Here is a 119,480-nt window from a genome sequence, read left to right as displayed (position 1 = left end):
TGCTGTAAAATTAATTGATCATATTTTGTTTTGATATCCTTTGGGCATTATAGATGTCATATAATTGTATGACATTATTTATTATCATCAATTTTTATTATTTGCTAGAAAGCTGGGCTTGAGAGGATGGGACCTTACTAGTCTCGGTGTCCCCAGTAAGATAAGTCCAGACAGCTTCAAAATTAATATTCCCACCTTCTATTAACTCAGTACACTTGTCTTAAAAGGCTGAAGAAAGAAGGAAGAGATTGCTTAATTTTTGGAAATGACAGAGGGCTGGGTTCCTGAGTCAGTTGTTAAAACACCTGCTTGTCTGCTTCTGCCAGTGTAAAGACTGTACATCATCAGGAATCACTGCTGGCTGTGCAGGACTTAGTACTCAAGTGCCAGCTTTCATAGCTAACTTGTATGCAACAGGAGCTGTGATGGGATCCAATTCAAGTTCCAATCAGGTAAGGAGACCTCCCTTCCCCTCAAAGCTCAGCAAAATTATGTGAGGTTCCAAATCAGGTGTTTCATATGAGAAATAGCGAGAGTTCTGCTTGAGCTGTGGGGAGAATCTGGGAAGAATATGTCTGCTGTTCCTCAGGTATTCACAGTTGCAAAGATTCTTTCCATTGTTTGTGATTGTTGTATCTAAACTGTTGTGCCATAAGATAAATGAAACAAGTGTATATAGAATAACCTACTGATAAGAGCAGTGGGGAACGATCATGGTCTCTGAGAGAGCTTAATGGATAACTTTTAAAATTTGGTTTTAACGTGGGATTGTAAAGGTGAAATTATCATAAAAGCTAAAGTGGAAACTTTTTAAAAAATGTACGCATTTCTGCTCTTTTGACTTTTACAGGGCCAGATCTGCATCCCAGGACAAAACCCGAGACAGGTGGGTATTAACCAGCTGGAATATCAGTAAATGCTGTGCAGTACTGGTTTTAAGATTTTATATAGAACATTTTAAGAACAAAATCTAGTCTGGAGGTTTGGGGGGAGGGAGAGTATTTGGATCTCTTCAGTCTATCTATCAATGATATTTCTCGTGTGCCTCTCTCTGCTGTGCTGCATCTAGGCACTAATTCATTTACCCTGTGTTTGTTTTAAAATGGCTTACTTTCTTTGTGTTCAGTGCAGGAACATGCATTCTTTCTCTCTCTCCAACCCTTCAAAAAAAAAAAAAGATTTGTTTAAGTGAAAACTCTGTCATTTATTAGTTTAAATTGTTTTGATATACTTTTGGAGTTGCTGTGCTGTATCACAGCACTTGAAGTTCATTATGGAAACACAAAATGTAGAGCATACCCTACAGGGAACAAGTCAGTAAGCTGTAGACATTTGTTCCTTCCTTGGAGAATTTAGAGGCTAATGATAGGAGCAGGAACAGTACAGGAGAAGAAATGTTTCAAATGAAAGAAGGCTCGCAGAGGGATGGGGGTGTAGTGATTGTAGCTGGAATGCTTCTCTAAATAAGTGGGTTTTCCCTAACTTCTTAAGGGTCATATTGCGGACCCCTTACTCACACTGATAAGCACTTACTCATGCAAGTAATTCCTTTGAAACTAATGGGGCTATTTGTGTAAGTGCTCATCACCATGAATAAGGGCACTTCAGTCCAGTCCAAAAAGTGTGCTTCAGTTCAGAAAAGTGCCTGAGGGCTAGATTCTGGTGTTCTTAGTCATGCTGGAAGGCACCTTGCTCCGTGGATAGTTGCAATGACTTCATTGGGACAATTCAGGAAGTTAGGTATTAATCAGCAAAATCTTTCCCTCAATAAAAAACAACCACTTCCTGCTCCAACTGTATGTGGATTTCTTATGTAGGTTTGAGGATTTGGGGATTTTGTTTCTAGAGAAGGTTTCTTCAGGTATAAATAGTAAATTTTAAGGTGAGATAAATATTTGCAAATGTTTATCTCTGTCTTCAGAGGATTCCAGAGAGTTTGGACTGTGGAATAGTTTAAATGTAAAGCCTTCCGTAATGTCTAGAAATGCCTTTGAAAGTCATTGTCAAAGGTTGTGATTAAGAAGTGGTCTGTAGTCATTCAAATTTTCACTGAGCACACTGGAAAAATACTTAGTGTGAATCTGTATCCTAGGCTGTGTCCAGACTCCATGCCTCCGTCGACGGAGGCATGTAGATTAGCCAGATCGGAAGAGGGAAATGAAGCCGCGATTAAAATAATCGCGGCTTCATTTAAATTTAAATGGCTGCCCCGATCTGCCGATCAGCTGTTTGTCGGCAGATCGGGAGAGTCTGGACGCGATGCCCCGACAAAGAAGCCTTTCTTCATCGACACAGGTAAACCTGGTTTCACGAGGCTTACCTGTGTCGATGAAGAAAGGCTTCTTTGTCGGGGCATCGCGTCCAGACTCTCCCGATCTGCCGACAAACAGCTGATCGGCAGATCGGGGCAGCCATTTAAATTTAAATGAAGCCGCGATTATTTTAATCGCGGCTTCATTTCCCTCTTCCGATCTGGCTAATCTACATGCCTCCGTCGACGGAGGCATGGAGTCTGGACACAGCCCTACAGTGTGAAGTAAAGAAGGTTGGAAGAAAAGGATTTCCCCCAGGTTTATGGGAACATATCTGCTGCTAGAGAATAGGAATGGAAGCCAGTATGTAGCTTGCATATGGGCAGGTTCAGAGGTTTTTTTCATCTTCAGAGATTGGCCACAGGTGGAGATGGAACACCGTATGGGATGGCCTAATGCTCTGAGTTGGTACAGAGGATCTTCTTTCCAGATGCCTGATGGTGTGTCTTGCTCATATGTTCATGGTCACACCAGTCACCACATTTGGGCAGAGGTGCTGGAACAATTTTATAGTGGGGGGGGGGGGGAGCTATTGAAGCAAACTGTAAACTCGGAATATAATGGAAACCATTTCAAGCCAGTGGGTGCAGTAGCACCCCTCACACCTTTAGTTCCAGCACCAGTGCATTGGGAGTCTGAAAGGAAATTCTCCTCCAGGTCAGATTCAGGGACTTGGGAGGTTGTTTGCCTTCCCCTACAGTAGTGGTGGGCAACCTGTGGCCCATGGGCTGCATGTGCCCCATTGGGGTTCTGTGTACGGCCCATGAGACATTTTGTTTACTGTTACTGATGTACAGGGTTGCCAGATTCTTCTAGTTTCTGTCTGCATAGTTTTTTTTCCTACAAGTATTACTAAAGTGATACACAGATACAGTAAGAGCTCATGAAGTGAGGTGTGTGCTGATTGCACACAACATTCTGAGAGCCATGCTCTCCTTCTACGTCCAATCAAAGCACTGCCATGGTTCAATCAGCATACCTCACAAATTCTAAGTACATAAGTGAAGTTAGCAAAACAACCCTATCCTGGGAGACTGTCTCAATTACGACAATCTTAAGGTCCAGTGAGATGGAGGAGGGCCACTCATGCAGCCCTCTCACTAGCCTCGGTTGCAGGGGAGGCCTGGTTCTGCATCTCAGAAGGGGCAGTGTCTCGGGTGAAAGGAGTGGGTCTGGAGTTAGCCTCCTTCAGGTAGCCCTCAGTACTGTGCTGGGGCTAAGGCCACCACTGCTGCCACAGTAGCAGCAGTAGGAGCCAGGAGTGCCAGGCTCTGGGGCAATTTGCCTTCCCCCACATCAGTGGGCCTGTTCAGAACTGAAATGTTTTGGTCCAACTAACATCTTTGGGCAGCTAAATAAAATGTGATAGTCTATTGTAACCCAAACACCTACTGGGTGTGGTTTGCTGTGCAATGTAGTGGCCCTTAGACCACTCAGAGAGAGAAAGAATAATGAGTTTCTTTTCTGGCCTTTTAGCTCAAGCTGTAGAGGCTCATGCACTGAGCTCCAGAGGTCCTGGGTTTGGTTCTGTCTGTTGGCGTTACGCTATGATATATGTTCTGGAAGTCAGATGAGGTGATCTGATGGTCCCTCCTGACCTTGAACTCTGTGGCACTATCCTTGCTCTCATGCAGAACCTTTTTGATGTCTGCAGTGCTCCACATGGGTACCAGGGCTTGCCTCAAGGCTTAAAGCATTAGATACAAGATACTCAGTGCAGACTCAAGGCTTAAAGCATTAGATACAAGATACTTTAATTTGAAAAAGATGTTGCCATTGTTAATGCAAGTGTTTTCAGGAGGCAATTCCACATCAAAGTAGGGAACAGTGGGAAATTATCCAGCGACTAAAAAATAGCTAGAACATGAAGCAGCAGCATCTACTGAAAGTGTCATAAACCAGGGCAGAGGTTGCCCACCTATTGAGAAAAATGGTGACTATCCACCTCAAAACAGAGGTAATTCCAATTAATTTTTTTATTTAAAGTGCCATCTATGTAGTTGGTACTGTTTGCAACCAACAGAAAAGCCTGTGATAGGCACCAATGGAACTCTGTAAATTTTGCTTCTGGCTTTGTCAGAGAATTTGTAAGCTGCTGGGAAAGTGGAGATACTGCTTATTGAATCAGTAGGTTATTCTGACAGAGGAAGAAGAATATATGGCTGTGTCTAGACTGGCCAGTTTTTCCGGAAAATCAGCCGCTTTTCCAGAAGAACTTGCCAGCTGTCTACACTGGCCGCTTGAATTTCCGCAAAAGCACTGACTTCCTACTGTAAGAAATCAGTGCTTTTTGCAGAAATACTATGCTGCTCCCATTCGGGCAAAAGTCCCTTTTGCGCAAAACTTTTGCGCAAAATGGCCAGGGTAGACAGCTGAGATTTTTTTGCGCAAAAAAGCCCCAATCGCGAAAATGGCAATCGGGGCTTTTTTTGCGGAAAAGTGTGTCTAGATTGGCCACGTACGCTTTTCCGCAAAAAGTGCTTTTGCGGAAAAGCGTCCGTGCCAATCTAGACGCTCTTTTCCGAAAATGCTTTTAACGGAAAAGTTTTCCGTTAAAAGCATTTCCGGAAAATCATGCCAGTCTAGATGTAGGCCATATGTTTTCTGAGACAATTAATTTTACTACACATGACTGAGGTTAAAAATAAAGGCTTTTAAAAATATACATTTCCTTTCTATACTACAAATAGTACTCCAGCTTTTAAAAATTGAAATAATTTTGAAGTCAGATTTATTTTTTGTTGTTTGTTTTTGCCATCTCTACTTTTGATGTATTTCCTTCGTGAGTAACAAAAATAGATCACTTCGCTTCTAGTCAGTTTCCATCTGATGCATTTGCCAGCAACTGAGTTACATACTCTACAGAAAATATTTTTATTTAAAAAAAATTAAATTAAATTTCCATTGGTGATGTTTATAAAAATATCATAACATTTCTATTGGTTTAAGCTTTAGTAAAAAGTACTTTTCACCAGGTCTAAACTTAGAACTCAATTTTGACCTGACAGTATACTATAAATTGGGGGGGGGAGAGAGGCAAGTTGGGAACTGGTGTGTCTCACAAGTTTTTATGTCTGCACACCCATTCATTTGGACAAGAGAGAAAGGAGGACTTTTTTGGCCAATGGCATATATGTGGAAGAAATTTTTCACAAATTAATGTTTCACTGGTCATGGAAAAACAAGTAGTAGTCCTGTGGCACCTTATAGACTAACAGATTTATTGGAGCATAAGCTTTCGTGGGCAAAGACCCACTTCGTCAGTAGGTCTTTGCCCACAAAAGCTTATGCTCCAATAAATCTGTTAGTCTATAAGGTGCCACAGGACTTGTCATTGTTCTTGCAGATTCACACTAGCATGGCTACCCCTCTGATACTGGTCATGGAAAAAGGCTGGAGGACTGCAGTCAATGGTGTGTGGAAGATGGAGAAGTGAACATGAGGGGAGGATAAGCAGAGATGATGATAAAGGGCCAGACTCAGGCAGATGTGTGACCACTAGTGATGAGAAAGGGAGGAAGAGTGAGGAGGATTTGGGGAAGCTAGTAATTAGCAGGTGTGGCTGCAAGGTGGAAAAGAATGCAGTAGAGACTACAAATGGCAAGTAGGGTGAGATGGTGAAAACTGAATGGGAGAAGCAGAAGGCAAGGCAAGAGATCAGGAGCTAGGAGATGAGTCAGAGAAGCATGGTAGTGACATGAATTGAGGAGAATGGGATCAGAAAGAGGCTAGACAATTCCTGCAGATGGTAAATGATGCAAAAACTGGGTAGGTCATATATCAGTTAATAACGAGGAGACAATTACAGAGATAAACAAACAAAAAAGCTTCCAAGTAGTTTCAGTGAGAGGTTGGTGTCATGGAAACTATGCAGATGAGTAAAGTTGTGGAGCAAGTTACAGGACACTGAGGATATGACGGCAGTGATATTGGTGAGGGAATATGTGAGGGCATTCCTTCTGGAGGCACTGATGCTTGGCAGCTGCAATGTGGGAACCACATATTTTATGTCTTTAGAAGAGCTCTGCATGAAGGGCTCGCTCTGGTCATCCATGAAAACACTCAGCTTGGCCTTCTAGGGTCTGTTTCTGTGGGGTTGCAATATGAGAGTCCCATGGAGGCTATTTATAGCTCATCTCAGGAATTGGAGATTCTGTTCTTGCCTCATGGAGAAGTGACTTGTGTTGCTAGTGGCAATAGCTGTTGACTATAATTGTATCCTGGAATTACTTTGTGCTTTACTTTTGTGGTTTGAAATGGGTGTAAAGAGTGCAGTGGGGATTTAACTGCAGAGTTCTCTCAAAAGTTACTCTTTACACATGATACAGTGGAATTCCTTGTTTAGTCTCTCTCAAGTAGTCCCAATCAGGAGTGCTTGGAGTACAAGTGAAAAATGTATCGTAACTGCCATCAGGTCTAAATCCAGCCTGGGCTCTCAGTGTCTAATGCGGTTCCTCCTCCATGCACTCCATCATCTTGTTAATGGATGTGGAGTACAAATATTTGCTCTCATGACACCCCTATAATCCCATTGATTTTAAGTTATGCTGCCTGTCTTCAAGGGACTTGCAGAGTTGATCCAGCTCCTTTTCTCTGAGGTGTGTTATCTGTAGAGTGCTGATAGGAATAAAGAGCAGTTACAACCTTTTTTGGGTGTGTGTGTGGGGGGGGGAGGGGAATTACTGAAGCTGGCAGATAGGACTGTGGCCACACAGAGCAAATCTGTTACATAAGATGGTGCCATTTTAACAGAGGGAATTTTTCAGACAAGTGCCACACTTGAAAGCTGTGGTTTTGCTTTAGTAGTACAGATGTTACTTAAATGTGATTAGCTGGTGGCCAGAATAAAACACATTTATTTGGTGAAAAAATGTTGGTTGTGATCCAAAAGAACATGGCCATGCTGAAAGGCAAAATAATTATCCAACAACTTGAGACGCTGAAACCTCTCAAAAGAATGTGAAGCATGCAGATTAGCACTGTCCCGCCACAGTCATCTGGATTATGGCAATGTGTAGATCAGTTTCTCTTTGCATTTTTGAACCCATCAGAAAGGAAAACTCTATGCAGACCAGAGAGGTGAAGAAAAGTTTCACAAAAACTCTTGCAATCTGAAACCATTGTAGTTTGTATAGCTCTGCAAAAGACAGGTCCTGATTCATCACTGTGTTACTCCAGTCTCCTACTGGTGTAACTCCAATGAATTCTATTGAATGTAATAGCAAATCAAACCATGTTAAGGGACATGTCAAAGGGAGAGAAATAACTTAAATAAGTATGTTATAGCACCAAATACAAGGAGGAAGTGCTTCAATTGCAAGGTGCCTTACTTGAGTTAGGGAGCATATAAAGTAAGAGAACCTTGCTTCCAGAGCCAATGCACTCTAATGGTTATTAGCTGTTGCCTATCTGAGGAGTGAGCTTGTGGTCTGTACTTGAAGGGCTACAGATCTCACAGAATCAACATTTTATGTATGTTCTCAACACTTTAAATACATAGCACATATCCTAGCGTCCTCTCTTTCTTTCTTTTAAAGATCTGGAAATACAGAAAGAGGAAAAAGGAAAATCATTCTGTCATGTGTATTGTATTTGGCAGGATATTTTATTTCGATCTTTACCCTTTTCTCTTGATATAACAGAAATATTTCCTAAGTTTCATTTCATTTTTCACAGAAGACTGTCCATATGTTCATAAGTGGTAAATTGTTGGGATCTGAAATAGATTTCTCCTTTTTTTGTGCATCTTGTATCAATCCATTGTCTAAGGGTTCTTCGGCCACTCTTAAACTAAGTATATGAAACCTATTTGGCCTGTGTGTTCAGGCGTCCTGACAGTGTCGGGCAGTCACTCAGGGGACATTGAATGAATGTCATTAGGATAAGGACAATCATAGTCAGAGTTGTCAGTAGGATCCTGTCCCAGAATTTCCGTGTTCGAGGGATATTCCAAAATACATGGGCCTGAGCCTGGAGTCTTTAGTTGGCAAAACACTCCTGCGATCTAGTTGTGCAACTCTTACATAGTTGAATACTTGTGTAGGCGCATGATTCCATTGACTCCAGTGAGAATAAATGTATAAGGAAGCACTGCACAGTGAGGTTCTTAGAAGAGAATGGGACTTTTGCTTGAGGTATGATGGCATAAAATATGACTGTATGATCAGGCACAATCTTGTAACCTCCTTTTTTTTTAGCAACTTCAGCAGTAGTCATTAGTGACTATGCCATGCTTCCTGTTTGAGGTAATGAGCCAAGTCCAAAATAAATACAGAGACTGAAAGCTGAGGTATTTGTAACCAATGAACTCAATGGCCTTTGGCCTCAAAACTTACTAGCCTATGACAGTATTATAGTTGGGTTAAGAAGAAAGACAGAAAAGTTGTTGGTTATTGATAAAGAAAAGAATTATCCATAGTTATCCATTATCCATTAGTCTTGGACTTTGGAGACCAAAATTTAGTTCCCTGCTCTACCACAGACTTTTATGTTCATGGGCAAGTCTCTTAGCAACTCTGTGCATCAGTTCCCCATCTATAAAAGGTACTAGTCAGTAAATATTTTCTTAGTAACCAGTACTTTCTTACCTAAAACAACATAGTTGAAAAATGTGACCATATTATCAATGCTGTATATTTTTTGCCCAATATTATTTGACCAGCTAACCTTGACTTTCTTATCCATCAACCAATCATTGCCAATACTGAACAATGATGATGACAGAACACAGATTTGCAAGTTCCTGTGGTGACAGAAAACCATGTCATTTGTCTGCCATTTTCTTGAATGGAGCTTTCCTGTCTATCAACCGCCCTGCCTTCCCAGGGATGCTGATTCACCTCATCAGAGCCCACAAACTTTCTTGATGCTCTGAATCAAAGGCCTGATGGAAACCTAAAAAGTGCTGCATGGGGTTTATTAAACTCATCCCTCTTCTCAGAAGCTGTTTCAAGGTACACAGTTGGTTGACATTGGAACAACCTGGTATAAAGCTGCACTGAGTAGCCTGGCCTTTGTCACCAAGTGAAATATCGACATTGAATGGCTGGTGGATAAGCTTGAGGAAGGAGCTATCCATGGCCTCATGGGCTGAACATGGTTATGGTTTGAGCTCTCGCATATGCCAATGATGTTGTCTTGTTGCTTGAGTCTGGTGAATGCCTGCAGCTGGTGGCTGTACTATTTAGGAAAGGAGTAGCACACATTGGTATGGTTATTAAGCTGGGTAAAAAGAAGTCACTGGTCATTGCCATAAGCAGCCTACAGTTCCAGATTACAGCCAGTTCAGTATTAACTTTTCCAGGCATGATACTGAACAGGTGGCAAATATTTGAGCAATATCACAATCAGTGCCGGAAGAATGCTCGAAAGATGTGACCATTTGAATAGCAGCAGCAGCTGCCACATTTCAGCCCCTTTAGAGGTTTCAGTGGGGTTTCTGTGCCATGTCATTAAACTTCCCAGCAAGCTGTGGATTTATAGAATCACAATTATATCAACCACAGAGTATGGCAGAGAAACATGGGCTCTGAGGAAGACAGGAGAACAATGGATTAATGTTTTTTATTCTTGCTGTCTTCTTCAACTGCTGCATATTAAGTGGCAAGATATAACTGGAAATGGGGATATTTGAAACCTAACCCAGCAATTCCTCCAACAGCAGTTATTCAGTTTTGCTGGCTTTCTTGGTATAGCTATGTTATTTGGATGGAAGACCAACAAATACAGAAGCATACATACCAAAGAAAGTTGCTACAGGGCAAATGATCACATGGATATCAAAAACTTCAGTGGTACCACAAGACTGCCAGTGAAAAACCAACATGGAATAGACAGCCAGACACCTCTTTCAGCACTTTGCCACAGATGGATCTGGGAGGTGCTCAGTTTACACAGAGTCTAGACCCTTTGAGATTTGACCAGTTCTACTAGCAGAAAGTGAGCTTGCCTTACTCCTTTTCATTTGCAGCTGTGAAAAATATTGTGTTTTGTCGAACAAAGGTGCCTTTTTCCATTTTCTGGCTCCGGTTATCCCTATGAGTATTCTGTTTCACTTTGCTGTCTCACATATGGTTATGCTTATGTGAATATTTGCTTTGATGCATTTTTCAGAGTATTTTCTTCCATGATTCCCACATATGCATTAGAATAGAATTAATATCATGTAAATCATAACATGAGTTAATAAATAGTGTCCGGAATGTTTGGCATTAGTAATACGTTGTTCAGTGTTTTCCCTACAGCCTTCATGTTTGTTGATGTACTTGCAAATACTCTAACTTTTCACATGTGACAAGCTATTTGATGGACTTTTAATTTCAGCAGTTTCAAACCTGCATTGCATAGATTGCTATGGAAGACCTTGGCTAAAGAAAAACCGGTGAAGTTTTGTTGCACTGGGGTATGGATGGTAGATTTTCTGGAGCTCATGTAGGATGTCTGTTGCCATAAAATATTGTTTTCCAGGAATTCTCTATGGATGAGTGTGCACTAGAGTGGAGTTTGAGCAGGCTGAGGAAATGTAAAGCTAATTCACCTACTGGGGCAAATGGGCTGCTCAGAATTATGTAAGTTGCCTAGCAACTGCTGTGTGGACAGAGAATTGCTAGGTGCAGTGTGCTTCTTCAGCTCTGCTTCTTCATGATTTCTTCTGCATTCTGTGTGCAGGAGAAGGGTGGGTGCGCTTGGCTGTCTTTTCATACCTATGCTATGGGCACACCAAGCTGTGTTCATATAACTCTTCTTTTCTTTGCAACATCTGAGTGGCTCAACGAAGAGAAATGGGGGCTAGTGTCTGCCCCATTACTTACATTGTGTTAATATCCAATGCCATGAGGTTAGTATCCAATGCCATCTTTCAAGCATTCTCCCAGTACTGATTGTGACATTGCTCAAATATTTGACAGTTGCCACCTGCTCAGTGTCATGTCTGCCCCATTACTTATATTACATTAATATCCAATGCCAATGAGGTGGGGTCCTCATTGTGCTAGATCCTAGACAAAGAAGTAATATTAGTTTCATAGATGTTGAGAACTGAAAAAGTGTACAATTTAACATGTTTTTAAACTCGAGTAGGTTTCAAAAATAATTGCTGTAAAATATGTGGCACATACTGAGCAAGTGATGATAGAATACATAGGTTTTATTAGCACTTATTTCAGATCACTTCAGTATCGATAACTCAATTGTCGTTTTCCTCTCCTGAGTAATGTGGTTATTGCAAACTCAGGCCAATAAAGCCTTTGTACAATACTATAACATCATAGGTCTCATTTTCTTTATATTAGATGTATGTGATGAGTACACACCGTAATATGTATCTCTGTCTTAATCATTCCTGTGCAGAGAGAAGTAACTTCTGTCAACTTGCTTCATGTAAAAGTATTAAGAATGAGAAATGTCCGGAAGGCTGACCTGTGTGAGTATCTCTATTGTTCCAAGCTATTTCTTATAGCTTTGAAAAGCAACAAGAATACAAGTTGAACCTCTCTAGTCTGGCACCTTTAGGACCTGACCAGTGCTGAGCCAGACAATTTGCCAGATCATGGGACGTGTATATTGTCTAGAACAGTGGTCCCCAACCTTTTGGGGCTGCCGGGCGCCCGGGGCCCTCCATGCGCCGCGCGCCCGGGGCCGGGCCAGCCCGATCACTCGGTGGGCGCACATAAATGCCCTGGTGGGTGCCATGGTGCCCGCGGGCACCGTGTTGGGGTCCACTGGTCTAGAAGCATTACCAACACTTCTATTGCTTATTGGGCTCTTGAAAGACATCTAGGTGTAAATTAGAGCTAAATAACAGCATAGAATACTGAGAGCCAAGACTAGTGGCTGTAAACAAATTTTATGGGACTGCAGGAAACCTGGCCACACCCATCATAAATGGACATCTGGCTAACTAAGTTCATGCCGGACCATGGATCTTGATGGACCAGAAAGTGTCAGACTAGAGAAGTTCAACCTATATTAAATAAAAGTATTATTGTCATTGGGATGTATTCAAGTACCAAGAGAGCTCCCATACCACATTGTTTATTATCAGATTACAAGTACCCCTATGGGTTCTGAAGTGTAACTTGGATTTTAAAATCATAAGGTACCTGACACTTTAAAGTCTAAATATTGTATTTATTGACTCTAATCTCAGATTTCAATCCTAAAGCCAGTTACCAGAATCTGTATTTATGATAGTGCTAGAAAACAGTACCTTTGTTTCTGAATTTCTGAGTGGTGCATCAGGTTCTTCAGAACTACAGAAAGTGGAAAGATAAAGAAACCAAGAGGTAAAGTAAATAAAAGAAGAAAAAAGAAAAATGCCAGATCTAAGAACTCAGGGAAGAAAAAAAGAAAGCCCAAAATCAAAGAGAAGGGGGTGGGGAGGTAACACATTATGCTAGAGAGCCTGCCAAATGTGACTCAGAATAGTTTATGTGCATTAACATTTAAGACTGTAAACAAGTATAAATGATCATGGTATGGGAAGAATGTTTCTGGATTTGGCATGTGCTATTAAGCACTCAAGAGTTAATTTTGTGGTTTATACACGCAGAAGTAGGACTGATTAGCTGGATTATTTCCCAATTATTGCTAACTTTTGCTCCAGGCACATGTGACTGTACTTCCTGCTCCTCCCTGACCCAATATGACACTGGTAAAGCAGTATGCAGGGGTTTTTTAAACTGTGTTGGACCCAAGATGTTAGAGACAAGGTGGGTGAAGAATGTCTTTTATTGGACTAATTTCTGTTGGTAAGAGATACAAATTTTCCAAGTTCTACAGAGTTCCTTTTCAGGTCTGGAACTGTATTTACAGTTAAATACAAGCTGGGACAGATTCTTTAGCATAAATAGGTAGAAGAGACTACTAGACACTCAAAAGTTATGGACTTACTAAAGTCAATGCCTCTGTTGCAAGCTTCTATTACTCACTGTGATTGAAGAGATGTTAATTGGTCACTTCATCTTGAATGGTCCCTTGAAATACATGCTAACTTCTTATATTGAATAATCTATTCCATCTCGTATTTAGCGGTGTACATTTCCCAGATCTGGAGAAAAACCTCAGTGTAAATTTGAAAGCTAGTTTCTCTCACCAACAGACGATGATCTATTAAAAGATATTCCCTCACCCACCTTGCCTCATTGGTAATGCAATTCTTGTCACACACTCCTATCAGGCACTTCGTATTCTCAGGTTTTAAAGGCACATTGTATCTGGTGGGATAATCTAAAGTCTTAGCATCTTGTAAAGGACAAAGAAGGGAAATATCCTGAGCTTTGTCACAAAAAGAATGTGTAACATACACAACAGCATATTACAATATTAGAGCACAATGCAGGAGTTAATCCAGTGTTCACTAGTTTGGCCTCTTCTGACTTGTAATCTGTTGAGATCAATATGAATGATTATTAAGTGTTGGTAATGTGAGAGAGTGATAATTGTGGTGCAGTGTGATGGGGTGGACTAAGCCCCGATGCCCCCTACCGGAGGCCAGAGGCCTTGCCACACCCCATCCCAGTGAGTGGAGCAGAAAAGAGGTCCTCCAGGCAGGATAGAGTGGCTTCTACAGAGCCAGCCAATCAGGACCCAGCAGATAGGTATAAAAAAAGCTGCTTGGCTAGGGCCTGGCACTTTCTTCCTGGAGCTCAACCCAGGCAGACCTAAGGGCTGACTGGGAGAAAAGCAGCACTATAGACAGCTCCGGGTGGGAGCTGGGCTTCAGACCTGGTCAGAACCAGGTCCAACGGCTGAAGACCCAGGTCCCTTGCAAAACCCTGGACAGGGAGGACATGACCACAAGGCCCAAGAGAAAGGGCTGGACAGAGAAGTCTCCTGGGGAAGTGACCCAGGAAATGTGACCGCAACCAATCTCTTTGAGACTCAGCAGGTAACTGCTACTTATAGGGTCCCCAGGCCAGGACCCAGAGGAGTGGGCAGACCTGGGTGCCCCCCCCCCCCAACCTCCAGCAGCCACAACAGGGGGTAAGAAGAAGACTTGTCCCAGGCTACATACCGGACACTTCCTGTCCTGAAGACAATCAGGTAGAGAGACTATCAGTCTCCCCTCAGCCGCCGAGGGGTGCTCACAAGAAGGGTGGAGCCCTTTACATGCAGGAGCACTTTTAATAGCTCCCTTATCCCTGTCTACCTTTCACTTCCACCTCCCCTGAGCTAGAACCAGGAGCAGGGCATTTTTCTGGGAGGGGGAGCCCAGACCGAGATAAGAGGGCTAAGGATGATACCATAGCTGGGTATGGAGCCAGGAGTGGAGCGCCAGGTAAGGGGCTGGCAGCTGTGATCTTGTGTGAGACCTGGAAGTGCTTCTGTACCCTTATACCTCTAGTTTCCAAACCTATCAGTGATGATAATGTGTTATGTTACTCCAGAGAATTAATAGATTATAATTCCCTTCTGGATGGGTGCCTGTTCAGAAGGGTTAAATATTGATTTATAGTTCCTATTCTCTGAGGTTATCTTGCAGGATTCCCCTACACCTCCCTTAGTCAGTGTTTACAGGAGTTTCCATTTTAGGTGATGCTGAAATCCTGTTTTCCCATTCATGAGAGACAATGTGATTTTTTTCAGACCTGTACTGAAGGGATGGTAGGTGGGATGTTTGGTTTTCATATAGTGGCTCTGGTTGTGAATACAGCTGAGAGGAAATGCAATTTATTTCCCACAAAACATTTTGAAGAAAACAATAAAGTTCAATTTTTGTCAAAAATTCACACTGAATTTTGTTATTGCTGAAAATTGACTTTTTTATTTTAAATAAATGAAAACCAATTTTTTTTGGTGGTTGCTCCCATGGTGGAAGAGGTGTACAAGTAAGGTATGTACTGTTGGAGGCCTTCATTTTTCATTGTCTTGCTTTTGTGTTAGATATGTTATGTTATGTACAAAGCAACCTTAACTCACACAGAGTTTAATGGTTTTTTGTAAATACGAATGCATGTGTATGCAGAGATATGTATGCACATCATGATGTTTCTGATAAAAATGGTTTAAGAAGGAAAAGCTAGTTAGAAGCAGGAAAAGGTCTCAGAGGTGTGCCATGTGGATAGTAAAAGGGTTACAGGGCCTATTTTACAGTGCTTGCCTCCAACCAGACCAGGCTTTGCTCTTGTTGGGTCAGCTCACTCCCTGGGTTAATTCTGTCTGAGCTCTCTCAAGGAATCTAGGGAAGCTGTTCCAGTAGGGTTGTTTAGCCTCCTTAACAAACAAATCCAAACCCTGAAGACTCCTCCTTCACAAGTCTGTGCAGGTCAAGTAGCCCCTCTCCCAACTCTCCCTCCTGCCAGCAACTTCAGGAACTAATATTTCCTGGCCTTTACCTCAGAACCTCAGCAATGGAGGACTCTACGCACTTCCTTTTGTCTGTTTGATTTATGGTGCAATTCCTTTCTGCAATAGTTTGAGTAACAGTCCATTTGAAGACGGACTGGACCCCTCAGCTTTCTGGAGGGTATTTTAGTCCAATCTCTAGATTGTGCTGTTCTCTTTTCTAAAGGTCAGCTAATTAAGTTCCAGCTCTTTTTCAAGTGCAATGGATGGACCTAATCAGCCAGCCAGCCAGCTGCAAGCTGCCGCCCCCAGTGGAATGGTATCCCTTATACTGTCTGAAGGATGTCTCTCTGTTTTGGGGATACATTGCTTTTTTGTACTATCTGCTTCTCTTTCTGGGTTGTGAGTCTAGGAGGAAATCCATTCCTATTCTCCCTCTTTCCCTTCCTCCCTCCCTGTAAATTAAGTTTTAAATGAGTCTGATGAACTAATTCCTTCAGTGATTCTGCGCATGAGGTACAGTGTTTCTTATATTTTTTTATACAGTAACCCAGTCCGATTGCTACGTGAGCCTGTGGCTGCCAACTGCCTCAGCTCAAAGGTTCCGGACCAAAACTGTCAAAAACTGTAGCAATCCAGTGTGGAATGAAACCTTCTGCTATAGGATTGACAGTCGTGTTAAGGTATGATGCATGAGAGCTTTCCACTCCTGAAACTCTCCATAAAAGTCACTCCATATAGGTCTTGCAGATCTTTCTCTAGCTTACACCATGGAATTAATACCCATTCATTTATTGGAACTCCTTGAAGGACCTTAATGGGGTGTCCTGTCAGAAAATCACCCCTGTCTGAGGCCTAAGACAGGCAAAATTCAGTCCTGGGCTAGTGACTATTTTCTTAGCCATAACATTGACAGGAATATGTGAAGCCCCGTGTTTTGGAATTCTGCAGGAAAAATGTCTGTTTCCTCCTGGAATCAGACTCTATAGCTTTGTCTACACAGGCAAGTTACAGCGCAATAAATTAGCTCCCAGCACTGTAACTCCTAAGGTGTCCATGTTGGCAGGGCATATAGTTCTCATTAACTCTGCAGTTGCTGGGCTCCAGGAAAACCACCTTGATAAGAAGGGTAGAGCTTTTTGTGCAGTGGCTACTGCACTGCAATGCCAGTGTGGACACTTCCATTGTTTGCTGTGTTGTAGTTGGGCTCTGGGAATGTCCTATATCCCCTCCAGTGGGCCACTCTGCTCATTGTTTTGAAATTGGGTGGCTGCTCTGAAGGCTTGCACAAATCCCTTTTCAAAGTACCATTTCGGACAGTCTGTATGGTGTACTGGTCTGCTCTGGGCCACAGAACAAACCATTCAGGTGGAATGTTACTGCTGTTAAATACAGAGGCAGGGGTCTGTGTGAGTGAGAGAGATTACTATACAAAGAGCTAGGGAGAGAGGTAGGGAGGGGCTGAGATGTTGGGTTCCCTCTCCTCCTGCCTCAAGAATGGTTGTTTCCTGCCGCTGTCTGAACTTACAAGACAACATGCTGACATCCCCCAAAACACATTGTCTCTTCCCTTCATACACACACAGATAAGCACTCCCTGTCACACTTTTCCCTTCTCCTCCCACCTTTCAGTTGAAAAGCAGCTGGCAATGAAATAGGATAACCATGGAGCAATGGGATTAGGAAACCTGCATCATGTGACGCTGCCTGTCCATGTGACATTGCAACCCCTTCCCAAAGCACCCTGTGGCCAGTTGCACAGTGGGAGAGCTACCACAATGTACTGCTCTCTGTGACAGTGCAAGAGCTACTAATGTGGACATGCTCCACCATCACAAGGAGAACAGTATGGATACACAACAGCAGTTTCCCTGCAGCGGTCTGTCAGCAGCGTTGTAACTACCAGTACTTTACATCTGCCATTGTAAACATTCTCATACATATGCATATGGACTCTGGGGGAAACTGCTCCCCTCTTAATACTTAATTTATTTCTTTAAAGCAGATTAAATGTAACATGTCCTCACCCATTCTGTTTGTCTTATTCTCTCACTTTTCAATTCCTTCATCTATTTCTTGCCCTAAACATGCAAGAATTTCCTACCAACAGGGTTCTTTGAAATGATATAACTTATAAAATCCTTTACTTCTGTTCCCAGAACATACTGGAGCTGAAAGTCTGTGATGAAGATCGATTCAGCAAAGATGATGAACTCTGTGTAATTTTTTTTGATGTAGCTAAACTTCAAGCTGGGCAGAAAGTTTGTATGAAGTTCCTGTTGAATCCCCAGGTGAGCAATGAAATTGTAGTGAGAATTGAAGGAAGAGTCATGTGTGTAAGTTTTCCTTCTAAATATTTTCTTTGTACTATTTATAATTGTTCCTGCCTGTGCATTGGATTGCTCCCACCCACATGTCAGTCTTTCTCAGGTTGTTACAGGAAAAATCTTCTTGAAAATTTATTCTGCCATCATTAAAATCAAAAGTTTGCCCAAAATTTCAAAATGCTGGGCCTGTGGAAGATGATGGAGGTTTCATACTATTAGTCACATTTTTTTTTTCTGGGAACAAATCTCCCTGTTGACTTGCCAAGGTTGGACTTCCCAGAGATTATGAGCATGTGATAGCACTATTCAGCATTACTCTGACATGACTTGTTTGCCATGAGTTAGTGGCTCTGACTTCTAATCAGTTTGCATTGAACAGATATAAAAATGGCTGATCATTTTTATCCAGAGAGTTCAAACATGGACAGCGTAACAAGGGTCTCAAACTCCCGCTGCAAGGAGTGCAGGCGGCAGGTCTTGGCAACTGCCACTGTGCCACAGCAGAGATTCCTAAGCTGCATCCTCAGAGAACAAGTGCCAAGGGATTGAGATGGTAGTAGGGTGATAGTGGTAAGGAGCATGGCATGGGGGCCAATAATGGACAACTCCATCTGCTGGGAGTCCCAGGCCAGATTGTGCAACCACTCCAGCTGGGGATGGCCTGCAGGCCAGGAGTTGGAGACCTCTACAAGAATTCCATAGGAATCAGTTTAGTGAGTGTACTGAGAAAAAGGGTTCCCTAAGATATTGCAGAAGAAAATGTAAAGGTATATGGAATTGGTGTTTGCAGGTAAATAGACCAGATTTAAACTGGGACAAAGTACGATAAATCAGCTCTTTATAATAAGAAAGGTAATGAGAAAATGGATAAAACTTTCTCCCATTCAGCCAAGCCTGTTATAACAACTTTATAAAGTTCAAACTTGTATTGGTCAGAAAGTATTATGTAAGTCTTGGGAATGTATGGCTACTCCAAAAAGTTGCTCAAGCTGATAGAAAAAGGCCATAGCTCGGATAGTCCATTATTTTTGGCAAGGTCCAAATTTTGTGATTAAGCTATAATCGAGGTCCAGATGATAGAGAAAACAATAAAAGCCCCCCATGATAATAAGTAAATACAATGATTTGGGGGTCCGTTCAAATGTGTCCAACTATCTGGATTTGGCTCATAGTCCTTCTGTTGACTATACCTGATCTACAGTGTGTAGATGGATGCAGTGAGAGTAGATAAGATGCCGAGGAGATAATTCAGGATGGCCAAAAGAATGAGACAAAGTTTCATTCTATCACCAGATTTGTTCACCTTGATTCTGGAAACTGCAATGGCTGTAGCACCGAGAGATGAAATAGGAGGCATCGTGTTATACTGGAGAACAGTGAATAATTTCAGGTTCTCAGATGATACAGATAGCAACTAATAAGGAAGATCAGGAAAGCAGGAATTTTGGACTAAGGAGCAGCACAGAAAAGATAAATGTTATGGCAAGTGGAAGACAGGAGAAAAAGACTTAAGGCAGAGACAAAGCAGCAGAACCACTGGAGAAATGTGTGTATGCTGTAAGGCTAATATCTAGGAATGGGAATTGTGAAGATGGCATAAGACACAGAATCAGATTGACTGCTATTGCATTTGGAAAACTGTAAGAACTGGAAAGCTAAAATCATTTCCATAAAACAAAAATTGTGCCATTACTGCTGCATAGATCAGAATGCTGAAGTACTAGGAGAGTCAATGAAGGAAAGATACTGACTTGCAGATATGAACTGGCTGAAGAGGATGCTGAGAATTTCAGTAACACAGAAAATGAAAAAAATTGTAGTGATGAGAAAATGGCCAGGGCAAGAAAATAACACTATGAAAGAAAATTCAACAAAGATGACTGCTGTGGTTTGAACACATGTTAAGAGTAGACTTGGAAAGGAGACCATTCATGGTGATACATTGCAGAGTGTAAGGAACTAGAACTAGAGGAAGACCAGGGATGTTTTGGATAGATAGGGAACAAAAAGGTTTAAAGATGGCAAAAGCAAAGAAGCTGGTACAAGACAGAAAATCGTGGAAAGACTTCATCTAGCCCCATTACTGCTGTTTAGCTGAAATCATAGAAGAAGAATATAGCTGGGGTGTTGGACTGTTGGCAGGAAACAGATCTATCCAATGACTTAGCACAAATGCCATCATTGTTATTTGGTCATAAGTTAAACCATATTGGCTAGGAGAGTTTCAGATTGTTCCTTCTTCCATCAGTGATGTCCATTTCCACTGGTGTGTAAAGAGCTTCTTTAGAGTAACCTTTGCACACCTGTGGATCCAGGTTTATACAGTCAACCAAATTACCCTTACGAGGAAGGGTTATTGCATACTGACCTTATTAATTTCTTCTTGCTTTTCAGGAACAGGAGGAGCTGGAAGTGGAATTCACACTGCAGAATGTGTGAGTAAAACCTTAAATGTTATAGAGTCTGTAACCTGTGGGGGGGAAGGATAGTGTAACTGATAGTGTAACCTGTGGGGGGGAGGGACAGCTTAGTGGTTTGAGCCTGTTAAACCTAGGGTTGTGAGTTCAATCCTTGAGGGGGGCCATTTGGGGCATATCTGTCAGGGATTGTACTTGGTCCTGCCATGAGGCAGGGGACTGGACTGCATGACCTCTCGAGGTCCCTTCCAGTTCTAAGAGATAGTATACCTCCATATATTATATTAGTAGTAGAAAAGAACTATTTGGAAAGTAATATATGGGGAATGTGTTTCATGGGCCCGCTGACTTGTAAGGCAGTATCTACCCACCTAGAATTTTCCTAAATTCTAATGTATTCTTGCCTGGAACAATGTGCATAATTTATTTCCACAGCTGAGTATGATAGCTTGTCATGTAATGTAATCATTATTCATGTAAAGAAATTTTGTCTGACGTGGTTATTGCCTGTTGTCTCCCCACTTACATCAAGGTCTTGTTTATGGTGTTTAGAAAAGCTTATTTGTTCAGTTCTGTTACTTTCTTACCAAGATCCTGTAATAAAAAATTGATTTAGAAAGTGTAATCCCAGCCCCAGAAAAGATGGTTGCACCACATTACATTAATGCCTTCATATTTTCCTTTGTTGATTTCATGACTCTGGTTTGCAGCATGACATCAGTGGAAAAGTTACACCTTTGAACTTCTAAACATTTTTCAGTTGAATTTTTCCTACAATTTCATCACCAGATGGCCGCATGCAATTCAGTTTCTCCATTCATTGTAATTAACTTTGATTTAGGGGGAAGAAAATAGTTAGGTTGTTTGGTTTCTGTGACTGATGTAAACCTTTACCCTTCTGCTTCCACTCGTAACACCACTGCCTGCAATATGGCATGTGCACACTTGTCACTAGAGAGCCCCACTCTGGTGTCAATACCAATACCATGGTCCAAGAATCAAATGCTTTGGTTCTGACCACCCCAAATAGCTGCACATGCACCTCCCTGCAGACAGCCTTTGAACCAACAGCTGAGCCAAGAGATGGCAGACGTATTGCCCAACAGCCTGTGGGGGCATAGCTCAGGCCTCTGTGTGGGTGACAACTGCTTGCCCTTGGGTAGCAGTGATAAAGGAGGTAAGTCATTTTTACTTAGGTGGCTGTTTTGTGTGGTTTGTTGATTTTTGTTGTATGTTAAGCTTTTTGTTTAGTCAGTACTAACATTTCATTTCTCTTTCATGTTTCCACTGGTAGGATCCAGAGACCGGGCAACGCTAGGAGAGGTGCTGAAGGGATAGGATCCAGAGTGGCTGGGTGGCTTGGCCTGGCCAATATTCCTTTCCTCCGTGATTTAATATAGCCTAGGCCCTGAGACAGAGGGGGAGGCTGAAGTTGTGGCAGATCCTGGCAAATTGAAAGGTACTCTGTGTGTATAAACAGGTTGCAGAGGCCTAGGGGGCCCAGCAGGTTCTGGACTCTTGACATTCTTTCTTCCTTCTGTCTGTCTTTCAGATGTCCCAGCTAGAGATGGTGCTTCTGCAGCAGTTTCTAGAAGAATGAAGGCCTTCCAGTCCCTCTCAAAAGGCTTTCATGTCACCCCCTATTGTTTGGAAATGTGAAGGAACATATTTTTTAGAAACATGCAAAATAGAAGAAATAAATCATAGAATCATAGGACTGAAAGGGACCTCGAGAGGTCATCGAGTCCAGCCCCCCGCCCTCAAGGCAGGACCAAGCTCCGTCTACACCATCCCTGACAGATGTCTGTCTAACCTGTTCTTAAATATCTCCAGAGAGGGAGATTCCACCACCTTCCTTGGCAATTTATTCCAATATTTGACCACCCTGACAGTTAGGAATTTTTTCCTAATGTCCAATCTAAACCTCCCCTGCTGCACTTTAAGCCCATTACTCCTTGTCCTGTCCTCAGAAACCAAGAGGAACAAATTTTCTCCTTCCTTCTTGTGACACCCTTTTAGATATTTGAAAACCGCTATCATGTCCCCCCTTAATCTTCTTTTTTCCAAACTAAACAAGCCCAGTTCATGAAGCCTGGCTTCATAGGTCATGTTCTCTAAACCTTTAATCATTCTTGTCGCTCTTCTCTGTACCCTTTCCAATTTCTCCACATCTTTCTTGAAATGTGGCGCCCAGAACTGGACACAGTACTCCAGCTGAGGCCTAACTAGTGCAGAGTAGAGCGGCAGAATGACTTCACGAGTTTTGCTTACAACACACCGTTGACACATATTCAACTTGTGGTCCACTATGACCCCTAGATCCCTTTCCGCCATGCTCCTTCCTAGACAGTCGCTTCCCATCTTGTATGTATGGAACTGATTGTTCCTTCCTAAGTGGAGCACTTTGCATTTCTCTTTATTAAACCTCATCCTGTTTACCTCTGACCATTTCTCTAACTTGCTAAGGTCATTTTGAATTATGTCCCTATCCTCCAAAGAAGTCGCAACCCCACCCAGTTTGGTATCATCTGCAAACTTAATAAGCGTACTCTCTATCCCAATATCTACATCATTGATGAAGATATTGAACAGTACGGGTCCCAAAACAGACCCTTGCGGAACTCCACTTGTTATCCCTTTCCAGCAGGATTTAGAACCGTTAACAGCAACTCTCTGACTACGGTTATCCAGCCAATTATGCACCCACCTTATCGTGGCCCTATCTAAGTTATATTTGCCTAGTTTATCAATAAGAATATCATGCGAGACCGTATCAAATGCCTTACTAAAGTCTAGGTATATGACATCCACCGCTTCTCCCTTATCCACAAGGCTCGTTATCCTATCAAAGAAAGCTATCAGATTAGTTTGGCATGACTTGTTCTTCACAAACCCATGCTGGCTATTCCCTATCACTTTATTACCTTTCAAGTGTTTGCATATGATTTCCTTAATTACCTGCTCCATTATCTTCCCTGGGACAGACGTTAAACTGACCGGTCTGTAGTTTCCTGGGTTGTTCTTATTCCCCTTTTTATAGATGGGCAAAATATTTGCCCTTTTCCAGTCTTCTGGAATCTCCCCTGTCTGCCATGATTTTTCAAAAATCATAGCTAAAGGCTCAGATACCTCCTCTATCAGCTCCTTGAGTATCCTGGGATGCATTTCATCAGGACCTGGTGACTTGCTGACATCTAACTTTCCTAAGTGATTTTTAACTTGTTCTTTGTGTATCCTATCTTCTAAACTTACCCTCTCTCTGCTTGTATTCACTACGTTAGGCACACCTCCAGACTTCTCGGTGAAGACCGAAACAAAGAAGTCATTGAGCATCTCTGCCATTTCCAAGTTTCCTGTTACTGCTTCTCCCTCCTCACTAAGCAGTGGGCCTACCCTGTCCTTGGTCTTCCTCTTGCTTTTAATGTATTTATAAAAGGTCTTCTTGTTTCCCTTTATGCTTGTAGCTAGTTTGATCTCATTTTGTGCCTTTTCCTTTGTAATCTTGCCCCTGCATTCCCGTGTTGCTTGCCTATATTCATCCTTTGTTATTTGTCCTAGTTTCCATTTTTTATAGGACTCCTTTTTTATTTTGAGATCATGCAAGATCTCCTTGTTAAGCCAAGCTGGTCTTTTGCCATATTTTCTATCTTTCCTACACAGCGGAATTGTTTGCTTTTGGGCCCTTAACAGGGTCCCTTTGAAATACTTCCAACTCTCCTCAGTTGTTTTTCCCTTCAGTCTTGCTTCCCATGGGACCTTACCTACAAGTTCTCTGAGCTTATCAAAATCTGCCTTCCTGAAATCCATTACCTCAATTGTGCTGGTCTCCCTTCTACCTTTCCTTAAGATCATGAACTCTATTATTTCATGATCACTGTCCCCTATACTGTCTTCCACTTTCAAGTTCTCAACTAGTTCCTCCCTATTTGTTAAAACCAAATCCAGAACAGCTTCTCCTCTGGTAGCTTTTTCAGCCTTCTGAAACAGAAAGTTGTCTCCAATGCAGTCCAGAAACTTATTGGATAGCCTGTGCCTCGCTGTGTTAGTTTCCCAACATATGTCTGGATAGTTGAATTCCCATCACCACCAAATCTTGGGCTTTGGATAGTTTTGTCAATTGTTTAAAAAAGGCCTCATCCACCTCTTCCACCTGGCTAGGTGGCCTGTAGTAGACTCCTAGCATGACATCACCCTCATTTTTTACCCCTTTTAGCTTAACCCAGAAACTCTCTACACAGCTATCTCCTACGTTCATCTCCACTTCAGTCCAAGTATGTACATTTTTAATATACAAGGCAATCCCTCCTCCCTTTTTTCCCTGTCTGTCCTTCCTGAGCAAGCCGTACCCTTCCATACCAACATTCCAATCATGCGTCCCATCCCACCAGGTTTCTGTAATACCAATGATATCATAGTTGTATTTATTGGTTAGCAATTCCAGTTCTTCCTGCTTATTACCCATACTTCTTGCATTTGTATATAGGCATCTAAGATACTGATTTGATCTTGCCTCCCTGTTGTGCCCTGACCCTCCTTTCTCCTTGCCATTATAGGCCGTAGTCCCCCCCATTTCCAACCCATCTCCCAGTCCCGCACATTCAGCACTTACCTGTGGGCTTTGCTCACCTGTCCCCGTCGAACCTAGTTTAAAGCCCTCCTCACAAGGTTAGCCAGTCTGTGTCCAAACAAGGCCTTCCCGCTCCTGGAATGGTGAACTCCATCTCCGCCAAGCAGTCCTTCCTGGAAGAGCACCCCGTGATCAAGGAAGCCAAATCCCTCCTGGTGACACCATCTTCGCAGCCAGGCATTCACCTCCAGGATGCACCTCTCTCTGCCCGGGCCCCTACCTTTGACAGGAAGGATCGAAGAGAATACCACCTGTGCTCAAAATTCCTTCACCCGTACTCCCAAAGCCCTGTAGTCACACTTGATCCGCTCAGTGTCACACCTGGCAGTATCATTTGTGCCCACGTGGATGAGTAGCATGGGGTAGTAGTCAGAGGGCCGGATAATCCTCGACAATGCCTCCGTAACATCTCGGATACGGGCCCCTGGCAGACAGCATACCTCTCGAGATGAACTGTCAGGGCGACAGATGGGTGCCTCCGTTCCCCTCAGAAGAGAGTCTCCAACCACCACTACCCTACGTTTCTTCCTCGCAGTGGTGGCAGGAGACTGCTCAACCTTGGTGGTGCAAGGCCTGGTCTCCTCCACTGTGGGGGGTAACTCCTTGTCTCCTGCAGAAAGTAGAAATGTAAATAGATGTACAAAATAGTTGTGTAAAATGTAAATGTTAAGATAATTATCTCACAAGGTGAAAGCATGGTGTTTTGTGTGTGCACTTTTTAGTGAATAAAAGATCCTTACTTTCTTTAACTCTGGTGTGTTATTTCTAGAAGTTTCCCCTGCAATGCCAAGAGCAGTTGTTTATATTACTTAGCTGTTTTGGATCATGAAGAAGGAAATCAAAGAAACAGGCACAAGAGATGGAGGCTTACCTATATGTATATTTTTTTTCTTTAAATCTGAAGCAGAAAATCAAGCTGTATTTGGGACTAGGGAAAGTTCTGGGCAGAAGCTTAACAGCAAAGGAGAGAGACAAAGTAGCCTTGCGGCTCATACTATTTTATTTATTGCAATAAAGTGTTAGAAGTGATACTTTTTGTGATTCATAGGACAGTGGAACTTTCCAGAGATGAGGCAGGTGACTTGAACACACAGACTTCTAGCCTAATTCTGACCCCACCCAGGTTTTACACCACTGTAACTTCAGAGACTTCAACAGATGCACTCCAGATTTATACCAGTATATAAGAGAATAGAATCAGGTCCATGGTGGAGCTCATGAATCAAGAGGCTGCTGAGATGTGTGTGGCAACTATTGAAAAATAGGGAGGCCAGTTCAACAAGATTTATCTAAGTAGGAATCCATCTTGTCTTGTATTATTAAACACAAGAACTGTCCCCACTGCCTGAAACAAGAACTGTAATGATAATATGTGTCTAACTACAAATTTAACTACAAACTTCTTAACTGGTGGTAGTCATTGATGTCAATGGAGGAACAAAGTACAAAAGCTTAAGGTCTGACTCTAAAGTATTATGCGTATATTCCACACCTCACTAATTAGATGAGCTATATGGGCTGCAAAGCGGGTCTGCAACTGTAACATCAAGGAATGGAATATCATATGATATCTTGAATAAATCAGGAATTGCCTGATTTACCAGAGCGGGAAAAGAATGTTTTAAAAATTGTTCTTGTGTTGAAATACTACTTCAGTTTTTCATCTGTGGAGGCCTGAGTTTGGATCTTTCAGACAGATTTAATGCTCTCAAACTCTTCACAGTTTCAGTATGGAGAATACGGCTGTATGCTCTGATGCAGTGAACAGCTTCTGCAGAGCACAGTTCTGGAGCTGGGATACCAGGGGTTTTAAAGGTCAATTTCTATTTTCCACTGTTAAATAAGTGAGTGGAAACACCCATATTCTAGAACAAGCTTCTAATGTTAGTTCCACTTCTAAGACATCTATGAATTAAAAAAAAGAGAAACATGAAGGTCGAGGGGGAAAACTTGTGGCTGATATATTTAGTTATATCAATAATTCTAACCACTGCATTTGTCTTTTTTAATTTTGTTTTTTAGTCTGGACTATCCAGAAAACATCATTACTAATGGAGTACTAGTGGTAATATTTTTATTTCCTGTGATATTTTCTGTCCTATGCAGCAAATACTGGTATTAATGTTTCATTAGAGAAACTTGTGCAGTTCAGTGCTTGAACCACATACTCCCATAGAAAGACAGTCTGGAACTGGGGTACCTTCCTGTAAACTCTTGCTTTCCTCAAACAAGCTATTCTCTGTAAAAACACCTCTTAACTGAATGGCTTCTCCTTCCATCATTCCCCCTCTTTTGTGAAATACATTACTTTTCTGTTCATACATGTCAGGGGCTCCTATTTTCTCCTCCTTTATATGCCCCAACATGGGAACAATATGTCAGTCACCATCCTCCCATATAAGGGCTAAATAGGATTCCCTAATGAGCCCTTCATTGCCATTATTTGCCCAATCAGAGGAGTTAATGGAGAACCTCTCATTTAACCCCACCCATGTAATTCTTTGTCATTTTTGTTCCAGTCACGTGAAGTTTCCTGTTTGGAAGTTAACGGGCAGGAAAAGAAGCGAAAGCAACAATCCACAAGTGAGGTTATTGCTTCAGTAACTGGCTGTTTATATGTTACGATTCAGTAGTTGTAACAGGCTAGAAAATTATTAAGCCTTTATTAAGGGCTGTTACATAAAGAGAATTGTGTTCAATTTTTCTTTCTGCTTACTCACAATAGGACAATGGAAGTAATGAGATTAGATATTAGGAACCACTTGCCAGCTGTTAGGGTAGTTAAATGCTAGAATTGGCTTTGAAGGGAGATTGTGGAATTCTCGCCTTTGGAAGTTAAGAACAGACTGGGCAAACACTTATCAGAGACTGTCCTTTCTCAGTGCCTGGAGCTGGACTTGATGACCTCTTGATTTACATTCCCATGATTATGTAGGTGATACTAACTCTGTCATGATACTTATTTGGACAAAACCCACTCACATTATAACATTGTTTCAGACTCAAACAATGGTCAGAAAATTAAAAATGTTGGCTCTCTCAATAGCTTTTTCTTTATCCAAAGAATACTTTTGATTGAAATTTTAACAAAATATTATGGAAATTTTGTTGGTTTTAGGTTTTTATGAACCTTGTTTGAGGCTAGCCTTGACCTGACATTATCCTTTTACATATTTCATAACTAAATTTCTTCAAATAAGGCCTAATCTGTAGACTTCATTGAGGCCTCTCTAAATACCAATTCATAGGTTTTAAAATGTTTTTGAGTTGTTTGATCAAAATTAAACTCTGTCAATGGTTTGCAGATGAGATTATACACACAAACAACTCTTATTGCAGGAAGGGGGCCTATGTTTGTAAAATCAGTTGTGTTAAATGTAGCAAGGATCCCTGATACTGCTTGCTTGCATATTCATTTCAATAGATGTGTTCTTTTCCAAGAGTTACACAAATTTTGAAAATTCACTACCTGGTTAGATAGTACATGAATAGGAAGGAGGAGGAGCCAAATCTGGTAAATAATGTGGTTGGAACAAATGCTTTGATTAGCTGTTGCTGAGCCCTCACATAAGAAGTTTGTTTTGAAAGGTAATTTTTGGTGAAAAGGACATCTGGAGGGTTAGCTCTTGACCCCATATGGAGAACTGGATCTCTGTGTGTATGCAGGCTTCTGTTCAAGATTTTGCTTAGGAATATAAGAGAGTAATCAATTACTCGACTACTCGATAAGTTTAAGCTTATCCAGTAGTCGAGTCAACTACTCACATTCTCCCCTCCCCTCTTGCTGCCTCTACATCAGAGGCAGGAGCCAGTGTGGGGGGAGCCAGCTTAAATGCTCCCCACCTTTGCTACTGAGCAGTTGTCATGGAAAGACACTGATAAATCAGTCTATTTGATTTGCAATTAGAGCCTTTGGCTTTTACAATGATTATGACGTAAAATGTAATACATATCAGAATGGAATGGCTCCTATATACAGTTTCAATTGTGTTTATCCAAAAAAATACTTTAATCTGAAATTTCCTCTAATCTAAATCTTGGCTGTAGTCTTCCAATTCTTACTGAGTGACTCACTGTATAATTTGAATACCTGTTTACCTGAATATATGCGATTAATGGGATTTTGGGGGGCAGTCTCTAGATTTACTAAGCAACCACTATTTTAAGGACAATGCATAGGATTCTTCAGTGAATACAGTGTAGTCGTGCAGTTTGTTTCTGGGCAACTATTTTTAAGGTTCTCTTTGTTCCCTGTCTCCTGTCTTTAGAGGAAGAGCTCACACTCACAGTCAAAGGATCCCATGAAGGAACCCAGAACATTTCATTGGATGCTGACTCCAGTCTCAGGAATTCAATTGTGTTCCACTGTGTCAAGTATATCCAAACAAAACTGGACATTACAGTGCCAAAGAAGATGCGCTATTGTGGTGTATGTTATCATTAGCTTTAATGAAAATAACATTTGGAATAGAATGCAACCGACATCAATGTAATTTGTGTTTTGGGGAGGACTATCCCTTTTCTCCTTGTAATAGATTATCATCATCTCCACTTTTTCTTTTAATTCAGCAGATTTCAACTAAAGAAGAATCCCTGCCTCTGAATTCACTCCCTTTGCAAAAGAAAATAACAATAGGAAAGGTAAGCACTGCAGAAGTTTTGGAATAAATATTTTAACTGAGTTTAAGGTTTTACTAAGAAAATTATTAATGACATGATTGCTGTGCAAAGTGTAGCTGATTTATGAAAATTGTTCAGAAAAATCTTATTTTGAAAGAACTGAACAGCAACAATATTTATATAACTTGATAACCCTTTGAAACATGCAACCTTAAGATTCTATGAAGTGTCAGACTACAAAATTCCTTTGCTATAAACATACCAGCATGCATTTGTAAAAATGAGTTAATGCCATTTTATTATTGTTGGTGATATAATGAAATTCCAGTAACCTTATTTAGTTAAAATCATATGTCCTCCTATATGGATTTCCTTAATTATATTGAAGACAATCTTAATTTATTGATTAACTATTGTAAGAAAAATAATATCTAACAATGGTATTTTATTAAACTAACAAATAATATTGAATTTTATTACTAACATCCTGCTACAATATACCTTCGAACAGAACATGAGACTGATCCATTTATTATTTTATCTATTGTATATTTGCAGTGTTCCATTATCTGCATATTCATTTGCACTTATATAAACAGATATTAATTGATCTGGAGCATGTGCGACGCTTCCAGGCAAGGACCGAGCGTTGGGCAGTCAGGCGAAACGCCCCGCGAATGTCAGGGTACTGACTTGGGAACCGTTATGATGCCAATACAGCCTACTGACCCGACCCCTACCTTTCCGCAAATCGCGCTCCGAGAGCATGTTTACGCATCTTAGCCAAAAGGCCGAGAAGTGATGTCTATAATTAGACATTTCAGAGTTTGCTAATTGGAGAGCAGGAAAAGCTCACTTTAAGACTAAAGGAAAGAAAGGTTCAAAAATATGATGCAATTTAGCTTTACTTTCTTAATTTCCAGGGCAAAAGATTTGACTTGCATGTGAAGGCGAAAGAATGGTAAGATAACTTATTTTGGTTCTTAGAGTGCTAATGACTGTCAGTTGAATACACTCTCTCTCTCTTTCTGTCTTTAGAGGGGTAGTCATGCTAGTCCGTAACTGGAAAAATTTAAAAAACAACAAATAGTGTAGCAACACATGGTAGCCCGTTGGGGAACATTTAACTTGCCTGGGCACTCATTAATGGATCTCAAGGTCATCATGTTGTTTTAGGCAAATTTTGCAAGCTAACTCCACTGGGAGGCTTTAGAGCTCCACTTCATTTAGAAGTTTGATTCCTTCAACAGCAGTATGAACAAAGACATTGAGTAGATGGCTCGCTACATTCCACATCCTAATGACACAAAAATCAAACAATGGGTACTTAAGGACACTTTGTAGTACCTTCTCTATCATTTGCATATGTTTTTCCATAAGAGAGGGACAGTGTAGACATAGCCTCTGTGTGTTTGCTTTGGGAAAATATACTTACAGTATGCAAAGAGCTTCTGAGAACATTTGAAGTATGACTTGGTACCTGAAAATGGCTATGTAAAATTGGCACCCCTTTGTCAGATCTGCTGACTTTAGAGACTAAAGTCCTCCAATGTTGGTATTAGTCATTTGGCTTCTCCTTTCTAGGAAGGAGGAATAGCTGTGAGCTTAATCTCAACCCAGAAGTGAACTTTCTAATAAAGTTTGAAGAAAATAGATACAACTATTTGGGGTTTTTATTTTGAGGTGTAAGGATTTTTTCTACCATTCTGAAAATACTTTGATACATTTTTACTTTCAGAAAACAATTAAAATGGCTTTATTTTTAAAGTTTAAATTTAAGTGAATGATGCATGCTTTGCAAAAGTGGGTGGGAATAGAGAATTATACTAGTCTCCCAAGAAACATCCATGCTCATGAATTATCATTTGGGCTAATAGCCTGTGTGGTTTGTAGCCATCAGACTGCAATGTGATGAAAACCTCTTGGGAAATACTGACCTTCTATGCAGCAGGTTATGAAGACAAACACACAGATATGAATTACCACCTATATCTTAGATTGCAACCTCTTCATGCATATGTCTAGGCAATACCTACCAAATTTTGAGTGCTAATGTAATACAATCAAAAAAAATAGAACATTGATCTTGTATGGCACACTCAAGTGCACACTGAGTGGGGTTCACTTTTCTAATATAAGCAGATTATACACAGAACTGTACCTGTAGAACTGCACACAAGTCAGTGGAGTTTCATGAGTTAGCTGAGGGCAGAATTTGACCAATGGTGTACTTCTGTGTAAAATTAAGGTTGTTTACAAAATTCAGCTTAACAAGGAACATTAAATTTTCATTTTGTAAAAACCTCATTTCAAGAGGGAAAAAAAGAAAGAAAAAAGAAAAGTGTAAACTTGCAATACTATTTCAATCTTTCATAGGGGTTTGATTAAAAAAAAAAAAGACCGGCACAAAGACTACTAAGCGTTCAAAAATCACCCTTCAAATGAAAAATTGCCAAATTATCTCACTTTCCTTTGTAACTCCTTTGTAAGAAATCTGAAACTCTGAGACTTATCCTTTATCCACATTGTTGCTCCTTGTGAGCAGTAATAGAAATAGTGCCCTGTTTAGTACATTATTCAATCTATATACAGGTGTGGAAATATTTTGTTGTATAAGTCTGATGATGGAGTTCATTATTAATCTGCACTATGCAGGTCCTGAAATCGGGTTTAAGTAATAATATACGGGCATACATTTTTTTGTCACTTCTGAGTTGATGGATGGAAATCGAGGAAGACATTTGCTGTGATCTGTATTTCAGGCCAAAAGACCTGGATGTACGCTTGGGATTTGACTTGTGTACAGAGGAGCAGGAATTCCTGTGTAAAAGGAAGAAATACGTTGCTGCTGCGCTGAAGAAAGTGCTCCAGCTGGAGGAGGACCTGCAGGAGCATGAAGTACGTGGAACTGAATCTTGGGCTGCATTTATTGATAGCTTTTAATAGAGATGACACTCCTTGGACAGGCACTGACCACTGGGAGGGCAAAACAAGAGTAGGAGTTTTAGAGTCTGCCACTGCCTCATCCCTCCCACACAGGCAAAAATATGAGAATGTCCAGGTACTGGATCCCTGCCACTTCTACTAGACTTCTCTCTCTCTCCTGTTACCTCCCAGGTCAGGCCCAGGTCTCTGGAAGGAGAGACGGGGCGTATAGGAGCTGTGAGTTGAGGTATGCCTTTACACCCTAATAACCACTCTACAGTCTCCTGATGTCAGAAGTTCTTGTTTCCTTTTGTACACTGCTCATTTGTACCAAGGAAAAGAGGGATGCTTGTCTGGCAGGAGGTTTGTAGCAGACACTAGAGGCGTGTCTGAGATTGCTGAATGGAGGTAGTTTGTGAAATGGAGGCAGGATGGGAATATGTCTGTTGTAAAGGAGTCCTTTGGCTGACTTTTAATTATTTTTAGTTCAAAATGACTTTTCACTTTAAACTTTCAGGCAAATTACACTTAAAAAATAATGATTTTTTTTCTGGTAAAGGTCAAAATCAAAACAAAACAAACATTGTTGAAATGAAATACCTCTGATTTTTTTGGGGGGGGCTGAAGATTTATAAAATAAATGTGAGATTTCAACATTTCAGGCCAATTTGGGATGTCAAGAAAAATTCTTGAGGGGATGAGAGAACCATTTCTCACACACCTCTACTAATATACTCTATTCCATGATGAAAGGACAGCAGAGCACATGATGAAATTAAAGGCTAACAAAATTAAATATGCAAATGAGCATACCTTTCTACACAACATATAATCAGTCACATGACTCACTGTGACAGGAAATAAATGGTGTAATAAGATTAAGAAGGGCATCAAGAAATTATCATATTGGGGCCAGGAAAAACCCGCATGTTATAGTACCGCATAATTCCACTTATAAGGTGTTGTGTACTTTCCTGAAGCATGGACCACTGTCAGAGACAAAATCATGGATTAGCAAACTGTTCTGGAAGGGCAATACCTGTATTTTCTGCTATCTTCCAGGTGATGAACTTCAAGAGAATTCTAATATAGTGCAGATGGTTTCCAATTGTATAATAAAAATAAACGTGAAGCAACAGAACGTGAGCCATCACTGCCCTGTCAATTAAGAAGTAATTAACATGAACTGTGTAATAGATTACAGACTGATATCCTTCTTTATTGGTGTTATCCATATGCCCTTACCATTTCTATCCTTCGTACAAATGAGTGCTTATCACCCATCTTCTCCTTTTGTGTTGAGCAGGTGCCAGTGGTGGCAATCACAACAACAGGGGGTGGGACAAGATCATTAGCAGCAATGTATGGCAGCCTGTTGGGTATCCAGAAATTGAACCTCTTAGACACTGTTTCTTACATCACGGGTTTATCAGGCACTACATGGTAAGCTGGCTACGAGCAATGATTTTATTTGATATTTCTGTACATCACTGTTGTTTACTTATTATTTATATAACATTGCTGCTTTGTGTGGCTCTTCACAGATAAAAAATAAGCCCCATATTTTCCTATGTATCCAGTGAAGACAAAAATGCAGTAAACTGAGAGGTTGGCAGTCCCACTGACCAAGTGCCGGTGTCACTTGATGGATACTGTGTGGGTCTTAGATCTCAGAAGTAGAGTTCAAATCACTGAACAACTGTTAACTTTCTTGATTATATCAATTATACTCTCGATCCACCATATTTAATCTTGTATTTGGGCTAGAGTGAGAGGCAGGAAGATGAAGGTGTCCTGGTCATACAAACTGACCTTTCCTTCCTATAGTGGAGTTGGGGATGTAATTTCTAGTTAAGGTAGACTACCCACGCTAGCTTTCACATACTAAAATTGCCCGCATAGCCAGAGCTGCACATATGGTGGACTAGATAACACAGTGGTCTCCAGTCTTTTTAAGCATGAGATCCCTTTTTGAATTTAAGTGCAATCCAAGATCTACCTCAAACCCAGATACCCTTGCCCCACCTCCTTTGTGCCCCTTCTCTAAGGCCCTGTCCCTGCTCACTCCATCTCCCTCCCTTCCTCCCTCCCCCATTCTCCTTCACTTTCACTAAGCTGGGGCAGCAGGTTGAGGTGCCGGCTCTGGTCTTGGATTAAGGGATTTGGAGTGTGAGAGGGGCTCTGAGCTGAGCGTGGGGCAGGCAGTTGGGTTGCCAGAGGGGGTTCTAGGTGCAGGCTCTGGGAGGGTGTTTGGATGAAGGGGGGCTTGAGGCTAGGCCAGGGGCTTGGGGTTCAGGAGGGAATTCATGACTGGGGTAGGGTTTTGGGATGTGGGGTCCAACTGGGCACCGTTTACCTCAGCTGGCTCTTGGGTGGTGGTACAGTGAGGCTAAGGCAGGCTCACCTCTGCCCTGGCCCTGCACCACTCTCAAAAGCAGCCAGCAAACTCCATCTCAAGTCCTGTAGTGCCCCCCACTCTGGAGATAGGATACAGGGAGAGGGGATACCTTGACATCAGCACCCCTTCCTCTCCCTCCCCTGCCTTGCAGAGCAAGCAGGAGGCTTCCGGGGATGGGGAGAGGCAGCTGCAAGGCAAAGGGCAGGAGATGAGCAGCATTAGGTGGAGGGGCAGCTGAAGTGCTGGCACTTGATAGCCTTTTGGCCAAACCAGTCAGGATCCCCTGTCAGAGGCTCCAAGATCTACCAGTATATTCCAATCTACTGGTTGGTGACCACTGAGAGAACCCAACATGAGAACAATCCCATTTGAATTTTTGGGTGTGTGCTCGGGGCAGCTATCCATTCCAGTACTAAAGTAGCCTCAGCTACACTGCTATATTTAGCAGGCTCTCTGAATAAAAGCTAGTGCTAGTATTTTTTTTCCCAAGCCAGAAATTCTATCTTGAGCACCAGTGCAGGCCTACTCTTATTGTTTAACAATATTCTGTCACCCTTTTTAAGGACAATGGCAAACTTGTATGAAGATGCTAACTGGTCACACAACTATCTGGAGGAAGCAATCAATAAAGCTCGGAAGCAAGTGTCCAAATGTAAGATCCATGGTTTTTCCATGGACCGTCTGAAGTACTATTACAATGAGCTGAAAGAGCGGTGCCAACAAGGACACAACACAACTTTTGTGGACTTGTGGGGGCTCATGGTGGAATACATGCTACATGATGAGGTATTGAATATCTTATTCTTTCCAGAGACCCAATGAATGCCTAATGCTAAGAATGAGCAGAAAATAAACTTGAAAAGGGATGCCCTTAAACAACCTTGTAGGGTTATTAATGCAAAGAACTTATTAGAATCTTTTGTTGTAAATAAATTCAACCATATATTCAAATAAAAACACTGTTCTCGCTTAAAAATGTAGCAGACCTATGGGTACCATACAACCTAAAACTGCTAGAGCAAAGAAATTCTAACATGCCAGCCTTTGGGTTCCATTTTTTGAAAAAAGAATCTGAATCCCAGGGATTCATTTTGCAACTCAAATGCCATTTCAGATGATTTCATTTTTGAACATTTTTGGTCAAATACAAAATTGACACTAAAATTAGCTTCAAGAAGGTGATACAAGTCCTAATTAAATCACAGACTTGTTTCGTGTATGTGTTTGTAATACTGTCTTATTTCTATTTTGTGTTGTTGTTAGAACTATTAGAATTTCAGCAAAGAATATTCCTTGAATGCATTATTGTATGGATTTCACTTGTACTCACTGAGGAGTGTATTTTCCAAATAGTATTTGATCAGCTATTCAGCTAGTTGAATCTGTTTAAAAAAATGATTTGGAAATGTATTTTTGGATGGAAAACAGTAAAATTTGTCAACTATACTCACCAAATATTCATTATGTCTTTTTTCTTTTATATGTATATCTAAATAATTTTAGAGGAGTTCAAGAAATAAAGCGTGGCTTTGTTGAATAATTTGGTGCTTGAATAGCTTCAAAATGTTTTAAAAACTTAAGGCAATGTCACCTTAGGCTAAGTGTAATTAATAAGGTTGAAAAAAATTGTTTAGAAATAACAGTATTTGAAAATGGACTAAAATAGGTTATTTTCTAATAATTTCTTTTTTTGCAAGCAAAGTTGAATGTTTCAGATACATGCTCAGGTATGCCTGACATTGTATCTAGAACATGGCCGCATAACCTGACTCAGATAATGATTACTTAGGTGGTTGCGGTCCCTGCTGTACTCTAGTCACCTGTCTCTTCCTAAGAATTTCCCTCCTTGTGCTTGTTTGAACCTGCAATCAATCTGGTCATATTTCTTAATAGCATGCAAGCATAAAGAATAGCTGCTGTTGATGGGACTTCTGACAAGTTTGGGATAGCCTGCCCTAGATAAACATGTGTACACAGTCCAGTGAGAGGAGAAAATACAAAACATATATAAAAAACCAAAACAAACACTGGGTGATATTCAGATGTTACATTATAATAATTCAAATCCAGATCCTTTTTTTCCTATTAATTATTTTTCTTCTAAAACAGAAAGATTACCATAAACTCTCGTGCCAGCGACAGGCACTGAGTGAAGGCCAGAATCCGCTGCCCATTTACACAGCTATTAACCTCAAAAACACTTATAGTGCTCAAGATTTTAAAGGTAATGGTGACATTTTAGAGTGCATGATTTATACTATACGCAATCTTCATTCATTTTGTGTGATCAGTGCCACACACTAATCTTTTTAAAGTTAAAAAAAACTGGATACAATTTTTAAAAATAATTATAATGCTTTTGTTTGGTGCTCTGCAAATTGGTGTATTAATGGACCTCGGTCCATGTCAGGAAAGACTATTCCCTGCTAATGTATGAAGAAAATTTGCTTTCTAGACACATTAGCATTGCAACCAGTATTGAATGTGATGGTTTTTAAAGTATAATTATACACAAAGAAGTTGATGCTGGAAGGTGTATTCCACTTGATTGTTTTTCTAGTCATTTGATATGAGTGTCTTTCCCCACAGTCAGGGGACTGTAGTAAAAGCCCTTTTTTGTTGAAAGCTCATCATCTAATAAACCATCTTGTTAGTCTTTAAAGTGCTACATAGTCCTGCATTTTGCTTTTTTGTTGTTGTTGCTCTCACTATAGAATGGTTGGAGTTCACCCCCTATGAGGTGGGATTCTGGAAATATGGAGCATTTATTCGCTCAGAAGATTTTGGAAGTGAATTTTTCATGGGAAGACTGATAAAGAAGCTCCCAGAAAGCCGGATTTGCTATTTGGAAGGTGACTTTTGTCTAGAGCAGATGTTAAACTAGTAAGAATACAGCTGGGTATATAACTAGGCATTGGTGAGCAAATGGTCTGTTGCTGGTGACACTAGTATGGAATCACCTTCCAAAAAAGTATGTATGGTGCCAGGTATGTCACTAGCAGAAAATGATCTGGCTTGCAAATTTAATTTGTCCTAGTGTAACTAAACTTTTGGTTTGACTGTGCTGTGAAACCAGACAACTCACAGAGGAAGGACAGCTGCTAGATTCTATATACCTTTACTTGAGACTTGATTTGTCCAACACTGGCATTTGCTATCTTTTATATCACAAGTATTTGGAATTCAGATCTTTTCATTGGAGGTGTGCTCAGGTCTAATTTTAAAGCCTGACTTGAACCCTGCCCATGCTTGAGATCAGAGTTGTTTTCATACCCAACCTGTAACCTACTTCTTATAGTTAGGTCCTGCTGGGTTTGGGTCAGGTTGCCAGGCTCTAATGTGTAACGAGAGTGGAGAAGGCAAGGGAGAGAATGGGAGGGGAGTCACTGCCTGTAGATTCAACAGCTAGTGCACTCCTTGTGGCTGTGCCCGGGGAGGATGGTCTATGAAGGAGTACTGCCGAAAGGGATTTAGGGGTCATAGTTAAACATGAGTCAACAGTGTGATACTGTTGCAAAAAAAGCAAATATGATTCTGGGATGCCTTAACAGGAGTGTTGAGTGAGATACGAGAAAACATTCTTCCACTCTACTCTGTGCTGATTAGGCCTTAATTGGAGTATTGTGTCCAGTTCTGGGCACCACATTTCAAGAAAGATGTGGAAAAATTGGAGAAGGTCCAGAGAAGAACAAAAAAAAAAAGATTAAAGGTCTAGAAAACATGAGCTATGAGGGAAGACTGAAAGAATTAGGCTTGCTTAGTTTAGAAAAGAGAAGATTGAGGGGGGACATAATAGCAGTTTTCAAGTATGTAAAAGGGTGTTACAAGAAGGAGGGAGAAAAATTGTTCTCCTTGGTCTCTGAGGATAGGACAAGAAGCAATGGGCTTAAATTGAAGCAAAGGAGGTTTAGGTTGGACATGAAGAAAAACTTCCTAGCTGTCAGGGTGGTTAAACACTGGAATAAATTGCCTAGGGAGATTGTGGAATCTCTATCATTGGAGATATTTAAGAGCAGGTTAGACAGACACCTGATCTAGACCATGCTTGGTCCTGTTGTGAAGGCAGAGGACTGGACTCTTGAGGTCCATTTCATTTCTATGATTCTATGATGGTGGTAGAAGCTGAAGCTTATATGGTTTGTTCAATAATTTTCTGTGTCTGACTTTATTTGGAATTAGTTAGCATTTAAACTCCTACACTAAAGTAGTTAAAACTATCATTCAGATAGGCCCCAGTTTTGCAGATGCTTAATTTCAATGGGAATATTCAAGCAAATAAGATTGAGCATGTGTGTAAGTTTTTTGCAATATTGGAACCATGCTCACAAAGCTATTTATAAACAAAAGACTGGACTATGCAGCACTTTAAAGACTAACAGGATGGTTAGTGCTGCGTAGTCCTGTCTTTTGTTTCAGCGAGACCAGACTAACACAGCTACATCTCTATTACTAAAGCTATTTATACAAATTGGAAGGAAATATTCATGAGATAGAACAAAAGGCAGGTTTCAATTAAAATGCTTCCAAGACTTCATCAAATTAGCTTCCATTGAAATTCTTCAACTTTACAGGTATTTGGAGTAGTATATTTTCCTGGGATGTGATGTATTTCTGGAATGTGGCCTTTGATTCAGAGGACTTCTGGCACAGATGGACCAGAGACCATGTAAAAGAAATTGGTAAGTGGTTTATCTTTATCTCATTTACATGTTGTTTTGGTACTGTCTGATGTATAAATACTTGTCAGATGTTATACTTGTCTGATGTATACATAATGCATGCTAATTTTGAAGGGATTTTTAAGCCTTACAGTAAAGGTAGAATGGTCACAGGGAGGAAAGGGATAATAGGAGCTTCTTTACCTTGACCAAGGGGATGCAAAGGATATAGGAACAATATTTAATGATAATCTCCAAGTTGCTTCCTCATAAGTTCAGGGCACAGTGGTGTTTTCACAGAGGGCCCATGACCCTGCACAATGGAGCACCATTCTGGTTAAGTCTAAAATTTTAGTTGTTGTCTTAAGGTTACATTGGTGGGCAATAGTTCATTTAATTTACTAGATTTTGGTGGGGTTTGTTAATCATTTTGCTCCCACTCTGGGTTTGATGTGACATATAGCTTATTATTTTTTGTGGGTTGGCCAGTCATGAAATGTATGACTGACATAATTATTATTATTGCTGTAGAGACCCACCAGCATTGGTCTAGACAAAGTAAGCATTTTAAAATTTATTTCTCCCTTCTGCAGAGGAAGATCCAGTTCTGTACACAAAGCTTCATGAGACAGAGACTCGCATGTTGACTCCTGCAGGCCCCCTTGCTACTGCTTTCCGGGATGTCTTAACTGGGCGCCCAACAATTGCAGAATGCCCCAATTTTCTAAGGGGCTTCCAGATGCACAATGAGTACCTGGAGAATGAACAGTTTTCTACATGGAAAGGCACAGTAATAAAGCATGATTTGCAGGGGTATATTTTGTGATGGTTTAGAATGCAATGAGGCAAGCTGCATGGTGGGGAGAGTATGTGGGTTTCATGTTTAAATTCCACCTCCCCATCCTCAGGCATTGAAATTTGAGCTAAAGTTCAGTCTGCTGGTGTGTTACGGGGCTGAATGTTCATGGTGAAATTTCTTGGGTGGGTCCCAAGTAATTTTTTTGTTGGATTACTCGTCACCAGGCGAAGTGACTTCAAAGTTGGGAAGGAGAGGGACAAAGTAGGTAGACAAAAAGACTGAAAACAGTGTGAGGAGCTTAAGAAGGGGATGAACAATAAGAAATTTCAGAGGGATAGCTGAGTTACTCTGAAACAGGAAAAACTTAAAAAACAACAAATAGTCTAGTAGCATCTTAAAGACTAACATGACTAACTAGCCATCAGATATCCCTGTTCATACCATTTGCATAAGAATTGTGAATGAAGTTAAGTTCCAACCCTTCTCTGTGTATTTGGCTTGTGGATGGCTCGCATATGATCTTCCACACTTAAATGAACAATGAAGGTGCTAATGGTTTTTGATGTCTGTACCCCCCCCCCAATCACTAGACTCCCCCCGCCCTTACTAACCCCCCCTATCTTATCCCCTTAGGCCCTACCACAGTCCAACTTTGTCCCGTGCATATGGATGCGTGTCTGCGAGTGTGAACGTGTAGGTGTAAGCGTGTGTGTATGGATGAGCTGTACCTCCTCTCCCTCTCCCCAAAACATAGATCTCTAGAACCTCCACCCAACTCCAAGACGCAACCTAGGCACGCTCGCCCTCCCAGAATGTGCGACCCACGTAATTGGTCCCCGACCAAGGGTCCCCACATTCGCTCCCATGCATACTGACCCCGCAACGTCCCCACAACCTGATTAATGGTGCGACGCTCACCTCGCCAAATCTAACACTCAACCCACTTAAACCACCGGTCCAACTACAGAATGAGCGTCCCCACCAAACCCCCCATCCGCTAACCAGATAACCACCCCACTGGCCGACTACATCCGGGGCCCCACATCCCCCCTTTTTATTCACTATGGGCTCACAACTAGCCACGCTCCAAACCCCCCCGCCACGCGCCTCCCCGTCCCTCGGGAACAACCTACTCTACGCGCTCCTCAATGAAGGGCCTCGGACACTATTCCAGAGGAGGAAGGCACCCCGCTAGCGGGCCCCCCCGGGGGCCCAAACGCCCCACCATGGGCCGTAAACCCAGGCCCCCAGGGGCTAGATCCCCCCTACCGCAGTAACCCAAACTGGCTACCGGATGTACCCATTCACTCAGCCATACTTGTTCCAAAAAGTGTCTATTGTAATGTATGTATTGTTTGTCTCTAAACATTCTCTAATAAACGTCAATCTGTTGTTGGTCATCCTCCTTTCCAAGTGCAAACTAATGGTTCTTATCAGCCTCTTGTAACTATTTAGTCCTTAAGGTGCTACTAGACTATCCCTCTGAAGCTTATCTACTCACTGTCTCTTTTTTTCTTCCTCCCTTCCATTTTTTTCCCTTCTCCTATCCCCTCCCTCCTTTTCTTATTTATTCTTGGATCTGGACTTCCACCGCTCCTGTCATCTGAAGAAGTGGGTTGTGCCCACGAAAGCTCATGATACCATCTACAAGGTGCTACTAGACTATTTGTTGTTTTTAAGTTTTTCTGAATAAGAGATTTGTTCCTCTAAGTCAAGGCTGAACTACTGTGTTACAACAATGTGTCAACAACCATGGGAAGCAACGGGGTAGAGGTAAAATTCTACTTTGTTCTCTTTGATCCTTTTACTGTCATCAGGGAAACATCTTCTCTATTCTTATGGTAGTTTTAACAAGACATGTTTGTATTTCAGACACTGTGCTAGACACTCTTTCTAATCAACTAACTGAAACAGCAGAGCACCCTCTATCCTTGGCAGATACTGGATTCTTTATCAATACCAGTTACCCACCACTCTTGATACCTCAGAGGAAGGTGGATATCATCCTGCATTTAAATTACAGTGGTTGCTCTCAGACATTGGTAAGGGGTCAAATTATTCTTTGTTTTTCCCACTATGGCCATTTGCCTCAAAACCTTTAGCATTTAGTAGCCAAAATTACTAACTTTATAACATTAGAAGAGGAAATTGATTCCAGGAGAATGAAACTTCATTTAATTTGCACTATTAGTCCCATAATGGCACAGTTCCTTGTTTCAGAAATTGTGGCCTAAATTTACTATTTAATTGAAACTCTCTGTAATTCTAATTCTCTGTTAAAATTATTAAATTTCACTTAACCTTTCTGTGCCTCATCCTTTGATCTATGAAGATGGGGATACTTGCACTTCCGTATCTTAGAGGGGTGATATGAAATGAAATGCACTGAAGGTTGTGACGTGCTCAAATACTTAGATGATGGGGCCCATATAAATATGTTAGAAAGTTATATACACTCTTCATGCTTTCCTCTCAGATGCTCCATTTCTAAATCTATTTATGGTATCTTCTTACTTACTAGAGTTTTTAAAAGAATGCTTGAGCTTTCAGCTGGTTGTGGAATCTATACTACTGTAGCTGCTTGCTTTCCTATTTTGTGGAAAGCACTGCATGGAGCAAACTAAACTGCAGCATCAGTCGTCTATGATATAGTCCTTCCTCAATCTCACGTGTTCCCGCAGGAATTCCTGTGTAACCCCTTACATATAGAAATGCAGTTTAAGATTAATTACTGTGTTTCAGGAAATCCTGGTCTTTATCCCTTCTTTGAGTTCTAAAATCTGTATTCTGTGACGATTTAGCCTCTGGACCTAATTGCGAGGTACTCATCGAAGCAGGGAATCCCCTTCCCCAGAATTGAGCTGAGTGAAGAAGACAGGTGCAATCTAAAGGAGTGCTATCTGTTTGAAGATGCTGAGTGTCCAAGAGCTCCTATTGTGCTTTTTTTCCCATTAGTAAATGACACCTTCCAAAAATACAAAGCTCCAGGTAAGTTGTCTGTAGTCAGTAATGTTAAAAAAGTCTGCTTTATCAGCCTATCCTGCCCATTTCATATCTGATGATTCTGTTGGCTGTATTATTTCAGTACAATCAACTTTTCCATGGTCAGGAATAATCCATTCATCTTTATAAGGCACAATGCCCATTTTAGCCACACTTTATTTCTATCTTTCACATGTATGGGGTTGTCTTACTCTGTGTAAATGTAAATTAACTTAATAAAAAATGCAAATCCTTGAAATGGAAGGTCTGAGAAACACTATCCTGTTGAAACAAAGCCTAGTACCACCAGTTTCACTGACACCTACGTCTTTTTGGTTTTTTTACACTAATGTAATGACCCATCACACACATGTGGGTCTCAATGGGTTGAGAACTTTGCTTTCAGTGTTGTGGATAAAATGCATAGTCAATTGCTTGACCATGCTTTGACTTGTCATGAAATATACTCATGTGACCAACCAATGCAATTCAGGTTTATTGCTATACCCCAATAGGCCAATTTAGGCCATATTAACTGCTATAATATTTGTATTTAATGCTATTTGTGCTTAACACTTATTAATATATATTACTAGAAAATGTATCCAATGTGGCTTGGGTCTTTAATTAGATTAATTTTGGGGTTTTTTTTGGGGGGGGGGGGCGTTTCAAATAAAAAGAAAATGTACAAGCTTCATTTAAATCCTTGCTCTGGGAGGTGTGGGTGGGGTGGGGAGGGAGAACTGGAAATGAGGGGTTCTGTATGTAGGCTGTCCTAGGAAGACAGGACTTACCCGCATCCTCTCACACTACAGTAGCTTTGAGTCAGGTGAGAAGCACTTCTCCATTGCCACTTCCATTTTCTTTTTGCTCATCTTCCTTTCTAGCTTGGGGAAGCAGATATGTGCAGCCTCATGTAGGTCCCCTGTAAATGATACTCAGAGGGCAGCCCTGTAACTCAAGAATGTTGAGTTCTTCCTCATCCTCTGGTTTTCATCAGTTCTGGGAAGTGGTGATATAGAGATTAAAAAACTTGATTTTGATAGATATACTCGTATATCCCTATGGCAACAAACTCTGTGAGCTGACTCGCTAGAGAGAAATCTTCCTCACAGGTCAATTTTTACCTTGTTAATTGATAAAAGCCCCAAAATGAAGTCATATTGCACTGGTGAACCTTGCTACATTGTTTCCTTAGGTGTGGAACGCAGCCCTACAGAGATGGAGGAGGGGAAAGTTGATGTCTCCAGTCCCTGTTCCCCATATTCTACAAGGGAGCTCTCATTTACTGAAGAGAATTTTGACAAACTGGTGAAAATGACTGACTACAATATCCTGAATAATGAAAATCTGATTGTTGAGGCCCTGCGCATAGCAGTGGAACGGAGGAAACAGCAAGTGCCCATATACTACAAGGGAGCTTTCAATAAATGAAGAGAATTTTGCTAATCTGATGACAATGACTGACTAAGGAATCCTGAATAATGAAAACTTGATTGTTCGGGCCTTATGCACAGCAGTGGAATGGAAGAAACAGCAAATAAAATAGTCACTATTCAGTAGACTTAATCTCCCAGGATTCTATTTCTTATGTCTTCTACTATGTGAGAAACCAAAGCCTTCAGATGGCTTGCCAATGTTATATATGTAGTAGTAGCCTCATGATGCCTCTGTGGACCACTAGTAATTTTTCAGTAATTTTTGTTTCAACTCATTTTCACTGCCACACAGATTGTTAAAAATGCTATTATTAAAGGAGTTCTTCAAGGTGTGTTTTTTCATAGGATACCATGCATAAGGCAGCATGCAGATGGTTAGGAATGTGCAACTCAACATATCTTGGAAATCACCATGTATTTGTGTGTCTAAATGTTGACTGGAAAAATATGGGTCCTAAGTATTCAATTTGCCCAGCCTTTAGGTGGAAACACCTCTCTTCTCCTTCCCCAAGTGGACTAAAATACCTCATCCCACCAGAGTAACCTCTTTTGGAGCTGGATGGCCCCTCAACTTACCACCTCCTGAAGATCAGGGAGAAGTGGCCACCACTATTGCTATAAATAGTCTTGTGCTGGGACTGCCCTTCTTCTCCCTCAACTATCCAATAATAATTTTCTGGGATCATAGTTGCTGGTGACTACCTTCACACAATCCTGTAGCAGCTAGATCATGAATTACTCTCCCAGCCAGTGCTACCAATAGGCAGTTGGGCTGAGATGCCCATAAGGCCTTGCTTGCAGCCTCTATGAAAACCCCAGGTATTTTCTACCTGCTGCTAAAAGGTTCATATTCTTGCTATGTATTTCAACCCCAAAGCCAGTGAGTTGATTGTGAACTGACTGTGAGAATGGGAGTGTATTTAGGTCATATTTAGGTAGGATGGATAGGTTCTTGCACATCTAGAAGAATTTTCTGGACATGGGTGGGAGCAAAAAACAAGTCTCTTCCTTCAGAGAAACTGTGTTGGGAGAGAGTCAATTGGAATTACTTGAGTATTGGATGAGGAGAAATGGGCCATAATAATAGTTACCCATATGCAGAAGATAAGGACTTGAAAGGATATGCTGTAATCCTGTTTTTTGGTCATCTGAACCTAAACATGCTGAGGAGTCTTCTTGCCTCCTAGAGGGATGGTTCAGAGACAGCTGTAATTGTGTTTCGGATCAGACATGGTACATAAGAGTCAGCAACAATTGTGTGTTCTCTCAGGGAAATCTATATATATGTACTTTTGTTGCTTGTTTCTTAATTGGAAATAAAACACATTCAGGTTCAAGGTACATGTTTTACTCTTTGTATGGGGGAGTAAAGAATGCAGAAAGATTTAGGTTTGTAGTGATTTCAATGGCATAGGCAGAATTTCATCCATTGTTATACTAGATAGGATAAACATATATGGGGACAGAAGTCCTTATGCTTCAGGGTACAAGACGCTATCGTACTGCTTAAAGTCGGGATGGAATTTTTCACAGAAGCCCACTATTGCACAATTGTGTTTTATGGGAATTTTACACTGGATCTGGAAAATTCTGCTAAAATATTTTTTTCTGAATATGTTAATTTAGCAAAATTGAACCATTGTGTGGGGAAGATTCAATTTAGTTGATATTCTGATGGGTTTAGCGGGAAGCTGACCATTTTCCTAGAAGCTTACATATCCAGCTTCTTGGCACCTTGGACTTTCAGAGTCCATGGCTTTGTGGCAGCTCAGCGCTCCATCCAGATTCTTTGGAATCCCAGTAGGGACTGTGTACCTAGAGTAGCTCATTGGAAGACTTACACAGAATCAGCAACCTTAGCATTTTTAGTGCAACTCTGGGGCAACCCCATAGCAGGACAGCCTTGGGGCTGTATTCTTTTTTGTGGAGAATGATTCAGTTTTTGGTTTTCATTCAGAATGAAACCAATTTTTGAAAAATCCAAATCTTCCACAAAACAGAACCTCTTTCCTCACACAGCTCTAATTTAGTGCCCCATAAACTTCAGGTACTGGCCGCTGTTGGGAAATAGAATCCGGTCTGGCATTTCCTACTGTCCTGTGTTCCCGTGAAAGAGTGAACCCTTTTCTCTAAAGAAGGAGTAAAGGAAAGAAAAGAGACCCCTCCACCCAGACTATCAGGGTGTGTCTAGACTACATGGCTCCATCGATGGAGCCATGTAGATTAGGCAACATAGCAAAGGGAAATGAAGCTGTGATTTAAACAATCACCGCTTCATTTAAATCAAAAGGGCCGCCGCACTGTGCCAATGAGTTGATTGTCAGCACAGCCCGGTAGTCTAGACGGGGATCTGACGAGCCCAGAACCCTTCGTCGGCAGATCCTTTATGCCTCGTGAAATGAGGCTTACAGGATCTGCTGATGAAGGGTTCTGAGGTCGGCAGATCCCCGTCTAGGCTACCAGGCTGTGCCAACAATCAGCTGATCGACACAGCGCAGCAGACATTTTGATTTAAAAAAGGCAGCAATTATTTAAATTGGAGCTTCATTTCCCTTTTTCATGTAAACTAATCTACATGGCTCCGTCGATGGAGCCATGTAATTTAGACGTACCCTCAGAGTGGTGAGTGAGTGGGGCAAGTGGAAAATCAGGGAGGAGATTATGAAAGGAAGGAAGCTCGGGAAGGAGGCACACTTGTCTCAAAGTACAGTGTCTCTGCTGGAGTCAGAGAAGTTTGCTTTTGGCAACTCAGGCAGTTGGTCTTGCTGGAGCTTTGAGAGATTCTTGATGGCTTCTGGGTTAACAGAGGAAGCACAAATATACCAGGTAAGGTAACATTTTCCATGGGTGATGCTGCTGCTGCTGCTATTCTCTATAATCTTTCTTTTTCTAAGTGCACAGTTAGACAGACCCATAGTCTCCTATAGACAACCACCTAACCTCAAGATGATTCTTACCAACCACCACAGGACATACCACACTAATACCAACCCTGGTACCTTCCCTTGCAACAAACCCCGTTGCCAGCTTTGTCCACATATTCATTCTGCTGATACCATTATTGGACCTAACCAAGTGAGTTATAAGATCAAGAACACATATTCCTGCGCATCCAGAAATATAATCTATGCTATCATGTGCCGAAAGTGTCCGTCTGCTATGTACATTGGACAAACATCTCAGACACTTCGCCAAGGATTAATGCCCACAAAACAGATATCAGACAAGATCACAAAGAGAAAACAGTTTCTTGCCACTTTAACCAGAAAGGACACTCTCTAAATGACTTAGCCACCTGCATTCTGCTACAAAGACCTTTTACATCTGCACTTGAAAGGGAATCCTCTGAACTGTCATTCATGTTAAAATTCGACACTTGCCAACAGGGACTTAACAAGTCTTTGAACTTTCTCACCCATTACCAAGACAGTTTCCCCAATTATCACCTGTAATACCATTAACTCACAAACATCCCACTCTCCCTACCTTTAATATCAGCAATTCACAGACACTTACCTTCCTTCCTCCCCCTTCCCACCCCCCCCCCCGCATCCCCCTTCTGTTCTGCAATGTGATTTGTCCTTTTCATATTTGTTCTTTTTTTTTTTAATTGTATCCTTTGGTATATATGGTTGTGACTACTTTCTTCCACTATTTGATCTGAGGAAGTGGGTCTGGCCCACGAAAGCTCATCATCTAATAAACCATCTTGTTAGTCTTTAAAGTGCTACATTGTCCTGCATTTTGCTTCAACTACCCCAGACTAACACGGCTACATTTCTATCAGAGTGATAACTGTAATAGGAGGGAAGCCTAGTGACACTGTGAAAAATGTGGCAAGATACCGAGCCACAGCTGGCCATAATGTCTAGCAAAAGAGGCAGAATGCAGCAGATGTCCTCTAAATGGGACACTTCGTAATAGCATGCAGGTCACTAAGAGTAATGGGAACAATTCAGGAGGAAACATTATCACCAGCAGCTAAAAGATGACAACTTCCAGAAACCGACAGAACTCTGCCAAAGAAGGTGGGTTTAAAAGGGTCAACTTCCAATAAATCTATTGCCATATTGGCCGGGCCAAAATGATATTTGAATAGGTGATGGCCTGCTTCTGATTGGCTGGCATGTTCTTGGCAGTGGAAAATCACAGGTTTGTTTTTCTGGAAAGGAGGCACATACATTATTGTAGTTAGTAACTTCTCTAGATGTATTGAATGGGCTAAACTTACACAAGCTTAATCAGTACAAGTCATCCAGAAACTAAATAAATATCTGCAAGACATTAGAGTTTCTGTAGTTATATCTGATAATGCACCTCAGTTTACCACTGAAATATTTGTAGCCTGAATAGAGTTTGATTTTGAACTTTGTACTAAGGGTGCGTCTACACAGCAGGGCTTAACTTGAAATAAGCTATGCAAATTGAGCTATATCAGTTGTGTAGCTTATTGCAAAATTGGGAGTGTCTACACATCACTTATTTTGAAATAGAGCACTCTTTCTCCGACTTCCCTTACTCCTCATACAATGGGGGGAGGGATAGCTCAGTGGTTTGAGCTCTGGCCTGCTAAACCCAGGGTTGTGAACACAGTCCTTGAGGGGACCATTTAGGAATCTGGGGCAAATCTGTCAGGGATGGTACTTGGTCCTGCTGTGAAGGCAGGGGACTGGACTCAATGACCTTTCAAGGTCCCTTTCAGTTCTAGGAGACAGGTATATCTTCATTTTAAATTACAGGAGTCAGAGTAAGAAGTCCTCCAGCTTGACAAAATACAGGACTATGTAGCACTTTAAAGACTAACAAGATGGTTTATTAGGTGATGAACTTTCATGGGCCAGATCCACTTCCTTAGATCAAATTGTGGAAGAAAATTGTCACAAGCACATATACCAAAGGGATACAATAAAAAAAAATGCACACATAAAAAGGACAAATCAAATTTCAGAACAGAGGGGGGACGAGGGGGAGGGGAGAGGTAAATGTCTATGAGCTAATGATATTAGAGGTGATAAGTGGGGAAGCTATCTTTGTAATGGGTAAGATAATTAGTGTCTTTAAGACCCCAGCATAAAGTTTCCAATTTAAGCATGAATGACAGTTCAGAGATTTCTCTTTCAAGTCTGGTGTTAAAATGCCTTTGAAGCAGGATGCAGGTAATCAAGTCGTTGAGACAATGCCCTTTCTGGTTGAAATGGCAAGAAACTGTTTTTCTTTGTGATACTGTGTGATATCCGTTTAGTGTGCATTGATTCTTTGGCGAAGTGTCTGAGACGTTTGTTCAATGTACACAGCAGACGGACACTGTCGGCACATTATGACATAAATTATATTTCTGGATGAGCAGGAATATGTATTCTTGATCTTATAACCGAATTGGTTAGGTCCAATAATGGTGTCAGCAGAGTAAATATGACTAACACGGCTACATCTCTATTATTATTTTCCAGCTTGACAGTATTTTGACAGTATTTCAAAATAATTGCCTGCTGTGTAGACGCAGACTACGTTATTTTGAAGATGTACTCTAATAGACTACAGTATTTTCAGAGCAATGGGGAGATGGAGAAAGCATTGCAAATTTTAAAAAGACTTCTGCAAAAATCAGTGGATTCCAATAAAGTACCTCTGCCACATCAGTCAATGCTGCTTGCATCTAGACCGTCTCCAACAGAATTCTGACAGGAAAATGACTAAGGACACTTTTATAAATGGTGCCAATGCAGCTAAAACCTAAATGGCCTGAACTGAAGGCATTTTAAAAACAGACTGCTGAAATATAAATCCTGCCACAACAAGGCGTCAGTACTCCACACAGAAGAAAAACACTACCAGAACTGAGACTGGACAATAAAATTGGAAGACTAGAATCATAGAATCTTAGGGTTGGAAGAGAATTCAGGAGTCATTGAGTCCAGCCCCTGCTAAAAGCAGGACCAACCCCAACTAAATCATCCCAGCCTGGGCTTTGTGAAGCTGAGACTTAAAAACCTCTAGGGATGGAGATTCCACTACCTCCCTAGATAACCCATTCCAGTGCTTCACCACCCTCCTAGTAAAATAGTTTTTCCTAATATCCAACCTAGACCTCCCCCATCTTCAACATTTTCCAGACACAATGAAAAAAAAATCTTTGACTGGCAGATACTCTATCAGGAAGTGAGGCCCCTCTGTGGGGAATTGCAAGCACAAACTCAATGTAAGTGAGAACGTGGTGTGAAAGACTAATGATCAGATCCCCTCAAAGACTTGGTATTTAGAATACTTCTCAAGACTATTTAAATGCACCTGATAAGGGGAAACAGTAATGTAATGCTGATAAAGAATTGGAAGTTTGTTTTGAATTGTCTGTATATCCACGGGTTAACAATTAAAAAACAATTAAATATAAAGAAAGGGAGGTGCAGAGTGGTTATAGGATATCTAGTCATTTGCAATTACCAGAGAAGACAAAACATGTGTTGCAGCAAGCTTAGTAAGTTCTCTAGTTGCCACTTAAAGCATATTTCTTTGTGTATATCTACACAGCAGTGTTATTTCAGAATAACTGATGTTATTCCGAAAGAACATAGGCCGCGTCTACACTACAAGCAGTTATTTTGACAATGTCAAAATAATATAGAGCTGGAGGACTTTTCACTCTGAGGGTATGTCTACACTACCCCGCTACTTCGAACTAGCGGGGTAATGTAGGCATACCGCACTTGCAAATGAAGCCCAGGATTTGAATTTCCCGGGCTTCATTTGCATAAGCCGGGCGCCGCCATTTTTAAATCCCGGCTAGTTCGAACCCTGTGCCGCGCGGCTACACGCGGCCCAGAGTAGCTAGTTCGGATTAGGCTTCTAATCCGAACTAGCTGTACTCCTCATTACATGAGGAGTACAGCTAGTTCGGATTAGAAGCCTAATCCGAACTAGCTACTCCGTGCTGCGTGTAGTCGCGCGGCACGGGGTTCGAACTAGCCGGGATTTAAAAATGGCGGCGCCCGGCTTATGCAAATGAAGCCCGGGAAATTCAAATCCCGGGCTTCATTTGCAAGTGCGGTATGCCTACATTAGCCTCCTACTTCGAAATAGGAGGGTAGTGTAGACAAACCCTATCTCCTGTAACCCTCATTTGATGAGGAGTAAAGAGAAGTTGGAGGAAGAGTGTTCTTCCTCGGACTTCCTGCTGTGTAGACAGCGCCAAAAGCCGAAATAAGATATTTCAACTTAAGCTATACAAGTGACGTAGATCAAGTTGCATAGCTTATTTTGGCTTTAGCCCTGCTGTGCACAAGTGCCTTTTGTGTTTGTCCTCATACTACATACTGGATCCAGGACAGATCCCCTGCAATGCGCCCCCCTACCCTCCCGCCCATACACACGAGATGTGCCCTCCCAGTTTGATAGTGGTTCATTGATAATTATTCTTCATACTCAACTTACAGTAATTTCACCTTGATCATATTTCCCTAGTTTGCTTAGGAGAAAGTCATGTGGAACTGTGTCAAAAGCCTTACTAAAAGCAAGATGTATTCTGTCTACAACTTCTCCCCAGCTTGAAGGCCAGCAACTTTATCAAAGAAAGAAATTAGATAGGTTTGCCGTGATTTGTTCTTAACAAAACCATGGTGACTATTATTTATAACTCTAGTAATCTTTAAATTCTTACACATTAATTGTTTAATAATTTGTTCCAGTATCTTTCCAGACCTGACTGGCCTATATTGTTTTGTTTTGTTAAGAGGTAGGTACAATGTTTGCCCTTCTCCAGTCCTCTGGGTCCTAACCCATTTGTCCTCAGTTAATTGTTAGCAGTTCCAAGATTGCTTCAATGAGTTCCTTTTTGTACCCTAGAGTGAACTTCATCAGACCCTGCTGACTTTTGTACATCTAATCTCTCCCTCTATATATAAAAAAGTTTTTCCTGCTGGAAGACCAAATGTTCCTACTGGGTGACAGAATGACATCATCAACATCAATAGGCGCTCTCAGTGAAGCGAAAGCAGTCGGGGGGAAGGGGAGAGGAAAAGGGGTAGGTGAGTATAGTGAGCAGAGGGCACAGCCCCCTAGTTTATCTAAATACTTTTTAGCCTGTTCTTTCTCTATTTTGGCTTATAGTCTTTCCCCCTTTTTGCTGTTAATAATTGTGTTAAATATCTGGTCACAATTTACCTTTTTTAGTGAAGACTGAAACAAAATAGCCATTAAACATCCGAGCTGCCTTCTTATCATGAGTTATAAGCACTCCTTTTCCCCTAAGTAAGAGTATCATGGAGCTATCCATATGCTTTATGGAAATATGCTTAGAAGATACCAGCAGGCCTGAAGGTTGAGGGGTGATGAGGGCAGGAAGGTGGGCTGAGTGGTGCGTCAGCACATCAAGTCACAGTCACAAGGGCATCTCAGTGACCAAACCCATAAAATACAGGACCTACGATTTTCTTAGAATAGAACTTCTGTCCTGTCTTGTCCCATGCTAGGTGTAACTCATTTGGTGCCTTAGCCTTTCTGGTTTTGTCCCTATGTGCTTGTGATATACTTTTGTGTCCTTCCTTAGCATTTCACCCATGTTTTTATTTATTGTGGGATTCCTTTTTAATTTTCAAGTAATTAAAGACCTCTGAGACTAAAATGTCTGTCCCTCTGGTTACTTCCGGCATCCTCTGAAAGAAAAAGTTGTCCCTAGTACGTTATCACAACTTATTGAGCATTTTGTAATTTGCCATATTATTTTTCCAACAGGTATCATTGTAGTGTTGTTATTCCCCCATCAGTGTAGTTAATCCCCCATTACTACTTAGTCTTGTGTTTTGGTTATTTTTATTCTCTCTTCTAGACATGTCTCATCCTCTAACCTTTCTTATTTTGATGGTCTATAGTAAACCCCTATCCTGACATTGCACCCTTTCCTCTCTCTTTTAGTTTGAAAAGCACTTTGGCATTGCTTATAATTAAAGGAGTTGTATAAAAACACAATCTTATTTTCTATATGCTAGGCCCCCATAATTAGGATGGGGCCCCTTTCCTGCACTGTCCCTTCCCCCAGTCACTATACCTGCAAAGGAAATCTTTCCAGTTCCCATACCTAATAGGAAGAAGGAGGTGGGAATTACTTAATTTTTAGAAGTCATGGAAGAAGGGAGGGGCTCTGAGTCACTTTATAAGACACCTGCTCATTCACTTCTACCTGTTTAAAGAGTATAAGCCTACTTCGGGAGTCACATTCTGCTCTGCGACCTACACTCAAGGTCCTCGTTTAGCCTCTGACTTGAATGCAGCAAAGACCACAATGGGGTCTGCCAGTTCATACCAGGTAAGTAAGAACACAATAAGATTCTATGAGATTCAGATGTGCTGCTTTAATTACAGAACAAGCCTACAGTAGGCAGGCTTGCTATTCATTCTCTAGATACAGCTGAGAGATGCCTTCCCCCTACACCACCTTCTTTCATAGCAATGAAGGCACGTGGGGTGGGTTTTTTGTTTGCTCTATACCTCCAACTCGATCAATTAATACAGTAACTCTGTGCCAGGTAGTTAGATGACATGGTGGTGGTACAGTTTAAGAAATTACATACTCAAAAATGAATCAGTTTTTTACACATCGGGATAATAAATGGGAGCTGGGGCAGCGGTTAAAACATGTAAGGGGTTAATGAGCTCCTCTAAATTTGAGTCAACATGTGACACTGCAATAATGAATTTATACCAAAAATTGAAACTGAAGATATTTCCTTTTCAATGTTACCACTGTCCTCTCTTGCTTCCTTTAAAAATGAAAAATGCAAAGAAATCCATTATGAAAGGTAGACAGACAAGCATCAGATGAATCAATACACAGTCCAATGCAAAACATTGATCTTATGCAAAAAATACCAGGAGAACAAAATGGCTTAGCTTTTTGTATATTTTTACTGAGGATGAAGGAAGGAATTGAATTTGCTCAGCACCAAAAAGTTGAATAATTAATTAATAATAGCAGCATTCGCAGCTTCATAGGTGAAATGTTCTTATGTTTCTGCTTTAAATCCCTTCCTCTATTCTTTTTTAATTGTGAAGTTCCTTCTCTTTTTTTGTTTGTTTGAATTGGAGCATGGAACTTAGATTGTTTTTTTAATCTTCATTCTTTTAAAAGGAAATTCATTTATGGAACTTTACCCTCTATCCCCGTGCTTGTGGATGAGTGCCATGTTTCTCTGATCTTTATCCAAGATAAGAGTTTTGTCCTAGATTTCACATTTCTGACAGGATTATTAAGTGCCCTTCAGTTTCCAGTGATTTCCTGCTATTTCCAGGACTAATATTTTTTTCTGGCTCTTTCTTTGAAGGAAAAGTTGCCCCAAACAATGATACTGAGGGAGGGAATTCTAGAGGTGTCAGTTAGACTTACTGAGTTCTATAGGAAAAACTTAAAAAACAACCAATAGTCTTCTAGCACCTTAAAGACTAACAAAAACATGTTGTTGGTATCATGAGCATTTGTGGGAATGGGCACAATCCACTTCTTCAGATGATTGGAGTTATTAAAGGTCCAGTTTTGAAATAAATAGGTTATGAGTGGGTAGAGAAGGGAAAAAAAAGGTGGGGAGAAGATCTGAGTATTTCAGATCCACTTCTCTTGATATTATGGGCCAGATCATCAGCATTATGATGATTTCAATCAGCTGAGGATATGGTGCATAACATCAACAGAATTGATTATAGCATTTTTTGTTCTGCTACATTATCTCCTGTTGAGTGTGCAGTATGCAAAGTAGACACATCAAATCAGAATGTGGACATTATTTGTGTGTAGCCTTCTGATGAGTAGTAGCTACAGAGCTTTTGATTAAAATGATTTGATCTTTGGAGCTCCCTGGTTCAGCATGTGGAATTACTGAACTTGGATATGAATTGCCAGCCGTTGCAGACTCATGTGCTCCTTATGAAAATCTCAAGTAAAAAGAGAGAGAGAGCAAAATTCCCAAATAGATTACATTTCCAAGTAATTTTTAGTGACAGCTCTATGTAAAGGGTATTAGAAATGTCACTTAAGAGTCAATAAGGAACAGAACACTCTGCTTCTGCACGGAATCCACCAGTTTAAAAACTAATGATGCCATAGAGCTCAAAACAAAAGGAATGCTGTTCAGTGAGTTACTAATAGTTAGTGTGCTGCAATGTAAGGTATTAATCCAATTATGGTGGATGTGGAATGATTTCCTTTGCATTCACACACATTGCTGGAACTGGTGTCTTTATATGATGTAAATTAACTGGTATTGAAAACAACAAAATACTCTTCTGAACCATCATCTATTTTTCCATGTCACTGCATCATAAGATGTTAAATCACATCTGTCATATTTATTGGTTAATACAATCTTCCCCCAGCCCTTTTTAGTGATTGAGTGAATGGAATAAATTATAGTAAATAATCTCACACCTCTAAAATGGAGTCTTCCCCCCAGCTCATCCAGAATAGAAAGGGAAGAATCTGGGAAAACTGGAGGTTTGACCATTGGTTTCATACACAGAATGGATCTACATGGCCATAAACCTGCACAGAGAAAGAAGCAGAACATGTCTTCAGTGATTAGTATTGAAACATTTAAGGTGACACTATAGCTGATTCATCTTTTCTTTCTTTCTTTCTGTCTATGTTCAATTTTATATGACATTGTTCAGAAGATGGAGTCCTCTCCTTGCAACTTGCTCAGTGTAAAAATTATCAGAATGAAAAATCTGCGGAAGGCTGACCTGGGTGAGTATTTCTCCAGTCTTAGAACATCCAAGGTGTGAAAATACTGGATATATAACCAAGCGACATAAACACTCATACAGGTTACACACACACACACACACACACAATGTGGGAGAGGGAGGCATCGAGGCATCTCTATGGTATACCTAGATCCCAAGTGTATGCTTGCAAAACATTGCAAATTATAAGAGCCTTTGTCAGTGAAATTCTAAATCCAATTACCACGCTGACAACAAGAATTTCTGGTAGAGTGCCTTGTCCCACAGAAGCCATATAGCATTGCCAGATTCAATAATACTTTAAAACACACAAGAGCAGACCTGCTGATGGTGAGGGCAGAAGGGGCAGTGTCCTGGGGGCCTGGTGATTCAAAGGGGCCCAGGGCTCCTAGATGCTGCTACTGCTACTTTAATTTGCTGTCAGAGCATCATGCACTCTAAGTGCTCTGGGTGATGAGGAGGGCTGGCCGGCCCAGCTCTGTCCCATCTGCCCAAGGCTCCACCCTTTCTGGGAAAGCATAACCCTAGTGGCCCGTGGAGGCTGTTGGCTCTCCTGCACAAGAGAACCAAAGCCCAGAGTATGCACAGACAGGAACGTCTCTGTGTGACTCTCCCTGTGTGACTCTCCCCAGGTAGATGGTTGAAGGGTCAAGCACCTCCACAGTGCTGGTCTCCCTGCCATTCCTCTGAAAAGCACCACAGAGTGGTCTCTGTTGGTCCAGGGGTTCAAGAGCAGGACCTGTGTGTGTGTGTGGGGGGGGGGGGGGGGGGGAAAGGGGGGATGTTCATGATCTCTTGTGTGCTGTGAAATACCCTTTAGACTGAGGAACATCTTTTAAGGAGGGTGGGGCTCAGAAGGAAAGGCACCAGCTCCAGGGTTCCTTGCTTTGTGGCTTCCAAGAACACACAGTATCAGGAAGCCATGGCAGAGTTTCAGGGAATCTGAAACCAATGCTGAGGTACAAGGCTTGCACGTGGATAGCTGTGTGTCCCCACTAGATTCCAGGGGGTTGGCAAGGTTTATGGGCCAGGTTCCCAATATCTTCCTCAGGAGGGCAAACCTCAGCCTTTGATGGGAAGTCCCATGAGGGGAACCTTGCAGAGCTTGTGTTTGAAGGTATCTCCCTCTGAGGTAACCATAGTGTAAAGAGAACAGATGATACTATGTTAGAGGAGAAGAAAAAGGAATATAATTCACTTCTGTTCTCATATGGATTTTCTTGCGTCTCCCCTATTTATTGGTGAAACTATTTTAAATAGAGAGGCTGAAACAGGAATGCCACATGAAGCAGGCCTGACTACCTTGATTCAGATAAAATGATATAGGATTGCAACCATCCAGAAGTTTTGGGTTCCCATGTATAATTCAACCTAGAGGGTCCGATATGGGGTTTTTATTTGGGTCCCCTAAGGGTTTCTCCCACTGACAAATGGGTGGGAAGAAGAGCCTTCTCATCCCACTCACTATGGAAGGGGAGTGAAGTAATTAGGTAGAATTTCATGTTCCTGCAGACCTCTTTCCTGTTGCTGAGCATAAGGAGAGAAGAGCCAAAAAATGAGTTCCCAGGCTCCTTCTCCCAATGGCCCAGTGCAGGAATTCAGGACCTCTCTGAGCAGAAAAGGGAGTTCCTTCCTTATCTCCATCCTGTTTGAGGAGATTGAGCTCGTCTAAGGGTCTGAACAATATTTCTCCCTGTTGAGATATTTCTAGGTTTGTCTCCCCACATAAATCCCCTCTAATGGACCCTTGCATTGTACTGACTTACCATACTCCCTTGCCAGATCTTTCCATTTCCTTTCTGTAAATGTCTTCAGTGAGGTAAGGCATTTATCTTTATCCCTTCCTTGCATTTGATTCGTGTGTCTATGTGTGGAGTTCCTAGCAACTGGATACTGTCCTTTCTAATTCAAGAAGATCTTTGGATAAAGGACTAGGTATTGGAAGAGCCAGGATTAGAAGTCAGGAGTTCCAAGTTCCCAGTCTTATATTTATTCCACTAGATCATGCTGCCTGTTAAAGTCAGTGTGTGAATATAAAATGCATATTGACACCATAACAGAAAACAATTTTATGTCTGGAACCATTTGTTTACCATGCTGCAACCATTCCACCTTATTCTGTGAAACATAGGCAAGTAATTGCATGCAAATAAATGCTGAAACCATTTCATCAACATCTCTAAGCTATTATTCACACAAAGTGGCAAGATAAAATCATGAATAATAAGAAGTTGCACAAATAACATTGAAATGATGCTTGTAAAAGGAGAGTTTTGGTGGAGTGGACATGCCCTTCATATGATGAACAGCAGACTTCCAGAAAAAAATTTCCTATGTGCAAAAGATCAAGAAGTAAATGAAATAAAGTTTTGAAATCAAAAAGCATCACCCCTTCTGAGGCAGATATTAATATGCAGGAAGTGATTGTGGTAAACTGATTGGTTTGGTGGATGTTCTGAAAAATGTTGAGGAAATTTTGCAAGTAGGAGTTGCAGACTATCTGTGCTTATTAATGCATGAGTGAAGATGATTAGTCCACAAGATTGAAATTAGACAGTAAAAAAATGGTGGCACATGTGATTCTGTCTTCACATAACTCCCCACTCACCATTCCTAGTACTCAATACTACAACATTTCATGAAAATAATCCTGTGTGAAGTATTTCTATATTGAGTCCCACACGTACAACTAAAACAATGAGGACAGACCCCGTGTAGAGCCTCACTTGAAGCCCTCCGTGTTCTTAATATATCTGTGGGTTCACTTGAATGGATCTAGTTGTAGGATTGGGGCCAAAATGAGAATATTTAATTTCACTAACATTTGTTCACTGTAATTCGCAGAATCTAATTTGTATGTACTAATGGGATCTCATATGGCTATAACAGAACTGCCTCCTATGAAGTATGTAAAAATTGGTAAAAAATTAAAACAGGGTTTAACTTTTAAATGTCTGTCTTTTAAAAAGTGTTCAAATGCCTTGGGCCAAATTCAAGGATGACAGTGTAGTGTAAATTATATGTTGGGAACTGGGTGTAACCTATGCTGTGTAGAAACAAACGGGAAGGGTGTAACAACATAAGAATTTTAATAGGAAGATATAAAAGAACACAAGACTCACCAATTTGTATAGAATCATAGAAAGGTGGAAGACTTCACTAGATCACCAAGTTATCTGCCTACTGTCCATTTTCTTAGCATTTTGTACGGGTCTAGATTTTAAATCCTGGAAGGATGAGCCTCCACCACGGTTCATGGGAGATTTCTCCACAGTGTCAATTTCTTAATATTAAGATTAATATTTTCTTCTCTTAGTTTCATTTCAATAGTGTGTCAAAATTTTGTGCATGATTATGAGTAATACTTCTCCCTCCTGTGGACACCTGTAGATAGAATATCTAATATCTGAACCGAACTATACGTACTTCGCTTTTAAAATCATTCTTCAGAAATCAGTCTTTTCATTCTGTCTCCATTTTGTACTTCTTCTTGTGATTCCCTTCAGCTGGTTGCTCTATTTTGGGAGACGTGATGCCTAGAATTAAATAGACTATTCCAGAAGTCATTGCACAAGAGCCAGATAGTGAGGGATTGCTACTTCTCCTGTTCAGTGGTGTGTAATGCTTTTGTATGTGCAGCCCAAAATTACGTTGATCTTTTATGCAACCTAGTCTATTGCAAACTCATACCTAATCTATTGTCCATAAGTGGCTTTATCCATCAGAGCTTTACAGCCTATTTTCTCCCACTGAATATCTGTATTTAAAGTTGTTTTTTCTCCAAGTGTTGTACCTAGCATTTTTCCCACTATGAACCTAATTTTGTTATTTTCAGCTCAGATTTTCAATCTCTTTGTATAATTTATCTGTCACATTTAGAACTCTAACAAATATAATATCATCTGATTACTCCTTCCAGATGAAGGTGTTTAATCAGACATTTCCAAGCACCAGTCCCTCGATACCTCACTAGCAACTCCCACCAAGTAGATACATTGTAGTTATCACAATTTGTTATGGTTGCTTTAGTGATTCAAAAACATCCTGAACAAGGAACATCCCCATGATGAGAAACACCCTATAGAACAGTGGTGGGCAACATTGTGAGAGGTGTGCACTCCCTCTGCATCCAATTAAGCGGCTGCTACAGTTCAGTTGGCCCACCCCACAAATTCTAGGTACACAAGTGTAATTAGCAAAACTCTCCAGTCATAGGAGCCCATCTTGATTAGGACAAACACGTGACCCTCTGAGATGGAGGGACACTCATGCAGCCCATTCACTAGAATGGGTTGCCCCTTACTGCTATAGAAGCAAATACATAAATTGGATGAGTTCCCGTTGCAGAAAGCTGTGAAGCCAGATGAACAATAAGAAAAGAGGACACTGGGCAAACAAAAGGAGCAGGAATCACAGTCACAATTACCATAGCAAGCACTACCATATCTTTTTTTGCCAATCTGTAGGAAGCCCTTTCAATCTAGAAGTGGATTCTTTGTCCATCTGTTGCCACAGATCCACAGGATTTGAGTTATGCCACAGCTTCTAAACAGTCTCTTGGAGCAGCCCCTTTCATGTGGCAGACCCTCAAAGAGTCTCAATTTCCTTTAGGATTGGACACACCCTGAGTCCTAGACCCCCGAGGTTTGTTCAGCTGAGAGAGTCTCTTTAGGGTTGACTCCCTAGTCTCCTATCAGATGTTTATCTCATTCTTTGCAGCATTTCAAACAGGGCAGATTGTGATCTCATTTACATTGATGTAATTGTACTGCCTGATTATGTCCTAGGTGCAAGATAGATATGTGATGTCTGCCTTTCCTTTTCTATATATCCCTCAGAGCTCACTGTTTGTATACAGAGTCCAATACTTCTCTCCCCGGCCTGTGCTTTGGCGTGATGCCGCCCTGTCGTTTTTCACATTCTCCCGTTGACTTTGTATGTAAATGGAGATTCTGTTGTGTTGGCTTACAATGCTTAATTCACATGTCAACAGAGACAAGTGAATACACATTTTTTGTTTGGCAGAAAACCTGTTTGTCAACTGTGTCCTAATATAGAACTTTAGTAACATATTTGCCATATGCATTCATAATGTCTTACATAGAATCTGCACATACATTTTACAATAGTATTAATGATGAAATGGCTTTCATTTAAGATTTCTTACGATATTTGTTGGTGAACTAGAATGAACAGGATATTTTTGTAATCCTCTTGCCAGTTGACATTGGGAAATGCCTAGTCATAATCCTGCATTGATTTTACAGGAATGGTGGTAGTTGTGGTCTTCATGTGTCCCATAGCTGCAGAAAGGGCTAGCGAAGTGAATGTGCTGCTACTTTTGCTTCGGAGCAGAATGTATCCCTGAGCAGCACACGCTTCTGACAGCTGAAAATATGCTAGCTGGCTGAGAAGATAAACACCTCTTTAGCGAGCAGAGCACATTTTGTAGACTACTAACCTTTTTTGAACCCCCAAATAATGCAAATCATACAAACAGATTCTCTGTCTCCTTGGTAGAGAAAGCAATATAGCTATGCATTTTGAACAGGTTTTAGTTTAGTCATTCCATTTCTAATAATTAAAAATATTAACAGTTTTTAAATAAGAGAAAATTGGTTGAGGCAATGGGCTCTTTATATTGGACAGAAATGATGAAATATCAGCTGTATTTAATCCTCTCTGTCTCCATGTATGCAGAGAATAACTTAGTTCCGTAAATAAGCCAATGGTGGATATGGCTTATCACCTCATTACATTTATTCTGTACCTTTTTTGCACAGTAACCCAATCTGACTGCTATGTGAGCCTATGGCTACCAACTTCTTCAGTCACAAAGGTCCGGACCAAAACTGTCAATAACTCCAAAAACCCAGTGTGGAATGAAACCTTCCATTTCAGGATTCAGAGTCAGGTCAAGGTAAGAGACTGTGAACTCTTTGCTGTCAGGCCCTGGTAGATCTCTACCCTGTCAACCAGACTGAGTAAAGTTGTTCATGTTTTCTGACACTTCCTCCCCCGCCCACCCCACGGCATTTTAACAGCTCCCTTCTTCCTAGATTATAAAAATATCACAAGCAAAACTCCACAAATGACATTTACATCCTGACAATTTCTGACATGGTAAAATAAGATTTCTCAAAGCAATAGAAATGCTGCTTTGTATCCCCATCGTGTACTGCAGCCTCAAAGTAGGAAACTCTCAGCCCAACCTGGGTTTGAGCAGCAGGCCCTAAGCTGGTGGCCTGGGCATACTCCAACTCATGTAGTATATGAGCAATGTAGAAGGGCTGGCTCTACTGGAAAAGACGAATGGAAACATGTGACCAACAACTAGTATCGCACAAGTTATGATGTATTTCCACTCTGGTTCTTTGCTGTCACTCGAGATTTTTCTACCTTTTGTGTACAAAATGTAGGTAGGCAGAGATATATGTCTTCATCATTCCTTCTTGAAGGCAAATTGAATTACACTTCAGAACTGGGTAGCAAGCCTCACATTGTTTGCAGCAGGGGGCGAATATCCAGAGTAACTTTTCCCCTCTGCACGGTACTTTCAAACATTTTTGTGCAGTTTTGTTCCTCTCTTCATCTTGTAGTAGGGGAGAGCATAGGGCCTAATAATTATGCAGTAATTATACTAGTTACCTTTATATGATATGTTATTATGTTAATCAGATACAAAAGTAATCACCAGCTGACCTGCATTTTGGATTAGTGGAAATAGATAAATATGTATTAATCCTGTAATCACCAGGAGCTTAACAGTAATTTTCTTGCCCCGCTATAGTATTTAGCATGGATATACCTGGTAAATGGCTGTATGATGGTTTGCCTTTTTTTTTCTGGCAGAAGAAATTACAATAGGGTTTTTTTGGGTAGAAGCATAGGCGTGAGCAACACATTTCATTAGGGTGTGCACCCAAAGAATTTTTGTAAAGGTACTCTTTCACCCCCATTAGCCACGCCTCTGGAGGTAATACTTTTGGGGCAATATGGACACATGACCAGAAATAAAAGGTATCATGTGACACCCTCCTCCAAGGACTTTTCTCACCATCCTCTTACCAATAGGGATTAGTTTGGCCCTCACCAAACCCCCCTCATGCAACTATCCTGGGCACACACGGCACACCCCATGCGCACGCCTATGGATAGAAGGGATTACTGTAGAGAACTCTTTGAGACAACTCAGTTGAGGTTGCATGTCTTAGTCCATGTAAAGGCATCTGTGTGTTATTTGACCACAGTTCTAGCCTTTGACATTAAAACTGGGCAGGCAACAAAACAATAGACTTTGAATATACTTATTCATAATGAAGTTTTCTGTCTCATTTTCTACCTCATCTTTTAATTGTACAGCTCATTTCCCCACTAGTGAGGGATGGAACTTCTGCTTCCTAGACACATACACATTATTTTACTTTTGTTTCCAGAACATCCTGGAGCTGAAAGTTTGTGATGAAGATGAACACACTCCAGATGACCATCTCCTCACTGTTTTCTTTGATGTGTCTAAAATCCAACTTGGAGAAACAGTTCGGCTGAACTTTCAGGTGAATCCAAAGGTGAGGTTTGAAATCAAAGGCAGAATTTGATGCGAAGGATACACTTGTCTCAGTTTTTTTCATAAATATTTTAATACAGAGCTTATTTTTTCCTTGTGTATTTACTGTGTTAGCCATCTGCCCATATCAACTTTTCAACTTGTTTCAAAATAATACACCTCAATATTGTTTCTGTATTTAAAATAGAAGTGTGGACAAGCATGTTTACAGTTGTACAAAGGACACTTGTGGGAATTTGACAATGTTGACCAAGTCTGTTCTATTGCTGATTTTCATAGCAAAGCCCAAAGCCAAAGACTTGTGTATTGCCCTGTAATAGTATTAGAGATTCTTTTGCAATTGGAGCTAGTGATTCTGATGTGTGGAAGAGGTACTATTTTGCACTGACACAGAAACAATTGCTGTTGCAGTTATGTACTGTGAGCCCAATGATCAAATATGAATGTCTAAATACAACTTAAACCCATGTCCTTATGGTGAATACAAACTTATTTCATGCTGGAGAGCTCATATCAGCCCTGAGACATATTAATTCCAATTTTATGGTTTAAGTCTCCAAAGATTTGGGTGCATATATCAGAAAATTGAGCTCTGTATTTCATGTTTTCCTAAGTGACTAATTATTGTCACTAGAAAGTAAGGTCAGTTGAAAGGAAAATTTAATATCAGGAGGCTGATATGGTCTATATATTGTGATCAACAGGTTAGAAATTGCGGCTGCTAAGGTAAGGGGCATTTTCAAGTGCAGATGAGACTTTGTTGGGTTTTTTTTTTTTTCATTTCTAAATAGTTCTCTTTCTCTCTTTCCACAAAGAAAGAAAAGAGAATGACAAGTGTGACTTATTTCAAAAGCCTCTCCCTATAATGGCAAGGTCAGCTACTGGGAAGCAGAATAATATAATGATATAAAGTAACTGAAGTAGAGAAAAATGAAGCCCATTGCATTTGTCCCAAGAAGAGGGGAAAGTTATTTTGTATAATTTCTATGCATATCATGTGGTCAGGTTTTACTCCGTAACTTTATGGAGAAGAATGATGATGTAGTGACTTAATTTATTTTCATTTTTAGGGAAAGGAGGAGCTAGAGGTTGAGTTCACAATGGAGAGCAGGTGAGTAAAATTCAAATGTTGTCAAACAATGTACTTGTTAGAAGTATCAGGGACTGAGTAAAATGAGGAACATGATTTGCATACTTGCTCTCACCTAAAGCAATGTGGATGTGGTCGATAGTGTATGTTCAGACAAATGCACTAGTTGGATGTTTCTGTATGTCATTGAATAGTGGATTGATTGGCAATGTTAGACATTTATGTGGTCACATGTAGGCATCGAGGTGAATTTTAAAGCTAAAATGAAAACCGAGTGAAGTGCAGGAATGTCTACTGATTTCCCTCACCTATGTTTTGTATGTGGCAATTAACACAGTTTTAAGTAACTAAAAAAGCTTTTAACTCCTGTTGGTGAAATAATAGGATGGGCTCGTATATCTCAGTTATTGATATTCAAAGTGAATGGGGAAAATTATCTCGATATGTTGGACAAATTCATTAGCCTTTCAGAGCTGGAACTCCAGGGTCAGGTGTGAGTATTTTGGGCTAATGGAATAAATTCAGTGGTTTCTAGCTGTCAGCAAACTCAGCTTTATGTACATTTGAAAACGCCTCTCTTTTGACAAAATGAGGAGTCTCTGCTCAGCAGAGTTCTAGTAGTAGAAGCTGGGGCTTTAGGCTATGTCTACATGACAGCATTATTTCAGAATGATTGATATTATTCCAAACTAATATACCCATGTCTACACTACAAGCAGTAATTTCGACATAATGTCGAGCTGGAGAACTGCTTACTCCGACTCCTGTAACCCTTATTGTATGAGTAAGGGAAGTTGGAGGAAGAGTGCTGAATTTTGAAATAATTGCTGTGTAGTCAGCACCAAAAATTGAAATAAGCTATTTCGACTTAAGCTACGCAATCAGTGTAGCTCAAGTTGCGTAGCTTATTTCAAGTTTTGCCCTGTTGTGTAGACGTGCTATTAAGAGGCCAGATTTATTTAGTGTTCACAAGGAACATGAGGGAAACTGGACCATATATTTGGAATTACTCCTATTGCTAGCCTATGCTGTCAGACCCAACACTTTCAAGAGTGATACAAAAATTAAAATTAGCAAAATACACACAAAGAACAAAAATGGCAATTCATGTCCTTAAAGTTACTTACAAACTGAGTGTGTTTTTTTCCCCCTCTAGTCCAGATCTTCCTGAAAACATCGCTACTAATGGTGTATTAGTGGTAATTTTTATTTTCTAATAACTGTCCTCTACTGAGTAACAATGCACATCATATTGCTTGGATCAGGGGATGAGTTGCCCTATAGTTACCCTTCCAACACAAAACCTCTTCTGAGAGGTAGGCTTCTGTAGGATCACAGTGAACAACATGACAATCCCACACATCTCCCATATTAGGAGAGTCTGAACTGGAACAGCGATGAACTGCCCCGAGCTGCACTGTTCCACAGTCCTACAAAGTGCCACTCGCTGGCAAAGACCTGAAGTGGTACACCTATGAGCACCCTCACAGCCTGTGTTTCTGCACCATTATTTAGAGTGACTCCTGTTGGCCGCAGCTAAAATTGGAGTAGTTGTGAGATTTTCCATGCATCATTATCTACAGTATGGCTGGGACAAGGTGGCAAAATATGTGTAACTATAAAGCTTTCTCTCTGTCTGGTCCTTTCAATAGCAACTGTTTTTGTGGTAGCTTTCTCTTTTTTCCTGCTGGAGAATCTATTGCCTTTTGTGGGGAGGCCTGAGGGTATTTCTGTTTTCTCCATCTGTATGCTAAAATCCCAGACATCACACAGCAAGTCACAACCAACTATCCTTTGGGCTAAGTACTAGACATGAATCTCTTCAGAGATTTACATTGGCAGAGCATTGTGAAGTAAATTAGTCCTCCCAGGGGCTGATCTTGTTTTCCGCATAACACTCCCACCCCATTTCCATCCATATACCAAGCGACTAGCAGGGGAATCGATTTCAGTTATGTCAATGTCATTTTATCTGTCTTTTATTGGTTGTCTCTGGTATAGTCTCGTGAAGTTGCCTGTTTGGAAGTTCAGGTGAATGAGGGGAGACTAAAGAAGGAATCCACAGGTTAGTGCTTCTTTAGCTGGTGGAGTTGGATGAAACTGCTTCCAATTTCAACACAAAAATATCGGACATTTCTGGGGTGATTTGTTCATATACATTACAGTAAGGGCTTATGTTTCAATGAAAGGTGAGATTCCCACCAAGTCCCATAGGCTTTGAATCAGGTTCTATGTGATCAGATAATATAAAGGGAGTATTATAGCATTCACAATTGAACACTCACTGTAGTTAATTAAGCAGAGTTGTTTTCTTCAGCACATGTTGTTGGCTACTCATAACTTTCTGAAACATTCATGCCTAGAAAGGAAATTTTCCATACTTGATCTATGGCAAGAGCTGGGGTGAAATACTTCCAGGTGCTTGTGTTCAGAGAATATAGGAATTGGTGGAGTGAGAAACAGTAGTTAGAGATTGAAAATATTCCCTACTATCCAAGAAACTCATTGCACATCTTGGGCTGTGCATAGCCATTTTCTTTCCTCTATAGCCATAATCTTATAGGTTTGCAAAGCAACTTGAAAAATATCATGCGTTGGTCTCCGATTCAGCAAACATATAAGTGCACGGACTGTCACATTGATGTCAAAGGCACTGCTCTCATACTGGATCAGAGCTCAAGTTCCCTGACTGAGAAAATCCTTTCAGGGATTTCATGTATGACGTACATAGCCTTAAATGCGTGAATTGATGTGGTTCTTTTCCTGTTGTTCATAGAGAGGGAGATAAGGGCCCAAACCATATCTATCTAAAGTGTAAATACGACTTTTTAAGCTTATAAACTTTTCAATTCTCTGACTGCAAAAAGTGAATAAAATGTTCCATAAGAGCAGAAAATATTTCCCCCCCGTTCCCCGCTAACTCAAGAAGGATCAAGTAGATGAAAGTTTATTTGTCATTGATTTCTCTGTGAACTGAGTTATGCTAGCACCAAACTGGTTTGAAAATCTCATCTTTCTAGAAACAGAAATTTCCACAGTAAATTATAATCAACTGAAGCCAGTGGTTTGGCATGTGTGTGTCATCTCACCAGCAGAGAGAGAACGTCCCTGGTATGGCACCCTCAGGACGTGAGTGGTCCTGAACCACGGAGTTTGCTGGACCAGGGGAGATTCAAGGCTTCTCTTCCCACTGTTGACTCTGCTTCCAGGGTGTTAGAACCAGACACTGGGCTCTGCTTCTGGTCCCAGCTGGGGCCGCACTCCCTGCTCATCATGGCCAGGATTGTGCTTTCGACTGCCGGCCCAGGCTGCACTCCCGGGTGCCACTCTGGGCTGCTCTCTCAACCACTGGCCCCGCTGCCTCTGGTCTGGAGAGGGTTGCACTCCCCACTGTGCTGGCTCCATTGCTAGCCCCAGCTGGGGCTGTGCTCCTCACTGCACCAGCCTTGCTGCTGCCAGGGTTGTGCTCCCCACTGCCAGCCCAGCCCTGTACCTGGCCCAATGGGGCTCTCTGGTCAATCAATATCCATGATCCTGCTGGATCACAGATGTTGCTGGACCCTGGATTTTAGACCCTTGGAACCCCAATGACTTCACAGGGCTGGGCCTCTATACAATGTTTATAATGGCTACAAAACATTATGGAAAATGGTTTAATATGGTGTTTTTGAGCATTATTGGTTTATTAAGCAGCATCCACATTATGAGTTTGAGGTAGAGAACTCTGAAATATTGTAAATCAGTTAAAGATGGGATGATAACCATGGATTCAGTGTCTACTTTGTCATCTGTTTAGAAAGAAAATTCGCATTTACAGTGGAAGGATCCTATGAAGGCACCCAGCACCTTTCTCTGAGCCCCTGCCTTTGTCCTGCTTCTCCTGTCACGTTCCACTATATCAAATACAGTCAATCAGAACTGGGCATTGCACTGCCGAATAGGAGACAGCTCTCCACAGTACGTTATTATCACAGACGTTTATGAATAGAGCCCATCGGTTTATCTTTTCTGGGGACCTGTAAATATGGGGGTGATACGTTTAACCATTTTCTGCTTGTCGTATTAAAATTAACCTCCCCGACCATTTTTTTTTTAGTCTTCCTCAAGTCAAGATGAAGGTGAGTCCCTGACTCTAGCTCTGAATTCACTTCCCATTCAAGATAAAGTAACAATAGGAGAGGTGAGTACCAGCCCATTAGACTTTATAGAATAAATATCAAACCATGTTGATTTCAGCTTACAAGGAAATAACTTTGCTTTGTTGCTAAACTCTAGTCAGTTCATATGTTGTTGGGTACACACACGTGGGTGTGAATACATGCACATTAAAAGAACACAAAGTCAAGTACTTGAAAGTTAGGAAATACCACAACTAAAGTTCCCTTGAGCATGTGCATTATAATACAGTTTTTAGTTATATGGCAACATGCTCTTTTTTCCCACAGGACCTCTGCCTCATTCAGCTCACAGAACAGATGGTGTACACTTACTAAGCAGCTGTTCAATATTTTGATTTCTTCTCTTTGTTCAGTTTGTGTCTTCAAGCTTTATTTACTACCCACTATTCAAACCCTGTTCCTAAAACACAATTATTAATTTCCTCATGGGATTTTGTATGCTGCTCATCACTAATAGTATCTGAATGTTTCAGAAATGTTGATGAATTTATCTTCCCAAAACCCCGCAAGAGGAATGGTTATTATCCCCTCTTTACAGATGGAGAACTCAGATACAGAAGGAAGGAAGACCAAAGTGTCCACACTTCTGCAAATCAGATCACAAAGTCTCAAGGTTGATCATGATCACTTTGTAAAGCCTGGTTTAAACTAATTGCCCTGTACCACCTAGGAACTCTATAGATGATGCAGGAGTAGAATAATGGACAGCATTAAACTGCCTTAATGATGAGACCATCTTTCCTCATCCTGTAATCCCCTGCACATTATTCACTATGCTCCTTCCAACTTCTGCAACAAATGAGGCAGAGGTCCTACAGACAAGTCCTTTTTACTATACAAACCTGATGCGATCCATCCTGAGCACTAAATGATCCAGGGGTCCTGTGGGAAATAATATGTAATCATATAATTAAAGACTCTTATCATAATGTGGATGCACAAAAGGCCAACTTAAGGTTGCACAGATACCCTTAATTTTGGCATTTCCTACCTCGTGAGTGCTTGACTGAAAACTTAACAAACTGAACACCCCTCCCCCCTGAAATTTCCCCATATGGCATCGTATTGATATCCATATGGCTCCTTATCAGAGCTGGAACTTTTACATTCACTGTCCAGACATCTGCCTCTTGAGTCAATGGAGTAACTGATAGCAATAGTAGGGTGTCATCATCTATATCAGTGGTCCCCACTATAATGTGGTGCCTGCAGGCGCCATGGCGCCCGCTGGGGCATTTATGTGCGCCCACCGAGTGACCTGGGCCAGCTTAAGCCATTCTTGCACCCCGGGCATGTGACACATGCACGGTGCTGCCCCCAGGCGCGTGGTGCATGCGTGGCCCCACCCCCAGGCGTGCAGTGCATGCGCGGCCCCGCTCCCGGGCACCCAGCAGACCCAAAAGGTTGGGGACCACTGGTCTATATGGAACAGCACGAAAATGGGATATGACACATCCCCTTTGCTAGTGGGACAAACAGATATTTGCTGATAGCAGAGGAATTTAGAGAATCAGGAATATAGAATCCTGTTCCAGGCTCTGAAGGGTAGCACATCCAGTGATCACAGATCTTTCTGTCCATTCCTCTCAAGATCGTTCCCTTCTCCTCCATCTCTTTCAACCTTTCCACACCTGGCTTCACATTTCAATTCCAACCTTCTTGCCAAACCAGCACCATCTTCATCTCAATTCTGTCCCATTCTCCACCCAATTAGGGTCTCAATCTCATTCTTCCTGCAACCAGTCAGTCCCAATATTCCACTACCTTCCAGTTTCTACCCCACTCCCACAAACCCAGTCTCCTTGCCCTGTCCATTCTAGTCTCACTCCAATCCCACTTTGTACCTTTCTTACCTCCCTCAGAGTTTCCAGTACCAGTTTCACCCTGTCATCCTGGCTCCTCATCCCAATCTGATTTTTATTTTTCCTTGGTCTGTCTTTTGTTTCAAAGAATTACAATTTAGTCAAATATGTGTGGATTTTTATCAGAACAAGAAATGGCACATCCTTGACACAAAATTTCAAGTTCAAGTCCCTGTTCCAAACCATAGGGGCACTACCATGAAGAATTGTCTGAAACTTTCCAAACATATTCATCCAGGGGCAGAATCCTATCATGGAGAATTTCAGCCCGAACATTAAAGCCTGTCAAAGTTACAAGCAACTAAAAACCCAGTATCTATAATGGAAAAGTTGGGCAACCTTAATAAAATGCAACCTTAACAAAACTGCTGCCAGAACTTCCTGTAATAGATGCATTTCTTTGTGTTCAGTGCATAAGGCTAGCTCTGCCTCTTTTGGGGAGGGATTTATTTCCTTCCCCCCCACCTTCCTTTATTCAACATTGAAGACAAGAGAAATGGAATCCAAATTAAAACAACAACAAACCAGAGTGAAATGAACACAAACATGCATGATATATTCACGTAAAAAATAAGTGTGTACCCATAGGGTTGGATTCTCAGATGGTCTATATTAGCATATTCGTATTGATCTTAATGGAACTACACTGATTTATGCTTTGTCCCATCTTTAACCCATTTCCAGGGCTAAGGAGCCTGAGATTTAGAGCATATATTGGTATGCATAGTTTAACTAAAGGTGGCAATTATTGTCTGAGGGCTTACATTTTTTTAAACTGATACAGGTGCCTGAAAACATTGGAAAAATAGAGTTCAAATAGTATAATGAGAATTAACTAGTGGTGCTGAGTAGAGCTCTGTGAATTTTTTAAGATAAAACTGTTTTATGAAAAATGCACATTTGAGTCAAGGATGACTTCTCAAATGTGTATTGAATTTGCTGTGTTGTTTCAGTTGAAAACCCCCCAATAAAATTTTAAAAAATGAAAAATCCATTTCTGAAATAAAAGGCTTTTATTTTTCAATTCAAAATAATGTTTTGTCTCAAAATTGGCTTCAGTTTTAGTTGTCTAAAAATATTTAAAAGCTTGAAAGTGAAAATTTTGGGTTGACTGAAACATTTAATTTAACCCAACGTAATTTTTAAACTTTTAATTTATCCAAAAATTGGGGAAAAAATCATTTTGGGTCAGTTTGAAGTGATTTCATCCTCCCTCCAATTTTTTCGCATTGTCCAGTAAATAAAAAAATCAAGTATTTACACAGCTCTAATTTTGAGTCTGTCTAGAGCTATCTTTCTTGAATTATTAATAGTCAGGCCCTGTGACTTCAGTACTAATTACAGAGTAGGTAAAACTCGTTCCAAGGCTGGGAGGACACAGAAGCTTGAAAATATGATGGCACTAAGGATTTTCTCATTCTTGTTTTTCAGTTGAGAACATTTGATTTGCATGTGAAGCCAAAAGAATGGTAAGTTCTTCTCATGGGCCCCAATCTTGCTTTTGGATCTGTGCTGCTGGGCCTATGCAGAGCTCAAGTGAAATCAACAGGGCTCTGCACATGTGATTTGCCAGTTGCAATATGAGGCCTTTGGAAGCGGATAATATCAGCTGAGTTTTTCCCTGCCAGGGAATAATATGATTACGTAATCATATATGCTGCAATCATTTAGCAAAGCAGAATAACTTGTAATTAATTTCAACAGTAGATGAGAATATGTATTGAAACACAACACATTGCAAACAGGCTAATCATTTTAATGAATCTCTTTCATTCCATGCCATAGAAGTACCAGTCAAACTAGAAATCTGTAAACATAGTGGCTGCTGTGGGTCCTCTCCCTTCCCACAGCCTTGTTCTTCTGTGGTACACACTTTAGAGCTCTACCCTGCAAGTGTTAAGATTTTTGGTCATGATCCAGCAAAGCTCAGAAACCAACCCATGCTTCCCTTTAAACATGTTCCCAGTCCCCTTGAAAATGGGGCCACTTATGCAATTAAGTTTAAGCCAATTTTTCTTTCTCCCTCATTTCTCACATTACCCTGTCTACAGAGAGGTGTTAGGTTTATGGAAAAGATATTCCATCTAATGCGGTTTTTAAAAAATATATATGGAGAGAGCGATTGAAATTAACTACAACAGGTGGTAATTTGTGGGTTTTACCTTGGCCTCAGGACTCAGGGCCTGTTTAATACCTCAAGAAAACTAGATGTACGTTTGGGATTTGACCTGTGCACAGAGGAACAAAATTTCCTGAAGTATCGGAAGAAAGTGGTTGCTGCTGCTCTAAAGAAGGTTCTTCAGCTAGAAGAGGATCTAAAGGACCATGAGGTAGTTGAGGCAGCAGAATCTTGTGTCCTATATTTCCCCAGACAAATGCCCAGCCTATTGAGTACTAAAAGCTGGGCCCAAAGCCCATTGCAATCTACAGGGAGTCTGTCTTGGTCTTTCAGTGGGAGTCAATGCTGGTGCCAATTATGATGCGTGGTGTGCTGTCACAGGACATTAAAGGTGTAGGGTGTGTCCTGTGTAGAAAGATAATACCTAGGAGATCCTTCTCTCTTCTTTCCCCAGGCCAGGACAATAGGCACTTGAATGTTCTACCACCATCAGGCCCCCATTCAGTCTGGGAAAAGGGTGTTCCATGAGGAAGTTTTATTTCTAGGTCCTGTTCAGCCAAAATGGTCTCAGATTTGACAGATCAATGTTCTCTTCTGGATTGGCAAATCCTATATTCCTATGTAGGTCTCCAGCTGGCTTCTTAATTAGGAGAATCCCAAAGCTGAGAGTTTTACCCCAATTTCCATACATACTGAAAAAAAAACCCACTTTGACAATGGAAGAATGTGACTTTCATTGTATTGAGCAGCCAGGCATACCAAACAATTTAAAAGGAAGCATATACAGCACAGCCCTTCCTGTATTATCTTGCTGTGCCACAGTTTACGGAGACACAGTATATCTACTCACGAATCAGATTTGGTTTAGCTCACCTTTTGCTTACCTGGCTCCTTTTTAACCATTGAGACCTCTCAATGTTGTTTATCAACTTGCTGCCTTTGTGTGTTGCACAGGTGCCAGTTGTGGCTGTGACAACAACAGGAACTGGGACAAGAGCTTTAACAGCCATGTATGGCAGCATTTTGGGTCTTCAGAAACTGAATGTTCTGGATTGTGTTTCATATATCTCTGGATCATCTGGTACAACATGGTAAGCAGGTCATAGTATTTTATTTGATTCTTCTGTATGCTTTTGGTAGAAAGAGATGTGCTTGAGGAATGTATCATTTTACTTGGAAATACACTATAACAGGGGTGGCCAACCCATTACAGGCAAAGAGCCAGAATAGTGGTGCACAAAGAGCCTAGGGGGAAAAGTTGTCAAGCCAAAAAAAAAAAAAAAAAAAAAAAAAAAGTCTTTTTGCTGCCACGTTCGATCAAGCAAAAGAAAAAAAAAGCCCTTTAAATGAAAACTCCGGTTTGGCTTTTGACCACATCAGGTGCCAGGGGCCATCTTGCCAGCACTATTTTGCTTTGTTGCACTGGATGGCTCCCCTGCACCCGGTGAGCACTGGGAGCTGAGGGCCCTTTGTAAGGGTGCAGGGGCAGCTTTTCAAGCCACACTTTCTCACGAGCCATAGGTTGGCCATCCCTGCACTATAAAGTATGGGCATAGCTACAGCATCCTAACTATTCATCTATAGTCCCTGTAGATGTGGCCTGTGACAAACTGGGGATTGTATTCACTCTGTTCGCTTGTCATGTTGTATGTGATTCCTACTGTCCTGTGCTGCTCTGTTGTACCTCTGTGTGTGTGCCTCAATTTCTCTGGGCACTGCATCCATGCTTGGCTGGGGATGGGAGTTTTGGGTGTGCCTCTCACTGAGGGGGAAGCTGCCCCAGCCCACCACATACATAATAGCGCAGGCTCTTTGGTAACCTAAGTGGGGGGTGAAACCAGATAACACCTTTTGCCTGGGATGGGGACAAAGGAGGAGGTGGAGCTGCCTGGAGCCTGGGACTGGTTGAGTGAGTCTCAGCTGGCTTAGGATGCGGGGAGGAGGCCCTGGCTCTGGGACCCCCTCCCCAAGATGGATTGTACTGACTGCTCCTGCTTCCTGTGCTAAAAACAAGTCTGTGCTATGCTGTGTCCCTGTGAACAAATAAACCTTCTGTTCTACCGGCTGACTGAGAGTGATATCTGGCTGCTGATGGGGGTGCAGGGCCCAGTGGCTCCCCACTCCTCTGTGACATGGCCTAAGTGCAACATTTTCAGAATTGTCTTAGTCCCATCTTCAAAATGATACAGGCATTTAAGAGCTGAAGTCTCATTGAAAATCAATGAAATTTATGCTCCCATTTTACTTTTGAAAATGAGACTTGGGCTTCTATGTCACATAGGTCATAGAATCATAGAATCATAGAATAATAGGACTGGAAGGGACCTCGAGAGGTCATCGAGTCCAGCTCCCCGCCCTCAAGGCAGGACCAAGCTCAGTCTACACCATCCCTGACAGATGTCTATCTAACCTGTTCTTAAATATCTCCAGAGAGGGAGATTCCACCACCTCCCTTGGCAATTTATTCCAATATTTGACCACCCTGACAGTTAGGAATTTTTTCCTAATGTCCAATCTAAACCTCCCCTGCTGCACTTTAAGCCCATTGCTCCTTGTCCTGTCCTCAGAAACCAAGAGGAACAAATTTTCTCCTTCCTCCTTGTGACACCCTTTTAGATATTTGAAAACCGCTATCATGTCCCCCCTTAATCTTCTTTTTTCCAAACTAAACAAGCCCAGTTCATGAAGCCTGGCTTCATAGGTCATGTTCTCTAGACCTTTAATCATTCTTGTCGCTCTTCTCTGTACCCTTTCCAATTTCTCCACATCTTTCTTGAAATGTGGCGCCCAGAACTGGACACAGTACTCCAGCTTAGGCCTAACTAGTGCAGAGTAGAGCGGCAGAATGACTTCACGAGTTTTTCTTACAACACACCTGTTGATACAACCTAGAATCATATTTGCTTTTTTTGGCAACAGCATCACACTGTTGACTCATATTTAACTTGTGGTCCACTATGACCCCTAGATCCCTTTCTGCCATGCTCCTTCCTAGACAGTCGCTTCCCATCTTGTATGTATGGAACTGATTGTTCCTTCCTAAGTGGAGCACTCACCTCAACCTGCAATTTTCTTATTTTCTGTCTAATCATTCTTTTTCTTACACTTAGATTTCAGCCAGCAGAAATAATGATCTTAAGTAATTTAATCCCATTCATAAATATCAGAGGGGATCCATTGGATTGCCTATTTTACAGAATATATTCTCAATGACATGCACTAAAAATTTCCTAATGAAACAGGGAGAGATTATCTGAGATTTGTGGGTGTTTCCTCAATCCTGGGTAAGGTTTTCAGCAAACCTGTGTTGAGTTTTGAGTGACCCTCTACTGATTTATATGCATTGGGTGGAGACACTCTGAAACTCAGAAATAATGTGCATTTGCACATCTTTAACCTCAAACTCAAAGTTTTCAGATGAGTTTCTCTATGGGCTTTGATAGTTTGGAGTGTGTTCATATGTGTTCATATTGGAAACGCTAAAGAAAAGATAGGTAGTGCAAGTTTGCTTAAGTAACTGAAAGAAAAGTTTTCATAAAGCTATGCTGCATAGATCTTTTGATTTTCACAGGCTCCTAATTCTAATTCATTGTTATCTTTAACACGATATTTTCTGTCTCCAGGACCATGACAAACTTGTATGAAGATGATGATTGGTCACATAAGGAATTAGGGGAGCTAATCATTGAAGCTCGGAAGCAAGCATCCAAATCCAAAATGAGTGCTTTTTCCTTAGAGAGTCTGAAGAATTATCATCGAGAGCTGAGTCAACGCACCCAAGCAGGATACAAGACATCTTTTATTGATCTCTGGGGGCTCATGATTGAATCCATGTTGAATGATGGGGTACTGTATACATTCCTTCTTTTCAATAAGGATGATATTCTCCAGAAAATTAACCTCCAGACTGAAAGACCTATCCAATATCTGTATAGGATTATTCATGCAAAGAAATTCCACGGGGTTGATTGCAAACAATACCTCATGCAAGGAGTAGGACCTTGCAAAAATATGCTAGTGACAGCAAGGCAAAGTGAGCTATGACATTTTGTGAATTAGTGTATAAACGAACAAACAGATGAGAAATGTGTACTGCATTTTCATCTATTTTTTCAACTGTACTTTCAGGTTAATTATTTAGGACAGGGGTTAAGAACCTGAAGAGTGACAACCTTCTTGCCCTTCTCATATAGCTAAATGGCAAAGGGGACTCTGACTAGATTCTGAAAGGGGAATTCAGATGTTTGGGGGTGAGTTTCTGTTGTGGAAAAGAGGTCTCGGTATGGAGAAGATTGAGAACCACGGATAGGCTAATAATTCAGAGTATAATAATAAATTAAAGACACACGGTAGGTGAGGTAATATCTTTTGTTGGACTAACTTCTGTTGACACAGTTAGCCTGTAGAGACACTCAGCCAGAGCTCACTAACAGAAGTTGACCCATTTAAAGATATTACCTCACCCATCTTTGCTCTCACATATCCTGGGACTGACACTACCACAGCAACATTGCCTGTAGTATATTTTGTAAAAAAACAACCAAACAAAAAACCCCCAAATTTTAGTGCACTGAAACTTCCCTCTTTGCTGAGAACTGGAGCAAGACTGTCAATTTTTGTGTGGGTTATAAGGAATGCGATTTAGCAAAGGGTGTGTTAGTGAGGTTCAACTGTATTAAAATACACCGTATGTTCAATGCAATCATTAAAAACCTCTAGTGAATCTGTCACTCCTATCAGACCTTACACTTACAGGACGTTTAAAATTGCTCTTCATTAGCTCGTGGCAGCTGTTTTGGTTTTTATCTCAAGCAGGTGTTTCTGTGGCTAGTTTTGAAAGTTATAAGATTTGGACAGGCAAAGCTTGAAAAAATCATAGTGTCTCAGGTGTATTGCCACACTAATGCTGAAAGAGGTTTTCATTTTAAATCTCTGTATAAAAGAGTTGTAATTGTATGGGCAAAACCAAGCCCCTTTTTTATGTGACATTTTCCCTTCTTATTCTCGGGCCACAAGTTGTTTTGTAAAATTGGACAAAATTCTGTTTTTAGAGAACAGTTCAAAACCATATTACAGTTCAGATTTTTTTCAACTATAGCTAACTCAGTATTTCTGTTTTCTAAACAAACACTCTTTGGAATGAATTTAGGAGGAATGCCATTTATATGGAGCATTGACAAAATCATATTTAAAAACATGTGACACTAAAATATAAGTTAAGAGGAGGAATAGTGCAATCTCATTTTTTCACAATACATGGGAATGCAGAGCTAAGGATATATTGTGTAGTCTGTAAATTCTGGTATCACACATTGAAATAGAATGTAGGCTGGTTAACAGACTCCCTCTTACCCAAAACCATTCCAGAGGCCCCTGACTTCTACCAAATCTTTCTTTTTGTGCAGACAAGTACAGAGAGGAGAACATAGATGAGAATTCAAACATTTCAATGACTTTCAAATTCAGATGCCATGGGAGTGTAATGATTTGTATAGCAGCATCTATACCAGTACATGATGCTATATCCTTATTTTTCTGTTAAGTTTTCTTGCGTGTTACGTTGATCTGACCTGCGTGAGAAAAGGGGGTTAGCAGAAAGTTCAGACCTGCCTGTGTATACTGGAGTTGGTACTTGCAGTGTCCCAACAGAGCTCTGTGATTCTATAAGCAAGGATTCTTATGTCATTGTGATTGTTTCTCAATTAACCATTTTTTTCTTCAAAACCAGACAAATAACCATAAACTGTCCGATCAGCAACAGGCAGTGAATTGGGGGCAGAACCCACTGCCCATCTATCTTGCTCTCAATGTCAAGGACAACATTACCACAAAAGATTTTAGAGGTAATGAATCTGATTATATTCAAGAATTACAGCTGAGTTCAGCTCTAAGATAGTCCTATTTTAAGCTTGATATTATTCTGTTTCCCTTTGTCTCTGCATTTCTACACTGACATCTAATCAGGGCCTGAAGTTAAATGTACAGGAATATGGTAAAAGAGGCTGTTCTCCCAGTATTACTCCCTCCACCTGATTAGAGGCTGGGATTATTGGAAATCCTGTAAGAGTCCATTCTCATAAGATTTCCAGACACATCTTGCAGACCTTGGCAGTCTGGACATTCAGTTAAGCATCTAAATATATGGGTCCTTAATTCTCTGAACCTTGGGGAGGTCATTCATTATCAGCTCAGTGCTTCTTCTGCATGACAAATCTAGGCATAGAAGCCCAATTACATCCTGGTGTGGGCTCCCTTTCACTTTCTGTGGGAAGAGGACCTGTGTTTTCTTTCTGACACTTTTGCTTTGTCAATGAATCTGAAATGGACAGGAAGTGGACAATAAAGTGCTGTTACTTCATTTACCACACTCATAATTCTGATTTAGACTGTGTGCGTGCAATTGAAGTGATGCATAGACTTCTTGCTAGTCCTTGCATAGGGGACAAATGTTACCTTATATATATATTACACATCTCTTCCATTTACTTGATACACAAGTGTTTGTCCAGACCAATATCAGATTAATTGTGAATATACTTTTTATCCTTTTGAAAGAAAATGTTTGCATCTGTAGAGCACTAACCCCATTCACTAAGTGTTCCCACCCATTCTCTTTGCAAAGGCAGCTATGCCCCAGGACATGCTAACTGGCGGGAGGGTAGGCAGTGTTTGCCATGTTGACCACCTTTAGGTCCTGCTAAGGGGGAGCTACTTGAATTGTCAGTTGGGGTTGCATAGGAGCCCTGTCACTACAGGTTGCCACGGGGACATGCTGAATCATCACTCCTCCCCATTGCTCCTAGACAGGCCTCTCTTCTGCTACTTTGGCTGGCTGGCTTCAGGCTCCCCTGTGGAAAGATTCTGAGCTGCCACAACTCCCAAACTGGGTGGACCTTGTGACTCCGGTGACAAAGCTCATGTAAATTGGAAATTAATTAAGGCCATTATCTGGCCCATTTTGAAGAAAGAGCTGCCTGCTCCATTTGATAAACCCTGTCACTCTTCATGTCCTTCAGTGTCACTCATAGTCAATAAAAGCGACTAGTTGCAAACAATGATGGTTTCTGTAGCATAGTTCATCTTGAAAAAGCTGAAACTCAGAAGCTTTATTCTACTTTTATCTCTCTCAACCTACTGACTAACACCATGCCTGGTTACCTAATACAGTTAAATAATTTTTTGTGGCTCTGTTTGTAGAATGGGTGGAGTTTACCCCTTATGAGGTGGGATTCCTGAAGTATGGAGCTTTTATTCGTGCAGAGGATTTTGGAAGCGAGTTCTTCATGGGTCGGCTAATGAAGAAACTGCCAGAATCTCGGATCTGCTTCATGCAAGGTGTCTATTTCACTTGGGAAAGTGTTTACTTAATAAGAACACTAACAGCTATGGAGATCAGTACTTGGCAAACCACTGTCTTCTGACTGGCAGCAGTGGTTCAGTATCAACTGCAGAAAATATTTTTATGTCTTAATGAGCAGCAGAAAAAGTGAATGGGCTTCTAAATCTTCCTAATTGTCCTAAACAATTGCACTTGGTTTCATTTTCTTGTCATTCCATGCTCAAACTCAAAGCAGATGTAAAATTTGTATACATGTTTAATAACTGAGTTTGCAAAAAATATCACACTCTCTTATATTCCAAATCTCTGCAGTTCACTCCCTTAGACCATAGCTGAATTGTTAATTTATAACCTGAGGAATACAGCATGGTAACATTGAAAATTTAGCTCAATAAATAGTGGCATTGCTAATCTCCAAGTAATAAACGAGAAGTCCTGTGGCACCTTATAGACTAACAGAATTATTGGAACACAAGCTTTTGTGGGCAGAGACCCACTTCATCAGATCCACTTCGTCAGACCCACTTTGTCAGTGGGTCTTTGCCCATGGATGCTTATACTCCAATAATTCTGTTAGTCTATAAGGTGCCACAGGGCTTCACGTTGTTTATGCAGATTCAGACTAACATGGCTACCCCCCCGATACTTCTCACAAATAATGTATCTTTCATGCATACTGTATGACAACATGTTTTTAAAGATTTAAAGATTAGTTACACAAATCAACAATACGCAGTAGCAAAGGGAAGACTGTGAAAGAAGTAGGAGAAGCAAGGTATAAAAGAAGGTTATATATCCATGGAAATTTAAAAAAATAAAAAGATATATAAAAAGTCTGCCACTGTCCGACAGTTAGGGAGCTAAGAACTGGAGTTCCTCAGAATTTTTGTGACAAATTGCTTTCTTTGAATAATGCTGAATTGTCCAAACTGTAATAGTGAAACTGGGTGTGTTTCAACAAATTTTCCAATTTAAGGAAAAAAGGTTGGAAATTGTCAAAATGAAAAAGTATTTTGTCATTTTTTAAGAAAAATGTTGGTTTTCTGTTTGAAAATGATTTTTGTTTTGAAATATAATCTAGTTAGATAGGGTGTAATAAAAAAAAGTTTAAATCAAAGTGAAAAATTTCAGAATTCTCAAAATAAAATGTTTCAATTGACCTGATGTGTGTGAGCAGGGAAGAGATTGGCATTTTCATATGCAAATATTTTTGAGATTTTGACATTCAGAAATGGGGAAAAATTGAACTTTCAAAAATATTTTTGGGATGGGAAAACTGTCCCAGCCAGATCTAATGACAACTTCTATCAGTGATGAAATAGTGCTGATCAGCAAGAGTTTTCATTTGAAAATGTTTGGATTAAAATGCTATTCAAAAACTAAAACAAAAACTTTCAAAAAACCCCTACGTTATTCATGTATTTTTAATTTTCAGGGATTTTTTAAACTACACATTTTGAACTATATTCCCCCATCTGCATTTCCATCTTTCCATTCATGCTTCCACTGTCTAGGGTTCTCTGTCACTTTACAAACTTTTTCACTTTTCTTTTTCATATTTTTTTTGACCACACTAACTTTTCAAGACTTCCACTTTAGAAAAGTTACACATTAGCAAAAGCTAAAAAAAACCAAACAAACCTGTGAATGGGAGAGCCTGACTTTGGAGTTTTTTCATTATACTGCATTTGGTGACAAAAAAGGTGGGGGAGGGAGGAAATTATAATTCAAAGACATTTCAGGGAAAAAAGAAAAACAAAGGTTCCGGGTCAAACTTTGTGAAATCGAATCAACTTCAAAATATCCCCTCTCCCTCATTGAAATACGGAGTTCCAACAGTTGAGGTTGCAAAAGCTAGACTGAGTAATGTGCCAATATTTTAGTATCTGGATCCACGTGATAGCCCTCAGAAGTCTCTTATTTTGATAATTAAGTGATTTCAAATATAGGCGCAAATGAGCTTTGCAAATTTAACTCATACAAGATCTGCAGATTTTGCACCCTCAGAAGGGACTAGCTTTATAGCCTCCTTTCCCTCTCCAGGAATCTAGTCATGGAAGCCTGGACTATTAGACTTGACTGTTAAAATCAGAAAGAAATATGAAAGCAAATTAGAACAGATATATGGGGAGGGACAAAAGTTAGTGTTCAATAAAAATGCTTCAGTGTCCTCACTTGGACTCAGTTGCTATTAAATCTCTTCCCTGTGATAGGAATGTGGAGTAGCGTGTTTTCTAAGAATCTCTTGGATGCATGGCATGCAGCTGACAATTCAGAGGACTTCTGGCACAGATGGACCCAAGACAAAGTGACGGAAATAGGTAACTCTGGCTTTCCCTTTCATTTTGTTTTGCTATGTTGACATTGAGGGTTACTTGTGTTGACAAAGCTACTACTTCTGGTGGAAGTAGAGGTGAAGCACCTATGCCTGTAGGAGAACTCGTGCCATTAACATAGGTGGTGACTTCACTGACGTGTTACAGCTGTGCTGCTGCAGAATTTGAAGTGTAGATTTGCCTTTACTATTGTGATTCTGTGAGAGTAAGTAGAACAGAGGAGGAAAATGTTAGTTTTGCTGAGTCCAGGGAACTAGTAATAGCATTGACCTACTGCCACAGTTTTATTTTTTGTCATGTATTTCATTTACATCTTTACCAATGAGCCCTTTTACAGTTTTGTGTGCAGGTATGTTAAAGAGAACAATAATCTCATACATAAACCAAATCCAAATTTTGAATATTCCTATTAAACCAACCTTTATCCTCCCCAGCATTCTCCCTTCTCAGAAGCTTGGACATAGATTGACTTTGCAGTGTTCAACTTTATTAGACCAAAGGAAGAAGCAGGTTCCAAAGTTAAAGCCCCTTACTGCTAAGGCTTTGTCCTCAGCTCCTTCACGGTTAAACTCAAGAGTCTCCACTGATCTCACTGTAGAATTATCTCATTATGAGACTGGCATCTTTCAAGTAAACACAGCCTTTTTGGGTGTTACAGACAGATTTTGAAATGAGAGTTAGACATCAAGATGTCTTTTAAAATCTAGCCCTTCTGGATTAAAATCAGCACATTAAATTAAATTGCAATAGACAATAAACTGGCAATGAGCGCAGAACACAGCACGGGGTAATGTATCCCTGGAGGAAAGACTGCTAAACTCAAGAACTGCAAGATTGTTCACTCAACACATTTTATGAATCAATTTGAAATGTAGCCCCATGTAGCTACATTACAATAATTCAGTACTGTGTTGACAAAGTAGCTTCAAATCCAATGGAACAATCATGTCCTTCGAGCCAAGTCTAGATGGAAAAAGTATCGTTGGCTACTGCTTCTGCCACTTGATCACCCAGAAGCTGTGTGAGGATCCAATGTACCCCATGGTGTCACAAATGGTCTTCAGCCAACCTAGATCAAGGGGGATGGAATAATCTGAGCCAATTCTTTCCAATTGCTTCTTCCAAGGAAAAGAATAGAATGACAATGTAGTCTAATTAGAATCTCAGGCCTCATTCTGAAGATGCATTAAGGCCCTAATCTAAAGCCCATTGTTGTTCATTGAAAGACTCCATTGATTTCAGCGGGTTTTGAATCCAGCTTTTAGGTGCATGTTTAGAAATCTACATAAATAATAATTTATTATTGCAGAAGACTATTCCACCCCTCCACCCTCCCTGCCCCTACAAGATAAATAATTCTGCGATATTTCTACCACCTTTCTTCAGAGGAAGTGCCTGATCTACCTGAGAAGCCACATGAGATGGCTACTTGCATGTACACTCCTGCAGGAGGTGTTTCCAATGCACTTCGAGATATGTTAACGGATCGCCCAGCAGTATCAAAGTACCACAGTTTCTTAAGGGGTTTCCAGATGCACAATGAGTACACACAGCATGGGCAGTTTTCTAAATGGAAAGGTATAGTAGTGCCACGCAATTATTAGTGGGTTCCTTTGGGTGATTTGGAGGGCTCTGGAATTTGCAAGGGAAACTTGTATGTCTTGAAGAAAACGGAATGGGGTTTGTGTTAAACTCATGCATTATTTATGCTGAATCGGACAGGAAGAATGACCGAGCGTCATTTTTTTTAACTCCTTCACTACAAATATCAGGACTTGAAACTAATTTTGAATAGATCTCCTTGATTAATGTTATTGGATTGTTTGGGGCTGAAAGTACTTAGTGGAATTGGTTTGGTGGAACCTCACTCATTTTGTGGTAGATCACACGGAAAAGCTATTTCAGGTTTGGCACAGTTCATGGATTTGGGTGAGCAGATGGAAGAGATTGAATGGGAGAGAGTTAGAAAAAAAATCCCTTCTCAGTCTAGGAGAGGCTGGCTACTAGATCCAATGACTGGGGTGAAGTACTAGAAGGGAGCCAGGTATGGAATGACCGGGTATGTTAGAGAAGATCCATATAAAGACATGGATTCTCAGCTGAGGTCCAGGGCCCGATAGGGGAATGGGAAAGGATGTCCCATCACTCCAGACAGGTTTTAACAACTTTCCTTTTCTTTATGCCTAGATGAAAAGGGGTCCCCAAATTATAGGAGGTGGGGTCCTGAAATTCTCCTCTCTTGTAACATGGGATCATAGTGCAAAAAATATTGAGAACCTCTGCTGTGCAGCACAGCATGGGCAAGCTATAGTGGGATAGCTGTCACAAAGGAGACTGTGCCTGGAGGGAAGCTGTACTTCTCTTTTCTGTCTGACCTTTGAAATGCGGGATGTAGCAGATCTGTTCCTGCAATGGTTCATTTGTAAGAAATACTTGCCTTTCAGACACTATGCTAGACACTTTGCCTAATCAACTGAGACACACTGCAGAGCATCTGGAGCTGGTAGATACTGCATTCTTCTTTGATACCAGTTGCCCACCAATTATGAGACCAGAGAGGAAAGTGGATGTCATCCTGCATTTAAATTACAGTGGAGGATCACAGACAATGGTAAGAGTGGTCAGTTTCTTCTTTGTTCTGTTCAGTAATGGCCAATTGTGTTAGTAACTTCCTATTTTTAAACATTAGAAGAGAGAGGTGATTCCAGGAGGAAAAACCTTGATCTAATTAGAACTACTTTTTAGATGGTGCTGAGGAACCTTTTTTCAATCAGGGGCCATTGACTGCAGAAAAAATCAGTTGAGGGTCACACAGCCCTGGAGGAGGTGGGGAAGTCAGCGGCTCAGGGCTTTCCCTAGGTTCTGGGGTTGGACTAGGAATGAGAGTGAAGGGGGGATCAGGGCTGGGGCAAGGAGTTGAGGTATGGGGGGAGGTGAGGGGTATCTGGGACATCTGTGATAGGGTTTGGGATGAGGGATTTGGAGTGCAGGAGAGGGCACAGCACTGGGGCAGGAGGCTGGTGTGTGGGTTGGGTGAGGGCTCCAGCTGGAGGTGTGACTCTGGAGTGGGACCAGAGATGGGACAATAGATTGGGGTGAGAATGGGGGTTAGAGGTGCAGTCTCCAAAGGAATTTTAGTGCAGGAAAGAGCTGAGGGTACCTCTGGAAGGGAGTTCTGACCTGGGGCAGGGAGTTGGCATATGAGAGGGATTTGGGGGTGCAGGGTCTAGCCAGACAATGCTTACCTCAGGTGGATCCCAGGTGGCAGTGTATTGAGGATAAGCTTGAGCTGTGCTGTTCCTGAAAGCAGAATCACTATGTCCATGGAGGATCCTGGTGGCTTTGTGTGATGTGGGCTACCTGTGCCTTCAGGCTGTGCCCCTGCAGCTCCTATTGGCAATGATTCTTGGCCAATGAGAGCTGTGGCACCAGCAATAGGAGCAGCATGTACAGCTTCCGTGACTGCTGTTGCACCCAGGGGCTGCAGAGTGATGCTGACAAGCCAGTGCTCACAGCTCCAATCCAGTGAAGGGAGGGGAAAGGGTGCTGACGTTCAGGGCTCACAGCTCCAGTCCTGCGGGCAGATGAAATGAAGCAGTGTATGGTGTCCAGGCTGTTGGCTGCAGGTTCCCCACTTTTGTTTTAGATCATGACATGACATATTCTCTTTTTGGAAACAACGGCCTATGTGCTATATTTAATTGAAACATTGTGGGGTGGCACTAAGAAATAGTGATGGTTGAGATGGCACTTCCATTATACACATGTCCCATATCTTAAAGAGCAAATTCAGCTTTATGACCATTAGGGTTTGAATTAGGGATGTAAGTGACCAGTCGACTATCAGATAAGCAAAAGCTTATCGGATAGTTGCTGAGTCCCTCGACTAGCCACTTCTCCCCCTTGCTGCCTCTTAAAAGCCGTTCCTCTCCTCCCCGCCCAGCACCATCTCCACAAGGGGCAGGACAGGCAAAAGGGCAGTGAGGACTGGGCGCAAGTGGGGAATCAGCTGATTCCCAGCTTGTAACCAGTTCCAGAAGCTGTGCCTCTGGAACAGGCTCTTAATACATTTAAAAGGCAGATCCACAGCAGGGTTAACTCCTGGGCGGGAGCTAATCCTGCTGCAGCTCCCCCACTAATTGACTAAATTTAACATCCCTAGTTTGAATGTTCATCTCCAGTCCCCATGTGATTGAAAATAAGTGTGATAAATAAAAAAGACCAAAGTTTTATTTACTTCCTGAGCTATCCAACATAAGATAAAGTGTGATTTAATGAGTGAAGAAATGTTTCACATGCTTGTCTGTGTTCCTATTTAAATGTGAGACTTGCTTGTGAGGACATGTTCATTTGTCATGTTTGGAAAATTGTTTCAGGTATTCTATATAGAACAGTGCACTGCACATGCTATTCCACGCCTGAACACACACGTGGACTTCCAAATAGATAGATGTGTCAATACAAGTGTTAGTCAATGTTGGGTGGGACTAAATCTGAACAGTCACTAATGAAGGTGTTTTCTGTAACAATAATATCTTTCTTTTCTTTGACCAACGATACTGCAATTACTCTGGTATGGCAAATGAGTTCTTAATTGTTTCCCACAGTAGTTCTATAAAATGGAAGATTTATTACTATGCAACTACATTTTTGACTGTCCAATAATTTATTTGAATGTAGTCTTTATTAGTCAGTGGATTTATTATAATATACTTGAATCTTGTTTAATATTTTACTGGACACTTAAATGAAGTTTTTGTGTGTCTGACGGCTGTGACTGAGCTTTCTGATAAATGTACATGTGATAAATGCAGTACAAGCGGGACTTCCATGGTCCAGCACCCTCGGGACTTGAGCAGCCCTGAATGACAGAGTTTCTTGGAGCAGGGGAGGTCAAGGCTGCCTTCCCAACTGTTGGCCCTGCTTCCTATGCCCCTAGCCCTACTGGGACTGCACTTCCCACCCAGGGCTGGGGCTATGTTCCCCAGCACACTGACTCTGGCTGGGGCTTTGCTCTTGCCACCAGCTGTGGCTGTGCTCCTTGAGCTACAGTCCAGGTTGCACTCCCAGGCACCAGCCCCACTGCCACTGCCACTGGTCTGGGCTCCCTGCTATGACTGTGCTGCCAGCCTCTGCTGTTCCCTCTGCCTCCAGTTGGGTGGAGCTCCGCTCCCCACTGGAGTGAGGGCTGTGCTCCCTACCACCAGCCCAGCCCCTGAACCTGGCCAGCTGGGTTCTCTGGTCCAGCAATATCCGTGGTCCTACCGGAACATGGACGTTGCCAGACCAGAGTGTCCTGGCTTTTAGAGGTGCAACCTGTATTTCAATGTCTCATCAGACATCAGATTCTTTAGCCTGTAAAGTGGATGAAATCTCAGGAGAAGTCTCAAAATGGTGGGAATATCAAAAGACTGTCAGACACAGATTGATTGGGACTAGAGTTTTATGAGAACAGCTCACTAGATTTCAGCAAGTTGGAATCAGAATTTGATTGATGGTCCCGCTTCTGATTTGGCCTCAAACACAAATCCTGAAACTGAATCTAAACCAGACCCATCTATAACTGAATGCAGATGTGATCTTCAGTAGCACCATTATTCCTTTGAATTCTTGCTGTGTTGTTTCCAGTCAAATTCCTGCTCTACAACTCTCATGGCCATTAGTGTCTTTAAATCGATAGTGCAATTTTGAACAGTCTTTACAATCTGTACTGTTTTCTTGTTTTGTGCAGTAAGATTATTTTTGGATAAGGAAGAAAATAAAGTATATTGCCAGAAACTCTTTTCATGTGACCCAGCTTGTCTCCAGATGCTTGCATTCTTATTGGCATTGCAGTACAATCCCAACCTTATTTGTGTCTCTTTGTCGCTTCTAATGTTTGTTCTGGTCTGTGGTGATTTAGCCTTTGGATCGGGCCTCCACATACTTCTCAGAGCAAGGAATCCCATTTCCTAAGCCTGTGTTGAGCGAGGAAGAAAGGAAGAACCTAAAGGAGTGTTATATGTTTGAAGATGCAGAGAATCCATGTGCTCCCATACTGCTCTATTTCCCACTAGTGAATGACAGCTTCCAAAGATACATAGCACCTGGTAAGTAAACATCAGCCAATCATTGCCTTATACTTAGCATGTCCAGCCTGCCCACTCTTTCTAGATCTTTGTGTTTTATTTCATACCAATAAACATTTCTCCTGTCCCCGTTTCTAATTTCAACATAACTGACTTTTAAATGACAACTTTCAGCCTGCCCCATCACTCAGTTACAGAGTTTGGGCAAATTGCCAGAAAACTGAAAAATCTCTTATTTCCCAGATCTTGAAAATAAAAATATGTTTTGGAGTTAACCAAAAGCATCTCTTTTTTTTCTTTCAAAATTAGTGGTGAATTCAAAATTCAAGCTGACAAAATTCACTTGAAATGAAATATTTTGTATCAAATTCAAATTTTTCATTTTTAAATGAAAACAAAGAATATTTAAAATAAAAGTTATTTTGAAGAAAAAAAATCAAAATGTTTCAGTTCCAAAACATCAAAGCTTTTTTCTGAAAAGGGAATGATGCAAATTCATGAAATATTTCCACGTTGCAGAATCAGTTTTTTTCACTGAAAAAAATATTTAGTTTGAAAAATTCCATCCTGCTCTACTCATGTATCCCTCATGACAGACAGTCCTTATTTTAGACTCACGTTTACCTCAGTCTGACTCATGGCTGGTGTTATGCCATCAATTATTTCTGTAAATTAAACAAGGCCACAACATTTTAACATTGTGGCAATAGTTACTTCTACTGGTTTTTTTTTAATTCCATGACTTGTTTTGGGGGCTTTTGTGGAGCAATTTGGAAGGCCAACACAAATCATTTGAGACTTAGAGGGTTGAGAGCTAGGCTTTCCATATAAATCATGTGTTCAATATGTAACTTGAGGCTGCTGTGGGAGAAGGTGAGGCATTTGAGGCTGTGATTCTCTCCCTACGTTGGCGTTACTCAACTTTACAGAACTTTTTCATCAGAATTGGGTACTGCAGTTTTATTGTTTTTCCAGGGCTTAGACAGGGACCTGGTTACAAAGGAAATAAAATTGATGAGCAGGGTTTGCAACAGATCCAAGAAGCAGAATAGAAGTAAAATCTTTAGACTTGATTAAGCATTTGATTTTTTGGGGTCACCTTGCTGTATAAATGCCAACGGATAACCTACAAAGCAATTCTACACCTTCACAACTTTTTCCCTGAAACAAAATTCTGTTCCTATATAATAACCTCCACTGCTCCTCCTATTGGTGATATACCAATGATTCTCAATTTTAGCATACAGTTTTAGTAATGATAACTACGTTGTGTTGAAAAAGATATGTTAATCATGTTGAATATGGGCATGTATCACTATTTTGTGGGTCTGTAGTTAGCTAAGATGCCCTGGTATTTCTCTGATGATATGGAATCAGTCACCATCATCCATGACTTTGCCACTTCCTCTTCAGTCTAATGCACTGTGCTGTGCTTTTGGATACATTTGCAAACCACTCAAACTTCAGTGAATGCAAAATATAGCGGGTCATCTGCTTAGTGGAGAAAGCTTGCATGAGCACATTATACTGCTGGGCTGTGAAATGCCCAGCTGTGCGAAATGCACTGACTTCTTAGGCACTGTGAGCAAGGCCAGCCCGAGGTATTCTGGTGCCCTGGGCATGGGCAGATGGCGCCGCCCCTGGGTGCATGGTGCATACGCGGGCCCACCCATGGGGAGTGGGTTCACTCCCCTAGGGTGCATGGCCTGCCCCCGGGGCGCACGGTGCATGTGCGCCTTGGCTATAGCTACTGGCGGGCAGCCCAGGCCCGCCTCTAGGATGCACGGTGCAAGTGCGGCTCAGTCCGGCCTGGCTGATGCTGCTGGCGTATGCGCCGGGCCATGTAGAGCCCCACGGCCATGGGGGGAAGGGCGTTGCTGGCCAGTGCCGCAGGGATGCGTGCAGGCCGGTGCTGCAGGAGCCGGGCACGCGGTGCCTGATGGCAGCTGTAAGGGACGCTGCGCGCCCCTTATAGCTGCCATCAGGCACCCCCCATCGGTTGGCGCCCTGGGCAGCTGCCCGGCTCACCCATGCCTCAGTCTGGCCCTGACTGTGAGAGAAATTCAAGGGTCAGGGTTAAATTAATAAAACCTGAGGTCTTTAGGACCTGGTTATGGGTTCTACACACAACTGAGGCATAGCGGATAAGTCTTTTTTCAGGAGAGGCTGGGAATCTAACCTCCCTGTTGATATCTTCCAAAGTGTGAGTTTAACAACCTTTAGAGTACTACACAAAGTAAGTGACTGAGCAGTTGTTTGCTTGTTGGGAAGGTTTTTCTTATGGGATGAAGCAGACATGGGAGGAGGCTTTTTGTCCTTTACACTGTGGGCCATTTGAGGAGGTGGTTGTTTATATTGCAAAACAACAGTGATGGATAGACCAAGTAAGGAGAGAAGTTGCTTTATTAATTCAGCCACCATTTCTCATTGAACCTGCATTTTTAATGGATGAGTCACTCTTGCTTTTTATGATCATTTTTAGATCTACCAGTTTTTTATTTCTTCTTGCTCTCAATGTCGCTTTTTCTTTTTTCTCACTGTCATCAAAACCTCTTCTTTCCCCATTGGGTGGTGGACATGCAATCCTCTGTAAGACCCCTACAAATGACTTTCTATGGACTGGACCATAGGTGCTGTTGATAGCAGCAGTCATTTTCATCCTCACACAATGCATGAGGGTTCAGATTTGAGACTGATGTTCCACACACCAAGTTCTGGATTGGCAGTTAAATATGTGAGCACCCTTTGGGCGTTCTTGACACAGTTCGTTAGATGGAGATACGCTATAGGTATAATAGGATCTCGATAGTGAAACCTATTGTTTGCTTGTTTCATTCCCCAGGTGTGGAACGTAGTGCAGCAGAAATGGAACTGGGCAAAGTTGATGTCTCCAGCTTCTATTCTCCATATTCCACCAGGGAGGTCTCATTGAAAGCAGAGGATTTCAACAAGCTGCTGAAACTGACTAATTACAACATCCAGAATAATGAAAACATGATTCTTCAGGCCTTGCACGCAGCAGTGAGGAGGAGAAAACAGTCTCAAACACAGCCCCCATCCCAAGCACAGTCATCTTCCTGAAAGAAATCTTTCCTGAAACCCCTCTTCTGACCTTCAAACCCCCCATCCTCTCCAACTTCATCATCAGAAGCAAGCTCCCTGCAGACCAGGACATGCTAACTCAAAGTGGCATCAGACTCTGCCATAATGGTAGATGCAAACCCTGCAGACATATCACCATGACAACAATAATGAACACCCCCTGCTACACGTTTCAAGTTCCATGGGGTCCTACACATGACAATCACGACATGTCATGTACCTCATCCAATGTACTAAATACCCAATAATAACGACATAGGTGAAAACAGACAATCATTATACTTTCAAATGAACCCACAGAACAATGATAAAAGACAAAGACATCATCACTTGTGGTGAATGCTTTTCAAAAAGTGATAACTCTATATCTGACTTTTCAGCCCTCACCCACAAAGGAAACCTGTACAGTTCCTTCAATGGATGATCCTGGGAGCTTAAACTCATAACTTTGCTAGATAGTAAAAGTCATGCTTATCAGAAAGACTGGATTTATGGCTTAATAGCACAATCTATAACTCACTTTCCCTCCATTCCATCTCTTCTCCCTCCTCTGTTCCCCTCTCTGACTGGTAAGGTGCTAACAGGCTACTTTACTTTGAAAAGTTCCTTAAAATGTGTTTAGCTACTTATGCTAAACAATCTGCTCCACCTTGTATTTAGCTGTGACATTAAGGGATGTTTATCCTGGCAAAGTTAAAGTGCTGCTCCGGCAGTGCTTTAAAGTGTCTGTGTAGTTGTGGTACCAGCACTGGGAAAGACTCTGCCAGTGCTGTAAAAAAAAGCCACCCCAAGCAAGGGAGTAGCTAACATCACTGAGAAGGCAGCTCCTACAGTTATAGTACTATCTATACTGACACTTTGCTGAAACTTGCTGCCCTCTGGGGTATGTTTTTTCACATCCCTGAGTGAGACAGTTTCAGCCCAGTAAAGTGGCAGTGTAGACAACCTAAGCACATTTCCCAGACCTGGAGAATAGCTCTGTGTAAGCTTGAAAACTTGTCTCTCTCCTCAGCAGAAGCTGAGCCACTAAAAAAATATTACCTCATCAACCTCATTGCTCTAATTCTCCTGCGTGCTTTCTGTTCTGCCAGCTGGAAGTATCAAAAACTTTCTAATGTTTCTTCTATAAAACCAAATGAATAGGTATTTAACCTGGGATGCTTCAGTGGATTTTTATTCATTCCAATTAAGCAGCCATCCCAGAAAATAAAGTTCACTGAGTCATGACCTAATATTTGTTTTAAGTAAAGGGTGGGTCATGGTATTTTATGCAATACTATATATAATATACACATTTAAAAACATTGTAAACATGATAGCACAGTAAATGAACATTTAAATAATCTTTTAAAACCTCAGAAATTCTGGTTTAAGTCCGGACTGGCTGCTCTGTGAACTGATTCACTGTCAACCAGTTTTACCCCCACATGGATTAGTCTACTTTGCTGGCACCATTTCATCCATTTTTGGAGAAAAAAGGATCCTGCTGTGTGCTTAGAGCAATAAGCATAACTCTTCTTCGTCTATCTTTTATTTTCAGCACCTGTTCTCTTCATATTGGCTACTACCTATTCATCTATAAAATCTCCTGTTGTTTCTTTGGCACCGACATTAACAAAATCTGTAAAATCCTCCTCATTTGTAAGTGGGTCATGTTAAATTTGTTTGTTTCATAAGAACGGCCATACTGAGTCAGACTAAAGGTCCATATAGCCCAGTATCCTGTCTTCCAACAGAGTCCAATGCCAGATGATCCAGAGGAAATGAACAGAACAGGAAATCATCAAGCTATCTCTCTTGTCATCCATTTCCAGCCTCTGACAAACAGAGGCTATGGACACCATTCCTACCCATCCTGGCTACTAGCCATTGATGGACTTAACTACCATGAATTTATCTACAGCCGCTCCCTGAGTTTTGAATGGTCAAGTTATGACCGTTCACACTTATGACCAAAGCTCCCATGGAGCGGTTGTAAAGGTGGTCCCCGAGTTACGAACGCGACCCATGCTTACGAACAGCATGGTCGTGTGTAACGCAGTGGGGTCCAAGTTACGAACGGATTGAGTTATGACCAAGTGTTTGGTCTGTAACTCGTTTGTAACTCGGGGAGAGGCTGTAGTTCTTTTTTGATCCTTGTTAAAGTCCTTGTCTTTTCAACATCTTCTGGCAAGGAGTTCCACAGGTTGACTGTGTACTGTGCAAAGAAAAACTTCCTTTTGTTTGTTTAAAACCTGCTACCTTTTAATTTCATTTGGTGACCCCTAGTTCTTTTATTATGGGAACAACTAAATAATTGTTCCTTATTCACTTTTTCCACACTAATCATGATTTTATAGACCTCTATCAAATCCTCCCTTAGTCTCCTCTAGTTTGTTTTATCACATTAAATAAATATCAAGCTTTTTAACAACCACTTTCTTGAGTGCCTTCTGTTCTGAATTGTTATGCTCCATGCTGCAAAGAAAGAGTTTCAAGGAGATTCTCTTTCCTCACAGTTTCTTCCACTTGAACATGTTGCCCTTCACCTGTTATTTTTATAAATATTTTGTTTGGTGGTAGTTCTGAAGTTTATAATTGTACCCATACTTGTTAGTCAGAGCAGTCTTATGGTGTGAGCTGTACCACTATAGCTGCTATACAATTATGTAATGTCAAACACAGCTAGTATGTGCACTAGTGTATAATTAAATTACAGCAAGATACAAGTTGAACTTCTCTAGTCTGGCATTCTCTGGTTCGGCAATATCTGTGGTCTGGCATGATTTTAGTTAGCTGGTGTTACCCTAAAAATTCCCAATGGAGACCACCCAGGATAACACGAGTATGGGTTTATTGATTGAAGAATTAACACTCCACTATATCAGGGCTACTCAGCATGTGGCCCACTGCCTGTTTGTTTGCAGCCCAGGGTGCAGTTTGGGTTTATGCGGGACCCAACATGCGGCCTGCGGGTGGGAGCCAAAACAAAAAAGTAGTCAATATATAATGGTCTTCTGCTGATATGGGTTTTAGTAAAATTTCTGTACTGTCACTGCTCATTAAAATTGCTGTCATATGGGTGGAAATTGGGTAAACATTGCATTTTATTAATATCAGCAGAACTGACTTAAATGGGGCCTGTGTGGTGTGTAGTCTTGCCTTAACCTTTGTATTCATGCCCAACAGCGTCAAAGAAGCTATTTACATGTATATGCAACCACACTTAAATTGCAGCCCTCGGCATGTGCTGTGAGTATCATTGTGGCCCCGGGGCTTCAAAAGTTCAGTAGCCCTGCAATGTATGGTAAAACTAAAGAGGATAGAGCTGCCACTAAAGATTTTAACTAAAGGAACATCTCACTCACTCGCGCGCATGCACACACACACACACACACACACACACACACGAGTTGCAGAAGGAGCCAAGGCATGTTGGTTCTGGAGGGTCTTTTTGCTGATCATAGCTGGGGAGCTGGTCAGGAAAGAAACTGGCTGCAGGAAGAAGAACATCTCAGAAAGAGAACTACTGTCACCTGTTCTCTCCTTTTATTGCCTCTGTACAACCTCTTTGACTCATCCACATTCCCCACCAAGGAGCATGCCCAGACTTCCCTTGATCCAACAGAGCAGCAGTGTATCCTTAATTGGTCTGATGACTCATTACCTGGCTCCATGTGCTCAGCCTTGCAGTTTCTAATCCCAAACACACAATAGTCTCCAGTCACTCACACACACACACACATCTCCGGGGAGAATGCAGTTTAGAGCAAGTTACAAGCAAAGTGTCTGAGAGTTACAAAGATTACAAAGTTGCAAGGCTCAACAATCACCAAGTTTACAGTAGGTTTCTAAACTTATAAAACAAAATTGCGGAGAGTTACAAAGTTGCAAGGTTTTATAAAGATTACAGAGTTGCAAGGTTAAAAAAGATTACAAGGAGTTGCAAAGTTTAAAAGGCAATGCAGCTAAAACAATTGTAAAGCTTCAGAGAATCATTTACAAATCATCAGTAATGAAGTGACTTAGAGGACAATTCCCGCTTCCCCCACAGCAATACAGTCAGCAGGAGGTTTTTATCACTCTAAGTCATGTGTTGGCAGGACCTTACAGTTTTGGGTATTTCCAGAAAATCCACGTGTAAAATCAAGTAATAGCTCAGGCGGAGGCTTTTATGCAACAGCTGGATGTCCACTTAGTTGGATGTGGCCAAAATTCCCATAAAATTTGTTTACAATTACCAGTCCTCGCTCTCAGGCTACTTCTTGACTGGCATGATTTTCCGCAAATGCTTTTAACAGAAAAGTTTTTCCGTTAAAAGCATTTGCTGAAAAGAGCGTCTAGATTGGCACGGATGCTTTTCCGCAAAAGGATTGGCCCAGCATGATCTTGTGGGTAAGATCCAGAGTGTAAATTGACTGGGAATTGTGGCTGGTTTCTTGGACCAGAAGAACCCATTCAGGGTAGGTGAGATTGGGTTCTATAACCCCGCATCTGTGTTAGGCCCAGGGCTGATTGTGGCCCAGGGATATCTGGGATGTCTGAGGGATTTTGTTTGGTGTGACCAGTTTGCGACCTGTTTGGAAAGGTCTCCGGTCTGGGGTTGTAAAGAGCCCTTGTTTTGAGCAATTTACCCTGAGTGGATGCCCTCAGCAGTGCCCAGACTCGGCCCGATTTATCACACCCATGCAAAGCATTTGCAGGCCTCTTGCCTCCAGGAGATTCTTGCCCCCACTCTGAAAAACCATAGCACCAGCACTGTCTCAAATAGGCTTGTGAACGATTGTCTCCTATTTATTTTAGAAGCCATATTGTAGCATATGACCGGAACCAGGTGATATATTAAAGCCCTTTCCTGTGATCTGGCCACTCCTCTCTCATGATGGAGGGATGGCGTGGCCAAATTTGTGTGATGTAGTGGCCTCATATTCCAGCTTACACTGCCACTCACTCAAATTTGGCCTGGATGTGTCTCCCCTTCACACACACACCATGAAAGGCTATCTGAGCCATTCTTCCTCCTCCCCCTTCTGCAGTCCTAGCTCCTTTGGCTGCTGTCAAAATCTTGGTGGATGCAATAGATCCCAAATCGGAAAGGTTGGCTCTTGATACAAAAGGATATCTTGAAAATGCATCCAAATAAATATGTCTCAATCAGAATGAACAGCTATTATAAGGCACTCAATTCCATGCTTTTATCCCAGAGTGAATGGACTCTGAATATCTCCACTTAAACTGATGGTCTAATGAAACATGGTCCAAATTGTGCCCTAACTAGCTGTGGGATGGAATGTAAGACAGTGCATGATTAGCACCTTTTGACTTTAGACAGACTGCTCAGGCACACTCAGGCCACTTTATGCTATCATAATGGTGTAAAGGGTCTTGTGTAAATGAAAATCGGTCCCAATAAATTTCCAAGCTTCTATGATCACATCAGTAGATTTACATCCATGAGTAATGGGACTTTTACCTGCAGATCAGTCAGCACTACTTACTGTGGGGTACTGTCCCTAGTGGTGACAATGGAAGCCTAATGATAATCTGATACTATTTAATTATATGCATAAGTAAGAATGTCACATCTCCTTTCATGTACAATAGTAATAGAAATGTAGCCGTGTTAGTCTGGTGTAGCTGAAGCAAAATACAGAACTATGTAGCACTTTAAAGACTAACAAGATGGTTTATTAGATGATGAGCTTTCGTGGGCCAGACCCACTTCCTCAGATCAAGTAGTGGAAGAAAATAGTCACAACCATATATACCAAAGGATACAATTTAAACAAATTAACACATATGAAAAGGAATGAACAAAGACTCTAACTATCTTACCCATTACCAAGATAGCTTCCCCAATTATCACCTGTAATACCATTAGCTCACAGACATCTAACTCTCCCCACCTCTAATATAATTAATCCACAGACACTTACCTTTCTTCCTTCCCCCCCCCCCCGCCCCCTGCATCCCCCTCCTGTTCTGAAATGTGATTTGTCCTTTTCATATGTATTCATTTTTTTAAATTGTATCCTTTGGTATATATGGTTGTGACTATTTTCTTCCACTACTTGATCTGAGGAAGTGGGTCTGGCCCACAAAAGCTCATCATCTAATAAACCATCTTGTTAGTCTTTAAAGTGCTACATAGTCCTGTATTTTGCTACATCTCCTTTCCTCCTACATAGCTCTTTCCAGGCTCACTGAGAGAAACAAATTATATTTGCTTCCAGCTATATTCAGTTGTATTAGTTTTGAGCTTTTTTTTTTAAACTCCATATTTAACTCCTGTGGACCAACAGAGCTGAGGAGCTCATGAATGAGTGAGCTCTTTGGATATTTTCAACCCAACACAACACAGTAATTATTTTAATCATATAGAGGAGGAAGCCTCACCAAACCTGGAGATATTAGAGCGCTCACTGCCAGTCAGCTGGTTTGGCTTTTATCAGCCAGGCCCAGCCTTTGGGCAAGGTGAGCGAGGGCCCTGTGCTGCCCAGCTCTTGGCCCCGCCCACCCGGCCAGAAGCTGCATGGCCATGTAGCTCAGCATGCAACCTTAGACCCCACACACTCTTTGGATAGGTCTGGTATCAGCATTGATGAGCTTCTGTCTTTGGTGGCCACCCATGAAGCCCCAGATTTCACATGGAATCCAGTCTGGTCAGAAGATGGCCTTTTTGGCCACATGGAATATTTTGACTTTTTGGCAAAAAATTAAAAGTTGAAAATTTCAAACTATGAAATGCCACAACAATTCCTCATGCCTCCATTGTCCTCTATGGACCTGGCTTCCTCCCATGGTGCACTATGGTTTCCTCTCCTACTGAGACGCTGTGGTGTATCATGGGAGATGTAGTCTGGCTGAGGAATCTGGCCCATAAAGGAAAATGAAGACATGAGAACTATGAATTACAATCTTTGGGAGCCAATCACTCTTTCACTATTTATCTACAGCAGAACAACATCAACAGGAGAGATTTAGGAAGTCCCCTCATCAGAATATCCCATAGCTCCATGACTGGAATGGAGCACTCTCCTGAGTGGTATGGGAGACCCTTATTCAATTCCTTTCTCCACATCAGGCTGAAGCAGGGGCTGAACTAAGGTTTTCCATATCCTAGAAAGTGCTCTAGACCAGTGTTTCTCAACCAGTGGTACGAGTACCCTTAAGGGTACTTGAAAGAAGTCTGGGGGGTACGTAAACACAACTGAAATTTGACGAAAACTGAATTTTTGTTTTAAGTTTTACAGTGCTTTATTATTTTTGTACTCTTTACACCCAAAAATTTCATTGCCTGCCAGGCTACAATTAAGTTGATTAAACAAATGTGTTGCAATGGTAGAAAAAAATTGTGTGCATCTGAAAACTGGGGGTACTTATAATGTTTTTTAAAAAAAAGGGGTTGTTTATAAAAAAAAGGGTTGAGAAACACTGCTCTAGACACTAAGCTAAAAGTTACAAGATGGGCATTGACACCGCCACTTTGTGTGGTATTCTTTCAAGAAATGGCTTTGGCATCTGACAATATGGCTTATACCCATGAAAGCACATGCCCAAATAAATTGGTTAGTCTTTAAGGTGCCATAGGACTCCTTGTTGTTTTGGTACCTTAGAGCGTGCTCCACAAAACTCAGCACACTAGTAGGGGCACCACCTAAACTAATCTCTGGGAGACACCAGTGAGAGGGTGTATCCTAAACTGAGCCCCTCTTGCAGAGACAGCACCTAAGTCCAGGCTGAATGGGGACATTTAGATTTGCTTATGACTTATAATTGGAAACCCCTCTCTGGAAATCAAGTGGCTTTAGGCACCGAAGTTCTAGGCTCACTACTGAGACTATTCTTTTCCACCGGTAACTCTTTGTCTTCTGTGGTGTCCATGCACCCTTTGGTGATGCTAGAATGGTAATTCCAGGTGGGCATACTGGCAAGAATGTATGTGTGTGTGTCTTTGTATGTAATAGGAAACGAGTATGCACACATTTATGCACTGGTTGCTGACATTGGCATCCTGTTATAATGGTCTGTCATCCAGTAGAACACTGTGCTAAGTAGCCATGTTAATTGCGTGCTTAACTACAGCTGTTTGTTAGATAAGAAAAGTGTAGCAACATTACACAACTGGTTTCCAAACTGTCTCTTGCTGGGTAACAACTGCCATTTCATAGAATTGCCTCTTGACATTTGTGCCCAGTGACTGTACTTGCTTATTGCCTCCTACTTGTGGATCTGATTGTGTAAGTGGTAATATATCTCCATGACAAAGCTTGTCTCCCATATGTATACTTACAGGTATATATTTGGGAATTGGAGTTAGCTGAAGGTGGGCTGAAGATATAAACTATCCAGTCAGTCTTGCTGCAGTGTAGCTTTCCTGCACATCTCTGATTTGCTGTTTTTAAAACAGCAGGCTTGTGTAAGGAGCTGCATTTTGTTTCCTGGACAATGCTTTGATTTTGGGCTTCAGCAGTTACAAAACAGGGAATGAGGTTGCTATTGATGTGTAAGCCCCGGGAGGCTGTGGGACACCTGGTTTTTTTCCCCTTTGGTTTTATTAATGGTGGCCACCATTGGTTAATGTCTGGTCAGTATGTTTTCTTATTAGGTTGGTTTTGATCTAAGGAATGCTCCCCGTTAGTCCACTCTGGGTGTAACTTATAGTCCTATCATAAGCTTAGGAACAGCTACCTTGAGGCTTTTAGAAGGTTAACTGCCTATATCTCATCAGCTGACATTCTTAGCTTTAGCTCTCCTGTTCTTCAGAGGAAAAACTTGCATTTTTTCTCTTTGATTTCTCTCTCTCCTAGTGGCCAATGGCTACTGAATCACTAAATTTTTTCTCTTCTGGTTTGCTTCTTTGAGTGTTTTCAGAAGGATGTAACTATGTAAATTTTCATATTTTCCACCGGTAACCTCTTTGTCTTCTGTGGTGTCTATGCACCCTTCATATTTTAACTTTTTCATTATTGATGTCAGACAAAGTGTAATAAGTACTGTAGACAGAGAGGCATTGACTTTGCCTATGATACTCAAAAAATAGCATACTCCCAAACAAACACTACGAACACCACATTGATCAAGATATTGTTACCTAAAGTTACATACGATCTGTTTTTAGAACTGGTCAGAAACTTTTCAATGAAACTTTTGTTTAAATCTGAAAATGCTAATTCATTGAAATCAAAATCTTGTGTAGTGGGAATGTGCAGATTTCAACATGGAAGCCCTTGGAGCTGCCCTTGGAGCTACTCTTGAGCCAGGAGTCTTGAGCTTGGGCTCCCCGGGGGAATTTCCTTTTGATTATTTCAAACTGTTTTTTAAAAAACATGCCATGCCATGTGAAATTTCACTACTTTTGCTTTTTGTTCTGAAACAGATTTCCCCCCCCCTTCAAATTTTACAGTTTCTCCTGACCAGGTCTATATATTTTGCATTATGAAAATTATACCATCTTAACTAGACATAGCAGAATATCACTCAAAACATTACCACAGTCCATGTTTGTCTAGTCATTCTTGCCTTTATTTACAAAATGCAGGCAAGTTTGCACCTGCATATTGCAAAACTGAAAAATATTTCACTAATGGCTGGTTCAAGCTATTATGCACATACAATGGCAAGATAATAGACTGCATAAAGAGACTGCTCAAACAACTTGAAGAAATCTCTATGGAAGCACACCGGTACCTCCACATGGATAATAGACTCCCAAAGGAAGCATGGAGTAGGGAAAGATCAAGAGGCAAACTGAGATAGAGAAACACAGATTCTTGATAAAGAACTTCTCTTGTGAAATAAATATTATCATGGGAAGCTGCAGCAGAAATCAGTTTAGCAATCAGCAAAGTAAAATCTGCTGTGAAAAGTTTTGAAGTGAGGTGTGAGGGGTATTTAGCAAACAGTAGTGAGAGATGTAAGGGGAAATCCCCTCCTCTTTTCCATTTTTTCCCTTGGGCCTGTGCAAATGCTGTGAAACAAAAGTGAAACTTTCTTGCCATTTGCAGATTTATAAGAGCTCTTGCTAAATCTCTGACATGTAAGATATTTGACTGCACTGCATATTGAGAACTAGAGGTGGCTCTTAAATACTTGCCAACTTTATGTATTACCTTTCATTTAGGAATTTAGCTATATAGTTAGTTTTAAAAAGTGTGTGTGTGGGGGAGGGGGTCAAAACAAAATGAGAAACTGGGGGAAAAAAAGAATTTGAATACAAAAACCATGAAAACATACAAAAAGGATGAAAGAAATGTCATTTCATTTTAGGTTTTTTGTTTTGCTTTGCATGTGTGTGGTGTGTTTTTGTTTTATGAAAGCAAAATAAATGTATGTTTCTTACTTTGGGAAGAAAACCTTAGAACCCAAGCCCAATTTCAGACCTGAAAGTTTATTTATTTATTTAGTAGTAGTAGTAGCAGCAGGAGCGATAGTAGTATTTTTCCAATTTGGCCACTGACCTGAAAAATCAATGCATTTCTCAACTCCTAATGTGTAACATTTGTAATGTGGAATAATGTTGTCCACACATGGAGTTAATCAGGAGCAAATGTATGTGTAGACAAGCCCAGGGTCTTCAGACAGCCTGAAAAGATGTAGCTTTGGGAAGTGTGAACTGCTCTATTCATTTCAAGAGGGTGATGAGATGTTAACTCTCAAATATATAGATGACTTTAAATGTCATTATTATTAATATTATTATTATTAACAAAACTATCAAGAATAGTATTGTTAATATTGACCATTTTTAAGCAGAACCATCAACTAAAGAGTTTATTCTGCTCTTCCAAATTGTCTACTGTACCTTCTCACTTTCCAGCAGTGTCATCCCATGCCACCCGCTGAAACTTAGTTTTCCCAGTGATAATTTTGAACATTGAATTTCAAAGTCAAGTTTGTCAGAATGTATCTACTGTATTTTAAAGCAAAAAATAATCAAAATTGTTACAAAATATGGAAATGTGTAATTTCACCATTTATTAAAATAATTTGCATAATCTCATTTGCATTTTCAATCTTGCTAATGTGGTGAAATCAGTTGTGTTTCGGCATCTGCCAGTAAAAGGTGAAAGGCAGCTGCTGGGTTTTAATGCAGCTCTACTTGATTTAATATTGCATAACACTTGAATTGCTACCACACCCACACCCTTTTCCCATGTCTCTGATTTAAGACAATTACTTACATTATAGCCAGGTGCACTGATGGGAGGGGGGGGCAGAAAGGAGGCAGTCACAGGAGTGGCAGTGGCTGGAGCCGCAGACACGTTAAATCATTACTGGAGTGTTGGGTAGCATGCTCTGGGCGGCTCTCAGGGGTGGCTGAGGAGTGTTGGTGCCAGTGTGACATTTTGTGGGTGGTGTTGAGGGTTGGCTGCCCCAAACCAACCCCTTCTACACAAAGCCTTGTCCCTTCTGGGAGCACAGACCCCCCCTCCCCCAACCCAAGTCTGTGAGCTCCCCTGATTCTAGCCTTCCTACTGCCGATTTCTAACCCTGAGTAGTGGCTATTTAGCTTTAAAGTGCAGGTGAATACATGCCAGCATGATTAAACGCAGCAATAATGGTCTATAAAATACAACTGATTTTCATACATTCTGCATCCAAAACTCTTACAGAAATGAATAACAAATAGGACAGAGAAATTAAAAGGAATAGGAAAGGGATCGAGAAAAGGGGGAAAGAGACTTGGAGAGAGATTGAATAGATGAGACAGACAGATGGTGCACAGGTGCCACCTTATGATAGTTTAGGGTTATAACACTTGTGACTGCCTATATTAAACAGGGCCTATTGACTATTTTAATTATTCAGATGATGGTGAGGTCTCTAGGAATGCCATTATTAGTGTGGAGGTAGGAAAAGGGAATAAGGGAATTTGTGTGCAGCCATCTTGGTCTTGTTAACAAGAGAACAAGAGTCAGGCTAAGTCTGTGGCCTGACAATGTGAGATCTGTAATTAGACGCTGCCTTTGCCTCTCGCCTCTATACGGAGATAAGGATAGAATACTGACTCTGGTAGGGACCTTGAGATAAGGAGCATCTGGGTGGAACTAAATAACTGTTAACCATTGGTGTTTGTAATGGGAAGGAGACTAATTGTTATTGTTATTATATCTAATAGATAGTATATAAACTGCTTCATAATTGCTTGTATTCGAAGATCTGCCTTGGAGCGGGGGCTCTTCCCCCCCCCCTCCCCCCCGTCTGAACCAGTTTTTCCCTTGCTGCAGCTGGTAATAAAACTGCCTCTGGCTACTTGTTGCTTAAACACAACGCAGAGTGAAGGCTTGTTTTCTTCCACATTAGAAAGATATTCAGGAATCTGAGGAGAAATGTAAATATGGAACTAAAAAGTCTAAAAGCTGCGTAGTGATGGGCAAAGGAGTGAGAAGGCGCAAGAAGAGGCAAAGTGCGAGATAAGTGAGATCGGGTTTTATAAATTACAGATGTCACCTTCAGGAGAATAGTGGCAAAGAGGTGGCAGGCACTCAGATCAAGGACGGCATAGCTGTGATCATAATATGTGACTGGAGGTGGCTAGTGGATGGGGAGCACGGAGTTATGCATTGGCATTCAGGCAGAAGTTCAGCGCACACATGTACCATAATTGGAATGAGCTAAAAGAGAGGTAATGTGTCCAGCATCATAAGTGCAGACAGAAAAGAGAGAAGCAGCCAGTTCTGAGATTTTGTTGATGTGCTTTTTGAAGCATTTTACAATGGGTGGGTGACTGTTTTCTTTTGCACCGTGCCCTTCATGAATGCAAAGGCTGAAATATTGGCAGATAGGCATAGGCAGTCCTGATCAGCCATTGGGTTTAGTGCAATGAGGTCTAGGAATAAGATTTAAAGAACTCAATGAAAGCTGAAAGGAAATATTTAAAAAACCACAAGAGGGAGGTAAGTAGACCTTGAGAAATAGTAAAGCCTGGTATTCCGATAGGGGATGACAAGGCTATAGCACATCCCCCTCAATACTAACTGTCCTCTGTGGGGGTATGTCTACACTGCATTCCTCTTTCGAGAGAGGAATGCAAATGCAGAGAAACGAAATTGCAAATGAAGTGTGGATTTGAATTTCTTGTGCTTGAAAGAGGAATGCAGTGTAGTCATACTCTGGGAGAGCATTTGTAGGTAACTGGATGTCAAGAAAAGCACTAAAATAATATGCTAATGTAAGCCAGGGCGGTGGCTCTTGAGTTCCTTGAGGCGAAAACTTCCATACAGAGAGGAGACTTCTCTGCTCATAGGTATGCCTTCAATACACCCTCAGCAGAAAGCAGATATGTTCAGTAAGTAGGGAAGTACTGAACTATATCCAATTACTTTAGCTCAGGAATGGGCAACCTAAGACCCGGGAGCCAGATGTGGTCCCTGGCTTGCCTGGATCTGGTCCCCAAGGCTTAGGGCTCCTCCCACCATTAGGGAGCCCATGCTAGCGCTCCAGCTCCTCTGCCCCACTGTCCCACCGCACTTGTGTGCGGCCCCAAACTGAATTTTCTGTGGGTCAGTGGTCCCTGACCCAAAAAAGGTTTCCAGCCCCTGCTTTAGCAGCTGGTGCTTTCTAAGTTGACAGACATAACTAGAGAAGACATAATCTAGTTTCCTGTGAACTGTAATACTTTGGTCTAATTTGGCATGTGGGTGCTGAATGGAGTTGGTAGCCTGTGATATGCAAGAGGCTACCAAATATTGGTCCCTTCTAGCCTTAAACTCTATGATTTTGCCATGTGCATTAGCTTCCATATTACTTCTGGATAGTAGTCCAAAGTCATGGATATCCCACCCATCGCCACTAAGGCCTCCGGTTGCCACACCAAATTCTGTCCTTGCTGCTCCCGTATCCTTGCATGTTTGTTCCCTGTGTGCCAACCATATTTGCTGGCACACTTGATAATGAAATTGTTCAACACATTCACTTTTCTGTACAAAATTCAGTAATGCAAAGACAGTGGTTAATTTGCTAGGTAGCTTTGCCCTTATGAGATTTGTAAGCTCCTGAGCTCCATCCTTAGATTCTCATTTCCCAGCTCCAGGAAGCTAGGTATGTAAGTCTGGCTACAAGCATGATAGGGCTGAGTTAGCTGAGTGAGGATGCACTTTCTCCGGACTCAAGTATGCTGCATAACACAGTGTTGGTTCCCTCACTAATCCATCCATTTGAGCCAATGGAGATGGCCTGGTATTTCTTCTGTAGTCTGTGTCTAGGGCCCTTTGTTTTCAGTTTTTACTGAATTTTGTTTTTTACTGATAATTTCCTGGGTTTCACACATTTGGTTGTTACCAGTTTTTTTACCTGGAAGGGCTGGGACTCCCTGAACCAGCCTCCCAATTCTAGAAGGAAAGCTGGTGGTTCGGTAATTGGGGTAAAATCCTGGGGGATCCCTCTGGATCTGTCTCCCTGTTCAGAAAAGAAAGACAGTAACTCCAGAAAGCTTCCAGGCCTGCTCCAGAAGGAGAGGTGGGCTGCCATCTCTCCTTCCAGGGCAGGGAGCCATGTCAGGAGTACCAGAATGCTGTTTGGTCCTCCAGTGCCCCTAATATTATCCCTGATATTTATCCAGAAAATGGTGACACTGTTTACATCAATTTATTTTTTTAAATTTTTGTAATGAGCATAGAGAGCATCAGGGAGTTCTGGCATATATTTACAGCCTGACTTGGGAAGCTGCTAGCAGGAGTTTTGAGGGCAAGGATGTCACTGCTGTTCCTATTAGTCCCTAAAAAGGAGAGACATAAGAATAGCACTATCAGAAACAAGGAAGAAGAGGTGGAGTGGAAAAGGGAGATACAATGCTATCTGGCTGCTTGTCAACATCACTACAGCCTCCCTCATCCAGGGCAGGCAGTTTTGAGTGCATTGTACTGCCATTAGACTGGGCATAGTGAGTGGGGGACACAACTTTCCTTTGATAGAACTAGCCAGTACCTGGAGATGCTTCCTGCAGACAGAGTTCTATATGGGTGCTTGTAATATGGATTTTGTGAAATAATTCAGAATTGACTGGGCCTAGCTATTTTAAATTAAGCTATCTGGATTGGGTTTGACAAAGCACAGCCAGTCCACATCCCCAAATGCTTTCTGATTGCTGAGTACACAGACAAGCCCTGTTTTTAGCTTTTCAATGAACACTTCCAAAGTTTCTCAACTCACCCCCACTCTTTCCTGTTGTGCCACTGGGCAGTCCTGGCTTGCTTTCCTTGCTTCTTGCTCCTCCTGTAAATAAACAGATTGAAAAGCGAGAATTTCAGGTTGTTAGAAGTTATACAATGTTTCGTTGGACTGTGTGAAGTATTCATTAGTAGAGATTTTCAAGGCTAAATTCACCCTGAGCATAGAAGGTCTGCTTTGACTTTAGAGAGAGCAGCAGAAACAGTTTCTGCTCTCAGACAGTGCCTATGACAGAATGGTGATAGAGATGTAGCCGTGTTAGTCTGGTGTAGCTGAAACAAAATACAGGACTATGTAGCACTTTAAAGACTAACAAGATGGTTTATTAGATGATGAGCTTTCGTGGGCCAGACCCACTTCCTCAGATCAAATAGTGGAAGAAAATAGTCACAACCATATATACCAAAGGATACAATTTAAAAAAATGAACACACATGAAAAGGACAAATCACATTACAGAACAGAAGGGGGATTGGGGGGGGGGGAGGGAAAGGAAGGTGAATGCCAGTGAGTTAATGAACATTCAGTCAATGTTCATTCATTATGACAGAATGAACATTGAATGCAAATTCCAAAATGGCTGATTCACATAGGACAGGCAAATGGCTAAAGCTGATCACTGATAAGTTATGATGTTTTCATGAGGCATATCTCCCTGTATTCCATTTTTGGTAGTGCTTTAACTGCCTGTAGTCTCCAAAATGCTCAGGGCTAGAGCGGGCCAAATCCACAGGCTGTGTAATACAACTGATTGAGATGATTGATTTAAGGAAGGGAATGTGAGGGGTTGGAAATTTTGATCTGTAAAATGCTTGCAGACTGGTGATTTGTTCTTGGGGAAGAGGAAGAAAAGTGTTGCTGTTTTAGTTTTGTAAGTTGTACACACCACTCCTTTATGCCAGCTGAGGATCTGTGCAATATTGAGAAACATTCAGATTCCTCTGTGAGACCAAAACTTGAGGCATTTGGAAAGTACCTATTAAGATTATGCTCACCAGAGTCCTGCGAAAACAAGTTCATAGGGAGAGACAAAAAGAAGTTTTTCCATTAAAATATTTCCAAGACTCGCTACAAATTGGGGTCTCTTAAATCTTTCCCACTACAAAGCCATATGGAGAAGCAACTTTCCTATAATGTGACAGATATCTGCCATTCACCTAACATTTCAGACATCTTCTGAAAGAGGTTCCTTGGGGGCAATGTGAATGATACTGTTTGGTTATATTTATATTTCTTCTTTTCTTATGTATGTGTTTTAAAATGAGTGCTGAATGGCCGGCTGTCCTGTGAACTGGATAAAAACTTTATGAAGGATTTTTAAATCCTGCTGCTGGGGAAGGCTGCTCATTATCCAGTAGCTCTCTGCATACGTGGCCCAAATTTGCATTGCCTAACTGGCTTTCTGCTATGGTCCATTAGAGCTTTTTGACAATACTATTTTCTAGGCTTCTTTCCCCCTGGGAATCTGTGTATGTGGTGTAATACCACTAACATTGCTTAAATAGATGACCTTTGCCATTGTCCTTGCAGCAGAGTCCAAGTAATGTGATAGAGATGTTGGCTATGTCTATACTGCAGCTTTTTTTCCAGGATACCAGAGGTATCCCAGAAAAGCTCTGCCATGTCCAAAGAATGCGTCTGCTTTTCCAGGAAAAAAAAAATGGGAAAAGCGGATGAGTTCTTACACCATCCCTGTAAACCTCTTTGTTTGAGGAAGAAGGGATGTGCCTGAAAGAGGAGTTTTTTCTGAAATTTGGCGCCGTGTAGACGTGCCAAATTTTGGAAAAGCTTCTTCTGAAAGAAAAGTGGAAAAAGATATGCAAGTTTGCAATTTGCTTATCTTTTCCCCACTTTTCTTTGTAGTGTCAACACAGCTTTCAGTACCCTACACTATGGCTAACTTGGCAAAGCAATTTTTTTTAACCATTGTTAATGGAGGCTTTCAAATTTCTTTGTTGAATACACCATTTTTATTTTCTGCTCCGATTTTTAATCTTTCAAAGTCCCTTTGTGTTCCTCACAGCCCTGCCTGTGTTTGTATCCTCCATGAATTAAAGAGCTATTTATTACTTCCTCCAGATAGTTAATTAAAACATTACACAAGACTGCACCTGACATATTTGCAATTAGATGTCATGAGACACCATCTCAAGGCAATACTTTGCAATATAGCATAGCTCTTTCTCTTTGCTTCCTTTGGCAGTGTTTCTATCCAAGCCCATTTGAACTAACTTTGAGAGACATAGGGCCAGTTTCTCAGCCCCCCCCCGACTTAACTGGAGCTGCACCATCTGTGAATCCAGCACAGAATATCAAATAATATCAAATAATTTCAGTTATCATATATTAGATTACTGTGCAAGTGTTGCTTCTTTCCAGTTGAGGTTTAAGATGATTATTTCTAAACTAACTTTGTTTTATTGGATATTACAGTGATTTTTGTTCTACTTTGAGGCTTTATTTGGGTATATGTTGTCTCATTTTATTATGATTTACTTTCCTTTTGTTATGATTGACAGAAGCCACTGATCTTGGATAGCCAGACAATTTAAATATATTATTATTACTACTACAAAGGACCATATGAAAACATGAATTTAGTCAACAGGAAAATTATTTCCTCTACTTTTCTGCAGAGGAAGAATTTCTTCTTCCTGGAAGTCCATAGGAGTTGAATACTCATCTGGTTATTTCTGCATATAAATGTACTGGTATTTTTGGAGAGGTTTTAATAGAATGGGTAACTATTTCACAGTTCCACTGTTTCCTAAAGGACTTCCAGCTCTGCAAATATCTATGGAACCAAAGCTTTTTGCTATCAAAAGGTAAAGGCCTCTTGATTTAAGTCTATCTGTTGAGATGGTTTGGGTTTTGGTGATTAGTGAGGTGACCTGCATGGTTTTTAGTTCAGAGTTCAAAAACTGAAGATAATTAGCTGAAATGATTTCCCTCCTAGATGTTTAAAAGTGGTTGTCTAAAGGTAGGCTCCTAAATCATGAATTAGAGGCTCAGTAAGGGTACGTCTAAACTACATGGCTCCGTCGATGGAGCCATGTAGATTTGTTGTTTTGGCAAAGGCAAATGAAGCCGCGATTTAAATGATCGCGGCTTCATTTACATTTACATGGCTGCCGCGCTGAGCCGACAAACAGCTGATCAGCTGTTTGTCCGCTCAGCGTGCTAGTCTGGACGCTCCCCTGCTGACATCAAAGCCCTTTGTCGGCAGCCCCGGTAAACCTCATCCCACGAGGAATAACGGGGCTGCCGACAAAGGGCTTTGATGTCGGCAGGGGAGCGTCCAGACTAGCGCGCTGAGCGGATAAACAGCTGATCAGCTGTTTGTCGGCTCAGTGAGGCAGCCATGTAAATTTAAATGAAGCTGCGATCATTTAAATCGCGGCTTCATTTGCCTTTGCCTATGTGTCTAATCTACGTGCCTCTGACGATAGAGGCATGTAGTCTAGACACAGCCTAAGTGATCCACCTTTCAGAAATGATTAATACACAAAAGCTTTAATTGACTTACTTCAACAACTAACTTAGGATTTATGAGACTAAATGTAGAAGCCTGTTTTAAAAAATCTTATCCTAAAATATTTGACCAATCAAGTAAGTTGTGCAGAGTTGAAAATCCTTACTATAACTGGCTTACTAGGTCACAGTCACTTATCCAGTGGCTTTCAGGGATCCCTCACCTTCTGTTTCAGGATAATTCTGTTTTTGCTAAAAAGAGGGAATAGTCTAACTAGACATGCAGAAACACTCCCCTTTTATTCCGTAAAGAGGCCACTGTAGGTCAAGAATTGGTGGAAACAATGTGAAGAAAATCTACAAGTGAATGAACACAGTCTCTTAAGCCAATTGGAAATGAGGAGGTGAATTTTCTTCTCATTGGAGAAGCAGGACATTTACTGCTCTTGCAGTGGTTCACTTAGTGCAAGAAATATTTGCCTTTTAGATATGTGCTGGATACTTTCACCAAACAGCTAGTGGAAAAAGAAGAGCTTTAGTCCCTGGCAGACACTTCAATGTATTTTGATACCAGCCATCCACCAATTATGAGGCCAGAGAGGAAAGTCCACGTTGTTCTGCATTTAGACTGCTCTTTAGGATCATAGGCATCAGTGAGAGAGGTCATGTTATTCTTTGTTTTCTTCAATAATGACCACAGTTTTATAGGCCTCTAGCTTTTTGAGAGCCAAAATCACTGACTTCCTTTTCTAAACATAAAATAGGGAAGCTAATTCCAAGTGAAAAAGATTTTGAGTTAGCAATACCAGTTTGTATGTGCCCAGATATCATGGTGATGGGTTTTGTTCTGAATAGGACAGAAGTAAATCCAAGCTTTTCAAATCTTCATTTTAATTACTCTTGGACTAGCTAATAGGCCATCCTCCTGAGAATCATAAGGTTGGAAGAGACCTCAAGAGATTATATATTCCAACCCCCTGCTAAAAGTAGGACCAATCCCAACTAAATCAGCCCAGCCAGGGCTTTGTCAAGACAGGACTTAAAAACCTCTAAGGATGGAGATTCTGCCACCTCCCTAGGTAATCCATTCCAGTGCTTCACCACCCTCCTAATGAAAGTTTTTCCTAATATTCAACCTAGACTTGCCCCACTGTAACTTGAGACCATTGCTCCTCATTCTGTCATTTTGTTTGGATTAAAAGTTTTATCCTTTTTTATATTTGTATTTTAGGTTTAATGATGTAAGCAATGTGGTTTAATGATGTAGCGATAATATAGTAATGTAAGGTAACATATTAACACACATTTAATATTTTATTAAACTAAGTCCTTTCAGTTAAATGAATATTCCTTCATTTTAAAGTTTAGTGAGTTTAGTAATTGGCCTAAGTAGAAAGATAGATTTTTGGTATTGTCTGTATTAATGAGACTAGAGGAATGTTGAAGGCTAAGGCCTTAACAGTTTGATTTGCCCAGTGCAGATATTGATGTTATGCTCTTCCTCGAGAGTCCTTGTAAATGATTGTTTATATGTGAAAGTGGTATGTATGTGTCGAGATAAAGGTGCAAAAGTTATTGCTCAGAACCAGATGGCCAAAGGAGGGGTGAGCATGGGTGAAAACTAGACGACCCAGCATCAAAGAAGAACCAGCTATAACCATCGATGCGTACCCCTACTCACAGGATGATTGGATTATTGGCAGATTGACGGCTTTACGCGAAGCCAGCACCCCTGAAAGACGACTGATTACAGGATAAACTTTGGAAATGTTTTGGGAACACTGACATCAAAAAGATAATACTCCAGTCACAGGCTAACACAGTAGAATCCATAGACTTCAACAGAGAAAAGGATTATAAAAGCAGAGTGCTGTGCTATGGAACTTTGGGTTCATCTTGCCACCAACTCCAGAGGAGCATCAGATCAATCGACCAACAAAGGCCCGGCTCTCCCTCTGTGTTCAATCTAGATGACCACTAGATTGATACAGAATCTGGACTGGCAACTATAACATCGTCTGGTGGGATTGTGTGTATGGTGTTTGTGTGTGTGTGACTGAAAAGCATATGCAACTGTTGTATTCTCAATAAATGTGACGTACTGCCTTTTTCCCTATAAAAGATCTTGTGTGCTTCGTTTAAGCATAACAATTTGTCACCATTGAGAACAGCCTATCTCTATCCTCTTTGGAACCTCTTCCTTCCCCCTCCCAACCCCTTTCAGGTAGTTGAAGGCTGCTATCAAATCCCTTTCACTCTTCTCTTCTGTACACTAAATAAGCCCAAATCCCTCAGCCGCTTCTCATAAAACATGCTTTGGTTCCTAAATTCTGATCATGTGCTCTCTCCTCCAGGAAGCCAGATTACAGACACTGGGTTAGCGAGCGGGATGTAATAACTTGCCCACATGTCCCTGATAATATCTTATTTTATTTTCCTTTAGAATGCTGGAGGCAAACCACACTTTGATGCTATGTCTATTACCAAATTCCAGCTTTAAATGTCCTTTTCAGGCTTCCTGGTAGGACTAGAAAAGCAAGTTTTACAAGTTATAAACAGGAATCCACAGAAATTGCAGTCTCTGCGCTGTGGATAAACTCTGCCTCTTTGCTTACAATAATTTAGTATTTATGTGTACTGGGAGGCATTGAGAAGACAATTAAAATCCCAACCTGGCAAAGCATTTAAATATAAGGATTGGCTCTAAGTTCTTGGTTGGATGCTGAGGGGTAGTCATTAAGGGCCTCATCTAAAGCTCGTGGTAGGCAGTGGAGTGACTCGAATTTGCTTCAAATTTGGATCAGGCCTGATTTTCAAAGGTATTGACCTTCAACAGCTCCCTTTAAAGTCAACAGGAGCTACTGGTGCTAAGCATCCCTGGGGATCAAATAGAAATATTCCCATATATCCTTTAAAACAATGTTCTTAAAAGTTATAAATGATAAATAGTAATTATACTAAATGGAGAGGAAACAGAAATATATTAGAGATGGGAGAACTATTTGTAACAACTTATATTCAGGGCTTTTTTTTTTCTTTTTTTTTCCCCCCCACAGAGTGTTTGTGAACAAATTTGAAACAAAAGACAGGACTATGTAGCACTTAAAAGACTAACAAGATGGTTTATTAGGTGATGAGCTTTTGTGGGCCAGACCCATTTCCTCAGATCAAATAGTGGAAGAAAACACTTTTTTTTATTGTATCCCTTTGGTATATATGGTCGTGCCAGTTTTCTTCCACTATTTGATCTGAGGAAGTGGGTCTGGCCCACGAAAGCTCATCACCTAATAAACCATCTTGTTAGTCTTTAAAGTGCAACATAGTCCTGTATTTTGTTTCAGCTAGACCAGACTAACATGGCTACATCTCTATTACTATTCTACATGAACAGATTTGAATTTCCACCAATGTGTTCATTTTTGAAAAATATTCCATGACTGTTTCATTCAAATATATTTCAGCCCATTTATTTCTTGTAAAATTCATTCATAGCCTGCACTTACTCTTTGTTCCTACCATTGTCACAAGGCTACCTTCTGAGACCCAGCGTATAAGAACTGTCACTGGAAGCTTAATGAGCATAGGGTTGGGTGCTGCAGGAGCATGACACCGGCACAATGATGGTATTTTAGACAGTTATGGACAGGCTGCCATAACTCTGACAGGCCTTGGATAGGGAAGGTGACAAGGTGGCTTAAAGGCACCCTAGCTCCCACTCTTATGCTATGTCTAAGGGGGGCTTTCAGACTTTCTGGGCCCCTGGGTCTCAGGTGTGTGTGTGGGAGAGAGCTGGCTCCATGCGCTCAGAAAGGGGCAGGGCTGGGAGTAGTCAGCCCTCAGACACATTTCTGAGCCCTGGGGGAGGATGTCACTGCTGGAAGGAGGTTGAGGACAAGGGCACACACACACCCACAGACTGAGGAGTGCCGCACATGGGCATGTCTGCATGCTCGAGGCATCACCCACTCCCAGGGACAGAGCTGCCAGGCGCAGGTGTGTGTGGCGCTGATGAAAGCCCAGGCAGCTTGAGTCCCCTCTCCCACCCATTGGATCCCAGTGTGGCTGGACACTTCCCTTGCCTGCTTGTCCATGAGATGGGCAGATGGGGGGTAGGAAGCATGGTCCCCTGGGACCTCTGGGGCCCCGTGAGGCCTGGCCTGCTGTCCAGGTCACACATGGCCTTTCTTCTGGGACATCATCGTCCTCTGCCCAGAGAACTTTTGCTCTTATCTCACAGATGACTGGTTACCTCTCTTTATTCTCCCCAGCTGGACCTACCGTGACTGTGGGGCGAGTGACACCACCCGAGCCAGCCGCCTGACTCTGGGGGAGCTGCAGGCATCAGACAGTCCAGGAAAACCTCATGAGGGAGCACATATTCATCCTCTGGGACATGCAGCAGATACTGGTCCAGAAGGTCTGGGACGATGCACAGTGGTGGGCCCAGATGTGGACCAAACTTCTGTAGCAGGGCCGCAACATGTGTGTGGCTGACTCGAAGAGGATGGCCTACCCGGCACCAATCCCAGTCTCTGCTCCAGTCCCTGCTACAGTACCCCCCCACACATGCCAGCCCCTGCCCCATGTTTGACCCTGCTCCAGCCCATCTCCTGCCTAGTCTCCTGTTCTCCCAGAAACCCCCCACTGCTGAGGTCACCAAGGTCCCTGGACAAGAGGTGGAACAAACACCCAAACCATATGTTAGTCTCAGCCCCAGCTCTGAGCCTCTCACCCCCATATCCAGGTTCTCAGCCCACCCTCCTCCCCAGTTACTTTTATCCCAAATAAAAACCCAAAGAGTTATTTTTTTTGAAAACCCAACAGCTGTTTTTATTGGGTCTGCAGGGAAAGGGGGCTGTAGGGAGGAAAGGTGAAGGCAGAGAGGGGCAAGGCACAGACCCCTAGTGGGGAGGCCCTGGGGAGAGTTATGGAGCACCCCTACTTGATGGGCTTGGTGGATGGCAGTGTGTGCAGCTGCTTGAAGGCCTGTCCCTCCCAGCTGGCCTTTGCCCCCCACCCATAAGGAAGGCTTCCCCCTTCCTCTCCACGATGTTATGGAGAACACAACACGCAGAGATCACCTAGGGGATGTTGTGCTCCCCTATATTGAGGTGGGTCAGGAGATGCCTGAACTGCACCTTCAAGTGCCAAAGGCTCATTCAGCCTGGATACAGGTCCTGTCCAGGTGGCCATTGGAGCGGTTCCTGTTTGGGTCCAGGTGGCTGGTGTAGGACTTCATAAGCCATAGCACTGGGGGGTAGGCTGCATCCTCCATGATGCACAGTGGCATCTAAATGTTCCTAATCATGATGATGTGCTGGGGGAAGAAAGTGCCAGCCTCCAGTTTCTGGTATAGGCTGGAGCTGCAGAAGATGCCTTCCCCGACCAGCTGGTGAAAATGTCTGTGAACTGTCCGTGGTGGTTGACCAGGGCCTGCAGGACCATAGGAAAGTATCCCTTGCGGTTTATATACTGCGCAGCTTGGTGGTTGGGGGCATGGATGGGGATGTGGGTTCCATCTATATCCCCTTCGCAGTTGGGGAAGCCCAGGGCAGCAAATCCAGCCACAATGGGGTCCAGGCTTCCCAGGTGGATGGACCCGATGGAGCAGGACAGTGTTTATGACCCTCACCTGCAGAAGGAGACAAACAAAGACACAAAACAGAGACTCAGAGGGAGTGCCTGAGCCCTTGGGAGGTCCACTCCCCCTCCTCCTCTCTGTCCTGACAAACACCCCAGCAGCCACCCCCTATGAAGCACGCACCTCCCCCCAGCAGAGCTGTGTGAGGGCAGGACTGCAGAACCCCCTGTGGAGAGGGCATTCCCCCTGCCATCTGCGGGCTACCTCCTCACATCTCCAACCCCCCGTTTCCCTAGGGTCTCCCTTTCCAGTACTCCTCCCTCCACAGGGACTGCAGCCTGACAGTGCCTGTGGAGGGTCCCAACAGTCGACTTTCCCATGCTGAACTGGTTGCTCATGAGCCAGTAACTGTCTGGTGCTGCAAGTTTCCAGATGGCGATGGCAACCTGCTTCTCCACGGGGGTGATGGGCCGCATCTGGGTGTCCCATTGTCAGAGGGCAGAGGTAAACCAGGCACACAGATCCATGAATGTCTCCTTCCTCATACAGAAGTTGTGGAACCACTGCTGGCTGTCCCACCGCTCCATCACCAGCCGGTCTCACCAATCGGAACTGGTGTCCAGATTCCAGAAGTGTTGCTCCTCCGTGGGGTGCAGTTGCAAGGGCATTGCTCCCACACACAGGCAGAGGTTCTCAAAGATCAGCTTGGAGTCAAACTCATGCAGGACCATGAAGACAGCCTTCAGAAACAGCTGCAGAAACTGCACCATCGGAGTGTGGGGCCATCGAATGCCCAGAGGCTGCTCCAGCTCCGTGGCAAGGAGTGCTGTGGTGTCCAAAGGCAGAGGGGTCCCTGTAAGCACACGTCTCAGATAGCCTCAAGCAGCAGCTATCAGAAGCAACTGCTGACCAAATGCCCTGTCTGATCTGGTTCTGGGCGGCCTTAATTGTGACATAGTGTCTACAATGATTGGACACTATCTTTCAAAAGAGCACATCGATATTTTGTTGCTATTTTTGTAAGCAGACACTCTATTTTGAAATAAGCTTTTCCAGAAGATCTCTTCCAGAAAAGCTTATTCCAAAAGAAGCTTGCAGTGTAGACGAACCCTCAGAGATATAGCACGAGCCACCCGAGGAGTTAATTCTCCTAGGGAAAGAATAGAAGCAATTTGTGCAATTAGGGCATGGTGGGACACTAGCATTAGGGATTTTTTTTGAACATTTTAAGCCCATTTCTTTACCAAACCTCTGGTGAGGCTTAGGGTTGCCAACTTTCTAATTTCACAAACTGTACTCCTCTCCCCTACCCCTTCTTGAGGCTCCTTCCCTTCCCCAAGACCTGCCCCTTCTGCAACACTCAGCCCTGCTCGCTTCATTCCCCTGCTCTCCATCGCTTACTCTCCTCCCCCCCTCACTCATTGTTACTAGGCTGAGGGTGCAGGCTCTGGGGCGGGTGCAGGGATGAGGCCTTGGGGTGTACGAGGGGGTTCCAGGCTGGGGGAGAGAGCTAGAGTGCAAGGGTGAGAAGAGTCCCTTGTGTGTAATGGGTCCCTGCTTTGGAACTAAGCATGAAGAGTTTGGGGTGCAGAAGGGAGATAAGGACTGGGAGAAGGTTGGGGGGTGGGAATATGGATTCCAGGGGGCAGTTTAGGTGCAGGAGAGGAGTCCAGGCTGGGGTAGGAATGGGTGTGGGTCCCCAGAGGTGCTTACTTGTGGCTGCCTCCTGGGAGCCACAGATCCCCAAAGCTCCTACGTGTATTGGGTAGGTGGCCCAGGAGGCTCTGCATGCTTCCCTTGTGCCCATAGGCACCACCTCTTCAGCTCCCATTGGCTGTGATTCCTGGCCAATGGGAGCTGCAGAGTCAGCACTGGGGTGGAAGCAGTGCGCGAGCCTCCCTGCACCTAGGGGCCATGGGGACCTGGAAGCCACTTCTGGGAGTCACGTGGAGCTAGGAGAGGTGGGAAACCTGCCTTGTCTCCAGCCCCAGCTGCACTGCCAATTGGACTTTTGGTGGGTAGTGCCAATTGGAGCTGCCAGGGGTCTGTTTTCGACTGGATGTTCCATTAAAAAATCAGAGGCCTAGCAAACCTAGTAAGACTTTTCTTGAGACATAACTACTAGAAATTGTCTATTGTAAATCAAAATCAGGGGGGAAGATTTAAAATTATTTTTTCTGTCATATTTACACATAGTACATTAATGTGGTGTATAAGTGGCTGACTATGGAGGACATGGACATACATTCATCTAGCCTATTTAATTACCCCTGTGTTAGGGTGCCACCTGGTGTTCTGGGTAATGGATGTTGTCACTCAACCTGTGTGCTTCATTTAGTTATGTCAGGGCCGGGGCTGGAGGGCCAGATTCGTAAAGCTATATAAGCACCTAAAGTTGCAGATAGGCACCTTCTGGGATTTTCCCTAGACACCCAACTCCCATTGATTTTTAACATAGCGGACAGGCAAGCCAGCTCATCAGGGTTTCAGTGCCTCTGTTGCTATGTGGACTGACATTCTACTGGACTGAACAACCTGGGGATACCTGGTCATCAGCTGTTTATGACAGGAGTGCTGATCTTTTGTTTCCCCCAGTGGGTACTCCATAGTCCAGGTTCACCCTATCTTTGTGGTGCTCCTAGAGCAGTGTTTCTTAAACTGTGTTCCATGGCACACTGGTGTGCCGTAAAGCAGTTGGAGGTGTGCCGTGGAGAACAACAGCGTTCAAAATGGCCACCCTTAAAGGAGTAGGTGACCTTTTCTTTCCTCAATAACTTTTCCCAGACCCTTTTTTTCCTGAATAACTCCCCCCCCCCCCCCCACACACACACCTTTTTTTTTTTGCGCTTAACAAAAAATCCTTGGTGTTCCTCATTAAAAAAAATATATTATTGTTTGGTGTTCCTCAGTCTTAAAAAGTTTAAGAAACACTGTCCTATAGAGAGGCCCCACAAAGTCAGATTATGACATGGCTGTTTTCAAGTCATAATCTGAAGAAGTTCCAAAAGAAGTTCTTACCAGTGCAGTTGGGAGTGTCCATGAGCTGGGAAAATCAGGTGCAGCTGAACCTAGAGTGCTCCAAAGCTGAAATGAGGCTGGCTT

At 41.6% G+C, this 119,480-nt stretch overlaps 2 protein-coding genes across 4 annotated transcripts; both read left to right on the top strand.

Moving 5' to 3' along the window:
• The first annotated feature begins 307 nt into the window (after window positions 1-307).
• LOC102452763 (cytosolic phospholipase A2 epsilon-like) lies at window positions 308-46,125 on the top strand. 3 transcript variants are annotated; one of them, XM_075927211.1, is made up of 21 exons: window positions 308-452; window positions 851-886; window positions 11,661-11,733; window positions 16,143-16,279; window positions 17,756-17,887; window positions 20,318-20,358; window positions 26,990-27,032; window positions 27,487-27,550; window positions 29,236-29,396; window positions 29,540-29,608; window positions 30,511-30,548; window positions 32,350-32,485; window positions 33,819-33,955; window positions 35,474-35,696; window positions 37,020-37,134; window positions 37,625-37,762; window positions 39,482-39,589; window positions 40,162-40,353; window positions 42,240-42,409; window positions 43,169-43,355; window positions 44,548-46,125. In XM_075927211.1, the coding sequence occupies exons 1-21, from the start codon at window positions 426-428 to the stop codon at window positions 44,781-44,783; spliced, it is 2,463 nt and encodes an 820-aa protein (XP_075783326.1). In that variant the 5' UTR covers window positions 308-425; the 3' UTR covers window positions 44,784-46,125. The 3 variants fall into 3 exon arrangements, with proteins under 3 accessions (XP_075783326.1, XP_075783325.1, XP_075783327.1); XM_075927210.1 differs by having other exon boundaries at window positions 29,537-29,608; XM_075927212.1 differs by lacking the exons at window positions 308-452; window positions 851-886; window positions 11,661-11,733 and adding an exon at window positions 13,959-14,199 and having other exon boundaries at window positions 29,537-29,608.
• A 7,827-nt stretch (window positions 46,126-53,952) lies between these two features.
• On the top strand, window positions 53,953-94,593 carry LOC102448831 (cytosolic phospholipase A2 epsilon-like). Its single transcript, XM_006130349.4, has 20 exons — window positions 53,953-54,086; window positions 56,441-56,516; window positions 62,299-62,435; window positions 63,952-64,083; window positions 65,153-65,193; window positions 66,329-66,371; window positions 67,174-67,237; window positions 68,969-69,129; window positions 69,269-69,352; window positions 72,644-72,681; window positions 73,386-73,542; window positions 74,286-74,422; window positions 76,955-77,177; window positions 79,060-79,174; window positions 80,529-80,666; window positions 82,884-82,991; window positions 84,393-84,584; window positions 85,451-85,617; window positions 88,909-89,095; window positions 91,917-94,593. The coding sequence occupies exons 1-20, from the start codon at window positions 54,063-54,065 to the stop codon at window positions 92,153-92,155; spliced, it is 2,463 nt and encodes an 820-aa protein (XP_006130411.2). The 5' UTR covers window positions 53,953-54,062; the 3' UTR covers window positions 92,156-94,593.
• Window positions 94,594-119,480: the final 24,887 nt, after the last annotated feature.

Source organism: Pelodiscus sinensis, chromosome 4 (assembly GCF_049634645.1).
Source record: "Pelodiscus sinensis isolate JC-2024 chromosome 4, ASM4963464v1, whole genome shotgun sequence".
Classification (NCBI taxonomy): Eukaryota; Metazoa; Chordata; order Testudines; family Trionychidae; genus Pelodiscus; species Pelodiscus sinensis.
Note: the sequence above shows the minus strand (reverse complement) of the source record. Positions and strands in the feature narration are given on the sequence as shown.

Excerpts from the sequence above, each read along its gene's own strand:
- LOC102452763 (XM_075927210.1), top strand. The coding sequence starts at position 426 with ATGGGATCCAATTCAAGTTCCAATCAG. Across the intron at positions 16,280-17,755 it reads GGATTGACAGTCGTGTTAAG|AACATACTGGAGCTGAAAGT; the intron begins GTATGATGCATG and ends TTCTGTTCCCAG. Across the intron at positions 17,888-20,317 it reads AGTTCCTGTTGAATCCCCAG|GAACAGGAGGAGCTGGAAGT; the intron begins GTGAGCAATGAA and ends CTTGCTTTTCAG.
- LOC102448831 (XM_006130349.4), top strand. The coding sequence starts at position 54,063 with ATGGGGTCTGCCAGTTCATACCAG. Across the intron at positions 56,517-62,298 it reads TCTGCGGAAGGCTGACCTGG|TAACCCAATCTGACTGCTAT; the intron begins GTGAGTATTTCT and ends TTTTTTGCACAG. Across the intron at positions 65,194-66,328 it reads GAGTTCACAATGGAGAGCAG|TCCAGATCTTCCTGAAAACA; the intron begins GTGAGTAAAATT and ends TTCCCCCTCTAG.